General features: G+C 36.1%; 1 protein-coding gene across 1 annotated transcript; it reads right to left on the bottom strand.

Annotated features, from left to right (window-relative positions):
* Positions 1-66,693: 66,693 nt before the first annotated feature.
* Positions 66,694-139,291, bottom strand: NECTIN3 (nectin cell adhesion molecule 3). The gene is made up of 6 exons (XM_022597899.3): positions 138,907-139,291; positions 96,931-97,272; positions 87,666-87,962; positions 84,431-84,548; positions 80,231-80,382; positions 66,694-73,144 (listed from the first exon to the last, which is right to left on the bottom strand). The coding sequence occupies exons 1-6, from the start codon at positions 139,064-139,066 to the stop codon at positions 72,564-72,566; spliced, it is 1,650 nt and encodes a 549-aa protein (XP_022453607.1). The 5' UTR covers positions 139,067-139,291; the 3' UTR covers positions 66,694-72,563.
* Between the last annotated feature and the right edge of the window lie 4,888 nt (positions 139,292-144,179).

The following is a 144,179-nucleotide window of genomic DNA, read 5'->3' as shown; positions in this document are numbered from 1 at the left end:
AATGTATCTGTTTACTAATTCTACCCTCTAGGTCAGAGGTTGGCTACCTGTAGGTCAAATCCAGCCTTCAATATGACCCATGAGCTAAGAGTGGCTTCACATTTTTAATGAGTTGTAGAAAACAAACAAACATCATTGGCAGTCAGGGAAATTAAAATAAAAAACACAACGAGATAGCACTTCACACCTACTAGGATAGCTACAATCAAAAAGAACAGACAACAACAAGTGTTGGTGAGGATGTGGAGAAATTGGAACCCTAGAACCCTCATACACTGTTGGTGGGAATGTAAAATGGTGCAGCATCTTTGCCAAATAGTCTGGCAGTTCCTCAAAACGTTAAGCCAGAGTTCCCATATGATTTAGCAATTCCACTCCTAGGTATATATGGAAGAAAAATAAACACATATGTTCACACAAAGACTTGTACATGAATAATTCATAATTATTTCCAAAAAGTGGAAACAACCCAAATGTCCCTCAACTGATGAATGGATAAAATGTGGCATATCTATAAGATAGAATATTATATAGCAATAAAAAGAAATGAATGATAAATGCTACACCATGGTTGAACCTTGAAAACATTATGCTAAGTGAAAGAAGCCTACACATTACAGGATTCCATTTACATATAATGTCCAGAACAGGCAAATTCACAGAGACAGAAAGTAGACTGGTGTTGCCAGGGACTGGCAAGGGGATGGAGGAATGGAGGCAGGAGCAGCTGGGAGTGGGTTTCTTTCTGGGGTGATGAAAATATTCTAAAATTGACCTTGGTGACGATTACATAACTCTCTGAATGACTAAAAAGCACTGAGTTTTACAATTTAAGAGGATGAAAATTATGGTATCTCAATAAAATGTTTGTTTTAAAATGGTTCCTAGATTTTGAGATTTCACAGACCAATAAAGCACCCATCCCTAGAACAAAATACAGGGATCCATCAGAGATGCCAACTCTTTTTTTAAAATAACAACATTTAAAAAGTTACCATCTAGCATCGATATCATTTCATAAAAGAAGGGACATTTTAACACCTAAGGACTAATCAGGAATGACGAACAATTCTTTAAGTGGAATAAATTTAGTTTCGTTAAAAAAGTATTAAGTTTTCCACAAGCAATTACAATAATATGTAACTTGTCACATGTTTTAAAAATATTTCTAATACTGTTTGAAGTATAAAAGTACTATTACTATTTTTAAAATCATTTTTTAAAAGGACTCCAGTATAGAAATCTACTATTTCTATAAAAGATGTTCTTTAAATCTTGAATTTTACAGTCATATAATTAGGCTATTAATTTTTAAATGTATTTTAATATTTGATTTATTGATAATGAAAAAGTTTAGTTGATAAAAGCTTTATTCAAAACATGTCAAGAACCACATAGTTCAAAACTTCAAAAATAAAAGACAATTTCTGGTAACTTAAAAATAAAGAGTACCTAGAAAAACAACCACATTAACATCTACTATTTATAATACAATCTCAAAATCAAAGCTAATCTTAGAATTTCTATTTCTTGCCACATTTGAGCTAGAATCCTCCTCCTTATCCCACTACATTGTTATGAACCCTTTCAGTTTTAACACTTAAAATACAATTTGGGTATTTTCTGTATACTATTGATCTCTTCCCATACGGAAAAATTAAAATAGTTCAAATGATTAGAAACTAATTTTCACTTTAAAAAGAAAAAGAAAGTTTAGTAAAACATTTCTTTTGAAAACAATGGGTGGATTAGTAATCTGAATTGAGTTACACAAGAACACATTTCTACCCAAGGGCTCTCCAGATTATTCACTACGCATTTATATAGTACAGGACATTTGAAAAATACTTTTCATCATTTTTTTTGTCAAGACTCATAACACCCAGGTGCTGTGAAATAGCAGAATTAACCTTAGTTTATACAGGGAGAACCAAGGCACCACGGTGAGATCTTGCCAGTGCCAGAGTGAGACCTCATGTACCTCCTGACTTATGTCCAGAGCCAGATGCCTCTTTCTGGAGGACGTTAATTTATTCAATCATGGAAGTAAGAGCGTGTGGGATTTGTTGTGGGATAACTAGTTGTGGCTCTGTAAGTAAAAAGTTCAGAGGATGGACAAGGTAGAGAGGACAACTTCATTGTGAAAGGGGGTAATGGGAAGAAAGTTAAAACCAGGGTACAGACTCTATTCAGACAGAGATCACTTTTCAGAAATAAAAACAGCAAAACAAGGATAGGCAAAAATAATAGCTATAGAGTTTCTCATTTCTAAGCCAAGGGGCTTTTATAAAATCACTTTAAAAGTAGGAGCTCTCTTGAAGACAACCCTTAAACATCTTATTTTTCCCCCTCCATAAAACCTCTGTGAGGTGGAGAGTACTAACTTACAGGGATGAAACTGAGAAGTAAGGAAGTTAAGAGGTTAAGACCACATGGAAAATGAATAGGCTGGAGCAGATGTTATGTCTTAAGCTTCGGCTTAGAAATAGAAACAGAAGGTAGAGGATAAACAGGAACTTTTCTGGATAGACAAGTGGAATAATCCAGGGATTCAGTAGCAACACCACCTACTTAACATTTTTTTACAAAGGACGTGGAATTTCAAGTACACAGTGAAACCTAAGATGACAAATGCTCTTCTGGGTATTGAAATGCTCAGTTGAAGGGAATACAGCAATAAGTTCTCATGAAACCATGTGAAAAAAAGAGGCATTAATGAGTCACAGTGTGGGTAAGTGCAAACCAATGCATTTAGGACAAAATACTGCTGCCTGTAGTTAAAATATGACGGACATGGAGCCATCAACATGACTTGTGAGAAGAAATTAACTTAGCCTGATCAATGTGTTAGGGTGGATTTAAAAAAAAAAAAAGCTGGTCATTATTGGCAAGAATAATGAAAGCCAAAATAGTGGTGCCCATGCATTTGGGAATCAGTGGAACCCTGGGCTTTATAGACCCATTGTGAGTTATTAAGGCACATTACAAATGTTTGAAGTTCATTCCTAACCTCTGGAGGAGACACATAAAACATTTCTTCATGAGTGTCAGTCATATTTGTCGCAGGATAAGCCACAGTTCTAAGCCAGTGTAGCCAATCTGATGTTCTGGATTCCCAGGGGGGCTTTCCCTCGAGGCCTCCTCTAATCGACTTTACAGTTCAGTCCTGTGTCATGATAATAAATACAACCGGTCTAGGCCATGATACCAAGTGTCCTGCTGGGCTACAGGGAACCTGATCATAAAACCTTTAAATGGTAAGGCTGGGAAAAACCTCAAGAAGGGAACTGTTCAGTCTCCTGTCTCTAGATGGGGTAAAACACTGAAACATCTCAGGAAGCTGTTTTTTGTTTATTGAAGATTGTTTGGGATGGCAGTTGTAATCTAATAATAACTTCAAGTCCATCAGTCTATCTCCTTGGGTCCAAAGGACATGCCATGTCAATCATGTGCAAGTGGCAACTGTAAACAACACAGCTCTAGAATGGGAGCACTTAGAGGACATGGCCCTGCCAACCTTTAATTCACGGAGATGCTGCTTTTTTCCATAAATATTCACAACATCTGTTCCCCTGAAACTCGGGCATTTATCCCTATACCTCACAGCTAGAGGTACCAGATACTGCATATAACTAGAACTTTTTGGTGTAGGGAGGTATGTAGGTATGTAATTTGATATATATCATGGCTTTAGCCCCCAAACACTGACTATTCTGGGGAATGGACAAATGGAAGTGATTTATTCCCAACAAATGGAATGGAGAATCCTTTTATTTGTCAGTGGTGGTTTCCCTTCTCCCTGAGATATAGAAGGAACTTCCAAATCATGTTCTCAATTGATAATGTTTGATAAAAAGATGTTTAGTGTCATCTGAATTTTTGACATTCTCTTTCATTCTAGTCTACTCAGCTCCAAACTTCCACAGTCATACAAACGTGAGTAGAGAATAACTAACCTAATAAGTGGAAATACAGTAGAAATAAACCTAATATTTTATATATTTCCACTGTCAAGGTATATATGGCCTCTGTTCCTACCTCTAACCTTTTTACAGAGATAATGCTAAAGCAAAGGTAATAAAATGGGCCTGAAATAGATGTTTGTAGATGTGAGGGTTCTGTTGTATGTGTGAACTCCAAAATTTTTTTCAACTGTGAATTTTAAGTCAGCTTCTCTCCCCTCTGCCTGTCTCTCTCTCTCTGATGCACACACACACACACACACACACACACACACACACACACACACCTCTAACAAGGTCACTACTAAGGAGAAATGCCAGCAGGCAGCAGGTGGTTGACATTAGAGCAGTGACTATACCTTACCCCAGTGTGAAGGTGTGATAACACAAGGAATCCTTAAGAAATTCTGTTATGTTGAATCTAATTTGAATTATTTTGGCACATGTTAACTGGTCTTAATATACACCCTAGGAGTGTTTAGTTAACATTTAAAGTTTCCTAGTTGGGAATACACCCTCCAAAAGTTATTAGTTAGCACTTGAAAAACTCAAGTCACTTCAGAGGCTACTACCATAAGAACTCAGCGCCAGAGACTTTGTTAGTAAGTGATTTTTTTCAGTGGTCAAGTTAGTGGTGTTAAATGTATGTGGATTGGCCCAAATACCATAGGGCACTCCATCCCTTTCACGAACAGGGCATAAAGTTCTAGCAAGCCCACTAGCCCTAAGATTCCTAGATTACTAACCTGTTCTATGTCTAGAAATTGAACAGAAATCAGGCTGCCTGACACCGAATCTACTGTAATATTATTGGATTCATTTCTAATAACCCTTTTATATAAGATATCGTTGGGTTCTCTAAAAGAATGGAGTGGGGACGTTTTCAAGCTTACATGACAGGTTGACTATTACAGGATGTCTGTTCTGGTGTCTGAGTGTTTATAAAGATGAATGATGCAGACACTGGCTTAAAATCTGATTTCAGTGTAATATACCACCTGGTAAGGTTAGGGGGGAGGAGACATATAGCCCTCACCCAACTCCTACCTACTGAAGGCCACTAAACCACCTAATAATTGCAAGTGACCAAATTGGCAAAGTCCAATTTACAACAATTTTCTTTAATAGAGGGAACACAAGTACCTTTCAGGGGCCATAAGATTCATCCAGGCATAGTCCATAGTTAAGTAGGCTTACAAACAGCAGTTTCTAGTTTAACAGAAGAACCGGAAGTCCCTGGTCCTCCTAGGTAGTCTGTAAATGGCCCAAGGATGAAGGGTGTTGCCAGTTCAGCACAGGAGCAAGAGACGCATAGAGCTGAACCACAGACATTTCTACTTTCACACCCTTCCTCCTATTCTTCTGGCTTTCTACCAGAGCCAACTCTCTTTCCAGATGTCCACTGTAACAGTGCCACCACCCCCTGGGAGATCAATAAAGGTGAAACAAACTCAAAGGGGCAGTAAGTATATCAAATTACTAAGCTGAGGAAGAGATGTTAGAAGTTTGTGCCCTCTAAGACCGAACCAACTGGGATGGAGTGGCTTTAATTATTCGGTTGGTTATGTTTGCAGAGATGGTTAATCTAATGGGTATGAGACTCTTTACGAGCATTTTGAGAAGTTCGAAAAGTAAGTAAAAACGAGCACATGCAATTGCTTTCTTCTCAGTAAACATTTTTTTTATGGTTTTCTTCCATGTACCCTCTTACACCTCTGTTTTCCAAAAAAATCAAGAAAGCCTCTTCCCTAACAGCACTCCCCAAAAGCAGACTTAAAAGAAGTAACAGCTGATTGATGGTTAGTGTGGTCTGTGGGTGTGCAGCGTAGGAGTGGGAGCCTTTCTGTCCCCACAGGGTCTCCTGCAAGGGGACAAGACAGGGGTTTGGTTCTAGTCAGTGAGATGATTCTTGTAAGGTGCTTGCCCTGGAATCCAGTCCATACTACACACTCAATAATGGTAGCTATTATTAGCAGTAATTCGTTAAACAAGAGCAACCACAGGTCAACAGAGCTTAAAAGGCTAAAATCCAGATATCAAGCTTTCCATATGACAAGTGCTTATTATAGAAAAGGGATGTCTTCCACTTGCACTTGGCTGTACTCAAATTAGCTTGAGGTGAAATTTTCATCGGCCACTTGGTTCTCCCTGGGGAGACGCTATGGTACTCAAAATGCTGGCAAGGGTGCTGGGAGTTCAGGTTCAATATGCAACAGTAATAGAGTCATAGGTATTTTCATTTGAAGAGAACTTGCAATTTCCCATCCATTATTATCTTTAACTCTCCCCACATTTCTGAGAGGCTGACAGGGAAAGAATTACAATCTCTTCTTTACAGATAGGGGCAACTGATGTCCTAGACAGATTAAGTGGGAGTAGAACCTATTCTTCTGATTCTTGGTATAATGGTCTATCCTCTATGCCCCAGGGAAAAAGAGGCTTGAAGAAAGGCTCTATTGGATATAAAGAATAGCACTGAGAGACCAGCACACTGCAGGGGAAAATTGCACAATGAAAAATAGTAAATTTTACACTACTGTGAAAGAGGAATTAGGAAATCATTCTCAAAAGATGGAAGAAAAAATATATTATCCCTATGAGTAAACAAGGCCATAAAAAATTAATGAGGGGACCAGTTCATTTAGTTTACAGCACATTTCTTTAGTATCTACTAAGTGCATGTTACAGGGAGGCCTAGCACAGGTAAGAATTTTACATTACATGTCCTAAAGAGCATGGACTTCTTCAATTTTAGAACATATAAGGCGGCCAGGGATAGGGGAGTCCTCATAGAAAATAAATCACTGCCATTTAAGAATTAACCTAAATTCTTATCCCATTATGTCAGAGCAATCCTAACTGGTACAGATGCTTTATTTTAGTGCGGTGTGCAAAGAACCTGGTGATCTGCTACTGCAGCGATGATGCACGCTCCTGGAGCTTGGGCCGCCTACAAAATAGGCATTCAAGGCTGTGTGTTTAAGATGGAGCATGCACACTCCCCCTTGAAACGCAAAACTGCAACCGTAAGTGGAAACACACTCTGGGGATTTATTTCTGTTTCAGTGTGTTTTAATAAACCAGTTATGGGAAGAGTATCTAGTATCAGCTGTGGCTTATATCCTTAAGCCTCACTCACTGACCTTTAGGAGTCTAACTTCCAAATTTAAATGGCCATCGTCAAGTGGTCTAGCCTCCAAATTTAGAGATCAACAGGCTAATTTTGGATGGCATTTTTTCCTTGGGGGGGCTGGCTGATCAAACCCCTTTAAAGCTCCTTTAAAATACTGAGCTCTATTCCATTCAGTATTTAGAGAGAACAGATGGCTGATCAAACCCCTTTAAAGCTCCTTTAAAATACTGAGCTCTATTCCATTCAGTATTTAGAGAGAACAGATGGGAGGCACCAGGATAAGCAATTATATAGCTTCTGTGACCCATGTAAGGGAACAACAGCTATAAAATCTACCAGTCTGTTAAAGAAATATCATAGCTGACAGAGAGGCAAAGAGGATATTGAACTAGCTGGCTATTGAGAGAAGTGTCTACATCCTGAGATTTCTTTTCTATAACTACACTGAGAATGTTAAAAATTGCAATAGTGGCTTCTTGATGGTAGGGAGGGTAGAAGACAGGTCAAAGGGCTCTGAAACTCAGTGCTTCCAACTCTCTTTCCCTAGCGCAAATGAAGACATCTCAACTCCCCTCTAGGTCCAGGGTCTACTTTTGTGACACTAATTCAACAACCTGCTTCCCAGCAGCACCTAGAAACCATCCCCAATGTGTAAGACATTTTTAAAGCTCACTAAAGGAGGCAATGCACCACAGTATCCTCCTCTGTAACATCTAGTATGTGTAAAACACTTCCTTATCAAGGAGAGCTCTGACTAGAGTCATCTTTCTGTTGGAAAACAACTACAAGGATCCCAACACCTTCAGTTACATTAACTCACTGATGGGATTCCAAGTAATAAAGTCAGATATCTTCTCTCTGTGCCAGCTTGCTAGCAAGGGCAGTACACTAACTCTGAGGTAACATAGTGAAACAGCAATGATGGTCCTTGGAATTTACCCTTTGATTCCACATAACCATCATCTTTTACAGAATTGCTGGTCACCCAGGTAATGGAGGGGGGTGGTGTATTACTACTGTAGAACAACCTGGATAATCTGTCTGACAAAGCATGGCAACTGAAGAAAGGAAACAAACACACAAGCAAGAACTACAGCCAGCAAAACGTGAATCATAATGTATCTTTGGTATCCCATTAGAAATCTATGTTAATATTCTCCTATTCCCTTGAAGCTTAGGTTGGAAACGTGTACTATTTTATTTTAGTGTTTATGTCACTCTTTCCTAATACATGACAAGTCTGCAGTGTTTTTTATATCTGTGACAGACCCATAATCTTCCAGAACACATAGTAAAGCAATGCTTTTCTTAAGATATGAGGGCAGATGACTGACACTTGCACATGTACCTGTGTTTCTTCCTCTGCTCACCCCACTATAATTGCTACCTTCAAGCTCATCGAGGAAAAGTTGGCAAAGGGGAGTGAGAAAACTCCAGACTGTTAAGTCAGTCACTGTATTATTTGCATTTTAGTATCTCTTTACTCTTATTATTGACCAGTTAAAGTAGGGGAAGAGGGATCAAGGACCACATGTGGGTTTAGCACATATGCCATATTAAAGGCACTTTTTGTTTTTTTAGGTTTTCAAATTCTCTAGCTGGGTTTTAAGAGTAGGGGTTATTTCATGGTGATTTTCCAGCAGGCTTTTTTCTGAGGTAGATAAAACACAGACAATAAAAAGTCTGAAGAATGCAAAGGGTAGCCAAAGCCTGTGTGGACAGGATTAGCTTGAAAGAAATTTCAGTAGTGAAAGCTGAGTCTGTCATATACAATACCACAGAAAAGAGGGCTCAAGGCTCAAGGTTGTCCACCATTTAGACAGGGCTTCTAGAATTTAATAGGTGGGAAATAGGCTAATCTGGACTATAAAGAACAGAACTGTGGGAACAATGACCGAGTAAGAGAAGAACCCTGGTTAGCACACAGCTCATCAAGATTAGGCCGATAATAGCAAGAAATACGCATCCCTCAGGACCTTGGTGATCAGGAAGGAATGCATATTACAATATCACAAGAGTCTAAACGAAACCAACAGACTTGAAGGTCCGAACTGCCTTTTGTTATTGTTTCTGGGATAAACAACAAATTTTGCCTCTTTTCTCAGGCCTCCTGTTTGTAAGGAGGTATTGTAATTGTATTAAGCATGTCAGGAAAAGCCAAATCCCAACTAAATAATTAGTGAGATGGATTTTGAGCTACTTTTCCTGCCCATTTGAGTTACAGATGAACAGGCTGGTCTGCCTGAGACCCAGTGAGGTTAATACTCCCAGCTGGGGCCTTTCGTTCTGGAGAATCACTGCTGTCATCCCAGGCAGATGCTCTACTTTTAAATGAACATGCCGTTGCAGGCCAAATGTTAGTAGTTAAACACCATCATCACAGAAACACATAACGCTAGAGCCAAGTTCAAAAACACAGCTGGTGATTAAGAAACTCTTAATGAAAGGAAGAAATGTGCTATTGGCTCCAAGTCATTCATCACTACTTCTGATATACTTAGACTGGGATTGTTTTATACGAGACAGAATAAAAGCATACCTATTGGCCTCAGTTTCTCTCCCTCAATCTAAGAATAAACATTTGTTAGAACACCATTGGAGAAAGAGGACAATCACACGTAATGCTCCCGTGGGTTGATGTAGACTCTCTCCAGGTCACGGCTTGGATGACATTTGCCAGGACTCCCGTCTTGGTAGCACATCTGATTGTAGAGGGGGTACATCTGCTGAATCCCATCTTCCCCCACTGGATTCTCACCTTCGTAGTCAAATCTTCTGCTATTCAGTCCATTCTAAAAATTCAAACATTGCTTACATTATCAGAGCAGCTGTTTGTATTTTTTCTAGCTCTTGGGTAAAAACAGGCAAGAACAGAATTCATTACACACAAGCTATTGAATGGCAAGGTAAAGTTCAACAACTTATCATTTTCCAGTCACTTGTTGCTTACAATACCTGTACAAGAGTGGTGGCATCTCCTAAATAGAAAATTGTGACTAATGAGGACTGTGGTCAGTTTCAAAATTTGGAACTGGTATCAATTAAGGTAAACTGGAGAAAAACAAGGTTGTGAACTGCAGGAGTCTCTCAGCAAGGCTCAAGCTTGGAATCCATGCATGAGATAATAAAGAGAATTAAAACAACCAAAACAAAACCAAAAGAAGCTTCAGGATTCAGCACTGGGGAATTAGGGAAGAGACACAGTGAAATGAACTGGTATTTGACTGTATGCCCAACGTGGCTGAGGATTAAGAAATGCTGTCAAAAGCTAGCCTCTTGTCTTGACCTTTCTTCCTTGCTTAACTCTGGGTCACAGCTGACACCATAAAATGAACCTCCCTGATGCTCTATGGTGTGTCTGGTACTGAGCCTCTGTCAGGTTACTGGTTTCGTAAAACTTGATTACTTCTAAGAGGAATAAGCAAGCTCAAGGACTTTACAGAATCACACCACAAATGGTCAGATAGCAGAGGTGAATAAAATGAAATTTCATGGAAATAAAACAGTATTTTAATAAACATGGTGGTCCCTGGCTCCGCCTGGGCTGACCCTACTAGAGGACCATGTTACTTACAGAGCGCTGGAGACTGCCAACCTCTCTTCCTTTGAACTGAGTCTGCAGAGGCAAGTGTTCAGTCTGGAGGGAGAAGACAGAAAAAGACATGCACTTTAAAGCACCAAGCACGATAAGACATATCAACCAAGACCGCTAAGACTCCTGTTTTTAAAAGAGCCAATCATGTCTTGTTAAATGTCTGCCAACTAAGCAAAATGTTCCACATGAGGATGGGAAAAGCAACTACATTTCCTGAGAGTTGTCTCTCTCTCCTGGCTCCAAACTTCTTGTAGAAGGAAGAAAATACACAGAACATCTGCTACAGAAGCTCTCATGCAAACTTGTTTACATCTTACTTGAGGTAACATTCAGCACAGGTCTCTTGCCTTTTCTCAGTGGAAGAGTCTGATATTTTGAATTGACTAAAAAGGGTTTGGAGTGGCAATGAAAGATTTTATAGACGTATACATGGTCTGCTTTTGTTTCCTGTTGCTACTCCCTGTCTTCCAACCCCACACAGATCATAAAGGGGCTTATCGTTTTCAAACCTCAGCCTAAGAGAATCTTTCTCAGCTTCCCTTTCGCTTATAAACACATACTTACCCTTCAGCCCCAAGTTCAAATATCATCCCTTTTTAGGAAGTGAGGCACAAAACTCTCAGACAGAGAGCGCCACTCTCCTTTCTGTGCTTTCACAGCATGTGTTATCACAATTATTTATTTGCTTTCTCCTTCACTGGATTGAGGGTGCTGGTTGGAGTATTTATAGACATTATCTCATTTAACTTTTATATTAATTCTGTAAAACCAATGTCTTTATTTTACAGATGACTAAAACTGGGGCTCAGAGTGGTTAAGTAATGTGTCTCCAGTCACACAGCTGGTAAGTGGTAGATGCTTTGTCTGATTCCTAAACCTATACTTTTATACCCATGCTTCTGGCTCAGTGCCTGGAAAACAGATGTTCAATAAATATAACAAAAGAATGCCTGAAAGTCCCAGCATGTAGGCATATCTATCAACACGCTCTTCATTTCACTGTCTTTGCTCATGCTGTCCTTTTTGTCTGGAAGGTCTGCCACTTTAACCTCTGGCACTTGAAATACTACCCATCTTGGTCTGACTAAAGTCATTTTCTTTTTTCCTAAAAGGCTTTTCCACACTACCCACCAAAGTTTATTTACTCCTACTTTTCCTATTGTTCTTGTTTATACCTCCATTATAGGTATAAACAAGCAGACATCATGCTCTGTCAGTTTTATGGTTCCTAATGTCTGTATCTTTCAACCTAGTAAACAGTGAACCTCTTTTGGTCATCCTCCTCCATCCCCACACCCTAGCCTGTGGTTCTGCAACAGTAAGAATTCAACATTTAACCAATAACTTCACTGAAATATGAACTATCAACTCTTGATATTCTGTATCATATGCCATGTTATCCAAGTTGTAAGTTATCTGTGACAAATTCATTCCCCCTGTCACATTCTGCATGATTCTAGGGTGCTTCCCACATGACTATTGATACTGACAGTACACACTGGTAAAAGTCCAAGGCAGGGCCTGCTTCATGGACCTTGTATCGCCATCTTGACATGCTTAAGTTTTAAACAAGGGGCCCTGCATTTTTGCTTTGCACTGAGCCTCACAAATTACATACATGGTGCTGGTCCAAGGAAAACAGACTCAGAAAAAAAATAACCTAAAATTAAAATAAGCATTTTCTTTTGTTGCTTGGCTATTTTAGATGAGCCATGGCTTTATGAGCAATAACAGCATTGCTAACCTTTTCTCATGGCCTGAGATATAAAATCAGCCCGAAGTGGTACACTTGAAAATACTAGACAAGAAAAGAGAATTCCTAGGACTGAGCAGAAAGAAATGGTGTCTGGACACCATGAACAGTCTTCACTCGCACTGAATGGACAATTAGCAAATGTTAAGTTCTTCTTCTCTACCCAATATTGTAACCCTTCATCAGTAATCATTATACTTCACATGAGCCCATGAATTTTGTAGTACAATAGTTAATCAAATTCTTTATACAGACAGAAGCCCCACACATCCTAGGGATGGCCCTGCATTAGGGACCAGGGCTATGCAACAGCATGCTGTGCTTGACTCTGCATTACGTGGCCATTTAGCTTCTGAGAAGATACCTAAGGAACTAAATTCAATCTAAATTCTGGGTACCTGTGCTCTCTTTCCGCTAGTCCATAAACTACCCTAAACGTTGCATATTCTGACTTTTTAATAAAGTTAATCACCACAGTATACAGAAAAGGGTCTTGCCTTTCATATGGTTGGTGCTTTCATATGGTTGGTGCTTTCATATGGTTGGTGCTTGGTATATATAAGCTGAATTACCTATAATACTTTAACTGATGGATACATGATATATATTATTCTATTATTCTTGTGGTTTTTTCTCAGAAAGCCTTGGGATACTCTGAATCTCTAATACGTATTTTGATTTCCCTACTTACATGTACTGTAACAATTTCTATTGAGCTACAAACCCATATTCACTTTCCTGATTTACTAAAGTCATGTAGACTTTCATTCCTGTCTTCCAAGGTGCTAACAACACTAGTTTTTCAAGTTTTATTATATATTATCTTAATAAATATTTTTACTTTCTCTGACTCAACAAATAAACCAAAACCTCTACATTTTACTAGGTGTTATATTTTAATCTGTTTCCATGTAGATAATATTTTAAAACCCCATAAACAGAGCTTTTAGAGTTACTAAGGTTTATTTTCGGGGATGACAGAACCAAGATTTCAAGTTGCTTTTGTCAACAAGTCTACAATCACCCTGGATACTCTGCTTGCTCTGGCAGTAGAAGAACTTCAAACTAGAGTTCCATTTGGAACCATTATCCCCACTACCAAGTTGGAGTCCTTTTGGTCTTCTCTCTTGTTTCATAATTTCACCCTCAAAATGCTCTGTACTTCCTTCCATGTCTCCCTTTTGCTCAGACTCTTTCACTGTGATCTGTAAACCGTAAACATTGTTCTTGTTAAACACATTCTCCTACCTTCCCAAACTTTTCTCTAAAATGTTCCCTCCAATTCCTAGCTCCAACTGACATCTGTCTCTTCAAGAATTTTCTTAAGCCTGGAGGAAACAGGATTTCTTCTAACTAGTGCAAATCACTCCCACATCTACAAGAATTTCCATATCATTCTCTTATTTTTCAACTTTTTTTTTTTTTTTTGCCATGGATTCCTACCTCCTGGCATGCAAACATATTCAAGAATCTGCCGTCTTAAGAGATAAATGAAAATATCTATTAAAACTTTGTCTTAAATTCTAAAAGGTCATTATTAACTTACCTCTTAAAACCTCCACTTAATAAGATACCTAAAACTCATAACCTGCTGAAGGACCATCCATCTTCCCTCAGTTCCTAAGGTTGTAATAAGGGAAGGTAAACTAAGCACCCCACAACCTCATACCTAGTTTGTAATTGGTCTCTCCTCCATTGCTACCTTCCCAATTCAAGCAGCCGCATCACATCCTTGGGTAACTTTACACTGCCACTTACAGCACACCAGACATAGCCAAATATTTTAATGTTCATTATTTTTATAAAACCAGAGAATCTCAGAGTAGAGATTATATGAAGAATGTATGAATAATGAATTTATTAGTAAACTACTATGATTCTACCTGTAATGTCTTGAAAGACACAAAGTTCTTTCTACAGGGAAACTCCAGGCCCTGATGGAATCACTAGTAAATTCTACCAAACATTTAAAGGATTACTACTACTCTTAAATTCTTTCTGAAAATGGGAGAAAAGAGAACACTTTGTAACTACTTTTATGAGATTAGCATCACCCTGATACCAAAACCAGACAAAGATATTACAAAAAAAGAAAACTAAAGTTTTTATTCCTTGTATCCCAAAACCTTAAGCCAAAACAGCCCTCAACAGTTGAATGTCTAAACAAATTATGGTGTATTCATAAAATGGAATACTACTCAGCAATGAAAGGAAATTAATTCAAGCAACAACATGGATCTCAAAAATATAATGCTAAAGAAATTGGACACAAAAAAGCATGCTGTGATTCCCTCTATGTGAAATTCTTTTTAAAAAGCATAACTAGTATGTTGTGATAGAAGTCACATTAGTGGTTGCCTGAGGTGTCAAGGAGGGGTGGTCGTGGTAGAGGGTGTGTATGAGAAGTTTTCCAGGTAATAGAAATGTCCTTGATTGAGGTAGTGGTTGCATGAATGTATACAACTGGCAAAGCTTATCAAACTGTACACTTAAAATGGGTCATAGTGTTATGTCAATTATATCTCAATAAAGTTGAGTTTTTTTTTAAAAAAAATATATACCCTTCCATTTTATCACAGTCATTCCGTTTTGGAGGAGCATGCACGTGGAGGTGAATTTAAATGGGAATTCACCAACATAGTCTGGAATCTGGCGTGATGCAAGGACACAGTAAATTCTCAATAAATACTTTATAACAGATTGTCCTTGATGCAGGAGTTTCTCGACTCCAATATTCAATTGCTTACTTGTGTTCTAATGACTGAGATCCTAATCCATAGATATATGATTTCACCACACTAAAGGAATTAACACATGAATAAATGGTTATCATACATCATTCACTAAGTATGGATTCCTCAAGGCATAAAGGATATTACATTTCTATCCATTAAGTACCTCTCTAAGCCATGACTAAAACTGTGAACCAAAAGTCAATTTTCCCTTTCACTCTTATTAATAGTTGTGAGGGCAGCCAGCCATGTTGTATGAGCAACAACTATAGAGACTGTGTTCTAATCAAGCAAAATTTACAACAACATTAATTAGGCACTTGTTTAATGAGATATATAATTGTTACTGTTCTCCACGATAATTACTGAAGCTACTCGCATGAATGTCTCTTATTATTACAGTAGACCCTTGGCATTCACAGATTTAACATTGCTGGTTTTAACCATTCATGAGTGAATTTTACAAGGTTATGACAGGTTGTAATTTGTAACTTTGTTGAGACACAAATTTGAATGAAGACTGAGGAGATTTCTGACATGGAATAGTCATTTAGCTCGTTAATGAGCATAGCGACTGTTAAGCTGTGTCTCTGTTATTCTCAACTCACATATGAATTCTATAAAAGATAGGGGTATTTAAGAATGTAGGGTTTCTCAAAAGCCTGTGAAGTCTCCTCTGTGAATGTCAAAGGGGTGCTGTTATTAATCAACCTTTTCCTTTCAAATTGAGAATTTTTTTTTTTTACTGATTTTTAGTCAATTCTTAGGTTTCTAATATCTAGAATCAATCATGATCAATGCAGATTGCCACTACACATTATACAGATTCGATGTATAAAGTGTACCTGGATGTTATTCCCCAAGACTTGAGATTTTATTTGCTTATAACTCCTCTTTCCCAAGTTCTGAGAGAGTAAGGTTCATTTCTGTGTTCCATCCATGCACTCCATCCTATAAATCCTTTCCTGTCAACACTCTAAGAAGGAGACTGGGAGGTTTCCCCCAAACCTCACATGGTGCTATCACAGAGTAGATGTTCAGTGACTCCCACTCTCAGTCAGCGGTCACCACAAAAGTCTTGGTGCTAGAGTACGTTGTGAAAGCTGTGTCAGTTGGACTAGAAACGCTGGGGTCTAAATTCCTAACTGCAAAGAATAGGGCAGAGTTAGGTCTGAACATGTTCAAGAGAAGGGTGTGAACACCACGAAAATAGGTTCTAGATCCTCAGTATTCAGAAATCTTATAAAGACTGGAGGAGAGGATCTAAGGTTAAAGGAAGAGAAAAGGGGAACAAAGAAATTGGCTCAATAATGTCAACATGGTTAAAATAGACATCATTAGGCTCTGCGTAGACAAAAGAACAACTGTAACTTGTAAGGACTGACAAAAGATTCTTCCCGTACTCCTTGCCCCTTAAGGTAGGTGCTGTACAATATGCTTTAAATGTCCTCATATTCTTATATCATGTCCTAAAGGTAATTTTATTATTGTTCCTATAATAAAGATGAGGAAGCTGAGGCTCAAGAGAGTTGAAGCAATGTTCCCAGTTCGTAGAGCTGAGATTCACATTTGTATTTATGTAATTCCAAAGTCTGTGTCTTAAACCATCACACAAAGCTACCTATCTTCCTACCTTGAGTATATCCACTATCTTCCTAATTTGACTGCAGAAGGGGACTCAAAAGCAAGAACACAATGGGCACTCGAAGGGGAGAGGGCATAAAACTGAGGGGAGAGACTGAGATGCTCAGTACTTGACAATTTTGCAAGCTGCTCCGAGTTTTCTTCATCTGAACTGGTCAAACAGAAGCTATGGCCTAAGTTACTTCCCCTCTTGCTTGGGCTCCAGCCTCAATTAAAAAAAACAAAGGCAGGGCTTTTCCTGAGCAGTTTAGGACTCTCAGAGTTTTACCTCTGCCTCAGCCCAGGGCTGAACACATAATGGTCATTTGCTGTAGGATAATACTTTATAAAATTAATTTAGAGGGCATTTCCTCTCCTGTTTTATTGTTTGTTTTTACCTTTCAGTGATATATTGATAGTTGGTACCTTGAGAGCAATGTCCAGTCCCCTAATTTATAATGTTAAAGATTGCAATGACGCAATTACAAGCAGAAATGACTACAGAATGTCCTCATGGCAAACTTTTCAAATGTATGCTTAATCATGAGGCTTATTATAAGACAGAAGAATATTAGATATCTTATCCTACAAGGCAGCATTGGGTTTGTCTTAAGTCACCACAGAATTATAACTGCCTAGTTGTTGTTGAAACTGTTTTCTTATCCAAAAGGAAGACAGTGTTCCTTCTTATCACTGGTAAATAAATTTCATTACTTCTACTGAGTATACATTCTAGATTTTAATTTTTCAATGTAAAATTTGGTATGACACATTTTAATGAAATTTCTTATCTTGGCTATGGTCTCACTAATGCTTACCTTAAAATACACAAGAAAATGATACTTCACCTAAATTGTAATATGTATGCAAAGCAAAGTACCTAATTAAGGCAGACAGATGATAAAGATGATGGAAAATTATCTGCAGGCGAATGAGACACCCACATACAATACTAAGATGTCCCCCCAATCATAAATCATACCCATTTAAAGGACACAAATCAAATGATTATGCATTCATATGTGCTATTTTCCACAACTAATAAATACCTGCACATGTTAACATCAGAATGCTGTGCTGTCCTTGTCACAATGGGCATCTTTGCTCTTCAACCCCTTGCCTTAACACTGCACCAAATTACCCACGCATATCACTTTATCTCCAAATTTGCCCACAAGGTAAACCTTCAATCCAGAGCCGTTAATGTATTTTCATCCATGCACACAGATGCCCTCAAAGAAGGTGTTAATTACCTCTTCTATATCAGGCACAGTACTGTACTCCAAGCCACTATGTGCAGAAATACTATCTTCATAAACCAAATTCTAATTCCTCTCTAGAAACTATCAATATGAGCCTTCCCAAATCTCATATTTGATCCAACGTTCCTGAACTCATGGCACTGGGAAAAGATACTCTCATAAGAACTTCTTTGTGCTTAATAAGTTACGCTATTCTTAGCAAAAAGATAAAAAAGTAAAAAGAGCCTCCTAAAATCTTTAACACTCAACATATTTTAGATTGTGAAACAAAATGCAGTATACTAAATGTAGAGCACCACTACTCTTATATTCCTTCCTACTGAAAGGTGAGATAATACAGGAATCATTTCCCTTACCAATAATCTACTGCTTCTATTGAGGGTGTAATTAAAAGGTAGAAAATAAAACATGAATAGGTCTTTATCTGTTTGCTTAATGATTACTAACCCATGAACAATCTAAAGGATCCTTGAATATACTTAGTTAATAATTACATGTATTTTTTCCCTTGGGGTCTTACATTTAATTGAAAAGCATTTTTCATCATTTTCCTGAAAAGAAAAAAGAAAATCTAGGTAACAAACACTATTTCTTCTTCTAAAGGAAGATAACCTAGTAACAGTAAAGAAGGCGAGACAGAAGAGAAATCATCTGCTATGGAAAGCTAGTATTAACCTTCAGGGACGCAATTTTGTAAATATAAAGCCCAAAGTAGGCAGTTCTGTTTGAAATAGAGAAGTAGCTGTAAGCCCAGTTTGGCATTTCCCTGCCCACAGGCACTAACGTCTTGAGCAACCTGCACAAAGGTACCTTGGGCTGGAATCCAGCTCCTGGGTTAAGCATGACCAGAACATGTCAGTGACTGGAACACAGTTCACAGCACCAGTGGTTTAAGGAGGAGGGTGAAGTCGATGACACAAAAGGAGGGGAATCCTTCCAGTGGAGATAAGAAAATGAGTCAAGGATCTTTTGTTTGCCTTCAGTTTACTCAACAGAGTCAGAACTGAGTGTTCAATATATGCTCTTATTAGATGCCACTGCTCCATCAGGCAAGAAACACTGCTTACTAAAGTAAATGACAGTTAACATAGCATTTCGTCTTCATGCCCACATAGTTTAAATGGCCAAACAAAGCCTGAGTATTTTCTATTAGCCCCTAGAACAGGCTAACAACTACAAATAACAGGTCATCCGCCAAGTCTCGGATCTGTAAATACCACTTCAACTGACATTCCTTCACTGGATACTGAAAGGAGTCGGTCTGTTAGGACATGATCATTTCCATTATTTAAAACAAAGAACTAAATATGAACTTCTGGGGGAAAAAGCAGAAGGAGTAAATCATATTTTTAAAATATCAACTTAAAAGATATTTAAATTAATTCCATATTAATGGCATTTAAGGTGACATAGTTACCTAGTCCCTGCCCAAGCTGGAATAGCCCTAGGCTGTGGGTGAGCCTGGCTGGAATGGATCTTACCTAGAGGGGCCTCCTTGGGGGCCACCAGCAGGTGCCACTGAAGCAGCAGCAGCTCCTTCCTTAGTCCTGTGTAGTTAGTTCAGACACAGTGTTCGTGAGAGGTGCCATCCTGTTTGGGATACCTGGTCTGAGAGTTGATGGGAATTTTGGTGCTGCTGTTTATGAGAACTGAGCTCCACAGAGGTGAACTTCAGTCTTCTCTAAATGGGCTGGAAATCAATAGTCTGTCCTCTGAAATAACCTCATCATTAGTAATACTCTACCAATAGGAATGCCAAAGAACTTACCTGTTCCCCTGCCCTCCAGGAATTTACAACCTTATTTCAGGTGTCTTGTCTTCCAAACAGTTAAACAACAAAGCAACACAGTTTGAATGCAAACCACTCAAAAGCGGGAAACCTGTCTTACGCTTCTACTTTTTCTCTTCTACCACAGTACCTACCATGCCGTAGGTATATAAACACCTACTGATCTAATCTGATTATAACCTCAAAGTGCTACAGATCCACAGTTTCTTATCTGAAAGTTTTAGGAACAGACGTACTTTGGAATTCAGAAATTTTTCAGATTTTTAGAAAGGTGATATGCACTTATTCCATATATTTATAAAACATCTCCAGACCCTTCTGGAGAAGGATCTGGAGATGTTTTATAAATATAAACCCCATACAGAACCCCATAATCAAGCATATAAATATTTCTGCAATGGAAATATGAGCATTCACATTAAGTAAAGAAAGTAATGACTCTGTATAGCTTCATGAGAGTCAACAGTTCAGGTCAGATTTTGGCACAAAATGAGTTTAAAAAAAAAACTTCAGGGGCTTCCCTGGTGGCACAGTGGTTAAGAATCTGCCTGCCAATGCAGGCAACACCGGTTAGATCCCTGGTCCAGGAAGATCCCACATGCCGCAGAGCAACTAAGCCCGTGCACCACAACTACTGAGCCTCCCGCTCTAGAGCCCGCAAGCCACAACTACTGAGCCCAAGCATCGCAACTACTGGAGCCTGCACGCCTAGAGCCCATGCTCCGCAACAAGAGAAGCCACTGCAATGAGAAGCCTGCGCACTGCAATGAAGAGTAGGCCCCGCTTGCCGCAACTAGAGAAAGCCTGTGCCCAGCAATAAAGACCCAACGCCACCAAAATAAATAAATAACTTAAAAAAAAAAACCTTCAGATACCTAGAGATTTTTATAAATGTAGATAACAGATTGTGGACCTATAACACACATCATGAGAATGACGGCAATTCAGAGGCTAGAGCAATCAAGATAAGCTGTGGAGAGGTGAAGGTGAAACAGTATTAGTGAGAACCCAGACTATTGGTGGGGTGGGAGGACTCATCTGACCACACTGAGGGTATGGGGGGGGGTATGACCACAGAGCACCAGGCTGAGAGTCCCAAGCCTCCAGAGCCACCCAGATTCTAGGCTATGCGAGCAACACAGTGAAGGCAGGGTCTGAGAAATATCAATCTAACCAGTGGTGATGATCACGATGATGGTGAGTGTGGCTTTTTAGAGAACAGGAAAATCCAGGATTTGACCACGAATAGCAGGGAGCAGAGAAGGGGAAGTGAGAGAAGGCAGAAAATACCAACAGACCTACAGCTATACACCAAGTCTGCAGATGCTATAAGCATGTACAAAAAAGAGAAAGTAAGAGGGAAGAAGAATAAACGTAGGCCATGTGCTTCATTAAAGGTTTATGGGACAGAAGGTATATTTGTCCATGAAAAGAGAAACAGTGCAGATAATAGCAGACATTATCACTACAGATTGAGTCGAATCATGAGAAAAATCACATTCTATCCAGGAAAACAGATCACAGATTTAAGAACGATAGTTCTTAAAGAGAGCACAAAGGCTGTAAAATCCCTGGGTGGGGAGTGAGCTGCTCATGTCACAAACATTGAAGCAGTTGTGAGGTTGGGGAGGAGGAGTAGAAGGAAAAGGGCTGCTGTGCCCCCAGAAGATGGGTAACACTTTATGGGCCCCCATGAAAGATTAAGGCAAATCAGAGTTGAATCAAAGGATTCTGACCGAAAGCATCGTGTGTGATTACAGGTGAAAGATCCAGAAGAGGTGAAAGCCGCTGGCCTGACAATGACAAGATGCAACAAAATGGGAGGGGTTAAACGTTATCACATGGAGGAAAACACTGCTGCTCATGTGAAGATGAGCAGCAGCTGCAGGTTCAGAAATAGACCTCCCATGCTCACAGAGATGAAGCATGTTGTATTAAAGAAGAGTGGCATGCACTTGGAAGAGGAGTCATGTTTTCCTAACAGACTCAGAATGGGTAACAGATCAAACAGAGTAAGCACCATCTGTGTATTCAAGGAAAGGGCATAATGTTTGCTTTTGATTGTAGCCTGTTGTTGTTGTGTTTTTTTTAATGTTGCATTTCTATGTAAGTTGGTTGGAAGAGAGAAGGAAAAGAATATACTCAATATAACTAGACTCAAAAGCTCCAAAAATCTTCTATCACTTTTCCCCCAAAGAAGCTCAGAGTGCTTTGCTAGATCTCATTTTTACTTCCAAAAGGATTTGGGGAAACTCAGCAGTACGGGTTAGAACAGACAAAGGTTCTCAGAGAGACTTATGCAGGATTTCACAGTAAGTCTAGGTGCTTTACTGTGTTCATAGAACAAATGAGGCCTCCAACCAATATGCATGGTACCTGGCAGATCAAAGGAAAAGGCCAACAGGAAAAATGTCCTCCTGATAACAATTTGTGGGTGGAGAATTTTCTAACAGATACCATGGCACCATTAAGGGTGAAAGTTTTACTTCTTATGAACCTGAAGACCCACTTTAATTTTCTCCTTCTAAAATCAATTTTGAATACCATATCATCTTACTTTTAGTATGGTTTGGAGAAATATAAATTTTTTAAAAATAAATAAATAAAGAAGCTAGGTAATCCAAATTTCTTTTCTGAGAAATAAAATCCAGGCTAACTTTAGACCCTTTAAATGTGCAGAAGTAGATGAAAAGGATCTAGTTTTTATATTCATCCTTCCTCATCTAGATTTTGGCAAGTATCCAAAAGTAAAAGGAGATGTAACAGTACAAAGTCCTCAAATTATTTATTTTAAAATATCAGTTTAGTTGAATCTGCATTCAGTTCAAAACAAGAAGAGATCGCTCAGAATATTTAGATGATTAATGCCAGCAAATGCGTGAATGTTTCCCTATTTTGTGAAATGTTGAAAAAAAAATCTACCTCAAGAACTTGGCTACTTGGTGCGAATGTAAATTGATACAGCCACTATGGAGAACAGTATGGAGGTTCCTTGAAAAACTAAAAATAGAATTACCATATGATCCAGCAATCCCACTACTGGGCATATACCCAGAGAAAACCATAATTCAAAAAGACACATGCACCCCAATGTTAATTGCAGCACTATTTACAATAGCCAGGACATGGAAGCAACCTAAATGCCCATCGACAGACGACTGGATAAAGAAGATGTGGTACATATATACAATGGAATATTACTCCGCCATAAAAAAGGAATGAAATTGGGTCATTTGTAGAGATGTGGATGGACCTAGAGACTGTCATACAGAGTGAAGTAAGTCAGAAAGAGAAAAACAAATATCGTATATTAACGCAGGTATGTGGAACCTAGAAAAATGGTACAGATGAACCGGTTTGCAGGGCAGAAATTGAGACACAGATGTAGAGAACAAACGTATGGACACCAAGCGGGGGAAAGCGGTGTGTGTGTGTGTGTGTGTGTGTGTGTGTGTGTGTGATGAATTGGGCGATTGGGATTGACATATATACACTAATATGTATAAAATGGATAACTAATAAGAACCTGCTGTATAAAAAAATAAATAAAATTCAAAAATTCAAAAAAAAGAATTTAAGATTGAAAAAAAAAGAACTTGGCTACAAATCTGTGCAACAGATCTTTAACAGGGCAAGCTGGATGACGAAGTGAGTTGTTCTGAGAAAATACATGCACTTCACATTATAGCTAAACTTTTTTCCTTAACTTAGCAGGAGATGAAATATATATATTGCAACTGTTTTTAATTTAAGAATTTTTCTCCTTATGAGGTTCCACCCATATGTACAGTGGGGTAGTGTGACACCTCCTTATAAATAGCTTTCAAATGGCAATATGCACTGGAGTACGGAGCTCTGTTCTGTACAGATGCAAAGGCACCTGATGTACTAGGAAAGGACCATGTATTAAATTGCAGCAGCTGAGCATCTTCTAGGTACAGTCTCAGAGGCTGTGGGATAACATAGCTGCTAAAGTCTAAGATTGTCCTTAATAACTGATGAATCAGAAGCAGCAGACTGGCTTAGTCCCTTTTATCTGAGGAATTCTAAAATGTTAGTGCAAGAAGGGCCTCAGGAATTATCCAGGAACAAATGCCCTCCTTTCACATATGAGGAAACAGGGTTCCAGAGACGAAAAGGGATTTCCCCCCAGGTTCACTTATGACACAACTGGGACACAAATCCAGATCCATATTTCTTGACTCCCATGCCAGTGATTTTTCCAGTATTTGTGTGAACTCTCGAGCTAGACTGCCTGGGTTCTAATCTCGGCTCTCATAGCTGGGGACACTGTCAAAGTTATTTAACGCTCTGAGCTTCAGTTTGCTTACATGAAAGATGAGGATCACACTAGCATGTGCCTCACAAGGTTGTTATTATAAGGGGTACATAAATTCATACATATAAAGCAGTTCGGACAATGCCTTGCATTTAACAAGTGCTAACTAAATGTGAGCTCTAATTAGTTAGTGTTAACAGGTGTAATCTCAGTTGGTAGGCAGCAAGGAACAAAAGAGCCCAAACCTACAAGCCCTTCACTAGAAATTACCTCGGGGAAATTAACCCCTCAAAGCCTTAGTTTCCTCATTTATAGAACGGGGAAAATAGTAATTCCTACCTGAGAAGGTGACTATAAGGATTAAATGAGGCAGTTCATGTGAAATATTTACAACAGTGCCTGGCACATGAGTAGCACTCAACAAATAATAGATATTATTCACAAACAATAATTCAATGAAAACTTATAACTCTCTATCACCAACCTACTTCCTCCCTACTTAATACTGTCTCCTTCTACCTTTCAACTTTCTCCATCCCTATGCCCAACATAGAAGAAAAGAGTAGGGGATTTATTTTTCAACATTAAATAAGGGAAAGAAGGGGAAAAAAAAGTTTAAAAGGATGATTCATTTTATTGGGTTGGTCAAAAGTTCGGGTTTTGAAAAACCCGAATGAACTTTTTGGCTAGCCCAATATAGAAACAGCCAAATTTTCCAATATATCAGTGCATGAGAGCTGACACTTTGGAGAAAGGAAAAGCTGTATGCATGAGAACATTTTCAACTCACCAGCATACCATTTAGGGCCTTAACGAAGTACAGCAGTAATTTTGTTAAATACAGAACAAGCTAATAAATGAACTAAAAGACGTGTTTTCCTCTCATATACTATTGGTGGTAGTGTACCTTGGTATAAAGTATAAATCTGTGGCAATAACCATCAAAATAAAAATCCATATACCCATTAATTTCCATTTCTTAGGGATTCATCTAATAGATATGTTCTACACGTATAAAAAATATATTTACAAGTTAATCACTGCAGCTGAATGTGAAACTATTTCCCTAATTCTTAGTTCAAGGTTCTAGGTATCTCTCCAGTACCTAGTCATATGTACCTATACATTGAGGGTTTTAATGGAAAAGTAATACCTTCACATTAGACCCTATAAGTTAAGTAAATGGAATAATCACAAACAACTTTAAAATATGCTCTGGTAACCATGCTTATAATCTATTAATTTTCTATGATAGTGTATTTTACTTACCCTTCAGCACAGTTTGCTAGGGGGGAAAATGCTCATTGATAATATCACAGTATCATGCTGTACTTGCCAAATATTGATTTTAAAACATCAAACATTTTGGGGAGTGATATCACCAAGATGCTGGAGTAGGAGAACCCAGCCTCCAGCCCCCTACAAAAATCAACAATCAGACAGATGATCACAAACAAAAACAGTTCTGAGAGAGCTCAGGAGTCCACTTAAGAAGCTTTAGCAACATAGTGGAACAAAGAAACCTAAAAATAACTACAGGAAAAGGAAGGAAGAATAATGTCATTTTGCCTGCATCATACCATCCCCCAGGCTGGCACTGCTCAGGGCCAAGAGCGCACTTCCAGCTAGGAAGAGTTCCAGTGACTGGGAAAAACAGGGTGGGGTGAACAACCCGTCTTCTGGGGCACCACGTGAAGGATCCACCTCGGTTTCACCCCATCCAGAGACCAGCACAGCTGAGATGTATGGAGATGTCTAGGAACAAGGAAAAATAGCAGAGGCTGCCAAAAAGAGCCACACAGTGGGAGTAACCACGATTCCCTGTAAACAACTCTGCAGAGGAATCCAGCATCTTTTGTCACTGATGAAACCAACTGTCAACATAGCTGCCAAGAAATCCCTGCAGATTTTACCTTTTTTCACCTCAAGGTGTTTGCATTTGCAGACCACCAACTACCTGAGTTCTGCCCTATTCCCTCCCCTCCCTGCCCCCTCTGTAGCCCAGGATCCTCACTAGCAGCCAGCCCAGGCCTCTGTGGCTGCTTGGGTGGAAGACATCAGGCTAGATTCCCTTGGCTGATTCCCACCACATGCATATGCTTGGGGCCAGCTGTTCTGGCTGTGCACTTGCATGCTGCTAGTCTATGCCCATCACTCACCTCCACTGCCCTGGATGCACCTGTAGCAAGATCCTGCAGTCATAGAAGCCAAGGGCCCCACAGCTATTTGGGGGACCAGATTCAGTCTTCTCTAGTCACTGGCCTATACCACTGGGCTCACTTGCAGCTAGCCCTCTAGTTGTGTACCTGCACACCTCCAGTACCTGCCTCCACTCACATGTGCCCATGGCAAGACCCAGTGGCCACAGTAGCACATGCTGACAGCCAAGGTATCCACAGCTGCCAGTGTGCCCACAGCTGGCCCCAATCCTTGCTGGCTGCCTTGGCCCCTGTCACTATGTACGTGTCTGCAACCAGTGTCTGCTACACAGGTACCTGCAGCTGGCCCCCTGCAGCCTAGTGTATGCACACTACTTTCTCTGGCCACCACTTCTGCCTGCCCTGGTCCCTAGCTGCTGGACCTAGACGTGCTGCTGAAGACCTCAACACTGCAGATCCCCCCACAGGGCTTGCCAAGGACCACACCGTTGTTGATGCTGTGACCCAAGCAATCTGAGCCAAAGAGACATCATGCCTGGCTGGTATCAGGGCCACAATATGCCCCCACACACCCTGAAATCAGTGAAATTGAAGGCAGAAATTATTCACTCAGAGGAGCTAAAAATAACGAACAGGAATTGAGAAAGCCTACTGGACTTGTGGAACACCATTAAGGGAAACAATCTGTGCACTACTGGAGTCCCAGAAGAAAAAGAGAAGGAAAAAGAGGCAGAAAACTTATTTAAAGAAATAACGGCTGAGAACTTCCCAAACCTGGGGAGAAATCTGGACATCCAGGTTCATGAAGATAATAGTTCACCCCATAATTTCAATCTAAAACAACTTTCCCTGAGTCACATTATAGTAAAACTACCTAAAATTGAAAAGAGAATTTTTTAAAAGCAGCAAGAGAAACAAATTTCTCTCATACAAGGGAACCCCTATAATGCTACAAGTGGATTTCTCAGAAGAAACTCTACAGGCCAGGAAAGAGTGGGATGATATATTCAAAGTGCTCACAGAAAAAACAAAACAAAACAAAAAAGCCTTACCAACCATGAATACTTTACCCAGCAAAGCTGTCCACCAGAAATGAAGGCAAGATACATGAATATATACATGTAACAGTAAGTATAAAGTCAGATTCAGAATACTGTACTACCGTAATGTGGTGTGTTAACACTTAACTCTAGTATAAAGCATAAGGACAAAAGTATTAAAAATAGTTACAATAATTTCTTAATGGATTCACAACAAAAAAGAAGTATATTTCAATTAAAATCACAAGATTTGGAACAAGACAAGGGTGCCCACTCTCACCACTCCTATATAACAGTGTACTGGAAGTCCTAGCCAGAGCAATACAAGGAAAAAAAGAAAGGCATCCAAATTGGAAAGGAGAAGTAAAATTATCTCTGTTTGCTGATGACATGATCTTTTATATAGAAAATGCTAAAGATTCCACCAAAAATCTGTTATAACGAATTCAATCAAGTTTCAGGATACAAACCCAACATACAAAAATCAGTTGCATTTCTATACAATAACAAGAAACTATCTGAAAAAAGAAATATAGGAAATTCCATTTACAACAGCATCAAAAGAAAAAGAAAATATTGATACTTAGGAATAAACTTACCCAAGAAAATAAAAGATCTATACACTGAAAACTACAAGACACCGATGAAAGAAATTGAGGATGACTCATAAATGGAAAGTTATCCTATGTTCATGAGTCAGAATTAATATTAAAACATTCAAACTACCCAAAGTAACCTACAGAGTCAATGCAATCCCTGTCAAAATTCCAATGGCATTTTTCACAAAAATTTTTAAAAATTCTAAAATTTGTATGAAACTACAAAAGACCATGAATAACCAAAGAACAATAAAGCAAGAAGCATCACACTTTCTGATTTCAAACTATATTACAAAGGTATAGTAATCAAAACAGTATGGTAGGGCTTCCCTGGTGGCGCAGTGGTTGAGAGTCTACCTGCCGAGGCAGGGGACATGGGTTTGTGCCCTGGTCCGGGAAGATCCCATATGCTGCGAAGCGGCTAGGCCGGTGAGCCATGGCTGCTGAGCCTGCGTGTCCAGAGCCTGTGCTCCGCAACGTGAGAAGCCACAACAGTGAGAGGCCCGTGGACCATAAAAAAACAAAACAAACAAACAAAAAACAGTATGGTACTGATATAAAAATAGACACATAGATCAATGGAATAGACTCGAAGTCCCAGAAATAAATTCATGAATGTATGGTAAATTAATTTTGACAGAGAAGCCAAAAATATACAATAGGGAAAGAATGGTGTTAGGAAAACTGGGCAGTCATGTGCAAAAGAATGAAACTGGACCACTATTTTACACCATACACAAAACTCAACTCAAAATGAATTAAGGACTTGAATAAAACTCCTAGAAGAAATCATTAGTCTTAACAATGATTTTTTAGATTTGACACCAAAAGCAAAGGACACAAAAACAAATAAGTAGGACTACATCAAACTAAAAAGCTTCTGGACAGCAAAGAAAACCATCAACAAAATGAAAACGCAACCTATGGAATGAAAGAAAATATTGACAAACCCATATCCAGTAAGGGGTTAACATCTAAAATAGAAGAGGTTCTCATATAACTCAACAGCAAAAAACAAATATCACCTGTTAGGATGGCTATTATAAAAAAGACAAGAGATAACAAATACTGGCGAGGATGTAGAGAAAAGGGGACTCTTGTACACTGCTGATGGGAATGTAAACTGGTAGAGGTACTATGGAAAACAGTATGGAAGTTCCTCAAAAAATTAAAAATAGAATTACCATACATATGATCCAGCAATCCCATTTCTGGGTATATTTTCAAAGAAATTGAAATCTGAATCTCAGAGATATCTCCCTCATTCCAATGTTCACTGTAGCATTATTCACAATAGCCAAGATATGGAAATAATCTAAATGTCCACTGATGGATATATAAAGAAAATACAATGGAATATTACTCAGCCTTTAAAAAGAAGGCAATCCTGACATTTGTGACAGTATGACTGGACCTGGAAGACATTATGCTAAGTGAAATAAATCAGACACAGAAAGACAAATACTGCATTATCTCACTTATATGTTGAATCTAAAATAGTCAAATTCATAGAAGCAGAGAAAAGAATGATGGTGGTTGCCAGAGGCTGGGGAAAACAGTGAGTGGTTGGTAAAAGAGTACAAACTTTCACTTCACGTCTCAGGATCTTATGTATAATATGGTGACTATAGTTGATAATACTGTTTGCACAACTGAAATTTGCTAAGAGAATAGAACTTATGTGTTCACACCAAGAAAAATAAAAAAGATAAAACGTGAGGTGATGAATGCATTAATTAACTCGATGGTGGAAATCCTTTTACAATTTATACGTATATCAAATTGTCTTGCTGTTTACTCTAAGTATTGGGTTGGCCGAAAAGTTCCTTCGGGTTTTTCCATAAGATGTTATGGAAAAACCAAAACGAACTTTTTGGCCAACCCAATATATTACAATTTTATTTGTCATCTATACCTCAATAAAGCTGAAAAAAATAAAGCTATGAAATTGGAAAAAAAAAAAAAAAAAGACCACCCTAAAAAATCCTACCTGAAGATAAAAACAAATATACATTTTTATTGTATATTTATATATGATATGTATACTTACATATGTAGATATAGATGTAATTTAAGTATCAGAAGAGCTTTTAAAATTATTTTATTCAACACCTTTGTCTATAACTCAGACCAGGCAATTTCCTAAATATTGTTCTTGAAATACAGAGTATATTAACCATTACAAATTCATTATTCCATAACTGTAATCTTCCATTGTACAGCTAACAAGCTTATGAGGTAGTGATGTCTATTCAAAGTAGCCAAGTTAATTATTTGTTTATGTTATTTTTCATTTTACAAGCATGTGTGAAGCATCCAAATCAGCCTCTGGGAAAACCAGAATTTCAAAGGCTTCCTCTGCTTTGCCAATGGCTAGTCTGTCAATTCTACCTAACAAACAGGCAATATGGGTCAGGTTCAAACATTTTTTCCATTGTATGTTATTCTGGTTCTCCTAGGAATACCATTTTGAAGAAATCCCTCTCATTCTCTAAGTAGTAAAGATCTAACCAGGAACTTCCCTGGTGGCGCAGTGGTTAAGACTCCGCACTCCCAGTGCAGGGGGCCCGGGTTCAATCCCTGGTCAGGGAACTAGATCCTGCATGCACGCCACAACTAAGAGTTCACATGCCACAACTAAGGAGCCAGCAAAGTGCAACAAAGGAGCCCGTGAGCTGCAACTAAGGAGCACACCTGCTGCAACTAAGACCCGGCACAACCAAATAAAAAAAAAAGAAAGATCTAACGAATTATGTGAACAACTATTTTGCTTGAAAAACTTCATTGGCAAAGATACCAGGATATCCATACTCTGGTATCTTTGCCAATGAATAATTCTTTAAAAGAATTACCTGCTTCCTGATTAAAGTTAAACTAAGCTGTTTTAATAGTAAAAATTTTGATAATGAAAGATGAAACAAGTATGAAATGTCTTGTCATTTAAATATTCCTTTGTGTAAGTCCAGTGCTTGAGTACATGGTGTTGTGGGTTGAACTGTCCCCCCAAAAGATACGGTCAAGTCCTAATCCCAGTACCTCTGAATGCGACCATATTTAGAAATAGGGTCTTTGCTGATGTCATCAACTTAGAATGAGGTCATATGGGATTGTGGTGGGCCCTAATCCAATGACTGGTGTCCTTATAAGAGGGGAATCTGGACACAGAGAGGGAGAACGTCATGTGAAGAAAACTACAAGACAAGGAATGTCAAGAATTGCTGATAACCACAGAAGCTAGGAGTGAGTTGTGGAAAGAGGTGCTCCTTTATAGCCTTCAGGCACTTTGCACATACCTTGATTTGGGACTTGTGTGTCCAGAACTGTGAGAGAATAAATTTCCGTTGCTTAAAGACACTCAGTTTATGGTAATTTGTTAAGGCAGCCCTATGAAACTAATATACATGGACACATACTTCAGTCATAGCTTTTGTTAGTGGTGGGAATATGGGGTAAGAAACCCCCTTTGGAGGCTAACTGCAAAACTCAGGGCAGTACCTGACAGTCTACAGCTCAGAGAAACAAAGCCAAAGGACTCCATATGGGAGACAGGTTTAAGACATAGCATTTAAATGTTTAGTTAATATAATTTTATTTCATAAAATTAAATATTTAAACTTTTTTTTTTCTTTTTTGGCCACGCCATGTAGCTTGCAGTATCTTAGTTCCCTCACCAGGGATCTAACCCCGGCCCTCAGCAGTGAAAGTGCGGAGTCCTAACAACTGGACTGCCAGGGAATTCCCTTAACTATTTAGTTTTATATAAATAAAATGTCATGGTAACCAGATGTTTAAAAATGACCAAAAAATGGATACAAGTTTAAGATTAAAAAAATAATAATAAATACAAGGAAAACTAGATTTCAGATCTCTTTCTGGAAACTATGGTATTTTGCTAATTGTCTAATATTCATTCTAGTTTTATTAATGTTTTGATGTCAAGCACAGTCACTTCTGAAATACAATTCCTTTCCCATTTTGTACTTTTGTACTTAAGTTTCTTTTCTGTTTCACAGATAGTAATTCTGTATTCTTATTGGACTTTTTCTCTTTAAAAAAAGATTTACTTCGATAGTATTCCTAGCTTTTATTCCTTCCATTGGGCAATCTTTTCCTGATTTTGAGCTATCCCACTTATTTTACCCATATATGAAAAATAGGAAATACTCTTTCTCAAAATATTATTTATACAAGTAACTACAATCATGATATTGCAAAGGGAAGAAAAAGTCATTGTGACATGGAAATATGAGTTAATGAATTCCCACTCAAATATCTTTTCCTACTTAATTTCTTCTCATTAGCATTAAAATCTTTGCCTTCAGTCTCTCATTGGTCACGAAATGGTGTGACCTTCCAACAATGTATGGCAACTACAATGCAAATATAAGGTAAATAGATTGTAAAGTGACATTACAAGTCTTGCAAAGACTTACATTCCTATATTGCTATCTAACATTTAGTTTTATATTTACACCCTTCAACAGGCTCTGGATACAAGAGAACACAAAGAAGCAGCAAACTGTATTTTCCAAAAATTGCTGCAACGTTTATTTTGAGTCACACATGGTCTTACAGAATATAGTCCCCCAACAAGAAGTAGAGTCTGCATCACCACCTTGCCTTGTATCCTTGAATCTTGAGCTGCCATGTAGTAAGTCTCAGTGCCCAGAAGCTGCCAAGCTAGAGAGCATGCAGAGAGAATACAGAGGAAGAGAGACAGAGACAGACAGAGAACTTCGGCGGGTGTGGGTGGCGGCAGGAGTATACATTGCTCGGGACCCTGGCTGTTTGAGCCTTCCCAGAGCAGGAACCGGAGCCTTCAGATGTCTCCATCTAAAATCAATGAGGCTTCAGGTGTCTATAGCCAGCCACCATATGCCCGAAACTTTGTGAGAAACCCTGAGCAATAACCACCTAGTGGCACCTAGTCAATCCCAGTAATTAAATGACTATTGTTTATATAAGCCATTAAATTTGGGTGGTTGGTTATGCAGCAACAGAAAATCAACAGACTTTGGTCCTTGAAAGTGGGGTGCTACTGTAACAAAATCTTCAACATGTGGCAGTGCCTTTGGGACAAAGCTACAGGAAACAGAAGGATACTGAAGAGAGAGCTAACGAAGCTTGATGGCTTTCAAGGATGCGTTTGCTGTGCACTAAAAGGAAGGTTAGGCAAATGCTATTGAAGCTGAAGGAAAGGGAACCCTACTATACAGTGGGATAAAGTTTAGAAGCACTGCTGCCTGTGATGATGTGGAGAAAAATTATATAATGAAACGGTAGATTTACTTTAGGAGATTTCTAGGCAATATGATGTAAGTGCCAACTATTTTCTTTTAGTTGTTTATAGTGTTTTTTTTTTAAGGAATTGCTTAATTTTCTACATCAATATACCCTAGGGTAAACTACTAAGTGTGCCCCCGCACCCTGCAATTGCAAGATTTTGCCAGTTTATGGAGATAGAAACCTTTAGAACCTAGGTGGAAACAGATACTAAGGGTTTTGGATCAGCTAGAAGGAATGTAATGTTGAATCAAACAAAACATGTTTATAAAGATGTACTAAATCAAGATTCTTGATTCAATATATTGAGTAGCTAGTAGTAGCTCTAATAGTCAGGTTAGATGACTGAAATCCAGGTCCAAACATGGACTACCCTAAATGAAGGTGAAATTCTAGCATTTCCTTGATATATTATAGTGGAAAGTATCCAAAGACTTAAGGAAACCAAATGTTAAGGGTGGGTTTATCATGTAAGACCTGTTTAGCCATCCCTTAACTGTGCACCTCCAGTAGAGTCCTGAGAACATTCTCTTGATCAATTCTGTATGAAATGCATTCAATAGGTAAGCTCTGGCACTACTGAAGAGCTCTGGGGTAGCGATTCTCTGTAAGCCAAGAATGAATGGGTAGTGCTGCCAACGAACTGGCTCTCTGCACTAAATGGAGAAAATGGCATCCTGGGATGGCAGAAGCCAAGTGGCAGCATTTAACCACCAGAAAAAGGTGGGTGTAGTCCCAGACTAACAACCCTTGGGCACCAATTTTTGTTTGAAACTCTAATTACCTCATAGGTATAACACATCTTATGCCACCATATTGTATCTGGAAAGCTTTATAATCCATACATATTTTATTTTTTCCCCACTCCACTTTTACTCTACAACATCACAGTTTTTCTTACTTTCAAGATTACCAGAGATGCAAGTTCATTCTTTCTCTACTTCTGTTCTCAACATTGCTTCCTGCTATACCCAATTCTAATTTTTTTCTCCTAATAGTTCTAATTTCTTAATCAGAAAGTTTTTAAAATTAGAATATGTGCCCATCGTTTGAAAAATCTACACAGTGTAAAGCATATAAAGTAAAAACAAATGTGACACAAAAAGGCGTTGATGCGGAGCATGGGGAAAATAAGCAGGAGATTGTCTTCAAGTAAGGAGGCATGAATGTTACAATAATTGATTTTGATAATCCAACTAGGTCTTGACATCTCATTCACTCATTCTGAGTCATATCACTATGGCTACCTATTTTTTCTCACACCAGCTCAGGGCATTAAAAAAATAAAAATTTCTTAATTTTTATTGTATTAGTTAAAACATTTGCAATAGGTTGGAATTTTATCTAAAATAAAGGTTAAATGTAATGGAGAAAAACACAATTAGGTTAGAAAATCAATATAACTGAAAGGAAGATATTTGGATTGACAGGACTGGCTGTCAAACACACACACACACACACACACACACACACACACACACACACATATACACACGAAAGCAGACCATTTTAATAAAAGTACAGATGTTAGAAAAGAGGAGGTTCAAGTTCATTTGGCACTTACCAATTCTGGACTATTGCAATTTGTTCCAGAAAACATATTTCATGAGAAATATTAAACTAGAATTTTCATAGAGGAGAGGGACCAGAGAGGGAAGATAAACTGTATCATATAAGGAATGGTTAAAAACACTGTAAACGCTCAAGTTGGTTTTTAAAAACAGTGAGAGCAAGTCAGAGAACTTTAAATATTGGAAAAAGCTATCAAACAATTCCTGAAGGGTTGTTGTAAGCATTTGAGGTATGCATGAAAGGTATCTGGGGTAAAAGAAATCTGTTCTTAATAGCTGCAGCTTAAAATGCTTAAAAGAATTTTGAGAATTACAGAAGTCAGAATCGGGACTAATTAGGTTGAAAGGTGGCTAGAGATTTCTAATTTTCTAGCAAGGCTGGCCATCAAAAATAAAATACAATGCCTTGGGAGTTAGTAAAATTATTAATGCAAGTGTGGCAAGTTAGATAACCCATAATATCACATTCCTCATTTTTAAAAACGAGGATCAGAGGCAATTAGTTCATTATGGGAACAAACTACCATCAAAAACAGGATTACTCAGTTGTAGAGAACTTCAAAATAAAAATATAAACTCGAGTCACTTCTTGCAGAACCACCTTACCTATTCATTATAAATCCTTGTACATAAGAATCGTAATGAGGGTGAGGGAATACGCTCTGAAACAAGTTTGGTATTTGGACTTTTAATTACATACAGTACTTTGAGATATAAGGACAGAAAATAATAATGAAAATTAACCTAGTAGAGCAAAAATGGAAAATAAATTTAAGTATAAGCTGCTTTTACATAAACTAAACAAATACAAAAGTAGAATTATAAAATTTAAAGTTCCAATTGGCCATTAGCATATCTTCTTTGATGAAAAGTCTATACAGTCAGCCCTTCATAACTGTGGGCTCCCCACATGAGGATTCAACCAACCAGAAATTGAAAAACAATTTGAAAACATTTTCCAGAAAGTTCCAAAATGAAAAATTTGAATTTCCCCACACAATGGTAACTATTTACATAGCATTACATTGTATTTACAAACATTTACAAAGCATTAACAGGTACTAGGTACAATGTAATTATAAGTAATTGAGATATGATTTAAAGTATATGAAAGAATGTGGATAGGTTATATACAAATGCTGTCATCTTTTTTTTCCCCAAGATAAACTTGTATTACTTTAATGAATTAATTTTTTAAATTGAAGTATAATTGATATATAACATTATATTAGTTTCAGGTTTACAACATAATTCAATATTTGTATGTATTTTAACTTTTTTTTCTAATTTTTTTTTTGTGGCATGGACATATATACACTACCAAACGTAAAATAGATAGCTAGTGGGAAGCAGCCACATAGCACAGGGAGATCAGCTCGCTGCTTTGTGACCACCTAGAGGGGTGGGGTTGGGAGGGTAGGAGGGAGGGAGATGCAAGAGGGAAGAGATATGGGGACAAATGTATATGTATAACTGATTCACTTTGTTATAAAGAAGAAACTAACACACCATTGTAAAGCAAATATACTCCAATAAAGTTGTTAAAAAAAAACAAAAACAACTACCATATGATTCAGCTATGCAATATTATATAAATGACTTGAGCATGTGCAGATTTTCGTGTTTGCAGGGTGTCCTCAAACCAATCCCCTCCACCCACAACCCATAATGAGGGATGACTGCACACATCTTCTGTCCACTTTTTTAAAAATTGGGTTGTTCGTTGTTCTCCTGTTACTGAGTTGCAAGACTTCTTTATGTATTTTGGATATAATTCCTTTGTCTGATATATATGTTGCAAATATTTTCTTCCAATCTATGGTTTGCCTTTGTTTTCTTACTGGTGTCTTTCGAAGATCAAACATTTTTAACTTTAACAAAGTCAAACTTACCGCTTTTTTCATTTTCTATTCTGTATTTTTGTGTTCTAGTACAATTAATTTGTTTTGAAAATTGCACGTACACACACGTATGGTTTTACAGTTTTACATGCAGTTCATATCTCAGCAAGAAGTAACCACAGCAAAATTTTTCAACTTTACAGCTATCTTTTCTTGAATATAGCCTGCAATTTCTCAGGTTCTAGTTAAGTAAAGCTACTCTTTTACATCATATTTCTAAAGGGATATTTGTGGTTTCCATGGGAACACATACATTAGTATTAAGGCATATAAAATGTTTCAAACAAATACATTTACATGGCATTTCTTTTAATAAACAGGGTTGATGGCCTAAATAATTAATGCCCACCAAACATTTGAAATTGAGATTACCTTTGTAAAGTGCCAATGAATTTAAAATAGGAATTATTATAAAGCTAAGTATTTCCTTTCAAAGACCTTCAATTCTCTTTCTTCCAAAGTTACTTATGTACATGAAATATTCTGCAGTTGGCAAGTTCTATATTTCATCTACTATTCATTGTAGTAAAACTACTGTAAAGATTTCATTCAAAGTGTATTTTAAGCTTTAGTATCTATGTGGGCAGTCAAACAGTCATAATTGTAAACCAACCATAAAACAAGGTATAATTTGCATTTTAAGAAGAAAATCTTTTTCTTCCTTAAAAAAAAGGTGAAAAAAATGTTAAGTAAGTTTTGCATATGTCAAATTGCTTTTTATGAAGACTCAATAATACTACATGGAAATAGGTCTTGAAATTACACTCAATGAAAACATGGATAGAATAGAGTCAGTTACCTCTAATGTGACTGCTTTTAGTAACTCATTAACTAACTAATCAATTATATAGTTAAATATTACGCTCAGAATCACACTGAAATATTTATGCAGAACACTGGTCCCAAGTAACACCAATGTTATTTTTCAATCTACCACCAATATTATTTACTCAGGGAAAAAAAGAAAAAAAAAGAATCAAGAGATAGTGTTAGGGGAAACACTGACTGAAACCGCCGGCCCTGGCCAGGCAGAGACAGCAACAATCTGCATGAGTTATTTTATGACAGGAGATGCTTGTAAGGAACATGGAACTAACAAGCCACCACCAACAAGAAGAATATTTGAAAGGTCAAAAGGAGAGAGAGGAGATGCCAGTCCACGTCCTACCAATCTCCCAGAATCCTCCTTGCTGGAATCTAACTTGGCTGAGCAGTTGTGCGCACCACCAGAAAGGACCCTGAGTCAGAATGATTGGCCAGAGACAACCCAGAAACTAATCTCATCACAGTAAAAACCGAGACTGCAAGCCACATGGCAGAGCAGTCCTCCTGGGTTCCCTTACCCTCCTACACTCCACCCAGGTGCCCCTTCCCAATAAAGTCTCTTGCTTTGTCAGCACGGGTGTCTCCTCCGACAATTCATTTCAGAGTGTTAGACAAGAGCCCACTCTTGGGCCCTGGAAGGGGTATCCCTTCCTGCAACAACAGGACTAGAATGGGCCTTGAAATTCAATTTTACTTCCAATTCATTAATGCCTCCTATCACATACAACAAAAGACATCAGCTAAGTCCTTTAAACAAGGCAAGTTGGGAAATATGAACTATTAGTTCTTATATCACCCCATTATCAGACAGACCTAACTAATGGAAAGGTCTTCTTTACACTGAGTATTCAAATCTATGTTTCTATGTCCTTCACCTTCTGGTCCTAGCTCTGTTTTCTAAAGCTACAAAGAAAAATTATACTCCCCAAATTAAAAGAACAATAGGAAATCATCAAGTTGTTCAGCTCTGTGGAAAAGAACAGATAAGCAACTATGTAATCATAGAAATGCTAAATGAACTAAAGCTGGGTCTCCTGAAAAACAAGAAATAGACAGAGTCCCTCCCATCAAGCCTCTTAGATAGCCTCATCCACCAGTGGGCAGAGAGCAGAAGCAAGAAGAACTATAATCCTACAGCCTGTGGAACAAAAACCACATTCACAGAAAGACAGACAACATGAAAAGGAAGAGGGCTATGTACCAGATGAAGGAACAAGATAAAACCCCAGAAAAACAACTAAATGAAGTGGAGATAGGCAACCTTCCAGAAAAAGAATTCAGAATAACGAAGATGATCCAGGACCTTGGAAAAACAATGGAGGCAAACATCGAGAAGGTACAAGAAATGTTTAACAAAGACCTAAAAGAATTAAAGAACAAACAGAGATGAACAATACAATAACTGAAATGAAAACTACACTAGAAGAAATCAATAGCAGAATACCTGAGGCAGAAGAATGACAAGTGATCTGGAAGACAGAATGGAACTGCTACGGAACAGAATAAAGAAAAAAGAATGAAAAGAAATGAAGGCAGCCTAAGAGACTTCTGGGACAACATTAAATGCAACAACATTCATATTATAGGGGTCCCAGAAGGAGAAGAGAGAGAGAAAGGACCAGAGAAAATATTTGAAGAGATTATAGTCGAAAACTTCCCTAACATGGGAAAGGAAATAGCCACCCAAGTCCAGGAAGGGCAGAGAGTCCCATACAGGATAAACACAAGGAGAAACATGCCAAGACACATAGTAATCAAACTGGCAAAAAATAAAGACAAAGAAAAATTATTGAAAGCAGCAAGGGAAAAACGACAAATAACATACAACGGAACTCCCATAAGGCTAACAGCTGATTTCTCAGCAGAAACTCTACAAGCCAGAAGGGAGTGGCATGATATACTTAAAGTGATGAAAGGGAAGAACCTAAAACCAAGATTACTCTACCCGGCAAGGATCTCATTCAGATTCAATGCAGAAATCAAAAGCTTTACAGACAAGCAAAAGCTAAGAGAATTCAGCACCACCAAACCAGCTCTACAACAAATGCTAAAGGAACTTCTCTAAGTAGGAAACACAAGAGAAGAAAAGGACCTACAAAAACAAACCCAAAACAATTAAGAAAATGGTAATAGGAACATGCATATTGATAATTACCTTAAACGTGAATGGATTAAATGCTCCAACCAAAAGACATAGGCTTGCTGAATGGATACAAAAACAAGACCCATATATATGCTGTCTACAAGAGACCCACTTCAGACCTAGGGACACATACAGACTGAAAGTGAGGGGATGGAAAAAGATATTCCATGCAAATGGAAATCAAAAGAAAGCTGGAGTAGCAATAATCATATCAGATAAAATAGACTTTAAAATAAAGAATGTTACAAGAGACAAGGAAGGACACTACGTAATGATCAAGGGATCAATCCAAGAAGAAGATATAACAATTATAAACATATATGCACCCAACATAGGAGCACCTCAATACATAAGGCAACTGCTAATAGCTATAAAAGAGGAAATTGACAATAACACAATAATAGTGGGAGACTTCAACACCTCACTTACATCAATGGACAGATCATCCAAAATGAAAATAAATAAAGAAACAGAAGCTTTAAATGACACAATAGACCAGATAGATTTAATTGATATTTATAGGACATTCCATCCAAAAACAGCAGATTACACTTTCTTCTCAAGTGCGCACGGAACATTCTCCAAGATAGATCACATCTTGGGCCACAAATCAAGCCTCAGTAAATTTATGAAAATTGAAATCATATCAACCATCTTTTCTAACCAACGCTATGAGATTAGAAATGAATTACAGGGGAAAAAAACGTAAAAAACACAAACACATGGAGGCTAAACAATACGTTACTAAATAACCAAGAGATCACTAAAGAAATCAAAGAGGAAATCAAAAAATACCTAGAGACAAAATGACAATGAAAACACAATGATCCAAAACCTATGAGATGCAGCAAAAGCAGTTCTAAGAGAGAAGTTTATAGCTATACAAGCCTACCTCAAGAAACAAGAAAAATCTCAAGTAAACAATCTAACCTTACACCTAAAGGAACTAGAGAAAGAAGAACAAACAAAACCCAAAGTTAGCAGAAGGAAAGAAATCATAAAGACCAGAGCAGAAATAAATGAAATAGAAACAAAGAAAACAATAGCAAAGATCATGCCAATAAAATGGATAACCTGGAAGAAATGGACAAATTCTTACAAAGGTATAACCCTCCAAGACTGAACCAGGAAGAAACAGAAAATATGAACAGACCAGTCACAAGTAATGCAACTGAAACTGTGATTAAAAATCTTCCAACAAACAAGAGTACAGGACCAGATGGCTTCACAGGTGAACTCTATCAAACATTTACAAAGGAGCTAACACCCAACCTTCTCAAACTCTTCCAAAAAATTGCAGAGGAACGAACACTCCCAAACTCATTCTATGAGGTCACCATCACCCTGATACCAAAACCAGACAAAGATACTACAAAAAAAGAAAATTACAGACCAATATCACTGATGAATATAGATGCAAAAATCCTCAACAAAATACTAGCAAACAGAATCCAACAACAATATGGGGAGGGGGAAGGGTAAGCTGTGACAAAGCGAGAGAGTGGCATGGACATATATACACTACCAAACGTAAAATAGATAGCTAGTGGGAAGCAGCCGCATAGCACAGGGAGATCACCTCGCTGCTTTGTGACCACCTAGAGTCGTGGGATAGGGAGGGTTGGAGGGAGGGAGATGCAAGAGGGAAGAGATATGCGAACATATGTATATGTATAGCTGATTCACTTTGTTATAAAGCAGAAACTAACACACCATTGTAAAGCAATTATACTCCAATAAAGATGTAAAAAAAAAAAAGAATCCAACAACACATTAAAATGATCATACACCATGATCAAGTGGAATTTATCCCAGGGATGCAAGGATTCTTCAATATATGCAAATCAATTAGTGTGATACACCATATTAACAAATTGAAGAATAAAAACCATATGATCACCTCAATAGATGCAGAAAAAGCTTTTGACAAAATTCAACAACGATTTATGATAAAAACTCTGCAGCAAGTGGGCATAGAGGGAACCTACCTCCACATAATAAAGGCCATATACGACAAAGCCACAGCAAACATTATTCCCAATGGTGAAAAACTGAAAGCATTTCCTCTAAGATCAGGAACGAGATAAGCATGTCCACTCTCACCACTATTATTCAACATAGTTTTGGAAGTCCTAGCCACGGCAATCAGAGAAGGAAAAGAAATAAAGGGAATACAAATTGGAAAAGAAGAAGTAAAACTGTCACTGCAGATGACATGACACTATACATAGAGAATCCTAAAAATGCCACCAGAAAACTACTAATCAATGAATTTGGTAAAGTTGCAGGATACAAAATTAATGCACAGAAATCTCTTGCATCCCTATACACTAATGATGAAAAATCTGTAAGAGAAATTATGGAAACACTCCCATTTACCACTGCAACAAAAAGAATAAAATACCTAGGAATAAACCTACCTAGGGAGACAAAAGACCTCTATGCAGAAAACTATAAGACACTGATGAAAGAAATTAAAGATGACACCAACAGATGGAGAGATATACCATGTTCTTGGATTGGAAGAATCAATATTGTGAAAATGACTATATTACCCAAAGCAATCTACGGATTCAATGCAATCCCTGCAGTATAAAAAAGCAAACAAACAAACAAAAAAATCAACTAATACTTAACTTTCTTTGGGTTATTTGTATGGAAATATGTTAATATAAATGTTTCAGACATTACATGAAATTTCTAAAAATGTTATATGTTCTGGTATAATGTTATAAGTCATAATTCTAGTTATTACTATAAAATGTATATCTCAGAACTAACTAAATTTCCTTGTCAATTGCATTACTATGAACTTTCATCAAATCTTTAACCGTGGTCATTTTTACGTCTTTTGTCATTTACAGACAGTTCTGGGTGGACTCTGATGCTTTTGCAAAAATGTTCCTATAAAAGGGTTTCATCTTCAAAGAATTCATGGAAAAGGCTCTGACAAGTACAGGTTTCTGGTAACTGACTATACTGCTGAACTGAATGAATAAGCATTTTCAGAACTCTAATGGAAAACTGATGAATTCATAAAAGTGCTAACAAAAGATCAAGATGAAAAAGAAATTAATTACATGGGACTGAGTGAACTGATGAGGATGATTATAATTTTTGTGACTTTCTGTTTGAATTAAAAAAAAAAGTATCATACACCATGATCAAATGGGATTTATCCCAGGGATGCAAGGATTCTTCAATATATGCAAATCAATCAATGTGATACACCATATTAACAAATTGAAGAATAAAAAAAAAATAGACATACAGGAGGTCATCATAAGAGGTGATCCTGAATATATTACATACATATTTGCTAGTAATCAGCACACAAAGGTAAAGAAAGTGAGTTGTGCATTTTTATAAATATGGGAATGATAACAAGCCTAATGATTTTTGAAAAATATTTGTTAAGGCAGCACCAATGATTCAAACCAAAGTACCACAGAGTGGATAAGTCTTTTCCCCCAACAAGTCTTACTAATTCCTCAGTAATAAAATACTGTTTAGTCTGAATTATAAGATTAACTTCTTAATTTATACGCCCAAGGAAACACGTATATCACTTTGGGGCTTATATCTTTTCAGAGTCAGATTCCCAAATAGCAAGCAATACATTAAAAAACAATGAGTCAACAATAGGCTAATTGCTTGCCCTGCACATATTCCTAATTAAGCAAACATCAGTAAAGCAAACAGAGTACATAAAATTGAGGGGACAAACATCTTGGTTTGACAACATGTGCCAAAGAATCAACAAAATAAATCTGGAATCATGCCACAACTAAACTTAACCAGTGGCGACAGCATGTCTCTGGGGAAAGAGAGTGCTAACTATGTCTACTATCATGTCCAGGAACAGGAAATTTGTACTATAGTAGGTTGGTAACTATGGAAATTCATCTGACAAATTGCAAAGGCAGACTGGGTGACAGAGTCCCATACTCATAAAAAAATGGAATAACTTAGTGGCTCTAGGTCAAATGACTAAGGTTAATTCACCCAAGGATAAACTGGGATCTTGACTACTTTATCCAAAACAAAGCCTTTTGAATGTTTTTCCATCTATTAGATTTTTTAAATTTTTCTTAATTTTTGACATTGTAAAGCTTTCTAAACCAAAAAGCATCTTGAATTTAATTTCCAAGTGTTAGACAAGTGTAATACACGAAGTGTAACACAATTTTATTTAGTATTTCTGATTTCTAACTTGTAGCATTAAAAAAATATATATGGCCTATGCTTTATCGTTGAGGTTTTTTTTTAAAAGAAAAAGCCAACGGACTATTTAGAAATGTTTAAATTGGTTCATTCAAACATGCTTTCTTCAAATTTAAGAGGTTTCAAACTTAAAATTTTACTTTAATGAAAATCTTGACTCTAATGCCATTTTATTTAAGAAATCTGAATCAACTAAATGAAAGGGTCAATTACCCCATTTTCTGGCTCTTCCTAAATGTATCTTATGTGTTTTCTAGTTACTCTATCATTTTATGAAATAGGGAATAAAAATGAAATATTAAATAAATGATATAATACATAGCAGATCAGAAAATTAGAACCCAGGTTGCTCTCTACTTCTTGAAGTTCTGTAAGTAAGATTAATGTCTCCTATTACTTTTGAAAGTGAATATCACTGTGGCAAGTTCTTTTCCTATAGTTCACATTGCACATTTTATTCTAAATTAGATATTCTTCTAATTATCTTAGGAATATTTTTCAGATGTTAAGATATAGGAGCCATTTTAAACATAGGAAGAAAGTACTTTGAATTAGAATCATCAGAAATGGAGAAAGAAGCTATTAAGAAATTGGAGAAAAGGCTTGGGAAAGTGCAAGAAGTCTCAAAATTGGGATAGGTGCACTTAAATACATACTGACACTAAAGCACGAATATGTGAAATTAGGACAATCCTGGAAATTCTAGGATACAAGGTTGCTGTCCCAATATGTTAGGAATGTTTTGATAATAGTCAATGCTTTGATAATAGTCAATAGCACGAATATGTGAAATTAGGACAATCCTTGAAATTCTAGGATACAAGATTGCTGTCCCAATATGTTAGGAATGTTTTGATAATAGTCAATGTTTTGATAATAGTCAATAGTCAATAGTTAGTCTTCCCATAGTGATTTCATGTTAACAGGTAGTAACATATATCACTAAATTAATCTCTACTAATCTCTCTTATTAATCTGTTTATCTCTATTATTATTCTCTGATGGTAAGTCAGGCATTGTGGCAGGCATGGAGGCCGCACTAGCACTGCACACATCACAATATGACAGCTGCTGCCTGAAGGAACACTCCATTTAGGTCAGCTTAATTTAACCAAGGACTCCATAACTGAATCTGCTTAGGAAGAGTCTAAAAAAAAAAAAAAAAAAAAATCACTCAGCATAGTTTACTGTAATTCACTGAATGAATGTATGAACATTATAAGTTTAGCCATATGGGTAACAATTATCTAAAATAATATATTATTTACATTATTCTCTCAAAAGTTCATGTGTGGCCTTTACTAATTTTTTATATTTAACACGTCAAAATAACTTCAAAACAACAATTTGCCAAGACGAAAATTACGACTAAGCAGCCAAATTCAAAGTAAAGTTTGCTTGATAATGTCTATGTAAAATTTAATTCACATATAAGAAGTCTATTCTCTGAAAAAAATTTAGTTGCTCTGAACATTTAAAGTAACTCAGCTCTCTGTCTCTGTACTTAAAAAGGAATCTCTCCCAATAAAGGAAATCATGAGCACTTTTAAATAAAGAATGCTATTAGGTCCCCTAAAATTTGGGAGGAAAGTTCACTGTACTTAGCTTACTGTACTTAACTTCAATAATTCTTTTACTTCTCATTACTCATGAGTCAATCAAAAGTCACCTCTAATTAAGAATTATAGTTCCCTGGTGGCAGTGTGAATTTAACACAGATCTCAAACCACTCGAAATTGAATATTCTGATTGCATCTCAGGTATGAATAGCCTAAATTTAATTCTTCAAAAACCAAGGCAAAAAACACAAGTTAAGTAAATTAATGGTTAGGATAATACTTTTTTGCAGGAGTTCCCAAGTAGCATTGAGCCATTAAAACAGTTTTATTCCCTAAAGTTTAGTATTAAATCTGAGTTAATATTTCAGACTTTAACATGGTTTATGAGGTGCTCTAAAAGTATTCTGGTGGTAATGTCAAAAAGTTGAGGTTCATTTCCAGTTATTAGGAGTGTATGGTGATTAAATCTTTGGAAATGATAAGCTATTATAGATTGGCACCTTGTTACAACATCTTACTCAAAATTAATGATGGACTGGCTATAAAATTTCCAAGTTGTTTAAAATAAACTTTCTAGGTATTAACACAGGCAGAAGGATGAGGTGACACTATTATAGATTCTGCTGTCTTCTTTGTTCCTCCAAACTCATGGAATAACCCTCAGCTAGCTCGGGAAACTGACTTTGCAAACAATTTCACTATCACAGCAACTCAACAACAATTCCTGAGTAGCCTTTGTACAGAGCAGTTTATTAGACACCAAGAAAGGTTACAAAGGCAGTAGTAAGTCATGGTTTCTATTTATAGAAATTTATAATTTATAATTAAGAAAACAGAAAAACAGGAAACTCAGAAATACACATCTATTAAGAACAAATAGTGAGTATATAATTTTTATAATGAATCAGTTCTTATAACTCGTTTACGGATTTAAAAGGAAGAAAAATGATGAGATGTTTATAACATAGATAGGATTTAAAAGGAAGAAAGAAGGTGAGATGTTTATAACATAGACAGAACCAAGTGGAATTTTACTATAAAAAGTCTTACAAAAAGGTGTGAATTAAATATTCTCTCTGGATTGCTCAGAACATCTTAAAAGGCCAACATGTAGGTCTTTTACTTTAATCAACTACTGCTTTTTTTTTGGTAATGAGTATTGGTGACTAGGATGAAGCCAGCTCTTTTCTATCATTTAATCTACATAAAATAATTCAATCTGTATTAGAAATAGTTCTGAGGGAAATACTGCATTACTTAATTTTTTTTTCTTTCTTAAGATAGACCTAACTTTCCCACTTAGTTCAGCTACAAATCAGAAACAATCAGAATCTGGGTCAGAGGATTTCAACTCCTTTCTGAAAAATCACATAACAAATGCACTGATGCTGGCAAAACCATTTAAAAATACTAAAATGCAATTAAACTCAGAATCTTTATTGCCTAGAAATCAACTCTCCAGGTTCCCCAGATCTGTGCTGGTTTACATGTATACAGTAAATCTGAAATAAAGCTTCTTAGAGTACTTCTATAACTTACAGCAAGTCAAAATAAGTGAATCTGAATCTTCTTAATGATTATAACAAAACTGTTAGGTCCCATTTGATTCTACTGAAAACGAGTTATTCTCTGTGCTAACTACTGTTTTTGATATAGAGATGAACAGAACATATAAAGACATAATGGCTGCTTCAGTACCATGGGCCACAAAATACTATATACAGAGGCCAAATCTTCCTAATTTCTATATTTCTCAGGTGAGATTAGAATTACTTACACTATTTATGTCTCCTGAGGATACTAGATACTGAAGGAACACTAGTGACAAAGAAAATCTACTGTCTTTGAAATAATTCATTAAATTTCCTAATTGATGATGCTTATACAGGAAAAATAAAAATGATATATCATAGAAACATATTAACCAAATTAATAGAAACTAATAAAAATCAGTATTACCACAACACACCCACATTCCAGAAAGAAAGCATGGCATTACATTGCCATCATATAAATCAGACTTCCTCAGAATTAAGAACTGCTCTTCAAAAATCAGTTTAGAGAATGACGACCAAGAGAATGGGAGAAAATGTTTCCAAATCATATTATCTAACAAAGGACTTGTATCAAAATGTCTTATTCTGCTCAGGTTGCTATAACAAATTAACATGGATTAGGTGAAGCCATTCTTTTTTTTCATTTTTTGTGTTTTGTTTTTTTTAATCTGTCTTAATTTCTTTTTTAAATTGGAGTATAATTGCTTTACAGTGTTGTGTTAGTTTCTGCTGTACAATGAAATGAATCAGCTATATGTATACCTATGCCCTCCCTCTTGGGCCTCCCTCCCAACCATTCTAGGTCGTCACAGAGCACGGAGCTGAGCTTCCAACGCTTTATAGCATGTTCCCACTAGCTATCTATTTTATGCATGGTAGAATCTATTATACAGAGTGAAGTAAGCCAGAAGGAGAAAAACAAATATTGTATATTAACACATATAGATGAAGCCATTCTTTAAGCAAAGAATAAACACTTATTTCTCACAGTCCTATGGAAGTCCAAACCTCCTATGTGTCTAAGATTTCGGTTCTTGGTGAGGGCCCTCTTCCTAGCTTGCAGTCAGCTATCTTCTTGTTGTAATCTCACAGGGTAGAGAAAAGAAAGAGAAATAAGCTCTCCCCTGTCTCTTTTTACTGAGGGCACTAATCCCATTATAAGAGCTCCACCTTGGTGACCTAATCACTCCCAAAGGTCCCATTGTCAAATACCATCACATTGGTGATGAGGGTTTCAATGTATGAATGAGGGGGAGGGGCACAAACATGCATTCCATAACACAAAACATAAAAAGAACTCTCAAAATCCAATATTTAAAAAAATCCAATAAAAATGAGCAAATGTTTGAACAGAGACTTCATTAAAGAAGACAAATCAGCAAATGAAAAAAGTTACATGTATTAGTAATTAGGGAAAAAACTAAAATAATAATGAACTAACCACACACCTATTAGTACCTAAAATTTTGAAAGTCTGATAATAATAAATGGTAGCAAGGGTATGGAGCAACTCATACATTGCTGGTGGGAACATAAATGGTAAAACCACTTAGGAGGACAGTTTGGCATTTTCTTAAAAAGTTACACTTTTTAAGTTACATTTACCATATGACCCAGTCATTCCACATGTACAGGTTTACCCAAGACAAATGAAAGCATATGTTCACACAAAGACATACATAAATGTTCATAGCAGCATTGCTTATAATAGCCCAAAACTGGAAATAATGCAAATATCCATCAATAGGTGAATGTATAAACAAAATGTAGTATCTCTACAAGGTACACCTATCTAAAAGGAATAAAGGAGAGACCAAAACAACATGAAGAAATCTCAAAATCATTATGTGGAGTGAAAGAAGCAAGACCAGAAAAGAGAATCTACTGTATGATTGTTACATAAAATTCAAGAACATTTAAACTAATGTATATAGATAGAAAGCAGATTAGTAGCTGGTTCCCTGGGATGTAGAAAGGGATCAGGGAAATGACAAGAGAGGAAGATTACAAAGGGGTACCAGGAAACTTTTGAAAATGATGAATATATACATTATCTTGATTGTGGTGGTGTTTCTAGGGTATCTATGTATGTACGTGTTTGTGTATCTGCTGTATGCCAATTATACTTCAATAAAATTCTTTCCAAAAAAAGGGGTAAAAACATCATAGGCATTTATCTATTTGTCACTAAAATGTAACCTCCATAAAGAATTTTTTTTTAAATCTTTATTGGAATATAATTGGTTTACAATGGTGTGTAAGTTTCTGCTTTATAATAAAGTGAATCAGTTATACATATACATATGTTCCCATATCTCTTCCCTCTTGCGTCTCCCTCCCTCCCACCCTCCATATCCCACCCCTCCAGGCGGTCACAAAACACGGAGCTGATCTCCCTGTACTATGCGGCTGCTTCCCACTAGCTATTTTACGTTTGGTAGTCTATATATGTCCACGCCACTCTCTCACTTTGTCACAGCTTACCCTTCCCCCTCCCCATATCCTCAAGTCCATTGTCTTGTAGGTCTGTGTCTTTATTCCTGTCTTACCCCTAGGTTCTTCATGACATTTATTTTTCTTAAATTCCATATATATATGTGTTAGCATACGGTATTTGTCTTTCTCTTTCTGACTTACTTCACTCTGTATGACAGACTCTAGGTCCATCCACCTCATTACAAATAGCTCAATTTCGTTTCTTTTCATGGCTGAGTAATATTCCATTGTATATATGTGCCACATCTTCTTTATCCATTCATCCGATGATGGACACTTAGGTTGCTTCCATCTCTGGGCTATTGTAAATAGAGCTGCAATGAACATTTTGGTACATGACTCTTTTTGAATTATGGTTTTCTCAGGGTATATGCCCAGTAGTGGGATTGCTGGGTCATATGGTAGTTCTATTTGTAGTTTTTTAAGGAACCTCCATACTGTTCTCCATAGTGGCTGTACCAATTCACACTCCCACCAGCAGTGCAAGAGTGTTCCCTTGTCTCAACACCCTCTCCAGCATTTATTGTTTCTAGATCTTTTGATGGTGGCCATTCTGACTGGTGTGAGGTGATATCTCATTGTAGTTTTGATTTGCATTTCTCTAATGATTAATGATGTTGAGCATTCTTTCATGTGTTTGTTGGCAGTCTGTATATCTTCTTTGGAGAAATGTCTATTTAGGTCTTCTGCCCATTTTTGGATTGGGTTTGTTTTTGTGTTATTGAGCTACATGAGCTGCTTATAAATTTTGGAGATTAATCCTTTGTCAGTTGCTTCATTTGCAAATATTTTCTCCCATTCTGAGGGTTGTCTTTTGATCTTGTTTACAGTTTCCTTTGCTGTGGAAAAGCTTTGAAGTTTCATTAGGTCCCATTTGTTTATTTTTGTTTTTATTTCCATTTCTCTAGGAGGTGAGTCAAAAAGGATCTTGTTGTGATTTATGGCATAGAGTGTTCTGCCTACGTTTTCCTCTAAGAGTTTGATAGTTTCTGGCCTTACATTTAGCTCTTTAATCCATTTTGAGCTTATTTTTGTGTATGGTGTTAGGGAGTGATCTCATACTTTTACATGTACCTGTCCAGGTTTCTCAGGACCACTTATTGAAGAGGCTGTCCTTTCTCCACTGTACATTCCTGCCTCCTTTATCAAAGATAAGGTGACCATATGTGTGTGGGTTTATCTCTGGGCTTTCTATCCTGGTCCATTGATCTTTCTGTTTTCGTGCCAGTACCATACTGTCTTGATTATTGTAGCTTTGTAGTATAGTCTGAAGTCAGGGAGCCTGATTCCTCCAGCTCCGTTTTTCGTTCTCAAGATTGCTTTGGCTATTCGGGGTCTTTTGTGTTTCCATACAAATTGTGAAATTTTTTGTTCTAGTTCTGTGAAAAATGCCAGTGGTAGTTTGATAGGGATTGCATTGAATCTGTAGATTGCTTTGGGTAGTAGAGTCATTTTCACAATGTTGATTCTTCCAATTCAAGAACATGGTATATCTCTCCATCTATTTGTATCATCTTTAATTGCTTTCATCAGTGTCTCATAATTTTCTGCATACATGTCTTTTGTCTCCTTAGGTAGGTTTATTCCTAGATATTTTATTCTTTTTGTTGCAATGGTAAATGGGAGTGTTTTCTTGATTTCACTTTCAGATTTTTCATCATTAGTGTATAGGAATGCTAGAGATTTCTGTGCGTTAATTTTGTATCCTGCTACTTTACCAAATTCATTGATTAGCTCTAGTAGTTTTCTGGTAGCATCTTTAGGATTCTCTATGTATAGTATCATGTCATCTGCAAACAGTGACAGCTTTACTTCTTCTTTTCCGATTTGGATTCCTTTTATTTCCTTTTCTTCTCTGATTGCTGTGGCTAAAACTTCCAAAACTATGTTGAATAAGAGTGGTGAGAGTGGGCAACCTTGTCTGTTCCTGACCTTAGTGGAAATGCTTTCAGTTTTTCACCGTTGAGGACGATGTTGGCTGTGGGTTTGTCATATATGGCCTTTATCATGTTGAGGAAAGTTCCCTCTATGCCTACCTTCTGCAGGGTTTTTATCATAAATGGGTGCTGAATTTTGTCGAAAGCTTTCTCTGCATCTATTGAGATAATCATGTGGTTTTTCTCCTTCAATTTGTTAATATGGTGTATCACATTGATTGTTTTGCATATATTGAAGAATCCTTGCATTCCTGGAATACACCCCACTTGATCATGGTGTAAGATCTTTTTAATGTGCTGTTGGATTCTGTTTGCTAGTATTTTGTTGAGGATTTTTGCATCTATGTTCATCAGTGATATTGGCCTGTAGTTTTCTTTCTTTGTGACATCCTTGTCTTGTTTTGGTATCAAGGTGATAGTGGCCTCATAGAATGCGTTTGGGAGTGTTCCTCCCCCTGCTATATTTTGGAAGAGTTTGAGAAGGATAGGTCTTAGCTCTTCTCTAAAAGTTTGATAGAATTCGCCTGTGAAGCCATCTGGTCCTGGGCTTTTGTTTGTTGGAAGATTTTTAATCACAGTTTCAATTTCAGTGCTTGTGATTGGTCTGTTTATGTTTTCTATTTCTTCCTGATTCAGTCTTGGCAGGTTATGCATTTCTAAGAATTTGTCCATTTCTTCCAGGTTGTCCATTTTATTGGCATAGAGTAAGACAAGAATTTTTAACTCTGTTTTATTGACTATGTATTCCCAATATTGACATATTAGTACCTAAGAAATATGTTTGATAAATGGATGACAGAGAAAAAAAACAAAACGGAACTATGAATGAAAAGATGCAAACTCCATTTTAATTTCATTTCAAGCACTACTAAGCTTATAATAAAAGTATCAATAATTTCAAAAAGCAACATATGCCAAGTTTACATGAGCCAAAGTAGTAACAGTTTTATCCTGCTATTGAAATAATTTCACTGCTTGGTCTCTTTAGTAACTTTCTAAGAATTACATAGCTTCTTTTTAACTAACAATAATGATAATAACAGCAAACACATAGTATTCACTATGTGCCAGGCACTGTTCTAAGGATGTAGCATATGGTAATTTATTAATCTTTATGAAACCATATCAAGTAGGTTTATCTTTTCTCATTTATAAGATTGATTAGTAGAGCTCTGACTTAGTAAAAATACCAATCCTTTATACTTCAGAGGTTGCACTGATATTTTATTTGAATATATTATTTAGATATTATTCGTTTATAAATCAGTATTTCATCCAAGCTTTGTTGTTCACAAAACTTTTTCCCTCCTCAGACCAGAACAAGGCCTTACAATTCTTTTACTACTTTTATCAATAATTACCACTACCTATTAACTGGAGGCAATAGGCAGATGAAAACTTTTTGCTACTCTAGGGCAAAACCATCCTAGAAATAAATACTCAGGACTCATTTACTTAAATATTACACTCAGTCATTAGTTTCCTTGAATTTGGAAGAAAAATGTTAATTCTTTTATCATGTTCCTCTCTCCCTTCTCCCTGACCCCAAAGACCATAACTACTGATATCTGGAAACACGTTAAAATATTCAGATCCAGGGAGAAAACCAGACCATTAATAATGAGCATAAACAGCTTATCTAAAAATACTATCGGAAACTGGCAGTGATATGTTGGAAAGATGAGTTTTGAGGAGAAATAATGAGAATCTATAAAACTATAAAGAGTAGTAGGGTGAACAGGTTCAAGAAAGCCATAAATGAAATATGGTATGATTAGTAACTGAAATTAAGATACCTGGAGGACATATCTCTAACTCCAGAACTTGATAACAAGTAGGACCATCATGTTTCTAAAGCCACACAATTTGATAACATTAGGGCTCTAGTCATAACATAGTTTCTTAATTTTTCAATCTTCTTATTTTATCACATAAATCTGTGGGAATATGAGTCATCTTACTTAACACTGTATACCACAAATTTAGATACCAATGAACAATGTACATATTATTCATGCTGGAATCAAAACAAAAAATTTTCATATCTATTTATAAAATTTTTAAATAGCACACAAAAGAATGGCAGCTTGCAGGAAAAAAAAATGATCGTTTAAAACTTGAAAAGATGCTGAAACTTGCTAATAATGAGATTGCAGAATTGCAATTATATATTTACTATTTTCCACCTATCAGATTACCAATAATCAAGTGGAATACATATACTGTTGGTGAGAATGTGGAGAAACAGGCACTTTCATACATTACTCACACGAGTAAAAAACAGTACAATATTTATAGAGGATAATTTGAAAGTACTTATAAAAAATATAAACACATTTACTACTTAACGTAGCAAGATCAAGTCTAAAAATGTAGCCTGCAGATTATACTTGCATAGATACAAAATAGCATATATACAAAGCTATTCACTGCAGCATTATTGGTTTATTAAAATATTTTGACATTACAAACTATGTAATATGCACACATTAGAATCTTAGTAGACATAAGAAAGAATGAGAATGATTTTTACCCCAAAAACAAAGAGCTCCAGTATATCTTAAGAGGAAATGGCAAGATATGTAACAGTGTGTATATGTTACCTTTTATCTGAGAAAAGATAAAATGTGTGTGTGTTTCCTTGTCTATGTTTTACATAACCATATGAAGACAAACAAGAAATTGATAAAAATGGTTTTCTGTAGGAGGTGGTGGGGGTAGGGTAAGTAGGAATGGAAAATGGTACTAAGACTTTAGAAAATACCCTTTTATACTGTTTTGCATGTATCAGCCACTCAAAAAAAAATGTAGAAACACTCTTCCTCCACAAGACTGCGATGAACATTTACAAAAATTTACTAAAGACTATGATATATGATAGTGAATTACTGGGGAAAAAGGTCAAAATTTTTTCAGATAGTAAATTCTGCTGAAATACTAGTGGATGCAAACTATTATATACAGAATAGATAAACAACAAAGTCCTACTGTATAGCGCAGGGAACTGTATTCAATATCCTGTAATAAACCATAATGGAAAAGGATATGAAAAAGTATTATATAGATACACACACATATGTATGTGTACGTACGTATGTGTGTATATATATATACACACACGTACGTATAACTGAGTCACTCTGCTGTACACCAGAAACTAACACAACACTGGGAATCAACTATACTTCAATAAAAAGTAAATTTAAAAAAAAACAGTGTTGTCTTGCTTTAAGAAGAGAAACACAGAACAACATAACAGAACTAAGAGTTCAGAAATATACCTAATATATATGGGAACTTATTTTAGGATAAAAGTGTCCTCAAACCATAGAAAAGGACAGCCAATTCAATACTTTTTGGACAATTGGTTATACCATTGGGGAAAAAACGTAGGTCACTACCTTATATAATAAGCAAACATAAGTTTTAAATTATTTAAAATAAAATAAAACATCCCATAAAACTGTGAAGAGTTTTGTATGATTTTTTAACATTTCAGATCAGGGAGAGAGGGGGAAATGGTCTTTTTAGATAATATATAACTTCCAGAAACTATGAGGAAAAAGATAAAGAGATTTTAACTACATAAAAACTTAAACGTTCTGTATAAGACACTATAAAGTTAAAAAATAAGAGACGAATATAAGACAAAAGATTACTGTCCATATCAAAGAGCTGCTAAAAAATTAACAAGGAAAGTTCAAAAAGTAACTGAAAATTAGAAAAAAGATGCAAATAGTTGGTTTACAGAACTACAAATAGGCAATCAATTATGAAACTTCTTCCAGAAATCTATGAAGCTTTTAAATGAACTATTTTTCCAGTTTTATCAAACTGGCAACAACAACAACAAAAGTTCTACTAAACAGTATTAGAGAGGGAAATGGGTTTTAATATACTGTTTATGGGAATATAAATTAATACAGCTAGGCTGGCCAGCAATGTGACACCTATTTAAATGTAAAAAATATTCACAGTAATTCTATTTCTTTGCATATATTTTATAAATATATGTGTACAATAAAGTATATAAAAGTACACTCAATGCAGCAATTACTGTAATAGAAAAAAAAAGGAAAAAACCTAGGAATATCATTAGGTAATTTGTGGTATATCAACACAATGGAATACTATTACAGCCATTAAGAATGAGACAGAGAAATAGCAATAGTTCTCAAACCTGAATGTGCATTAAAATTCACCTGGTGAGCTAGGTAAAATGCCCATTGTCTCCAACCCCTGGGATACTGATTCAGTGAAACTGAATGTGTGTTCAAGAATCTTCATTTTTAATAACCCAGAGGATTTTGATAAAGGTGGCAACATTAATCACTCTGAAAAATATTGGTAATAGAGTGGAAAAAGCAATTTCTATGACCACATTTATGTTTATAAAGAAACTACTTGTAGATGTAAATATGGATGATGTATACTTCAAAGTAAACTTGTGGAAAAAGTCTGGGAGGATATTTAAATTCCTAACAATGGTGACCTCTAGGGAAAGAAATAATATATTAGGGGATAGGGGGATGAAACAGAACTTTAACCGTTAACTCTAAATTTCTGTAGTATTTGGATTTTTTTGTACCAAAAATATACCTACTTATTACCTATAATGTTAAGAAAAAATGTCCTGAGTTAGTATTTGTTTCCTAAATGAAGGCTCACTTTTCTAGGATTATCAACTAATAACATGACAAGCTGGTGGTATTAATTATTCTTTGCCTTCAGGCAAGACATTCTTCTTTTTATTTCCCTCATACTTATGTGTGCCTCCCTGCATCTTCTCTGCAGTATGGTAATAGTTCCATTCCCACTCAAGGAAATCACCCCCTCACAATACCAGGCCTCATCCTCCTAACTTATATTTAGAGGGAAAATTCTCAGGTATGAGTTTTGGCACTATTATCACAAAAGTAATGGTTAAGCAGGGGAAACAAAAGTTAAGTAGTAAGGAACTCTTTCTTTCTGTGGTTTCCCGAGGGTAGAACACTGATGAGTAGAACAAGTGGGACTCTCTTCCTTAAAGCCATGGTAATATTTGGGAGCATCGCCTGGCTGTGAGGGCTAGGGACTAATGACTTCAATTAGGAATTACCTCATGAGTTTAAAGTTGACAAGTTATCTACTGAAGCGGAACATTATGAAGGCATTTACTATTACAGCAGGCTATCATTGCATGAAACTAATTAGATAGTAATTACACACTTACAGATTTCTTGGTAACCAGGAAACAGTTCTATGTATTTTGCATTTTGATATCACAACATTAATTAAAACGCAGACAGCCACATAATTAACATACGACATTATAACACATGAATCATAACAAATTATCTTACTGATGGATAATGATTTTAACCTAAATTATTCTCAAAATCTTTATAGAATTAAGAATTATTTCATCTCCAACTCAAGTTTTGACTCTCCTAAGCAAAATGACAGCAACCAGCTGACCCTTAGCAATATTTTATAGACTCAGTTTTATAGCTAGAAGAGGGAAACAATCATGTTTTTCACCTGCTGAATTTAACAGATGAGGAAAAAGTCACAATAGTACTAAATGTAAATGGTCTCTGACTCCCAAAGTCCAATGTTTGTTATCCACTGCAGATGCTGTCCCACCAATTTCCTTTCTAAAATTTCCATTACTCTTTCACATAACTGTTCATTTCCACCTAGATTTATGCTTGTGATTATGCAATTTACTCTAATCAATAACTGAGTAATTTTATCACATGTATCAAAATCCTACTTCCAAAATTGATCCATCCAGGAAGACTTCTCTGACTCCAAGGATAAAAATTGCAGTTTGTACCACTGTCAAGTCATCCAAGAAAAATCTTCCTTTTGTGTTTATTTAGCAGCACTTACATATATAGAAATTATATTTTCTTAACTAAAACCCAGGACACATGATCTGAGCCAAATAATTTTTTTTCAATTCATAAGCTTTTATAAATATTTAATTTGAAAATATTAAATAAGTAAATAAACTGATTTTAAGGACAAGAATAAAATTGTATGCAATTAGGGTTGTACTAAAAAATTACTAACAACATTCTTAAAAAATTCCCACACCTGAATCTAGAAATCCTCCAGTTAGTGACTAGCTTTGTGGAGGGAGAAAAACAGCTATCCATCTGCAGCAGTTAACACCTTTAACTAAATATTTTGTTGACATTTCACACTACTTGTCAAGTTAATTTATTTGCCAAAAAAGATGTGAGGCTATATTCTTTATGTAAAAACAAGAGTTCTGTAAAGATGACGCATCTTCATCCCTAAGACACCACACTTGTGCAAGATGACAAAGGTGGTGCCTATTGTCAATGAGTGCACATGCCACGGAATGCTCCTCCCTGCCCCATGCTCAGGCAGGAGACTGATTATATGGTCAACCTAGGAACAGAAGCTGAGAACATCTTAACAGAAATATTCCTTTGCCTTACTCAAGCTGAAGATACAGGACATAATTTAGGAGAAAAATATTATAGTGTCACAGGTAATAAAACCCCAATACAGGGTTAGAGCCCCAGGAGGCTGCATGGGTGATAGAGGAAAAAAGCAAAAACAAAACAATTAAAGTTAAGAATAAAAGCATTATGGCTTAAACCTTCCCAAGTAGAGCATATTAATCTAGATATAGAATCTAAGACAGAAGCACTGAATCAATACTTTCACACGAATTACTGTAAACTGATTCGAAAAGAAATTTTCAATTATCCTAAGTGTAAAATGGGGCCCAATATTCATGCCCAGAATTTTAAATTGGAATATAAACCTTTTGTTGCTAAATAAAGGAATGCTAAAACTTAGATGCATATACTGAAAATTTTGCATATACTGAAAAATAAACAAAAATAAAATACATATGCCAAGGAGAAAAACCTCTCCATCATAAATCAGACCCTACCATTCAATTTTTCTACCTTTTATGTTATATAAAAATGCATATTTTACAATGGATCATTACGTCAATAAAACTCTATTAACAGTAAGTCTTCAGCCATAAGCTTTTGTAAAAATTTGTACCCCTAATACAGTGTTGATTTGTCTTACCTATACTGGCCATAACTTCTTTTCTTACCAATCTGTAGACTAAATTTGATCCCTTGAATGTTTCAGAGAAATGATTATATATTATTATGTAATATTTAATGTATAATGAGTAGATAATATTTTGAAACAAATAATATACATTGCTTAATATTTTTTATTTCATTTTATTTTACGTGTACTCGGGAACACTTACCTGATATAGAAGGTCTTTCTGAGGCAAAGGGGGGGACTGTCCTTCATACATAGGAGGTGGTTTATGTGTGGGTGGAAGGTCGATCCTGCATTAAAAAGTTTAAAAAATGTGATTGCCACTTTTAGCAAAAAAACAAAAAAAAAGGGTGGGTGGGGGAAACATTCAAGATTCGCTTAAGTTTTAAGAATATTTTCCTCATACTAATATTTGTATTAGCATACATGTTTAATTCAGTTCTTACATTTCCATTAATCAATCATAATTGGAACAAAAAAGTGAACTGGTTTTAAAGGTTCTGTTTAGGACTAATCTGAAATAAACAATTCTTTGAAAAATCTAAAAAAGAAGCAAATAGAAGTATTTTTTGAACATTATTATTAGGCAAGTAATCTAGTATATGACTAATTAAGTACTGCACATTTTTACATATGACTATGCCTACCAACATTTTAAATATAGTCAAACATGTGTAATGGAAAACACTTTCCTCCAAAGTGTCATAAAAGTCATTTAAAAGACTGTATCTTAAAATGATAATGAAAAAATATGCTTATACTATATTTTGGAAATACTTCCATAATTAGTTTTCAAAAGCCATGGTCATTCTTAGAATATTCATCATGTAAATTAAGATTTTCAATCTACAAACCATTATAAATCTTGGCACCTGAAATAAATGAAGAGACCATTACATCCTTGGGGAATGCATTTATCTTTGCAAAAATGACCTAATCTACTAAAAAAAAGTATTTTCATATATTTTTAAATTGTTGCATTACAACAAAAATAGAATTAAATATATTGTGTAGCTCTCTGCATTTTAGAAAATAATTTTTCATATATTCTCCTACTTTTGAAGATCACAGATAACTAATTTTCAGTAATTGAGATTAGTAAATCAAATAAAAATTTTACCTATATTAAAAGATAAAGAGGATGAAAGCTATAGAGGCCAAAGAAATTACAAATTCTCACTTCTCCATGTGGGCATGAAATAATATTTTAAATGAACAGAATTCAAATAATAAATAAAATGATTACATGGATGTAATTACTAGTCTACTAGTAAATTATCTTTTGGAAATTATAGAAAAGTTTGAGATAATCTGGCAACTAAGATGAAGTTAACCACAAGCTAGATACTCTTGAAATATTAGAGGAATCGGTCTTACAGGTATTAGACTGACAGGGTATTTTATAGTCCTTTTATTTAAAGTAATTATTTCCTTTAATGTAACAAAAATCACAGCAAATGTATAGCTCCAAGATGCCGTAAGTTATTTAGGTGAGAAAACCAAGGTTCATGGATGTGACTCGTTCATGATCATACCACTAATTTGATCGTAATAGAGCTAACACCCAGGTGTCCTTAATCCAAAAAGATCAGTGCTCTAACTGTGCCAGATTAGAGAGGCAGAGACATACACAAAGCATTTATGAAGAGAGAAGAAATACATTCCTTCAGAGCCAGCCTCATGTCCTCATATAAAATCATTAATAACCACACAAGAAATAATGTCATTTGTATAGAACTTCACAGTTCATAAACATCATCTTATTCTACTCTTATCACAGCCATGTGAGGTAAGCAGGAAAAGTATTATTCACATTTCACAGATGAAGCAACAAAAGCTGCTGATGGAATTAAGGGAACTGGGACTTCGGTCTTTTGATTATACAACAGAGTGCAATTTCTGTTTTGTAATTCTATCTCATGATTAGGTCCAAAACATTGCTTTCTCTTTAAATAAAAGCACATTTTGTAATTCACCAAAACCAAATTTCTTTAAGATAAAAGCTTTAAAACTCAATGTATTTAATAACTTTTGGCAGTTTAGAGTTAGTTATATCTATACATAAGACAGGCATAAACAATTTAAAGAAGTAATTTAAACTTCTAAGATTTTTTATATCTGTCTTTCAACTACTTCATGGAAGACCTGCATTTTTATTCAGAAGGCAGGACAACGTAGAGTCATTATGTTACTATTTGGAAAGATATGTAATATACTGTAGGTTAAAAAGGTGTCTAATATATTTGCCTCTAGAAGCCCCTTACAACTGTTTATTTACCAAAATGTAGTCAGACTTCCTGACAAAACCAGTCATCTTACAAAGACCTAACAGTATCTTTACTTCCATCCCTCAGACAGTTTTCATATGAGTAGCTGTAAAGATAAAGACTGCCACATACTGAATATTCATAGTTGAACACAAGCAAAAAATTTACCTACACTTTGTCAAGGTAGGATGGTCTCTTTTTTCGAGGAGTCAACAGCACAGTCACAAAGATGGCAATGATGAAAAGGGCAAGGACAGCTCCAATTACAGCTCCAGCTACAGCTATAGAAGAGGTCTGCTTAAGTGGAACATCTGTAAAGTAACAAAAATTAGGTTTTTAAAACAATTTTAAGAGTTCTTCAGTTTGTGTCCTCTGATTTCTACAATGTGCAAGGACTGATTAAGTATGTTATCCAACCACAAGTTTAGAAGACCCCAAATTTGATTCATTACTTTTTGTAGCATTATGCTAACACATTTATTCCTTGCAAGATGTCACCTTAGTACTCCAACTTTACTTTTTTAAAGTGATGAAACGAATAGCCCCAGTCAGGTATCAATGAGTGAATCTACTGTCAACGGGCAAAGAATGTCTGAACGAGAAAAGAAGATAGAGAAAAGGATGAAAACTAAGTTCTTACTCTAAAAGGTGATAAAAAAAAAAAATTCAGTATTCTTTAATGGAGTTAGCCAACAATGTATTGAATAGATTTTTACCTTTCATTCCATTAAAAGAAATTCTAAGAAACCAAAAACCTTCAAGAAAGGGAAAACAACACTAAAAAACAGAAAATATCCCAGACGTAATAGTCAAAAAGTGACATTGTAAAATCTAAGTTTTTAAAATAGAAGTAATATTAAAACAGTACTTGCTGCAGATAACTTCCTTTAGTTCACACACAGTTAATACAAATTACACTTTAAGATAGTGTCTATACTACAAAATTATGTAAATTCTTCCCTGTCTCCTGGCTATAGACACACTCTATCATTTCTGAATACCAATTTCTCTTTTCCAGCCTGCACCACAAAATTTTATAAGAAAGGATGTTAAAAACATACTTAGTAGTTAGCATTTCACACAATTCTAAAAAAAATGTCACCCTACTTTATGAACTCCCAATTAAAGGAATTTACTAAAGTTATTTTCAAATATAAGTATTATGGATATGACAAAACCATCAATCCTTATGTGTAGGTATTATTTTGACAATTACAGCCATATTAAACCCAATAACTGAATTTTGTGAAGCAACCCATCAGTTACAAAGAACCTTCAATATACATGATTTTATCTTTCTAACCAGTAAGAAAGATATTTAAGGTAACATTCTATAAATGAAGATACTGCTATTCTAAAGTTAAATATTCTGCCCAAGGTCATTCAGTCAATGAATAGGAGAGAACACAGGGTGAAATAAAGCTAGGTTAGGGCAGGATAGAAACCTCCACCCATAAGCCCTTTTTGGGAAATGGATTTTCGCAACATCTAACGTAGTCTCTCCTTTTGGGTCCCCTATTTGGAAACGCTGAGCTCTTAGTCTTCAATTAAACTGACGTTCATATACACCCTTAAATAATTACAATTACTGTTGGAATCCAGACATGGCAAATTTAAATAGAATTAAGCACTATCAGTTTTGAAATATGTTTTACCTACTTACCATCACGGTATTTCCAAATACATACATAGTGTATTTAGAAGCATTTCCCAACTGTTCATATTAAAATGTGATTCATGTGGTGTTTTAGATTGCTAAAAACAACATTTTAGGGCTTCCCTGGTTGAGAGTCCGCCTGCCGATGCAGGGGATACGGGTTCGTGCCCCGGTCCGGGAAGATCCCACATGCCACGGAACGGCTGGGCCCGTGAGCCATGGCCGCTGAGCCTGCGCGTCCGGAGCCTGTGCTCCGCAACGGGAGAGGCCACAACAGTGAGAGGCCTGCGTAACGCAAAAAAAAAACAAAAAAACAAAACAAAAAAACCCACAACGTTTTACTTTCTTGCCAATTATAAAAATCTCTTCAGCAAACTAATGATCTTGTGTTTATTAATGGTTCATTAGCCTCATTCTAGACTAAAAATCTTATACCAATGAGCGCCAAGGAACCCAATCTGATCATCTTTCAAATACTGAATAGAATCTAAAAATATACAATTATTTTAAACAATATAACCAGCTTCATTGTTCAGGATGTTACCCTCATCTGCTAATACATACCTGGTTTATCTTCCTGTTGTTGCTCATTTCTCTAATCACTACTAACTCCATTTGAATATGTGCTACATGAGAAAAAGATTTGAAAACCAAGCCAGTCAAGTATTACTCTGCTCTTATAAATGTAGAAAAAAGACTTGGGATGATTTAGGGCTAGTCTTATCTTCTACACTATCACTCTTCCCACCATGTAAGTTATAGTTTTGTATTTGGTTTTTAACAATAGGCCAATTGAAACCTATTAAGATTACATGACCAAGGTTATTTGACCAAGGTCATACACCTTGTCAGTGGCAAAAATAAAATATCCCAATGTGTCAAGTATGCTACCTATTCTACACTAGTTAGTCTAAAGATTTCCTTTTAATGGAATTTTTTCTTTTGCTAAGGAATAAAGTGGCCCTATCACTTTTGCCCAAGTGTGGAGAATTTAAATTTGGGTGTTCTTATTTTGATGATAATGACAAAGTTGATACCATATTTATGTAATACTTCTGAAATTATTTTTCAAAAACTCAGGTTACTCTTTGAATATAATTAGCCCAAATTAAGATTAACAATCTTAACACATCATATATATATATATATATATATATATCACTCAATCCCAACGTATCATTATAAATTCTTCATCAAACCTCACACCTCCTACAAGAAAGCCTTTCATTTAATCTTAGCAATAATATTTAATTTGGTAGTGGTTTGTGAGTAATAAATCAAAATCAGACTTTTAATATCCTAATGTAATTCCCAACTCTGAATATATACTATTTTTAATATCCTGAAGTAATTCTCAAGTCTATATAGATACTATTCTTTAAACATTTAAATTATGGTCTACTTATCCAATTCTGTCCCATTAGTCTTCTAATTTCTAGCTCTAGAATTCCATAACTGAGAGGTGACTGTATGTATACTGTAACTCTTCCTTCTATTTTAATTTGAGCATATTTATTTCACTTGGTTCCATTCATTCTTTATTCATCTCTAACATTTTTTGCACACCTCTTCTTAGTATTGGAACAGGCTAGTAAGTGCTGAAATGAGGAAGTGGAAGAAAAGTTAGGTAGAGTCCATTTACCAATTGGATATCCTACTCTACATAGGTAAACTGATTAAGTACATATATGACATATATATATTTCCTTTTCTGATTCTTCAACTTACTAAGAAAAGGAGAAATAATATATTTAAGAGTATTAAGATTTTAAAAGTATTAATGGGTGATGAACACTAGTATGAAATGCAAAGGAAGAGCTCAAGTTTCTTGCATTCAAGTCAAAGAATTTTGACGAAAATTGAGAATTTAGCCCCAACACTGCCTCCCCACATCCCTGTCCTCATAATCTACATAGACTCTATATTCCAACAAAACCACTACAAGGAGAAAAAAAATTTAACTAAGTAAATGTATAAAAATTTGGCATTTTTCAACATTAAGCTAGTTTACTGAGTGACTGACATGAAGCAATATTACCTTACCATCACCTAAGGAGATGTTCTACTGAATCTAATTGTATGCTTACAAGCAGCAGAAAACAAAAAGACAAAAGCATTAAAATATTTAGTATTAAAGGATTGGTGCATGTCTCCCAGAAGAACATCTTTCTGTTATCACAGCTGCTTATTAATCCATATACATTGGAAACTCACCTCCAAAAACAGAAAAATAGCATTCCTCAATACAACCAAAGTACACTATCCATAATTAAAGACACCATGCATATATCTTATGGAGAAAGCTATTAAAAATCAGTTACAAATCATATAAAAAATTACAGATAGGAGAAATAACTTTCATTACTTTTTGAAAAAATATACATAAATATTATAGATATTAAACTGAATTAAAGTTTGTCTTTGTTTTCACTTTGTTACAAGTGAATAAAGCCTACGTAAAGGCTATTCAAACATGTGCTCACCTGATTCACACCTGAAACTGAGGCATCATAAAGTTTTTAAAAGTTAAATACTATTCTATACACTAAAATGCGTGTTTCTGGCAATTTCCTAAAACCATTTAAAATGGGTGAGTACAGAAATCCATAGTCCCTTTTTACACTTACATTAAAACACCAAATCCCAACAATTGAGATGTTAAGTTTCATCCCTCTTTATCTTCATTTCCTCCACCCAAACTTCTGTGATGCCATGGATTGATTCACAGCTTAATGTAATACCCTACAAACTTATCTTCCCAACTTTCATTTGGGATTAAATTCATATATCTCCATAATACATGTTACTGTATTACCAAATTTTCCCCATATGCCCCACTGTTTTATTTTTCAATAGCCGTTTTAATGCTTATCTTTTCAATACAACATCTAAGCCTTTATATCCATCCAAATATTTATCTCACTATTTTTTAATAAAAGTCCTCTATTTGGGTCAGGACAGTCTCCTCAGCTTCTCATCCAACAAATTACCAATAGTAACCGAACATGTGCCAGGCCTTGTGCTAGGAATGCCAAGGATAAATTTTACACAGTTTCTGTCCTCACAATAGAGCAAAAGCCTCAAGGTAGGGTCAGAGAATCCATAAAAATATTTATTTTCCAATGAAGTATAGGAATAAATCATCACTTTTCTAAAAAAAGAGAGGGAGAGGGCATTTAATAAAAATTACTATTGTACTAGTATGGATTGGCACTTGTAGCCCTAGTTGGTCCATGTGTCAGATGGCACCCTGCCACACAGGGCACCCAAAATTTCCTATAGGAAGTGTGGAGTGGGACAGTTCCAGAATGAAAGTAAGTAAACAGTTACATCTTTACTTCGTTGTCCCTCTCAACATAGCATCCTGTGACAGACATTATTGTGATGTATGGGAGCTCAGCTGAATGAACTAAAAACTTATCTAGATTTAACTAAAAGTCAAAAATGTAAAGGAGGCATGACATGCGTGCTCTGACAGGTGAACATCTGACTCATAAACCAAGTGAGGGTATCAGTGTTAATCCGTGTTATATACTAGTAGGCATTTAATCCAAGTAAATGCCATTCCTGCAAAGAACTGACAGAATGTAAGATAACACCAATAATGTACGCACAAATAACAACAAAACCCCACAAAAATGGCAATGCAAATAATTTCTTCCTAATACATAAACTTTACCAGTTACATTATGAAATAAAACCATGGCAATCTAATCAGATGTGACAAATGAACCCCCCCCAATCAAATACATTTAGAAACCAAATAAAACAAATTTATATTCACTCTTATTAACAACAAACCTCACACTAAACCCATACTGTGCTGAAATAGCTAATGTGAGTGGTGATTAGCATGATACTGAAAAATCAAACACCTTGAACATGAAGACTAGCTCTAAAAACAGTAGCTGGGATGAAAACTGTTAAGGTTCCCAACAATGAACTTCTTTCATTTGAATCTACTTGTTTTTGAGAGGTGGCTTAGCTTTCATACCTAAAAACAAGTTAAAATATACTCAACATGGACTTAAAACTTTGAAACACTGAATCAAAAAGTATAAAACCAAGATTAAAAAAAAATGAAGCACAATTATATGGTTTTCTCAAAAATGTTTTAGCAAGAAAAAAAGTTAACTTTTAAAATGAAGCACAATTATATTGTTTACCCAAATATTACTGTTTTAGTGAAAATAGTATTTTAAAATGTTATTTCAGCAGATTAAAAATTTGTTTTTTGTGAATATTTTAAAATGCATATAGCAAAATTCTATGGTAGCACATATATAATTTATAAACATACGTATTAGGAGTACGAGTACATACTAATTTTTAATTGATAGGCACAGTCAAGAGTATTGAAGAGCACTGATCTAAAGAAGACAGATAATAACTAGAATAAAATGTGAGGTTACAATAGAGGAGATACAAGTTGATAAAAAAGAATTATGAACAGCAAGTATTAATTCTAAAGGGAAAAGTTTCATAAAACTATAATTTGAGCTGGACCTTGAATATGGACTGGTTTCCCAATATGGCAAAGGGAGGAAAGGGTATTTCAGGTAAAGGGAGCAGCATGAACATAATTATTAAGACATTAAAGCACATGGTACGGTAAAAAAAAGAGTTAATAGATCTAGAAATTATGTAGGTTCCCTGTTAGTAGATCTAGGCTTTGAGCATCAAATGGCTACTAATATTGAAAGAAAACGAGGTAAAGACTATGCGCCTTCTGATAGAGGAACATACCACCACTGAAGTAACCTTGCCCCCCAAATTAAACCTTAATCTTATCAAGGCTCTAGATCTGTCAACTTACAGAAAATACAGAGGTGCAACTGGCACAATCCAAACTGGAAAACTGCAGGACAGATGAAGCTGTTTCTTCACCAAAAAAACTGCATGGGAAAAGTGTGGGAGTGGGGAACAGCACACAGAGAACACACAGATTAAAAGACATCTCAACCAACCAATGTATGGATCACATTTGGTTACTAGCTAAAACTGCAAAAATATATGATTAGAAATTTGAACACTCACTGGATACTTGATATTAAGGAACTATTCATTTCTGATGTAGTAATGAATCTGTGGTTACTTTCTCTAAATGTTCCTTAACTTTTAGAGCTACATACTGATATATTTACAGATGAACTAATGGCAGGAGGGATTATATAGACAGAAATTTAAATAAAACAAGACTGACCATGAACTGACAATAACTGAAGCAGGTACATGAACATTCATTTCATTATTCTGTCTTACTATTGCATATTTTTTAATAATAAACTTTTTTTTAAACAGGAAGGTCAAAGCCTCTAGGTCTTGTTTCCTCTAGCTTTTAAATCAAACTGTCCCTTCAAGACTTGGTTTTCCCTGAGATATTTCTCATAACTGAGACTATGAAATCAGGTATCACATCTATGTAGAAGTATTATGCATGAAAGGAAATAAGGCCTTGAATTATTCTCAAGTTTTGAGATTTATACTTTAAAGTTATTCTGCTAAACTCACTTTCACTAGGCTTCATCCATAGTGCTCAGCCAGAACAAACAGCAGCTATTAACTAAAAGGCAAGTGAAATAAAACGTCACAAAATTGAATCATATTTTACCCTTCAAAATTGAAATGAACATGATAAAATAACTATTATCAAGGTTCGAGAAAAGAAATGACCCCTAAGGGTAGGTATATATAGCAAAAGCTTTTGTAAGCAATGTTTGGTTTCAAGCTCTTGATGGAAACCTATCATTACTCATCTCAAAGTAGACATGTACTTTAAAAAAAAAGTGTAGCTTACTGGAATAGAAAAAAACAGAAATGCATAAACAGAAACAATTTTTAAAAAAAACACCGAAAAGTTGGTATACTCTGTACACTATTCCAAAGATTCTTTCATGCATGAATTTTTATTGGTATAACAAGAATGAAACCAAACTTAATCCAGTCAAATTGTACGTTATTTGAAAAAAACTGCTGCTTTCTCTAAAATAGTTTAAAGTTTAGGGGGGAAAAATGTATCAAATTTTAATTTATTTTATCTTAAAATATTTTAGGTTTTATAATACTGTTTATTTTATTTTTATTTTATTTTTTTGGCCGAGCCGCGCAGCGTGTGGGATCTTAGTTCCCCGATCAGGGGTGGAACCTGCACCCCCTGCAGTGGAAGCATGGAGTCTTAACCAACAGACCACCAGGGAAGTCCCTGTATCATAATTTCAAATGTCAGAAATGAGGAACAGGGAGAAGGTAACTACAAACAATAAGAAACAATGTCATTCCTACTCAAAGCAGCTCACAAGCAAAAAGTTAAAAACACTAAATGCCAACTTAAAAAATATTTTATGAAATGTGTTAATTCCAAACTGAAAGCTAATATATAAAAATTTGACTTACGTCAAAGTCACAGCAAACATTTAAAATTTATTTTAACTGCTAGGACTAGAGCGAGAAGATAATTCATGACTGTGGAGAATGTTACTGATGATATGTATATATGAGATAGGAATTATATGATTAATTAAAAGTAAATTTTATAATGGTTAACATGCCAACTTAGATGCTTCCTCAAACTTTACTTAACTGTATCCTTAACCTGATATAGTCTTGTTTGGAAAGAGAAATAAAACAGGTTTCTAATTCCACAAAACATCATTAATTAAAGGAAACTAGGTTACACACACACACTCTCTCTCTCTCTCCAGCAAAAATCAAAATGCGGACAAAGAAGGTAATCCAGAGCCATAGGCTTGTTACAGAAATATGCCTCTTAAGAATTTTTTAAAAAAACTTTTATTTAAAGATTTATTGAACGGCTATTGGGGCTACCACCTGATAAGTAACTTGGTTAAAAAAAAAAATCCCTGGTACAAATTAAAACTAAATATATCCCAATATAACAAAAATTTGAGAAAAGAGCTTTTTATGGATGATACATTAACAAGTAAATAGGAAAAACAATCCAATCTGTAAATCATTCCCCTGTTAGAATTAAAAAATCAATATGGGTACCATTTCTTCCTTTCTTACACTTTACATTGATTACTTCCACACATTAACAACTTCTTGTTCATACTTTGTTTCAGCAGTATTTACCAAAAGCAAAATCAAACTAAAATCAGATGGTTTTGCATCTAATATTGCTACATTTCTCTCAATTTTTGCACTTATACATTGTACTTCCTATAGCCCCTTATGCGAACATTCAGCCAGGCTTACCATTATAACTTCCCTATATATGGCTATCAGAAGCAATACCTACTACTGAAAAACCTTAATGGTTTCTTTAATGTTAGACTTATCAAACAGAAACCTTTCAGGCACATGGTAAAATACTATATCTTTCAACTATAAAATACTTCTCAGATACCACTTTTAAAGTCAACCCCTAGCCTATTAAAGTTTCAACATATTTTAATAAAAATGCAAAAAAGGGAAAAACAAAGAGTTGAATTCATCTCCACTGTATCACTGAAGTACTTTAACTACTGTGAAAGAAAACTCTAAAGTGAACACAAAAATGAAAAACCAGTTCAAATATAAAGGCAATAAACACGGCCAAAATAAAGTAAAACTATTCTTCCACCTTTTCCAAAAGAGTAGGGGTTCAATACATCAATTAGCTGTGCACATTACTGATACTCAAAAAGTAATTTAAAAAACAGTTTATTAATATGACTATGTTTACAAACAAGTCTCTATGTACAGTAAACATACATAAAGCTCTAATAAACAATAGTGCAATGCTTCAGAAAGTCTTAAGCACTAGTATCATATCATATTCTTAAAATTCTGAAGTCTTTTAGTAGCTTGCCAAATGATTTAGAAAGGATGCAGAATATATCAAATACTCACTTGCAGTGTTCCATGTCACTCCCTACTGCCAAAAAAAACCCCCCAAAAAAACAAACCAACAAAAACTAAACAAAAAACCCTAACCACACAATGGCCACTATTTAAAAGAAAGTTCATGATCACTAAGTAGATATTTATATTTTAAAATACAGTTCTTGGAATACATTGCTAATTTCCTTCGGATTAGAGTCAAGTTGTGATTTGTACAATATTCTAAATGGGATTACTCTTCTCAGATTCATATGACACTTCAAACCACTAAAGAGGATGTTTTGCTCAAAAAAGCCACAAATTTACATCTTCCATGGAAAGAAGTTTTAGACTCATCTATCTTATGGCCATATCATTGCTAACATTTAAATAAAAAAATAAAGTCACTTTGATCATAAGGTATTATCAAGAAAGTTTTTCTTCCAATGATTGGGACCAAAGAGTCTTAATATTGGTCAGTGGTTAGCCATATTTAAACCAAATATTTTTAACAAGACATCAATGAACTTAACTGTATCCTTAACCAACACTTTATTGTTATACTAAGTGTTTGAGGGAGAGAAATAAAATAGATTTCAAACTTCCACAAAATACTGCTATGTTAAAATAAAGGAAAATAGGTTATAATCACTGAGAATAAAGCCTTCACTACTTGCAAAATTCTATGAACATGTTAGAACTTTGCCTTATAAAAACATTTTTCTAGATTTGATGAGGATTGGGAAGGGAGCAGTTGGGAAGGTGAAAAAAAAGTACCTACTTTGCCATTTTATTAACAAAATAAGTTATTTAATTTATGATTCTCCTGCTAACTAATTTCAACTCCCTGGAAAAACTCCTAAGGCAATTCTACACAGTCCTTTTTTCAAATGAATCATCAACAGATAAAACATATTCTTTGGTCTTCAAAATACTTGTCATCATTATAATTGTATAGGACTCCACTGTAGAAGCAATTTAATTACCTAACAAAGAAGATCCACATTTGAAGATTTAGGTAAGATTTCTTTTTCAAAAGATACATGATTTTTGGAAAGGATATACTTAATTATGTAAAAACCAAAAAAAAAAACAAAAAGACCTCATGATGTTTCCAGTTTTAATTGGAAAAACAAAAATCTTGAAACACATACATACATTTAGGAGGAAAAGGGGGATGGTTTGTCAATATCCATCAGCAAGTGCTAGTGATTGGTTCTATAATTCAGATTTTTTCTTGTTAAATCTCAAATTTCCAAGTTTATTCTATTTTTTTCCTATATATTTATCCATTTGAACAACATCAATATTAAATGACTAAAACAAGATGGTCTACAAAATTCTCTGCACAGATTCTTGGCTGAAATGTTTGTCTCATTTCTAAAAATGGTACTCCAATGCTTGTTTTACCCATGGTTTTCCATATACTGAAATGCTCTCTCTGCACTCTATTAAACTATGTACCATCTTTTCATTATTATTCTTATATTTAGGACATAAATCATTAAAACAAAACTACCACTTCATGTACCAAAACCTATGTTCACATGACAATATAAGCACTGCCCTCCAGAGATGAAGAGATTGTAGTAATTATCATGTTTAAAAGGCATGTTTTTATTACTCTTGTATGTATTCTGGACAAAAATATTGATCAGCTAATTATGCTCTTCCACACATCATGTTCACTGAGTGTACTACCACAGTTTTTAGTGCAACAAAATACCTTTCAAAAGCCACTCTACAGTAATTATGGCAAGGCTCATTAAAATGCAGAGGTAAAGATTCCATTTGTATAGAAACATAGAAAATAATGTCTGAAAAGAAAAGGTGTTTCATCAGGCTGAATTTTTTTGTATACTAAAAATATATATAAACATTTCTTGAATTAGTTTTATAGTCAATTTTGATGTAGTATCATTTAGTGGTGATAAATTTTGAGAGGTATATGTTTAACAAACATTTTACTTGAGATAATAGTCTTAGGTAAACATTTAATACGCAATGCCAAGGTAGTTTCCTTTTTTTTTTTTTTAACTTTTGTACCAAAAAAGTCATTCATTTAATGTTGACATTTCTTCTTACCTGTGTGCCTCAGACCAATAAAGTACTCTGCATTAAAATTTAAATCTTGAGACAGTAGTACAGCATTGAAAAAAAAAACTGTAAAGCAGCTCAGATACACTGAACCCAGATTTTACATTTCTGTTTGTCAAATTAGAATATAAAAAGCTTGAAAATCAAGTTGAAAAGCTTATTATTCCTCGAGAAAAAGTATGAACAATCTGAAAATGATCAACTAGTATGAATGAAACATTGTACATAGTTAAGTCACATTTAGTGGCTGCTAAACATACCACTCCCTCCTGGAAATTACGGAACCATCTACATGTGAAACTAAGTCATCTTCATTTTCATCATACTGTTCATCACTGACGAACTTCATTCCCATTTTTAGATCTTCATAATAATCCATTGGTCTTTCAAACCTACTGAGATTTTCTACATTGTTCCACTGCGTTTTTTCATGCTCTTCTAAATAGTCTTTCCGTATTAGATTGTTCACTGGATTTTTGTTTTCTTTTTTTACACTGTCTGGGTAAGAATCAAGCTCATCTTGTTGAAGAACATCTATCTGTGATTCTTTTTGCATATCTGATGGTGGAATGTAGTTCTTGGCAAAGTAGTCTCCACGAAACGTCCGTCTTCTCCTATAGCAGAATATTCCAGCCAAAATACTTACAAGTACTACGAAGAGAGCCCCACCCACTACACTAGCAATGATTGTGCCAATTGTGTCATCCTTAATTGTTGCCAAAGTTGACAATGGGAAGGGCAATTTTTTTGGTTCTGTTGCTAGATCCTCGAAGTCAGCAGTTGAGGGATGCCACTGAATTGTAGGCTGAAGGGTGGTAGTAGTAGGAGGATCTAATGAAAACGGTAAAGATAGACAAGACACAGAAAGGCAAAGAATGTCAATGCAGGCTGATTCAGCAGCAAGTTGAAAAGACAGCACAGTTAATGAAAATATATTCATAGTAACAATAGTTTTTCATTCTTAATTTAAGATTAGAAAGTAGTGATACTTCTACATGTAAAAAAAAAATAAATCTGACACTTAGTCAGTTACCAATTATGTAAAGGGAATGAAAAATTATGTATGGCGTAAATCCTAAATTATTCTATTCCAAGTTTAAGTGTGACACTGTATTCTAAGAAATACTTTTTCTTTTAAATTAAGACTATTATTTAAGTGTCCTATATACAGCTGGCTTAAGAATTATCATTACTAAAAAATTAAATCGAATCATTCAAATGTACATTTTCTTAGCCAGTAGCACAAGGAAATAACAGAATAATAAAAGAATGAAAAAATTAAAATATGTTTTCTTGAAATCCATCTTTACCTAATATAGTTTATTTTTGTAAGAGCTGAACTTATCTTTAAAAGAATGAAAAACTATAGATTCTTGTTAAGTGGCCATAGTATAAGCTGTTGACTTAATAATTCTCTCAAAAATATTTTCCTTAAATAAAGAAAACTCTTTAATTTTTAGAAAGGACGTATGTAGTATATACCATTATTTAGTGATTTAAAAAATAAAAAGCACATATTTATGTTAGCCAGATGGGCTATTATCAAATGAGACCAATAGACAAAGTAAAAACATGTTATAAACTATATAGTGTTATAAAAATGTCATCATCATGTCTATACTCCATGGGTAAGATATCTGAACATTTAGGAAATTGAGAAATTTCAACCATGTCTGCAAAATTCAATGTCACATTGCTTTAGGATGGAGTCTCAGAAAGAGCAGCTAATATTTTAGAGAGAACATTCTAAGGATACTTAAATATTAGATGCAAATGATCCTGTGTATTGCCATTAGATTACAGAGTAAATAGCCATTAATATTAAAAAGCAGCTAAACATAAATAGTAAAAATTAAAGATTGGTTAATTATCAATTAAGTGGTATTTGTAGGTCATGTTACACAAAATTCTAGAGTTTGAAGAAAGGATGACTTCAAAAATCTTGAATTTCTTCATTGATAAAAAATAAATGACCCAAATGGTAATCTCTTATAATTAATTTTTAAATGAGTGGTACTGACAGAGCTTTTAAAAAGTGATTGTTAGAAAAATACTAAATCTACATGGGGTAAGTTATTCTAAAATTACAAGCTAAAGAAAAATACTTACTGAAACAGGTTTCATCACGGAATGCCATATGTATAGAATGTAGTAAAACTTTAGCAAGTACAGTGTAAAATGTAACAAGTACATTATAAGTAATTTCCTATGAGTTTAAACCAATATAACAGGCAATCCAGTCAAGTACCTTGAAGTGAATTAGTTATCATATTATATGTAAGTAAATGAATCAAAGAAGAGTTTTAATTTGTGAGAACAAATTCACTAGTTGTACAAATTCAATCTTAAAAAAAAAATTGTGAAATTGCAGGATCATTTCTATTATAAAAGTAGTAAAGCCTCATATAATCCAACCTCACAGAACCAGGATATTAAAGAAACAGACTAAAAATTAATCATTTATAAGACAACTCATGTATTTTCTGAGGAGGAGGACTAATGGAAGTTTTACATATTAAATGTCATCTTTACAATGATTCCCAAAGGAAAAAGTATTATAATAAATGGGCATCAGCATGTTTAAACAAAAGCACAAATCACCTAATTAATGATTTAAAATTCACACATTTTTGTGCACATAAAATTTTTAAAGTTTTTGATAGCTCTTGATGAAATGGTATTTTTCTCAGAATAGTACATGTACATCAGCTCTCACCAAATATGATACATAACTGTACATTTTAATGAAGTATTCTTAAAAAGAAAAAATCACTGACATTTATTTCTACTTGTAATGTTCTTTATGTGAACACAAATGGACATCTACTGTGTATTTAACTGAGATTTAACAAAATACAACTTTCAGAAAATCTAACAACAAAAAAAGAGTAACCAAAAAAAATCTATTTAAAAATCTTATTTTGTCAGCAGTTCTAGAAATTTTCAAACCTACCAGCCCCTCCTCAACTAGTGTAAAAAAAACAGCATAGGGCTTCCCTGGTGGCGCAGTGGTTAAGAATCCGCCTGCCAATGCAGGGGACACGGGTTTAAGCCCTGGTCCGGGAAGACCCCACATGCCAGGGAGCAACTAAGCCCGCGCGCCACAACTACGGAGCCTGCGCTTTAGAGCCCGCGAGCCACCACTACTGAGCCTGCATGCTGCAACTACTGAAGCCCATGCGCCTAGAGCCCGTGCTCCGCAACAGGAGATGCCACTGCAGTGAGAATCCCGCGCACCGCAATGAAGAGTAGCCCCGACTCGCCACAACTAGAGAAAGCCTGAGCACAGCAATGAAGGCCCAATGCAGCCAAAAATAAAATAAATAAATTTTTTAAAAAATAGCATAGCCTCACTATTAATAAGAGGGACTATTGCTAAACGTTATATTTTGTATCTTAAGCAATGGATATATCATGATTCACATGAGATATTTATTCATGCTTTCCAATTCTTGCTCTACTCCAAGATAATTACAGTGAGAGTCATTCTTTGTGTAAGGAGGCAGGAGGACAATTTTGTAATCACTAATAGCTACTTATTTATCATGATTTACAAATTGTTCCCATAAATAAATAAGCATTCCTTATTTATTCAGTTGTTATTTTTTATATTCTTTGCTAAATGTGATAAATAAATATATAACAAATGTAATAAACTAGTAGATTCTGAGTTCTCCACACACAACTTAAGTTTCTTTTTCAAATTAACGAGTTCTGCCAAATAGGAAAACGAACAGTCCAGTAAAAACTCTGTAGCTATGAAGTATATTTTAGCCTAATAATTACTGTGTTAAAAAAACTGAATGAATTGGTTCCCTTTTCTTTTAGACTATATAAATTGTTTAAATAAACAAAATCTATAAATGTTAAAGTTTTTTTGTTTTGTTTTGTTTTGTTTTTTTTGTGGTACACGGGCCTCTCACTGTTGTGGCCTCTCCCATTGCGGAGCACAGGCTCCGGACGCACAGGCTCTGCGGCCATGGCTCACGGGCCCAGCTGCTCTGCGGCATGTGGGATCCTCCCCGACCAGGGCACAAACCCATATCCCCTGCATCGGCAGGTGGACTCTCAACCACTGCCCCACCAGGGAAGCCCTATAAATGTTAAAGTTGAAGGATTGCTAAATTAAGTGCGTCTCATTATGTCTGGATTGAAGTTCATTCAAATTATATGATTTGAAATTCAAGATTTGCATAGGAATATACTTTGATTTTTAGGCATGAGGAACTTAAGTGATATATGAAAATTTGCTTCTCTAGTCTCAGAGATGTAAGAGGTATCAGGGAAAAAACACACACACCGAAAGCAACTAGAAAAACACAATTTCAAGCAGTCGGTTAGTCCTGGACAAAGAGCCACTGTACCACCATGAGTAATAACTGAAGTTGAATATTGCAATCTTGAATATTGTACCTCTTGCACAATAACTTATGCCAATGTGGGAAAATGTATAACAAAATTTCAAATAACTCAGAGTTGCTAATTCTATTCTGTTGTGGGTAGAACTTTTTAGCCTCCAGTCATAGCATACCTTCCTTTTACAAATATTTTAAAATATCATTTATGAAATTTTAAAATATAAATTTTATTATTGAGATTAAAATGTTTTCCTAGAGGAAAATGGGTACATATAACTCACAATGAAAAAGATTAACTTTCTGATCATTTACTGTATAAGTTATGGCCTTTTATTGTAATAAAAGCCTACTAGTAGGCTTTAATAGTCTGTTGGGGAAAGCAATTTATATCTAGGATACATGATATACACTAAGAAGCTCGTAGAGGACCTAACTAAACTCAGTACAGTATACTGTATTAAAGACTGGACAGAAAATTAAGTCTAATTCTTGATGATTACTTAAAGAAAACCATCTCATATAATGCTTTTTCTGAAGTACTCAGTGGTAATTAACTGTGATTTTTCATATTTACTCAAAGTTTTGTTTCGACTCTTATAAGACTTAGTAGAGGTTGATTTTAAAATGTGTAAAGTTTATCATCAGTGGTATATTAGTACTTCTGTCAAAAATAAATAAATTCACATAAATGCAGACTGAATTTTTTATTCTTTCCTGATTATTTTCTTCTCAAATGTATTCATGCATGCGACAAAAGTTTACTGAACACTTACTATGTGCTAAAGATTGCTGCAGAGGGTGAGAATACAGTATTGATTAAAGCACACAAAACTCCTGCCCTCTTAGGACATATGTTCTAGTGGGGGTAAAAACAGGCAAGCATATAAATAAAATATGTAGTATGTCACATGGTAATATGTACTGCAGAGAAAAAATAAGGCAGAGAAGAATGACAGACAGTAGTAAAGGGGTGAGAAGAGAGAGGTTTCAATTTTTTTTTTTTTGCGGTATGTGGGCCTCTCACTGTTGTGGCCTCTCCCATTGCGGAGCACAGGCTCCGGACACGCAGGCTCAGCGGCCATGGCTCACGGGCCCAGCCACTCCGCGGCATGTGGGATCTTCCCGGACCAGGGCATGAACCCGTGTCCCTTGCATCGGCAGGCGGACTCTCAACCACTGCGCCACCAGGGAAGCCTGAGGTTTCAATTTTAAATATGGCTGTGAAGGTGATATTTGAACAAATACCTCTTTCCCTGAAGGGAAAGAGGTATGAGGATATCTGAAGAACATTCTAGGCAGTGGAAACAGAATGTGCAATGACTCTGAGGTAGGAATGTGCCTGTTCTGTTCAGAGAACAGCAAAGTGGCCAGGGTGGCTGAAGCCAGGTGTACAAGGGATATAATAAGAGGTGAGCTCAGGGAGATAATCTAGGGCCATAACGTGTACAGAGCTTATAAATCACTGTAGAGATTTGGTTTTCATTGTGGGCAAAATGGGAAGTCCATGGAAGGTTTGGAGGAGAGGACTGACATGATCCAACATGCCCTTTAAAAGGATTATTCTGCCTGCTCATTTGATGACAGATTGAAAAGTAGGAAAATTAAATGGCTGTTCTATAGTGAAGTAAGGGTTGCCTGATGGTTTGTGCCAGAATACTGGCAACAAAAGTGGAGAATTGGTAAGGTTCTGTATATAACATAATGAGAGAGCTCACATCAATTTGTTGATGGATGGGGTGGGGTATGAGGGGAAAATTAAAATCAGGAGTAAGTATCAAGGGTTTCATGCCCTGAGCAAATGTAAGGATGGAGCTACCAATAACAGAAAAGGCAAACAAAGACTGCTGGAGAAAGAGATTCGGTAGCAAGAGGCAGAAGAAAGATGAGGAACTCAGTTCTGAATGCATATTATACTTCTACATAGGAGGTTAATGATCACTAAGAGGCAGTGGGACACACAAGTCATGAGTACTGGGAAATGGACCCAGAATACCAAAGATATAAATTTAACGTATCACCAATAGATAAGACGGCAAAATTGAGGCTTGATATTTAAATGATTACATAATTAAAACACATTGAGCCTAGGATTTACAAGTAATATCCCCACACCAAATTTTGTACAACAGAAATAAAAAGTAATCGGTCCTTAGGTAACCACATTTTAAATATGGATTTCCTGTGGCTTTAAGATTCCTTTTTTTTTTTTTTAAATAAAAAAAACCTCTAAGGGAAGAAAGAGAGACTAATATACTAATAGATTTACACCAAAGCACTGCTGTTGGCAGAAAGGACTAGCTAGAGATGTACAAAGCTCTAATCTTCTTGTGAGATACATGCAAAAAAAAATTGTGTATCATGTGCCAGGCACTAAGTGCTGAGTATACAGTAATAAAAAAAACCCCACACAAATTGTTTAAATATGAGGATAGATAATAGGTAAATAAATAATCATACAACTACAAACTGTGGTAAATACCATGAGAAAATAATATGGGAAACTGTTCTTAGATTAAGTGATCACAGAAGGACTAAGAATGTAACATTAATGCAAGCTTAAAATTTCTCTAAAATCATGGAAAAGAATCTGAAAAAGAATATATATCTATACATATATAAAACTGAATCACTTTGCTGTACACATGAAACATTATAAATCAACTACACTTCGATTTAAGAAGATTTAGTTTTAGACTGAACAGAGAAAAAAATCTTAACTACCTATTATCTAATTACCATACAAACCTCCATTTCTCAAGATTCTCTTCCTTTTTTCCTCTTTCCATTTGTTAGACACAAAGATTGCTACATTCTTATAGTCAGGAGGGAGACGTTTAAAATATTTATATAATTTTTATAAATAAGCATTCCATTGATAATTTATTATTTATAGCTACACCCAGGAAAAATATATTTTTGGCTCCAACTATGTTTTGTAAATACCCAAATATATACTCAGTCAAACTGATAAAAACATTCACAGTGAAACAAATGGAATGCATAAATTCTAAGTTCTTAGTGGCTTATGGACTGACCATAAAGCACATCTTAAATTTTATTTCATTGGAACATTTTCAGTAGCGTTCCTACTTCACCTCTCAGTAACTCTATATGGTATAGCCTCATATTGAGTGACAATGATATTTAACAAGAGGTTCATCAAAATTGATATCCCATTTTATTTATTAGATACGTGCAGAGTAGCTTACCAAAAACAAACAAAAAAATCCAACATTTATTCTTGGTGTAAATACGAAAGAACCTAGAAGGGTACACACTACCAATAAAAAGAATATCTAATACTATTTAACTGAAAAATTAGCTATATGCATAAGGTCTTAAAATGTATATGAACTTACTGCAGAGACGTTTTGACATTTTTTAAGTAATGGAATGCCACTTTACCTATGTATTTCAGGTAGATTATTTGGAAAACCTCACACTGAGGAATATGTATCTTCACAAGTATAAATTACTGCCTAGATCACAGTGTTATTGTTATGATTGTTGTTACAGAAATAATTTAAGTAACTCATTTTGTGAGTAAACAGTAACTTACCTGAAATATAGATGACCTTTTGATCACTTCTTTGACCAAGGGAATTGGTCACTTTACAGACATAAACACCAGAATAATTGAAAGTCAGTGGATGGACAAAATGAAGAGTATTGTCTGAAGCCAATAAACCATCAGGCCACTGTCCATCCAACCTATATTTTAAAAGGCATAAAATTACTTTAAATATCTTCAGATTCTATTTATTGACAGCTATTTAAATAAGATATTATACTTCCTAGTTGTCAGTGAAAGAATCAGTATCCTTTAGGTAAAAGTCACTATGAAATAAAAGCATATGTTATGAATTTTCATTTTAATAGAGATGAATTAATTGATAAAGTCCATTAAGAATACCCATTCTTTCAAAATATCAATGCATATCAATTAATATAAGTGAAGCTAGGCTAACATATTAGAGGGAATAGGAGGGAAGGAGAGAAAAAAATATGTGATTTTTAAAGAATTACATTTGGAAAACTGGAAAATTAGAAATATACATTATTTGAAGACATACCCATAGTATCCAAAGAATTAAAATAATTCTCAGTGAATTATGAATCTATACATGATACATCTACAACTTTCTTAACGAAAAGTCATCATTTTAGTACATGATAATGTTTTAGCACCTTCTGTAACATATTTAAAGAGCAACATTTAATACGGAACAAATAAATCTATACTGTGCCCTATCCAAAGATGGTTAATTTCTAAAGCACCAACAAGGGTCTTCTTATACAATAATTTCACTCATAAGGTAGGCATCTGTGACAACAAAAACCAATGCACCTTTGGTATCAATAATAACTCTTTTTAAATGGTTTCTCAACTAATTGGGTTAAAAGTCCTATCTGGTGTACACATTATTATAAACCATAATAGGAATAAAATCCCACTACAAGAACTCTAAAACCATTCATTGCAATGGAACTAAGTATACTGCTATACCTCATTTTTCCAACCTTAGGGTATACCCCATGGGGGGAAGAAAACCAATAGGTCTTTATTTTGAAAGTGTTTTTACAGCCCATAAATTATTTTTTAAGATAAGAGGATAAAAAGTGAAGTAAACCCAGGCACTCAACTACTACTATAGTTTGAGCTAAGCAGATTTTCAGAAAGTGCATTCACTCGTTCACTCAGCCATCCATTATTTAATTACTAAGAACTTACTATTTACCATACTCTGCTCTGCTGGTATTGCTGAAATGCACAGGTAAATAAGATTAGGTCCTTGCTTTCAATGATCTAAGCACATTAGTAGGAGACCAACAACTAATTACAAAGGTAATAAGAACACAGAACAATGAAAAGGTAGAAAGAAGCAAATCAACACTGGAGAACAGATGGAAGGATTTTGGTCTGTGATCTCAAGTGCATAAAAGAACAATCAGTAAAATCTTTTACAGTTGCTATGACTTTAATTTGCATTGAAGGATAAAGGTAATATTCTTACATGGTTTAAAGAACAAAAACAAAAACCCCATATCTTCTTCTTAAGAGGACTTTGGAAAGAACATTTTTACAAGCATCAGCTTTCAAAAGGTAAACCCTTTTTCTAGGAGTATAAGAATGAATATGAAGTCTATGTATCTTATCAGTTAGCTCTGTACTTTGGGCCCAAAATTCTAACCCCTTTAATTCTGAGAAATATAAAAATGGCTTATAATCCTTTAAAGTTGTTTATTCAAATAAGCTAGAAAAATCTAAATATCATATTAAACTCACAACAAATGACATGCTAAGCACCTTCCATGCTCCTGTACCTATGTTACATGATTTATATTCACTGTCTCTACCCTCACAAAAACTCTATGGGGTACCATTATCAATGAGGAAACAAAGGATTAGAAAGGTTAAATAACTTATTTAAAGAAGACATCTCCGGGCTTCCCTGATGGCGCAGTGGTTGAGAGTCCGCCTGCTGATGCAGGGGATACGGGTTCGTGCCCCGGTCCGGGAAGATCCCACATGCCGCGGAGCGGCTGGGCCCGTGAGCCATGGCCGCTGAGCCTGCGCGTCCGGAGCCTGTGCTCCGCAATGGGAGAGGCCACAACAGTGAGAGGCCCGCGTACCGCAAAAAAAAAAAAAAAAGACATCTCCCAGTACAAACACCAGGATAAGAACTCAGAATTGTATGAATTTTAGAAATACCCTATCACACATCTTAACCAATGCCTTCTTCCCACATTGAAGAAAATGGAAGGCCTTCTCTACTTTTAAAACTTTATCTTTGCTTAAAGACAATAGATTGACCAAATATACTCTTTCCTTGCACCCACAAAATACCACCTAAAGTAAGATTAAAGGAATGAAAAAACTATTAAAAACCAACGCGGAGAAAGAAAACAGGAAGTAGAATTCATCAGATGTTTCAATAAACTTTTAGAAGACAGAAAACAGATGGGGAAAACAATATATACTTTAGGACAATGTTTCCCAATCAGGAGTAATTCTGTCTCCAGGGGACATACCTGGTATGTCTTGAGACAGTTTTGGTTGTCACAACTTGGGGTGGGGGGAGCATGTGCTGCTGGCTGTAGAGAATAGCAGCCAGGGATGCCACTAAACATCCCACAATTCACAAGACTGCCTCCAACAACAAAGATTTATCCAGCCCAAAATGTCAACAGTGCCAAGCCTGAAAAGCTCTGCTTTTGGCTGAAGAAGTGCTTGCAGGAGGCATGTGAATGAGGAAGCAGCTAGTGTGGTCCACTGAACCCAAGATCTGGAGTTTGACTCACTGTACTGCAGAAGGCCAGAGTGAGGCAGAGGGCTAAAAATAAGATCAGCTGAAAGTTGAAAAAACAAAAAAACAGACTCCTCTCAACTCTGTACAGATACCAGGCATTTATGTTTTAGGCAAAATAATGAAGGTTAATTCAATAAATAAACTCAATGGCCATGAAAAAAAGAATTCTACTCTTCAGTAACTGATATCTGAAGCTCCCCCAGTGAAATAAACTCCTCTCTAGTTGATCACTCGAAGTGGAATCTACCCAGTAGGTACTCCCTATTTAAAATAAAATGCTGAAGAGTTTCCACTCAGCATTTTATTTTAATGCATCACTGTGAAATGACTGGACAACTGAGAAAATTAAGAAATATCTACAAAATGAAAGACCAAACAAACAAAAAAAAGAACCTGGAGGAAAAAAGAGACAATATGTAAGAAGCAGAAAAAACTCTGCAGAGGAAATAATTCTAGTATCCCTAGGAAGAAACCAGAAGATACTACATCCATAAAATACGAAAAGGATACTATGAAAATGAACAGAGAATAAGAAAACACTCTTAGAAACTGAAAATATGTCAAAAGAAAATTTTCAATCAGTGGAGCAGAGGGATCGAGGAAATCTTGGGAGAATAACAAAAACTGAAAACTAATAAAGAACGTTTAGTATACAATAAATAGGAATTCCAGTACAAGCAAACAAAAAAAAAGCAGGGTTAATGACCAAGGGAAAAAAAAGAAGAAAAGAAAAAGAAAGAAGAGAAGAGAAGAGAATCCACAGTTGACAGATACAATTCTCTAGACTGAGAAGGTGTGGGGCATGGGGGAGGGGTGCAAACACTGAGAAATACGAAAGCAAACCTCAATATAGCAGTTTGAAATTCCACAGATAAAGAGAATTAAGGATATTCAGATAGTAAACTACACAAGTAAAAGGAAGCAATTATTAGCCTCAGGAAAAACAAACAGCTTTAGAAACAAAACAAAACAAAATTCCAGTATACTACTTAACTCTCAGTAAATAATATTTACCTGTCATAGGAAGGCAACCATTACACAGTTTATTTCAAAGTAGCTTAATTTCATTGGGACGATGAAGGTCAGGAATATGTATATGAGTATGTTTATGTGTGAAGGGGTAGATATAAAATTAAATTTTCATTTTCATAATAAGAAGTCAATAGACAGTGTTAAAGATTAGTAAATTAAGAAGCAGCAGTTTAAGACCGATGATGATAAACACCAGAAGGAATTGCTAACATCGCCAAAGTAGCCTCCGAGGAACAGAATCGCGGGGGCTGGAAGGTGGGGAGAGGTGGGGCAGAAAAACACTTAGAAACCCTTAATTTAATTTCCAGCTCTTAGTGTAATCATATATTACACTGATAAAAACAACTTCCAATATGCATTTAAGAATACTTTTGACTTTTAAATAATTTCTCTTTAGAAGTATCTAACATTATTACCTGCTCCACACAGATTTGAAGGGTGGTGGATTTGCATCAGCATTACACTTGAGATTAACACCTTTTCTTCCTACAAACCAGTTTCCATCATAGCCTGTTACTGAAACCTCAGGAGCGTCTATAAAATAAATGCATTATACAACAGATTATCTTTTGTGAATGATAGATGCAATACACAACGATAAAGCATTAACATAGTACACAACTTTAGAAGTGGTGTATTTTCCTTCTCTCATATACATAAGAAATAAGGAATACAGTACTCAGTAAATACTGGTTGACTAAAAGAATGATTGAATGAATGGACAATGAGCACCAAACACTAGGCAGCTATAAGCATGTACAATTCTAGTTATTATGGACACAGTGTAAGAATATTCACAAACCTATAATCACCAAAAGCAAAATGTAAGAGTCCTGTTATGAAATACGCAGAGGTATATGAACAAAGAAAATATAGGTGGTAATTTGATGAGACATGGCATTTAAGTACCAAGTCACTACATAAAACTGTCTTTAAAGAAATGTTTAATTCAAAAGGAAATATCCCCTAAGAGATACCAATTACAAAAAATAAAATAAAATAAGATTCCTTATATTACAATTAATTAATACCCTCTGGGCATGTAAAGATGTGACAAACTTTCTAAGACTATAATCACAACTAAAGTAAATTATCTGAGGCCTCAATTGTTCTAAAACATTAAATTTTTATTCATGGCCTAAAAGTACACAAAGGTCTTTTAGCATATGTGCAATATAATTAGCTAAATGAGCAATTATCCACATCTAGCATCAATATAAATTTATACCTTCAAACTGTAAAATCCAATACTAATCATTCATTCAACCACCATTGTTTAGCTCCTATTAAGTGACAGGCACTGTTTTAGAGGTTTAGTATACATGTAGACTCTGTATTCACAAAACTTACATTCTAATGGTAACAGGAAAGATGACATTTTAAAAACTTTAACTAAAATCCGTTATGAGGGCCAAGAAGGAAAAGAATATGATACTAAGAGAAAAGATAAAGAAATGCTATTTATGTATGGTACAGGGACGTTCCACCCTTCTGTGAGCTATACAAGTAAACTAGATAAAGGGTACGTGGCCAGATGGGAAGTTAGAGAGAGACCAGGTCAGTCTTTAACTCTGCAGGGAAGCCTGAAGTCAATCAAGTAAGGTTTACAAAAAAAAGTAGTAAAAAAATTAAACTTTTTATACTAAGGTACAATTACCTTAATAATTAAAAAAAAGTCTGCCTCTTATAAATACAAAGAATTAACAAACATTTTTTCTAACTTAAAATTGGTAATAAAAAATGTTACTGAAAGAACAGTACAGATGTATGTGAGTTTAAGTTATTTTTAAAGGAGGAGAAAATAGGTAGTAAAGTATCCCCAAAGAATACCTCCAAATTTTGAGATATGAATTCTGGATATAAGATTTTATCTCCTTAAGATTTGTTTACATGTTTCAGACGGCCCAATTAACAGGAGAAAAGAATACTCTGAGAACATTTTAGGAGTAGGCCACTAAATCTAAACCATAATTATAAAGTTTTACATCAGGAGAAATATTTTTACACATTTAGAATTTCATTCAGGCAAACAATAATAGTATAAATACTGAAGAAAATTTCAGTCATTATTAGACACAGGGAAGAAAAAACATATATGAGAAAAATATTAATGGTACTTACAACCTGGATATAAATTTTAAAAGAAAAAGTTAAAAGTATGTAAAAGCAAGAAAGAAAAAAAAAAATTTTATTTGGATTCTCCAAATAAGTGAGGAGAAAAGAAGGTACAGTCAGCCCTCTGTATCCATGAATTCAGCATCTGTGGATTCAACCAACTGTGGTTGAAAAATATTCAGGAAAAAAAAAATTCTACAAAGTTCAAAAAAGCAAAACTTGAATTTGCTGCATACCAGCAAATACTTCCATAGTATTTACATTGAATTTATAGCTATTTACATAACATTTACATTGTATTAGGTATTAAAAGTAATCTAGAGATTATTTAAAGTACATGGGAGGATTGTGTAGATTACATACAAATATTGATACTATGCCATTTTATATAAAGGATTTGAGCATCCTCAGATTTTGGTAACTGAAGGAGTCCTGGAACCAATCCCTCATGGATACCGAGGGACTACTACTAGGACTGTATTTGCACTCAAGAATACAATGGTAATAACATCCATGTAAGACAACTTCTCAAGTTTAACCCTGTAAATGTTTAAAAAGATCCTTAGAATTAGTTTTAAAAACCATTAATTATACCAAGTGTAATGAATATGTGTAAAATTCCATGAATGTCATATCAAAAAAACAAAACAATAACAACAAAAAACAGAACACTTCCTTCAAAAACCTACCTAGATTTATGATCTGTGCATGAATGGAAATGACACCAGAACCTAAACACTTCTCCTAATTTTATCTTTAACCTACTTAATTTTCATTATCTTTGCTATATGCTACCTACACCATCACTTTTTCTCTTGCTCAAAATTTTAAAATGCTACACAAAGAATGTATCAAAAATGAGAAACTTTATAGAAGAGGGGAAAGTATATACACACATGCACATATCCACACAAACATACACACAAGAGAGTATCCCTTAACCAAAAAATAAAAGCACAAGATGGGCCAGGTTTGAACTTTATCTAAGATTATTATTATCCCAACGATGACTCTGTTTTACCTTTATGAGGATCTTACAACATGATCAATAAAATCAGACTAGAAATAATACTGAAAAAACACAAATTTTCAAACTAATTAAAGTGCATCTAGGAAGTAAAAGATCCTTGCTGAAAACATCATGGGTAGAATCAATAAAAATGAATAACAGCTAAATTAATTGGATTGGAGAAGGAGCTGTTTTTCGCCAAGTATTGCACATTCTGAGGTATAAATTTCCACAATTCACCTAATCTAGCTTATTTTTAAGGTCTAAAAAGGACAAGGTTAAATAATTTTAAGTTGGACAGCAACTTTAAAATCATTGTCTGTCTTTACAAACATAAATATGTTCTGGTTAAATGGAATTTCCATGAAAATATTCTTTTTTAATTAAGAAAAAATGTCAACAAGGAAAATCTATAACAATATCTGAATATTAAATATTCAAACTAAAGACAGCTTGATACAGAATTATGTTAAAGGGAGAAAATAAAATGCATGATGTTTAAAAGGTAAATGTTATTCTTTACTTACACTGTATGTCTAATATGAAAGAATATCGGATGTCCTTTTCCAAGGCTGGATGTTTTACAACACAAGTAATCCGCCTTCCTCTAGCAAATCTGGTAGGAAAAAGCTTGTATTGGCTGACAATTGTTGCTGTTTCATTTGGAAAAGAAGTCGTAGTGGATTCCATTTCGCCAAGATCACCTTCCCAATCAATATGTGCAACTGGTTTTCCAGTGGCTGCGATACAAATGGCTGCTACTGTTTCATTTCCTCCATCAATTAAAGAATCTGGCCCTTTTATCAGGCTCACAGTGGGTTCAACTGTTTAAATTTAAAAAAATTAGTTACATTTCAATCAAAAGCGTATTCACTCCTTCCAAGCCACAACTAGCCATATTTCATAAACTTAGAGACAACTGCATATAAAATACACACACGTTTAATGCCAACACCAGTTGGATTCTTGAAACGAGAAGATCATGAACCAGGCCAAACAAAAAGCAAGACTTTACATAACCATCACAAAGATGGCTCTCCCTGGTAAAGATATACTTTTCTTTACAGGGACAAGTTTTTGAGTTTTCCCCAAAATTAGTATATAAAAAAAATTCCTGCAAATTTGATCATAATTTCCATTAGGAGATTAAAGGTACTACTACTCTGAAAGGAGATTAAAGGTACTATTACTATTACACTACTAAGCCTATGGCACATGGGCTTAGATGCTCTGTGGCACATGGTATCTTCCTGGACCAGGGCTCGAACCCGTGTCCCCTGAATTGGCAGGTGTATTCTTAACCACTACGCTACCAGGGAAAAGAAAAAGTGGTTTTAATATATAATGCTTCAATTTGCAGCAAAAATGTTTACAACACATTTAATATAGGTACTGTTAAAATGTAATGTCACTAACAGTTTATTGAAGTGTACATGCTACCTACCTTTATCTGGTATAAGAAAGCTCCTCAGCAGGGGAAGTAACCTTAATGTTAGACCCCTTTAATCTACCCTCCATATATATGCTAGCTACCTCTTCACATTTTCCAGCAAATTTTATATGCTCCTTTCTGTGTAAATTCCTGAGTACTCACCATCATGAATTCTTTGGCTCAAGCCTATAGGTTACTGTGTGCATTAAATTTTTAATCTAAAAGACTTTTTTTCATTTCCAAAATTTCTAATTGGTTCATTTTTTTAATATTTTTTGTCTCAACTTTCTGCTCCTGAGATTTATTTATGTGGGATCATTTCGCCTTAGATTATTTTGCAATTCTTCTTTTTTCTACTTTTTACTTTTAGATCATTTAGATTTGCATGCAATTGTATAAATTATTAGTTTTAACTACTGTATGGTTCATTTACTGTTGGACATTGGTGCTATTTCCTGCTTGGTACAAACAATTTTATAAGAAACATTTTCATTCGTGTATCTTGGTATATTTGTATAAAAGTTCCTGTAGTTTATCCCTTGGTACTATGTTTATTTCCATTATTTACCAGATAATGCCAAAAAGCTTTCCAAAGTACAAATTTACTCCCAATCTTAGTACTCTGGTTGGTCCAACATACCCACTACAGTTGACAGCCAGACTTCTCAAAGTTTGCCAACCTCGTAAGTAGGTAACAGCATATCATTGAAACTTTGTTTCTAATTTCTCAGATTATGAATGATGTTAAGGATCTCTTCTTGTTGATGAGCCATTTGGAATTTCTTCTTCTGCAAAATACCTATTAAAGCCAATTGTTTTTTTCTTACTGATTTGGGAGAGTCCTTTTCTGATTATATGTGAAAATATCTTCCACCAGTTTAGGGCTTGTCTCTTTACCCTATGGTGTGTTTTGATGAGCAGAAGTTTTTAATTCAAACGCATAAAATTTATCAGTTAACTACTTTTATATACAGGCACACCTCATTTGATTGCACTTTGCTGTATTGTGCTTCATAAATATTGCATTGTTCACAAATAGAAAGTTTGGGGCAACCCTGCACTGACCAAGTTTATCAGCACCATTTTTCCAACAGCATTTGCTCACTTCCTGTCTCTGTCACATTTTGGTAATTCTCACAATATTTCAACCTTTTTCTTTATTATTATATGTGTTATGATGATCTGTGATCTTCGATGTTACTACTGTAAAAAGATTACAACTGGATGAAGACTCAGATGATGGTTAGCATTTTTTAGCAACAAAATGTTTTTTAAATTAAGGTATGTACATTGCTTTTTAAGACATAATACTATTGTATCAAAACTACAATAAGGTATCACCTCACACCAGTCAGAATAGCCATCATTAAAATATCTACAAACAATAAATGCTGGAGAGGGTGTGGAGAAAAGGGAACCCTCTTGCACTGTTGGTGGGAATATAAATTGATACAGCCACTACGGAGAACAGTAAGAGGTTCCTCAAAGAACTAAAAATAGAACTACCATACGACCCAGCAATCCCACTACTGACGTATATCCTGAGAAAACCATAATTCAAAAAGAGTCTGTACCAGAATGTTCACTGCAGCACCATTTACAATAGCAAGGACATGGAAGCAACCTAAGTGTCCAGCGACAGATGAATGGATAAAGATGTGGCACATATATACAATGGAATATTACTCAGCCATAAAAAGAAACAAAATTGAGCTCTTTGTAGTGAGGTGAATGGACCTAGAGTCTGTCATACAGAGTGAAGTAACAGAAAGAGAAAAACAAATACCGTATGCTAACACATATATATGGAATCTAAAAAAAAAGTGGTTCTGAAGAACCTAGGGGCAGGACAGGAATAAAGATGCAGACGTAGAGAATGGACCTGAGGACATGGAGAGGGGGGAGGGTAAGCTGGGACGAAGTGAGAGAGTGGCATGGACATACACTACCAAATGTCAAATAGATAGCTAGTGGGAAGCAGCCGCAGAGCACAGGGAAATCAGCTCTGTGCTTTGTGACCACCTAGAGAGGTGGGATAGGGAGGGTGGGAGGGAGACACAAGAGGGAGGGAATATGGGAATGTGTGTATACACATAGCTGATTCACTTTGTTATACAGCAGAAACACATCATTGTAAAGCAATTATACTCCAATAAAGATGTAAAAAAAAAAGAAGACATAATACTACTGCACACTTAACAGACTATAGTATAGTATAAACATAATTTTTTTTTTTTTTTTTTTTTTGCAGTACGCGGGCCTCTCACTGCTGCAGCCTCTCCCGTTGCGGAGCACAGGCTCCGGACGCGCAGGCTCAGCGGCCATGGCTCACGGGCCCAGCTGCTCCGCGGCACATGGGATCCTCCCGGACCGGGGCACGAACCCACGCCCTCTGCATCAGCAGGCGGACTCTCAACCACTGAGCCACCAGGGAAGCCCTAAACATAATTTTTATAACACTGGGAAACCAAAATATTCATGTGACTGTTTTACTGTGATATTCACTTTATTGCAATACTAGCTTTATTACAGTGGTCTAGAACTGAACCCACAATATCTCCAAGGTATGTTTGTACTAAGAGTTACCTGTCTACTTCGAGGCCAAATTACTATATATATCACATAGTAATTTGGCCTTGAAGTAGACCAAATTTCTTGTTCTCTACAGAAATTTAAGAGATTGACTTATCCCTTCAAATGGTAAGCACTGTTGTTTAACAGTCTGTGTCTGATAATTCCAACATCTCATGCAGGTCTGTTTCTGTTGTCTTGTTTGCACTGGCTGCTGCTTGTGAAGTCTTCTTTACTTGTATGCCTGGTTATTCAAGCAGATGAATCCTTGAGTTTGAATAATGAAGGTAGAAATAATTTGAGGCTTAGAATGCAGTACCTTTCTGTGTTTTCTTCTGCTAAGCTAGCTCCTGAGAACACTATCCAGTCCAGGATCTCCTTAATTTCAGACTACTCAAGTGATATAAACCAGGCCTAGAAGTCTATAAGAAGACTGGTTTCCTACATGTGTACTATTATTCTGAAAACTGTTAAGCCTTTGGGTACCAGGAGAATATAAGAAAGGTTATTAGACATCCCATCTTGAGCAGACTTGCATTCAGCTATTTGTCTCTCTCACTTCTCAAGGTTCTTGAAAGCTTAGTTCATCATCTTAAGTGTCTCTTCTAAATTGTCTAATGTCCCCAAGGTTGAATACAGATTTCAGCTTTCGGTACTAGGTTTATTTCTATGTTTCCACCTTCTCTTAGATTTGGTCTAGTTATATTCCGCACTATGTTGTTATTTCTTTGAAGTTTTCAATGGTTTTTAACATTTCACTTGCCCATCCCCCACCATGGGAGAGTTAATGTGAATAACCTGTGCCATCAATAGAGGCTTTTATCTTCGAGGAACTTAAAAAATTACCTTAAAGTCAATTTTAAATTGTTATTTCTATTTCTTCTGAAGGGAATCAATCTCCTGGTTGTACACTTCAGTTGCTTTCTAAAGTTACTTTTCTCATATTCCCCAACATTTAAGTTAACTTCTCTGCACCCTTCCCTGTCTAGTGGTTTTGTTGTTGCTTCCTCTTAAGATGCTACCCAATGCCCTATATACTCTGATTTGGGGGAACATGAAGTTTTCCTGGCCCTGCATTAATGTCAGGATTGTTAAGCCTACTTCTTTCTGTTGGTTCTTTCATCCACCTCAAAAGTTTCCTCTCACATGCACATAGATCAGTACTAAGCCAAAGAATTCAGAGGGCCATTCTGTAGGTCTCTAAAGCATACACATTCTCTCTTTCTCTCTCATGTTCCCTTCTTTCCAGTATTCTGTTCCACAAATTCTAATCACCTGTCCAATCTGTCTCTTAAACTCAGTAAGACTAGCATTCTCTACCTGAATTCCTTGTCACTGAGCTGTCACTGGAAACTGCCTAAGGAGGAGGCTGGAGCAATTGTAGAACTCATCTTGTTTATTTTCCTTCTTTCAGGGATCATAATCCTACCATGCCTATTAAGTTGCCTAGTTTTTTTGTTGCTAGAGAGAGAAAGGGTAAATCCAGTCCCTGTTACTCCATCATGTGCAGCAGTGGAAATCTTTTTTTTTTTTAATTACAAAAGTAATATTACTAAAAATTGGAAAAACAAAGAAAACTTATCCACAACTGTAATATCTTAATACAGTCATTATCATATTCTTCCATTTCCTTCTCTTATTTGTTTCTAGTTTCTATATAGATGTAATCATGGCATACCTACAGTTTTGTGGCTCATTTTATTTTCAAGCAGCAATACTTCTCTTAACTACAATTTTAACAACTATATAATATCCCATATATCAAAAGGAAGTAACCAATTGTACAACTCTTCTGCTATGGGGCATCTGTTGTTTAGTGTTCCCAAAGCTTTTTGCTATATTACATTCCCTTAATTCACTTTCTATTACTACTACTCCTTTGAAGCTCTAATGTCACTGCCTAATCTATACACTCAATACTTTTCTTTGCCTGTTCTCTTTGACTGATTTGGTTAAAATTTGATACTTAGTGCAGTTCTTCCCAATCAGTTCCAAAAGAATTAAGTTCTAATGCCTTCAGGTATCTGCTGTAAGTAATGAATTAACTTCTGGGCTATGCATTTAGAATGATAGTAGCTATGTGCCAGCCTTCGAAGAACTGAAAAAATGGTCACTGAAATCACTTTCTGTATGGCTTGATTCTCACTGTGGGAAAAAGCTGCTAGAGTAATCTTAAAAACTTTTTTCTTCTCTTGATATGAATAATATTACTTTGACAGTTTTTCTCAAAGCTATCTATTTGAACTCCTCATCTCTATTTCTTCCAATCTCTGCCCTAATAAATACTGAGTCTTAGGCCTTCAGTTACTTTTTATAAGTTTCTTAAAAACTTTTATCTGATAAACACTACTACCTGGATGATCCCTGATTTTATTTGCTTTTGATACAAAGCTTGACTCTATAGTTTCTAACCACCTACCTGGAATTGTTTGCCTATGTATCCTCCAACTCAATAAGCCAAATGTTGAGTTCATCGTCTCATCCTCCCAATCCCCAACATGTTTTTCATTCAGATATGCCCATTTAAATTAACGGTAACATAATTTACTCAATCACTAAGGTTCAAAACCTGTTACTGTTCAAACCTCCCTAGTTTATTATATACAGTCAGTTACAACGTTCTGCTAATTTTTCCTTTGTAGTAGTTCCCTTCCTCACTCAAGTGGCAGAAATTAGAAAATTAAGTTCAAGCTTTCATGGCCTCATGGCTGAGGCATTATGATTTCAGGACTCTTCATTTCAATCCATCAAAAACACCAGACTCATCATCTTAAATCACAACTTTCATCACATTACTTCTAAATCAGGTCTACGAGTTAGGTATCCCTCTAAGCAAGGTGAGAAGATGGTCAAAGCAGTGTTTCTCAAACTCTACTGTGCATAAAAAGTACTTGGGGATCTTGCTAAAATGTAGATTTATCATTCAACAAGTCTGGGAGGGGTCTGTAATTCTGTATGTCTAACATGCTCCCAAGTGATGCCACTGCTGCTGGTTCATGAACCATGCTTTAAACAGCGAGAATCTGGGACTTCCCTGGTTGTCCAGTGGTTAGGGCTACATGCTTCCACTGCAGGGGGCACAGGTTTGATCCTTGCTCAGGAAACTAAAATCCTGTATGCCGTGCAGCGTGGCCAAAAATAAATAAATAAATAAATAATAAACAGTAAGAATCTGAGAATAAAAGAAGAGAGGTGAGAAGAAGTACAATGCTGTACACTAAGTTTGCATTTCCAGCAATATAAAGCTCAAATTCCCCATCTTAATATTTAGATTACTTTAAAGTGGTCCTGCTCTACCTTTCTAGCCTTTAATTCTTGTATTTTATATAAATCCTTTGAACAATCAACAAATTACTCAGTGGTCCTGCAGAGGACACCTGGTAATGTTGAGAGACATTCTAACTTGTTGAAACTTAAGGAACTGCTACTAGCATCTAGTGGGTAGAGGTCATGGATACTGCTGAACAGTCTACAATGCACAGGACAGCTCATCACAAGAATTCCAGCCCAAAAGTTCAACAATGCCAATTCTGAAGAAACTCTGCCCTAATATATGCTGTTTTCTGCCTCCCTGCGTTGGCTCATTCTCCTCCCTATACTTCTTTCCTGTTTGCCTACCTAAAACCTATCCACCATTCAAGGACTGGCTCAACTACTTTTCTACAAAACATTTCTAAACTACAGAGTTTATTTATCCATTCCTATGCCCTACTTAAATAACATTTAGTGTATTACTGCTACATACCAGAAACTCTTACAGGCTTTAGGGATATAAAGTTAAATTTTAAAGTGCACAGTTGCAGTCCACCATAAGTTTATAGTGAAGAAGACATACAATAAGCATTATGTTAATTGCTACAACAAAGATAAGCTCAAGATACAAAGGCAAAAGAGCAAAAAAACCCCATCAAATTGCAGAGGGGTAGATATTTCAAGAATGGCTTCCAAAAGGATGTGGTTTGGGGCTTCGCTGGTGGCACAGTGGTTAAGAATCCACCTGCCAATGCAGGGGACATGGGTTCAAGCTCTGGCCCAGGAAGATCCCATATGCCGCTAAGCAACTAGGCCCGTGCGCCACAACTACTGAGCCTCCACTCTAGAGCCCGTGTGCCACAACTACTGAGCCTGCATGCCTAGAGCCCATGCTCCACAACAAGAGAAGCCCGCATACCACAACAAAGAGTAGCCCCCGCTCGCCACAACTAGAGAAAGCCCGGGTGCAGCAACAAAGACCCAAGGCAGCCAAAAATAAATAAAATAAATTAAAAAAAAAAAAAAGATGTGGTTTGATGAGTAGCAGTTAAATAGAAGAATCTAGAAGAAAGAGACAGGAGGAAAAAGGTGGCAATCCAGGCATAAGAAAACTACACATGTAAAAAAATAGGTGTTAATGAAGTATAAATAATTATGATTATAAAATTTGGGTTACTGGGAGAAGTAGAGCAAGGAGTGGAATAGATGAAGTTAGAGAAGAAGACCCAGCTAAAAGCATGACTAGTCTTATACTACCAACAGTCGAGTTTTAAACCACTGAGTATTGTGTTAATTTAAGGGGAATTACTAAAATTTAAAGCAAAAAGTCTTATTCACGAGTTCTCTCTTCTACATGCGAACTATTTATCTATTTTTTCTTGACACTGAATTTTTCTGTGACTTTTTTTATCCCAATGGCTTGCACTTGATTTTTCAGATATTTATGCCCTGCCTTCCAATCAAAACAGGTCTCAAAAGTATCAATTTTGTAAACATAAGTTATATTTTTCCCACAGCTCTTAGGGCAGGCTCTTAAACATTAAAGTCTTCAAATATTTAATTATTTCTATTTTTAAATAGTATTTCTCAATATGAAAAAATATATAACATATTTGGACAAAATTTCTTTCCTGCACATCAGTGACCCTGAAATCATGCCATTAAATATTAGAGGCTGTGTAGTTATTTGGTTCTCTGGAAGCAGACACTGAGATCAAATGAGGAGTACAAAAGGCTTATTAGGGAACAACATCTGGGAGAAAAGTGAAGAAGGATTGAGTAGGGAAAGCTATCAGCAGACCTTACAAAGTCCCTGACAGGCAAACAGGCAGATTCATAGCAAAGACCACCCATTAAAGGAGTTCCACTCTGGGTGGAAATGGCTACAGTTGCTTTTACTCCTTAATCCTCCTTCTAGTATTATAAAAGTACTCACCAGCTATTCCAAATTGGTTTACCTTTCACTGCAGGTGACTATTTTAATGCTAATAAGCTCTTCCTAAATTCTGCTATAAACTTTAATAGTTTTCAGATAGGAAAAGGCAGAAGATCTTTCAATGCAAGCAATAGACCAAGATTCAAATAGCTATGCAAATCCACAACAGCAGAAATAAAAGCTGATTTGAAAAACAAACATGAGATGTCAATGGCTCTAAGACCACAGTCACTTAAAAAATGGAAAAGCTTATTTAAAGATGGTAATTTAAAGGCTGAAAATTTGAGAGGAAATAATGAAAATAAATGTCAAAGAATCTCAGCACTTAGTATTATAAATAAAAAACAATCTTTCATGAAGAAAGTAAAATAGCTATAAATTACACAGCTTTATATAGATACACAGGTAGATAGGGACAAGATTTAGTTTAAACTGAGAGTCTAGAATCATAGAATTTTATGACAGAACTTGAAAAAACATATCTGAATTATTTTATTTTAAACCTACATTTATATATAATTTCAATTATTTTAAGTTCTTGAAAATACTTTTACAATAATCCTCACCACACCACCAAAATATACAATTTAAGTACACCTACCTAATACAGTTACAGTTGTAGAGGACTGAGCATTTCCAAGTGGGAATGTAACAGCTTTGCATATATATTGTCCAGAATCAGAGAATCCTATGTTATGTAGAGTAATTGTTGCATCATTAAGTGAATAGTTTTTAAACAAGACTCTTCCCTGATATTCTCCTTGAACAGAGAATCCATATTGAGGATGATGAACTGCAACAGTCTGTGCACTTTTGCCATGTATCTTCTCCCATAAAATTTGTGTTATAGTTTCATTTCCTTCAATTAAACACTTCAGTGAAACATTCTTTCCCCATACTGCTGTGACATGTGGCTCCACAATAACTGGTCCAGCTAAGGCACCTAAGGAAAAACAAAAAAGTGTAGTTCTTAAAAATGAAAAAAAGTTACATTAACATATTATCAAATTCCCTCCCTTCCTGTTTTCCTCTTCCTTCTTCTCCTTGTGTAAGTACACACACACACACACACACACACACACACACACACACGCAGAGGCACAGACACTAATGACCGAGTAACAGGAAGGACTGAAAAGAGCTAGATGTTCCCAGGGCTGGATTTAAGACCCAAAGAATGATTCTTAAGTGAATCAAATAATCACCAATATGTGTTGCAGTGGAAAAGCACTAGATTGGGCCAAGAGTAAGCTTAAGAGCAGGTCCTTCCCCATTCAAGGCACCAGGTAAGGTCCCAGCCCTAGCTGACACCCTGACTGCAGCCTTGTGAGAGACTCTGAAACAAAGGACCCAGCTGATCTATGCCTAGATTCCTGACCCAAAGAAACTGAGAGGTGATAAATATATGCTGTTTTAATACTATTAAATTTTAGGGTATTTTGTTACTCAGCAACAGATAATTAACACATTTAGGATCTGTCAAACCAAATATAATACCAAAGTTTCTTCCTTTGGAGAGTTCCTCTACCAAAAATCTGTATAAAACACTTCATTAAAGATAGACCAATTGCCAGAAAACATGAATTCAAAAAACACATATAAATGTGAAATTAAGTTTTTCTATCTCACAGATGAAGAAAAACTATTCTACAAGCAAAAGTTAAAATAAAATGATACCAAACTTCACTTTTATAATAATGATTTCCTTCCTAAAAGCAATGGATGAAATATAAATCATTTTTAGGAACATAGGACTAATACTCATGAATACTAAACTCAAGCAAGATGATCTTCACTGACAGGTATATTAGAACATATATAACAAATCCTTGGAGAGTTTACAACTCACATACATGTCCTGGCAAAATAAATGCTCAAACTAAGAAGTAAACCAATATAAGCACTTGAATATAGAAACTGTATAAATACCTTTAAAATTTAGAGTTATGTCTAGTTAATATTTTTAAATAAATACAAAAATGCAGAAAGGTATCACTTAAAAAGATAACCAAGAAAAATGTGTTTAAACATATTCAACAGTTCTAAACAACAACAAAACCTTTACACAATATTATTTCCATGAATAATATTTTTTCCTTCTTGGCAGGAAAAAAAAACCATAAATGAATATATTAGATAGATACATACATGGATACATACATAGCTAGATAGCTAGATAAGAGGGCAAACTTTACCACCCAAGAGATGATTGAGGATATTACAAAAAAGGACTGACAATTCACACTGACCATACTTAACAGCTATGGCAGAAAAAGGCTTTCTTTTAGCCACTCCACCAAAAAAGTATCAAGTCCAAAAAATGTACCATCATTGCTCTTATGCTTTCAAGCATAATTACAAAGCTTTTAAAATTTAACCTAAAACATATAAAATATGAAAGTATTCTAATGCATTTTAACAAGCTATCATAAGCCTAGTACTATACCCAAAACTATGCAAATGAAAGGGCAATTTACAAATATTGAAAATTTCATATAATATTATGAAAGAACACACAGCTCTTTATTTAAAGAAAAAGACACAATGACCAAGTAGGATATTCAAGAAAGTAAGGATATTTTTAGACTATTCATCACATGTGAAAGGTCACATAACTTTCTCATCTGATGCCAAAAAGACATTTAATAGAATTCAATATTCATTATCTGATTTTTTTAAATTAATTAATTTAATTTTTGGCTGCGTTGGATCTTTGTTGCTGCACGCAGGCTTTCTCTAGTTGCGGCAAGCAGGGGCTACGCTTTGTTGTGCTGCACAGGCTTCTCATTGTGGTGGCTTCTCTTGTTGTGGAGCATGGGCTCTAGGCACACAGGCTTCAGTAGTTGTGGCACACAGACTCAGTAGTTGTGGCTCACGGGCTCTAGAGTGCAGGCTCAGTAGTTGTGGCGCATGGGCTTAGTTGCTCCACAGCATGTGGGATCTTCCCAGACCAGGACTCGAACTTGTGTCCCCTGCATTGGCAGGTGGATTTTTAACCACTGTGCCACCAGGGAAGCCCTCATTATCTGATTTTTAAAAAATAACTAACAACTGAGAAAAGGACTCTTAATAATAAAGTAGATTTTTCTCAAATCTATGGCCATCACAATGCTAAAATTTAAAAGGGGGCATGGTTATTAATGAAAGACCAAGGCAAGATGGTGCACTGTCATTATCATCATTCAACTTAGACTAGAAATTCCCGTTCAATGAGACAAGAAAAGGAAAGAAGGAAGAATAAGAATAAGAAAGGAAAAGACAAAATTATTATTTGAAAAACCTATTACTAGAAAAACCTAAGAAGGCCAAGTAAAGTGCTATTAGGACAAATAATGTGGTTGCTTGCAAACCATGCAAACTGTATACAAAATGTATATTCATCAGGCCATAACAAGTGATAACCTTTACAAACTTACTGTAGAAAAAGTCAATATTCGCAAAGTATTAACATTTAAAACACCCATGAATAATGTTGTAAAGAATCTAGAAACCTGAGAAATTAACTTGAGTAAACGGAAGATATGTTCCTGAGAAGAAAGACGTAATACCTACTACTTAGACAGCAAATCTCTCCATGTTAGCACACAAATTCAATGCAACTTCAGTAAAAACCATGACAAAACTTCTTGAAACTAGAATAGGGACACTATGTTTAAAAAAAAACCCCACGATAGCACAGTAAAGGGGAGAAAGAATACTAAAGTAAAAATAATAAAAACCTTAATGTCTTAAAACAATTGAAAGTACACAAACAGATCAACATATAGAATGGCATACAATATGTAATATGTTGTACAAGTGGCGAAATAATGAATTAGTCAAGACATGATGAAAGGACAAGAGCTAATATTTGGAAATAGATCTACCCCTGCTTTACTAAACACACACACACACACACACACACACACACACAAATCCAGATGAAGATATAAATGTAAAAAAATGAGCCACATATTCCATATATACTGACAATAATTTTTTATATACTCTGGAAGATAAACATTAGTTACTCTAAGGAGGGACACTACTAAGGATTAAAGAAAGAACTTTTAGTTTTTACTTTGTATTCTTCTTTGATGTCAGAATCACAGTAAATAATGTTCAAAATAAAAGCAAATAAAAAATACAGAATCATCTTCCTCAGGTGGAAGCAGAAAAGAGATAAAAGAAGTATTATGGACTGAATGTTTGTGTTCCTCCAAAATGTATATATTGAATACCTAACTGGTGGTGGGGTCTTTTCGTGGTAATTAGGTTATATGAGGGCAGGGCCCACAGGCTGGCATTAGTGTCCTCATAAGAAAAGGAAGAGAGAGTAAAGCTCTCTCTCCCTCTCTGTGAGGACAAAGCAAGAAGGTGGCTGTCTACAAGTCAGGAAAGGGTCCTCAACAGGAACTGAATCTGCTTGCACCTTGATCTGGGATTTCTCAAACTCACAGAACTATAAGAAATAAATGCCAGATGTTTAAGCCAACCAGTCTATAGTGTTTTGTTATAGCAATCCCACCTTACTAAGACATTAAGTGTCAGAATTAACTTGAAGGGACAGTGCTAATGATATCTCCTTACAACCTTAAGAATAACAGCTTATGGGGTAGCAATACTTTTATCAGGCAGAACAGACTTTAAAACAAAATCCAGAGCAAAAGACAAAGAAGGACATCATATAATGATAAAGGGATCAATCCAAGAAGCAGATGTAACATTTGTAAACATATATGCACCTAATATAGGAGCACCTAAATATATAAAGCAAATAATAATAGACACAAAGGAAAAAATTGACAAAATATGGTAACAGTATGGGATTATAATACCCTACTTATATCAGTGAATAGATCATCCAGACAGAAAACCAATAAGGAAACAGTGGTCTTAAATGACATATTAGACCAGATGGACTTAATAGATATCTACAGAATACATATCTCACCCCAATACAGAATACACATTCTTTTCAAGTGCACATGGAACTTTCTCCAGGAAAGATCACATGCTAGGCCACAAAAAGGTCTCAGTAAATTTAACAGATTGAAATTATATCAAGCATCCTTTCTGACCACAATGGTATGAAACTAGAAATTAACTACAGAAAGAAAAATGGAAAAAATACAAACATGTGGAGACTGAACATGCTACTAAAAACAAATCACAAAAAAGAACACCACAATGCGTCCATGAACAAATCAAAGAGGAAATCAAAAAATACCTTGAGACAAGTGAAAACAGAAACAAAACTTTCCAAAATCTATGGGACACAGTAAAAGCAGTTCCAAGAGAGAAGATACAAGCCAACCTCAAGAAACAAGAAAAAATCTCAAACAACCTAACTTTCCATCTAACAGAATTAAAAAAGAAGACAAAGGCCAAAGGTAGCTAGTAGAAGGAGGAAAATAATAAAGATCAGAGCAGAAATAAATAAAATAGAGACCAAAAAAAACAAACAAACAAAAAAAACCCACCAACAGAAAAGACCAATGAAACCAAGAGCTGGGTTTTTGAACAGAGAAACAAAACTTATAAACCTTTAGTCACAATCTTCCAGAAAAAGAGAGCCCAAATAAAATTAGAAACAAAAGTTACAGCCAACATCACAGAAGTAAAACAAACAATCATAATACCACAGTTATATATCAACAAATTGAACAACCCCCCAAAAATGGATAAATTCCTAGGCATTGCAATCTTCTAAGACTGAATCAGGAACAAATAAATAGAAAATCTGGACAAACCAATTACGAGTAATGAAATTGAATCAGTAATCAAAAAACTCCAAAAAAACTAAAGCCCAGGACCAGACAGCTTCACAGGGCAATTCTACCAAACATTTAAAGAGTCAGTACCTATCCTTCTCAAACTATTCCAAAAAGCTAAAGAGCAGAGAACACTCTGAAACTCATTCTGCAAGGCCAGCTTTACCCTCATACCAAAATCACAAAAAGACACGACAAAAAAAGAAAATGCAGACCAGTATCTCTGATGAACACAGATGCAAAACTCAACAAAATATTAGCAAACAGAATTCAACAACACATAAAAAGGACCATACATCATGATCAAGCAGTATTTTAGGATGCAAGGATGGTCCAATATCTGCAAATCAATCAATGTGATACACATTAACAAAGTGAAGGGTAAAAAAAGCACACGATCATCTCAACAGATGCAAAAAAAAAAAAGCATTTAACATCTATTTACGATAAACTCTCAACAAATTTGGTAAAGAAGGAACATACCTAAACATAATAAAGGACATTTACGACAAACCCACAGCTAATATCATACTCAATGGTAAAAAGCTAAAAGCTTTTCCTTTAAGATCAGGGACAAAACAAGCATGCACACTCTTGCCACTTCTACTTAACATAATATTGAAAGTCCTAGCCACAGCAATCACACAAGAAAAAGAAATAAAGGCATTCCATTTGGAAAGGGATAAGAAAACTGTCATTGCAGATGACATGCTACTATATATAGAAAACACTAAAGTCTCCACCAAAAACAATTAGAAATAATAGATTCAGTGAAGTTGCACATTACATAATCAATATACAAAAACTGGAGGATTTCTATACACAATGACAAACTATCAGAAATAGAAATTAAGAAAACAATTCCATTTACAATTGTACCAAAAAGAATAAACACCAGCAGTGCAAGAGTGTTCCCTTTTCTCCACACCCTCTCCAGCATTTATTGTTTCTAGATTTTTTGATGATGGCCATTCTGACTGGTGTGATAATTGATACAGCCACTATGGAGAACAGTATGGAGGTTCCTTAAAAAACTACAAATAGAACTACCATACGACCCAGCAATCCCACTACTGGGCATATACCCTGAGAAAACCATAATTCAAAAAGAGTCATGTACCAAAATGTTCATTGCAGCTCTATTTACAATAGCCAGGAGATGGAAGCAACCTAAGTGTCCATCATCGGATGAATGGATAAAGAAGATGTGGCACATATATACAATGGAATATTACTCAGCCATAAAAAGAAACGAAATTGAGTTATGTGTAGTGAGGTGGATGGACCTAGAGTCTGTCATACAGAGTGAAGTAAATCAGAAAGAGAAAAATAAATACCATATGCTAACACATATATATGGAATCTAAGGGAAAAAAAAGGTCATGAAGAATCTAGGGGTAAGACTGGAATGGAGACGCAGACCCACTAGAGAATAGATTTGAGGATGTCTATATAGACTTGAGGGGGAAGGGTAGGCTGTGACAAAGTGAGAGAGTGTCATGGACATATATACACTACCAAACGTAGAATAGATAGCTAGTGGGAAGCAGCTGCATAGCACAGGGAGATCACCTCGGTGCTTTGTGACCACCTAGAGCGGTGGGATAGGGAGGGTGGGAGGGAGGGAGATGCAAGAGGGAAGAGATATGGGAACATGTGTATATGTATAACTGATTCACTTTGTTATAAAGCAGAAACTAACACACCATTGTAAAGCAATTATACTCCAATAAAGATGTTAAAAAAAAGAATATTTTATAGGCAGTTTTATATCTTGATCCAATAAAATGATTCAGAATTTTCAAAAACAAAAAAAAAAGAATAAAACACCTAGGAATAAATTTAACCAAGGACAGGAATTCCCTGGCAGTCCAGTGGTTAGAGCTACCAAGGGCCTGGATTCGATCCCTGGTCAGGGAACTAAGATCCCACAAGCTGCATGGTGTGGCCATAAAATTAAAAAATTAATTTAACCAAGAAGGTGAAGACCTGTACGTTGAAAGCTATAAGACACTGATAAAAGAAAATTTAAAAGATGCAAATAAATGGAAAGATATCCCATGTTCATGGATTGTTAAAATACCCATACTACCAAAAGCAATCTATAGGCTCAATACAATTTCTATCAAAATTCCAGTGGCATATTTCACAGAACTAGAACAAATAATCTTAAAATTCGTATGGAACCACAAAAGAACCCTAACAGCCTAAGCAATTAAAAAAAAAAAGCTGGAGGTATCACACGCCTTGACTTCCGACTATACTACAAAGCAACAATAATCAGAACACTATGGTACTGGTATAAAAACAGACACATGACCAATGGAACAGAATAGAGAGCCCAGAAACAAACCCACACACAAAAACTCAAAATGGATTAAAGACCCAAATGCAAGACCTGAAAACATAAAACTCCTATAGGAGAGCATAGGCAATACATTCTTTGGATCTGTCTCCTCAGGCAAGGGAAACAAAAGCAAAAATAAACAAATGGGACCAAATCAAACGTAAACACTTTTTCACAGGGAAAGAAACCAACAAAACGAAAAGACAACCTACTGAATGGGGAAAGATATTTGAAAATGGTATGTCCAATAAGGGATTACTATCCAAACTAAACAAAGAACTCATACAACTCAATATCAAAACACTAAACAACCCAATTAAAACATGGGCAGAGGACCTGGACAGGCATTTTTCCAAAGAAGAAACAGATGGCCAACAAGTACAAGAAAAGATGGTTAATATCACTATCATCAAATACAAATGCAAATCAAAACCACAATGAGATATTACCTCACAACTGAGAATGGCTATCATCCAAAAAAACAAAAAATAACAAGTATTGATGAGGATGTGAAGAAAAAGGAACCCTCATGCACAGCTGGTGGAAATGTAAATTGGTACCGCCACTATGAAAAGCAATATGAAGGTTCCTCAAAATATTAAAAATAGAACTACCATATGATCTAGCAATTCCACTCCTGGGTATTTACCTGAAAAAACAAGAGCACTAATTTGAAAAGATATATGCACGCCAATGTTCAAGCAGTATTATTTACAATAGCCAAAACACAGAAACGACTTAAATATCCATGAAGAAGATGTAATACACACACACACACACACACACACACACACAAAATGGACTATTAGTTATAAAAAAGAATAAAACTTTGTCATTTGCGACAAAATAGATAGACCTGGAGGATATTTTGCTTAGTGAAATAAGACAGAGAGACAAATATTATACTATATGTTTTCTCTTATATACAGAATCTCTTTATTTGTATCATCATATACAAATGCAAATCAGAACCACAATGAGATATCACCTCACAGATAGAATAAACTAGTGGGAGAGAGGGGAGGGGGGAGAAGGGGAGAGAGTTATGAAGGGGGGAGAGAAGGGAAGAGAGTTGTGAAGAGGGGCACAACAGGTGAAGGGGTTCAAGAGGTACAAACTACTAGGTACAAAATAAAAAGTTACAAGGATACAATGTGCATCACAGGGAATAAAATCAATATTGCATAATAACTTTGTGGCATATTCTATATCAAATTACTATGTTGTACACCTGAAACTAATATAATATTGTAAGTCAACTATACTTTAATTAAAGAAAAATTTTTGAAAAAAAAGAAAGAAGAACCATGGTTAATGGCCACCATTATTAAAGAGAATATTTGGAGATAGGAAAAAGAAAAAATGGATCCACTGAATCAAAAATGTATTTAAAATATTTTACAATACGTAAACGGGGAAAACCACTCTCGGCATAACAACAAAGACAGAAAAACCACCAAGGAAAAAGCTGATAGATTTGACCAAAAAAACTAACCCTCTAATAATTGAAGAGCCTGAGCAGATATTTACCAAAAAACTATAAATGGCTTTTTTTAATGTGTTCAATTTTACTCATAAACAAATATTAATGTAACTATCAGGTTTTTCTTTTCGGTTTTTTTTGTTTTAATTTCTAGGAGATTATGAGAGGTCTTTTACTTTCTAATTTTTCTACAGAAACACTGAGTAGTTTTTGCTTGTTGCAAAAGTCAATTCTGGTGTAAAACTTTTTTGTTTCAACCCTTAAACCTTTACTCAAGGCTTTATACTACCCTTTAAGTACTGATAATTTGGCTCTCCCTTAGATTCCATGAGCTTCTAATGACCTATCTCCTCGTTTTTCAGTTAGCCACAGTTAGTTTCTGTTGCTTGCAAACAAAAGTGTCTATTACATTTCCAATCCTAGACTAAACCCCAAAATTAAAAGCCACTTCTGAATAAGATTTTCCCCCATGGAATCTTAAAACTGTGGAGAGGGCTTCCCTGGTGGCGCAGTGGCTGGGAGTCCGCCTGCCAATGCAGGGGACACGGGTTTGTGCCCCGGTCCAGGATGATCCCGCATGCCGTGGAGCAGCTGGGCCCATGGGCCATTGCCGCTGGGCCTGCGCGTCCGGAGCCTGTGCTCCGCAGGGGGAGAGGCCACAACAGTGAGAGGCCCACATACCGAAAAAAAAAAAAAAAAAAAGTGGAGAAACAGATTTTCCTTTGTGGTTCTTAGACCAAGGTCAATATTAGAAAGCCTCACTACTCAAGATCTCCCAAACATTGAGCCTCTTCTTCCCCCCACTTTCTCATCTGAAGCTTCACTGGAGCATTTGACTGGAGAGCAAAAGTGTACTGGAGAAACAACTGTTTATTACTAAAGATCTAAGTTATTTGAAATATGTTCTTCATTAATGGTGATGTAAAGCCTACAACATAAAGAGGCTAAGAACAGCAAAGAATTGAACCTATCATGTCTGGCAAGACTTTAACTTTGTAATATCCTGGCTACTGCACACTCTAGAAGCCAACGAAAAACATGATAAGATACGATGTCCTGTCTCTGCTCTGTGTGTCTATTTGATATAAATCAAATAAAAAGTTTTGTAGTTAATCAACTGAACTTATTATCCTTTCAAAGAGAAAGAGAGAAAGGATTGCTTTTCCCCTACCTGTGGCTCCCATGAAAACACAAGAACCAAGAATAAACAACTATTCAGAATTTTCATGTGTATTTGTAAAGTCATTCAGTGAGTATTTAGAGTACCCAGAGGATTCAAGTCATCAGGAAATATATATATATTGATCAAGAAGCTTCTAACAGAAAAAATATATATATAGGACTGATGTAACTTCTATGGATTTTTTCAAAACAAAAACAAACAGAAAGACTTGAGACTCATATTAGAGATCACATTAAAGAAAACTGATTGAAACGGAAGTATGAGTAAAGTGGCAATTGTCCAAGAAATGAGCCAAGAACTAAAAGAAGTCATCACTATCTCTAATACTATCCTTTTTGATATTTTAATATTATCATTTACTACATTTTACTTTTCAACCTACAAGAAATGACAGGCATCTTGGACATTTTAGGTCCCAGGATCTTCCAAATGTTAGGATCTACAGAATAAGTATATGCAAATAGTATACAAATGAAACATTTATTGATTGTGCTGTGTCCAACTACAAACAACACTTCCAAACATCTCTAAAGTAGGGATCCTTTCAGACTCCTCAAAATTTAGAATAATTTTTTAAAGCAACGACTGAAATACGTATACATTTTCAAGAGACTAGTAAAATCAGAGAATCTAGGTATCCTCAACAATTTCAGCACACTTAAAAACATTTTAGAGGAATTAAATATAACACCAGTAGATTCAGTAATTAGTCTGAATTGTTTTAAACTGATAAATGTTTGCCATGTCAACTTCAAATATGTAACAAAAGTCTTTTCAACAATATCCCCAAACAACACTTAAAACAGAGATAAGTGCAGACAGAGTAGAGCCAAGTGACTAATAAAATGTGAAAACTATAAGCTGAAAACTCAAATACTATTAGAGTATGAAAGAATCTCTAACTCTGGGATCATAGGAGATCCTATACTCTAAGGAAAAGCTTGGATCACATATCAAAAATGGCTGAGAGAATCCAGGGCATTAATCTATCAGTATGTATTAAGTATGTACTTTGTTTCCAGACACTGTTCTAGGTGCTGGGAATAGTACTGAACAGAGAGATGTCCCTGTCCTTACAGGGTTTACATTCTAATTGGAAAGACAGAATTAACAAGAAAATAAAAAGATACCAGACAGTAAGAACTATGGAGGAAAATAAAGGAAGGTAAAAGGGACAGTTATTACTTTACGATAGAACCGTAACTTTTTGATCAAAGAGTGATAAAAGAAGGCCTTTTTAAAATAACACTGGAGCAGAGATTTGAAAAAAGTGAAAAAGTGAGAAAAAAGAACCTTTCAGTGTCCCTATAGTGAAGTGAGAGGACGAATGGCAGGAAATGAGGCCACAGTGGCAGCAGGGGACCAGACTATACATTTGTAGGACTTGGCTTTTATTAATCCTGATAAAATGAAAAACAAGACAGTTTTTAGCAGAAACATGACATATTCTAATTCACCTTTTTTAAAAGGACTAAACCAAGGATTCCAGTTAAGAATGTATTTTGTTAAAGGAGGAGAGAGAAGATGGGGTCTGGACCATACTAATCAAAGTGGCAGTGTTAAGTAGTGGTCAGATTCTGGATATACTGTATTTTGAAAGCACACCAAATAGGATTTTTGGTGATGGAACCAAATATTGGGTCAAAGATAAACAGAGAAGCCAAAATTACTCCCAAGTTATGGCCTGAATAAGCGGGATGGTGGAGTTGCCATTTACCAAAATGAGAATTAGCAAGTGGAGCATTTTTAAGGGGTAGAGTTCAGAAGTGCAGTTTTCAACTTGTTAAGTTTGTGATACCTATTTCACAACCAAATGGATATATTTATAAGCAGCTGAATACATAAAAGTATGCTGTTCTGGAGAGAGTGATGGACTGAGAATGTAAATTTAGAATAATCAACCTATAAAAAGGTATATAAAGTAATTAGGCTGAATGAAACCACTAAAGAGTATTAACAACACAAAGACTAAGAACCCATGGAGCATTCAAACATTTAAAGGTTTGGAAGTTAAACAGAGGCAAAGGGTGGCCAGGGAAGAAAGAAGAGGACCAAGAAGTATCCTGCACAATAAGTTAGCAAGTACCTAGAAAGAGAGTGATCAATTACTCCAAATGCTGTATAGGCCAAAAAAGAGGACTGATAAGTAACTAATGAATTTGGCAACTGTCTTTAGTGAGTGGTGAGGATAAAAACTTGATTGGACTAGATTTGTGATAGTATGGACACTCTGATTCTAGCCAAGGAAGAGTAATAGGATATACCCACCTGCTTGAAACAACCATATCAAGACAATAAGCAGCAGGCAACAAAAGAGAATGATCCCTGAGAGACAGCAAACACACAGATGAGCCAGATGACTGGACTCAGCTTACCGCCCATAGTGAATTCCAGAGCCACAACTAGGGAGAGAGAACGTAAAGAACCAGGCAGTCTCCCTGAGTCCTATGCAACCTCATATTGAAGATTCTACCCAGTACAATCAGCCAAGAAAGCAAAATAAAAGGCATCCAGATTAGGAAAGAATAAAACTGTCTTTACTTGCAGAAAATACAATCATCTGTGTAGACTATCAGATGGAATCTACAAAAAAGCTACTATGTCAAGGGTGATTAGCAAGGATGGTAGTAGTCTTATGTAGGACCTAAGATCAATATACAAATATCAATTATATTTCTATGAATTAGCAACGAAAAATTGGGAAGAAATTTTCAACACCGTTGTTTAGCATTAAAAAAAAGATAGGCTAAGGAGAGATCTGACAAAAGCTATGAAAAACTAGTATAGTTAAAAGCTGCAAAATTGGCTGAGAGAAGTTAAAGACCTAAATAAAATAAATGGAAATGCATGCTTGTTCATAGATTAGAAGATTCAATATTTTTTTAATTTATTTTTTTATACAACAGGCTCTTATTAGTCATCCATTTCAAACATATTAGTGTATACAGGTCAATCCCAATCTTCCAATTCACCCCACCCCTCAATTTCCCCCCTTGGTGTCCATACATTTGTTCTCTACATCTGTTTCTCTATTTATGCCCTGCAAACTGGTTCATCTGTACCATTTTTCCAGATTCCACATGTATGCGTTAATATATGATATTTGTTTTTCTCTTTCGGACTTACTTTACTCTGTATGACAGTCTCTAGGTCCATCCACGTCTCTACAAATGACCCAATTTTGTTCCTTTTTATGGCTGAGTAATATTCCATTGTGTATGTACCACATCTTCTTTATCCATTCATCTGTCGACGGGCATTTAGGTTGCTTCCACCTGGCTATTGTAAATAGTGCTGCAATGAACACTGGGGTGCATGTCTTTTTGAATTATGGTTTTCTCTGGGTATATGCCCAGTAGTGGGATTGCTGGATCATATGGTAATTCTATTTTTAGTTTTCTAAGGAACCTCCATACTGTTCTCCATAGTGGCTGTATCAATTTACATTCCCAACAACAGTGCAAGAGGGTTCCCTTTTCTCCACACCCTCTACAGCATTTGTTGTTTGTAGATTTTCTGATGATGCCCATTTTAACTGGTGTGGGGTGATACCTCATTGTAGTTTTGATTTCCATTTCTCTAATAATTAGTGATGTTGAGCAGCTTTTCATGTGCCTCTTGGCCATCTGTATGCCTTCTTTGGAGAGAGGTCTATTTTGGTCTTCTGCCCATTTCTTGACTGGGTTGTTTCCTTTAATATTGAGCTGCATGAGCTGTTTATATATTTTGGAGATTAATCCTTTGTCCGTTGATTCATTTGCAAATATTTTCTCCCATTCTGAGGGTTCGCTTTTCATTTTGTTTATAGTTTCCTTTGCTATGCAAAAGCTTTGAAGTTTCATTAGGTCCCATTTGTTTATTTTTGTTATTTCCATTACTCTAGGAGGTGGATCAAAAAAGATCTTGCTGTGATTTATGTCAAAGAGTGTTCTTCCTATGTTTTCCACTAAGAGCTCTATATTATCTGGCCTTACATTAAGGTTTTAATCCATTTTGAGTTTATTTTTGTGTATGGTGTTAGGGAGTGTTCTAATTTCATTCTTTTACATGTAGCTGTCCAGTTTTCCCAGCACCACTTACCGAAGAGGCTGTCTTTTCTCCATTGTATATCCTTGCCTCCTTTGTCATAGATTAGTTGACCACAGGTGTGCGGGTTTATCTGTGGGCTTTCAATTTTGTTCCATTGATCTATATTTCAGTTTCTGTGCCAGTACCATATTGTCTTGATTACTGTAGCTTAGTAGTATAGTCTGAAGTCAGAGAGTCTGATTCCTCCAGCTCCATTTTTTTCCCCACAAGATTGCTTTGGCTATTCGGGGTCTTCTGTGTCTCCATACAAATTTTAAGATTTTTTGTTCTAGTTCTGTAAAAAAATGTCACTGATAATTTCATAGGGATTGCATTGAATCTGTAGATTGCTTTGGGTAGTATAGTCATTTTCACAATTTTAATTCTTCCAAGAACATGGTATATCTCTCCATCTGTTTGTGTCATCTTTGATTTCTTTCATCAGTGTCATAGTTTTCTGAGTACAGGTCTTTTACCTCCATTGGTAGGTTTATTCCTAGGTATTTTATTCTTTTAGTTGCAATGGTGAATGGGATTATTTCCTTAATTTCTCTTTCTGATCATTCATTGTTAGTGTTTAGGAATGCAAGAGATTTCTGTGCGTTAATTTTGTATCCTGCAACTTCATTCCAAATTCACTAATTAGCTCTAGTTGTTTTCTGGTGGCATCTTTAGGATTCTCTATGTATAGTGTCATGTCATGTGCAAACAGTTGACAGTTTTACTTCTTTTCCTCTTTGTATTCCTTTTATTTCTTTTTCTTCTCTGATTGCTGTGGCTAGGACTTCCAAAACTATGTTGAATAATAGTGGCGAGAGTGGATATCCTTGTCTTGTTACTGATCTTAGAGGAAATGCTTTCAGTTTTTCACCATTGAGAATGATGTTTGCTGTGGGTATGTCACACGTCCTTTATTATCTTGACATAGGTTCCCTCTATGCCCAGTTTCTGGAGACTTTTTATCATAAATGGGTGTTGAATTTTGTCAAAAGCTTTTCCAGCAACTATTGAAATGATCATATGGTTTTTACTCTTCAATTTGTTATGTTAATATGGTGTATCACATTGATTGATTTGTGTATATTGAAGAATCCTTGCATCTCTGGGATAAATCCCACGTAATGATAGTGTATGATACTTTTAATGTGTTGTTGGATTCTGTTTGCTAGTATTTTGTTGAGGATTTTTGCATCTATAGTCATCAGTGATACTGATATGTAATTTTCTTAATTGTAGTATCTTTGTCTGGTTTTGGTATCAGGGTGATGGTGGCCTCGTAGAATGAGTATGGGAGTGTTCCTTCCTGTGCAATATTTTGGAAGAGTTTGAGAAGGATGGGTTTTAGCTCTTCTCAAATGTTTGATAGAATACACCTGTGAAGCCACCTGGTCCTGGACTTTTGTTGTTGGAAGATTTTTAATCACAGTTTCAATTTCATTACTTGTGATTGGTCTGTTCATACTTTCTGTTTCTTCCTGGTTCAGTCTTGGAAGGTTATACCTTTCTAAGAATTTGTCCACTTCTTCCAGGTTGTCCATTTTATTGGCATAGAGTTGCTTGTAGTAGTCTCTTAGGATGCTTTGTATTTCTGCGGTGTCTATGGTAACTTCTGCTTTTTCATTTCTAATTTTATTGATTTGAGTCCTCTCCCTCTTTTTCTTGATGAGTCTGGCTAATGGTTTATCAATTTTGTTCATCATCTCGAAGAACCAGCTTTTAGTTTTATTATCTTTGCTATTGTTTTCTTTGTTTCTATTTCATTTATTTCTGCTCTGATCGTTATGATTTCTTTCCTTCTGCCAACCTTGGGGTTTTTTCTTCTTTCTCTAGTTCCTTTAGGTGTAAGGTTAGATTGTTTATTTGAGATTTTTCTTAGTTTCTTGAGGTAGGCTTGTATAGCTATAAGCCTCCCTCTGCTTCTGCTGCATCCCATAGGTCTTGGATCGTTGTGTTTTCATTGTAATTTGTTTCTAGGTATTTTTTGATTTCCTCTTTGATTTCTTCAGTGATCTCTTGGTTATTTAGTAACGTATTGTTTAGCATCCATGTGTTTGTGTTTATTCCCTGTAATACATTTCTTTCTTTTTTTTTTGCACCTCTTTTTTTTTTTACATCTTTATTGGAGTATAATTGCTTTACAATGGTGTGTTAGTTTCTGCTTTATAACAAAGTGAATCAGTTATACATATACATATGTTCCCATATCTCTTCCCTCTTGCGTCTCCCTCCCACCCACCCTCCCTATCCCACCCTTCCAGGCGGTCACAAAGCACATTTCTCATCTCATAGCACTGTGGTTAGAAAAGATGGTTGATATGATTTCAATTTTCTTAAATTTACTGAGGCTTGATTTGTGATCCAAGATGTGATCTATCCTGGAGAATGTTCCGTGCGCACTTGAGAAGCACGTGTAATATGCTGTTTTTGGATGGAACGTCCTATAAATATCAATTAAATCTATCTGGCCTATTGTGTCATTTAAAGCTTCTGTTTATTTTAATTTTGGATGATCTGTCTGTTGGTGTAAGTGAAGTGTTAAAGTCCCCCACTATTATTGTGTTACTGTCGATCTCCTCTTTTATAGCTGCTAGCAGTTGCCTTATGTATTGAGGTGCGCCTATGTTGGGTGCATATATATTTATAATTGTTACATCTTCTTCTTGGATTGATCCCTTGATCATTATGTAGTGTCCTTCCTTGTCTCTTGTAACATTAAAGTCTATTTTATCTGATATGAGTATAGCTACTCCAGCTTTCATTTGATTTCCATTTGCATGGAATATCTTTTTCCATCTCCTCACTTTCAGTCTGTATGTGTCCCTAGGTCTGAAGTGGGTCTCTTGTAGACAGCATATATATGGGTCTTGTTACTGTATCCATTCAGCGAGCCTGTGTCTTTTGGTTGGAGCACTTAATCCATTCATGTTTAAGGTAATTATTGATATGTATGTTCCTATGACCATTTTCTTAATTGTTTTTAGTTTGTTTTTGTAGGTCCTTTTCTTCTCTTGTGCTTCCCAGTTACAGAAGTTCCTTTAGCATTTGTTGTAGAGCTGGTTTGGTGGTGCTGAATTCTCTTAGCTTTTGCTTGTCTGTAAAGCTTTTGATTTCTCCATCAAATCTGAATGAGATCCTTTCCGGGTAGAGTAATCTTGGTTGTACGTTCTTCCCTTTCATCACTGTAAGTATATCATGCCACTCCCTTCTGGCTTGTAGAGATTCTGCTGAGAAATCAGCTGTTAACCTTATGGGAGTTACCCTGTATGATATTTGTCATTTTTCCCTTGTTGCTTTCAATAATTTTTCGTCTTTAATTTTTGTCAATTTGATTACTATGTGTCTCAGCATGTTTCTCCTTGAGTTTATCCTGCCTGTGACTCTCTGTGCTTCCTGGACCTGGGTGGCTATTTCCTTTCCCATGTTAGGGAAGCTTTCCACTATAATCTATTCAAATATTTTCTCAGGTCCTTTCTCTCTCTTCTCCTTCTGGGAACCGTACATAATGTGAATGTTGGTGCAATTTATTTTGTCCCAGAGGTCTCTCAGGCTGTCTTCATTTCTCTTCATTCTTTTTTTCTTTATTCTGTTCCATGGCAGTGAATTTCACCATTCTGTCTTCTAAGTCACTTATCCGTTCTTCTGCCTCAGTTATTCTGCTACTGATTCCTTCTAGTGTAGTTTTCATTTCAGTTATTTTTCTGTTCACCTGTTTGTTTGTTCTTTAATTTTTGTAGGTGTTTGTTTTTTAATTCTTCTAGGTCTTTGTTAAACATTTCTTGCATCTTCTCCATCTTTTCCTCCATTCTTTTCACTATCATTATCTTCATTATCATCTTATCTTCTCTATCATTATCTTCACTATCATTATTCTGAATTCTTTTTCTGGAAGGTTACCTACCTCCACTTTGTTTAGTTGTTTCTCTCAGGTTTTATCTTGTTCTTTCATCTGGTACATAGTCCTCCGCCTTTTCATTTTGTCTATCTTTCTATGAATGTGCTTTTCGTTCCACAGGCTGCAGGACTGTAGTTCTTCCTGCTTCTGCTTTCTGCGCTCTGGTGGATGAGGGTATCTAAGAGGCCTGTGCAAGCTTCTTGATGGGAGGGACTTGTGGTGGGTAGAGTTGGGTGTTGCTCTGGTGGGCAGAGCTCAGTAAAACTTTAATCCACTTGTCTGCTGATGGGTGGGGCTGGGTTCCCTCCTTGTTGGTTGTTTGGCCTGAGGCGCCCCAGCGCTAGAGCCTATCTGGGCTCTTTGGTGGGGCTAATGGTGGACTCTGGGACGGCTCACGCCAAGGAGTACTCCCTGAAGTAGGCACTCCAGTGCTGGGGTGCCTAACGAAGGCACCCCAGCACTGGAGCCTACCCAGCTCTTTGGTTAATGGTGGACTCTGGAAGGGTTCACACCAAGGAGTACTTTCCAGAACTTCTGCTGCCAGTGTCCGTGACCCCGCGGTGAGCCACGGCCACCCCCTGCCTCTGCAAGAGACCCTCCAACAGTAGCATGTTCAGTCTTCCAAGGGGTGAGTGCTCCTTCCCCTGGGTCCTGATGCGCCCACTACTTTGTGTGTGCCCTCCAAGAGTGGAGTCTCTGTTTCCCCCACTCCTGTTGAAGTTGTGCATTCAAATCACGCTAGCCTTCAAAATTTGATTCTCTAGGAATTCCTCCTCCCGTTGCCAGACCACTAGTTGGGAAGCCTGACATGGGGCTCAGAACCTTCACTCCAGTGGTTGGATATCTGTGGTATAAGTGTTCTCCAGTTTGTAAGTCATCCACCCAGCAGTTGGGATTTGATTTTATTGTGATTGCACCCTTCCTACCATCTCATTGCAGCTTCTCCTTTGTCTCTGGATGTGGGGTATATTTTTTGGTGAGTTCCAGTGTTTTCCTGTTGATGACTATTCAGCAGTTAGTGGTGATTCCGTTGCTCTTGCAAGAGGGAGTGCTCAGTATTTTTAAAACATTAATTCTCTGTAAATTGATCTATAGATTCAACACAATCCCAATCAAAATCCAATCAACGTTTTTATAAAAACTGACAAGCTACTGCTAAAATTAATATGGAAGTACAAATGTAAATTTTTGTGACCTTAGCTTGGCAAATATTTTCTTAGATATGTTATCAAAAGTGCAATCAGTGGATTTCATAAAATTTACAATTTTCTGTTCTTCAAAAGACACTTCTTAAGACAAGCCACTTACTGCGAAAATGTCTTTTGCAAATGAAATCTGATAAAGGATTTATAGGTGATAAAGCACTTGAATTCAAAATACATAAAGAATTATCAAAACTCCATAAATACAAAGCAGGTCAATAAAAATGCGCAAAAGATTGTAACAGACACATCACTGAATAGCACGTGAAAAGATGTTCAACATCATCTGGGAAATGCAAATTAAGGCCACAATAAGACACCACTACATATCTATTAGAGTAGCTAAAATTTAAAAAGATTGACAACACCAAGTGTTGGAGAAAATGTGGAAAAATGAACTCTCCTACATTGCTGGTTGAACTGTAAAACGGTACCTCCTCACTGGAAGATAATTTGGTAGTTTCTTTAACATACAAGCACCATATCATCCACCAACTTCACTCCTTTATCTTTACTCAGTAGGGGGAAAAGAAGCATGTGCCTATACAAAGACTTGTACACAAATGTTCATAGCAGCTTCATTCTTAACAGCCAGAAACTGGAACCAACCCAAATGTCCATCTACAGGTGAATGAATAAACAAATTGTGGTATACCTGTACAATGAAATACTACTCAGCAATAAAAAGGAATACTCAAGTAGGAAGGAATCTTCTTCAACTTGATAAAGAACATTTATTTAAAAAACCTACAGCTAACACCATACTTAATGGTGAGAAACTAGAAGCTTTCACCATAAGATCAGGAACAAGTCAAGGATGTTCCCACTGTTGTACCTTTTCAACATCATACTGGTGCAATAAGTATAGGAAATAAATAATATACTGATTAGAAAAGAAGAAATAAAACATTGTTCACAAATCACATGATCGTCTATGTAGAAAATCAGAAAGAATCAACAAAATAACTCCTCAAACTAATAAGCAATTATAGCAAGCTTGTAGGATACAACTGCTTTCCTATAATATTAATGATAAACAAATAGAATTTGAAATTAAAAACACAATATCATTTACATTAGCACCCAAAAAATAAAATATTTTGGTATAAATCTAACAAAATATGTACCAGATCTATATAAGGAAAACTAAAGAACTAAATAAATGTGGAATATTCCATATAATATTCCATAGAATACTGAATCAATTTTGTCAAGATGTCAGTTCTTCCCATCTTGATCTATAGATTCAACATGATCCTTGCTCCCAACAAATTGCTTTGTGGATATTGACAAACTGATTCTAAACGTATACGGAAAAACAGAAGATACAGAATAGCCAACACAATACTGACAGAAAAGAGCAAGGTCAGAACACATGCCATATGACTTCAAGACTGACTATAAAGATATAGTAATCAAGACAGTGACATATGACTTCAAGACTGACTATAAAGATATAGTAATCAAGACAGTGACACTGGTGAAAGAACAGATTGATAGAACAGAGACTCCAGAAATAGATTAATTTTACTATAGTCAATTGATCTCTAAAAGAAACAAAGGCAATGTAATGGAGCAAAGAGAGTCTTTTCAACAAGTAGTGCTGGAACAACTGGACATCCACATGCAAAAATATAAATGAAGACACAGAATTTACATCCTTCATAAAAATTAACTAAAAATGGATTGCAGACCTCAATGTAAAACACAAAACAGAAAACCCCTAGCCGATAACACAGGAAAAAATCTAGATGACCTTGGGTATGGTGATGACATTTTAGATACAACATCAAAGACATGTTCCATAAAAGAAATAACGATAAGCTGGCCATCATCAACATTGAAAACTTCTGCTCTGCAAAAGACATAATCAAGAAAATGAGAAGACAAGCCACAGACTAGGAGAAAATGTTTGCAAAATACATATGTAATAAAGGACTATTAACCAAAATACACAAAGAACTTTTAAAACTCAGCAAGAAAACAAACAACTCAATTCAAAAATGACCAAAGACCTTAACAAACACCTTACCAAGGAAGATATACAGATAGCAAATAAGTATATGAAAAGATGCTTAACATCGTATCATTAAGGAATTGCAAATTACGATAATCAGATATCATTACACACCTATGAGAATGGCCAAAATCCAAACACTGACAACAACAAATGCTAACAAAGTTGTGGAGCAACAGGAACTCCCATTCATTGCTGGTTGGAATGAAAAATGGTACAGCCACTTTGGAAGACAGTTTGGTGGTTTCTTACAAAATGAAATATACTCTTACCATGTAATCCAGAAACTGTGCTCCCTGGTATTTACCCAAATGAGTAGAAAACTTATGCTCACACAGAAACTTGCACATGGGTGTTTACAGAGCTTTATTCATAATTGCCAAAACACACAAGCAACCAAGTTGTCCTTTAGTAGGAGAATGGATAACTAAATTGTGGTACATCCAGACAATGAAGTATTATTCAGTGCTAAAATGAAATGAGCTACCAAGCCACAAAAAGACATGGAGACACCTTAAATGCATATTGTTAAACTTAAAAAGCCAATCTGCAAAGGATACATATTAAATGATTCCAACTGTATGATATTCTGGAAAAGGTAAAACTATGAAGACACTAAAAAGATCAGTGGTTGCCAGGGGTTAGAGGGGATAGAGAAATGAACAGGTGAAACAGAATTATTAGGGCAGTGAAACTATCCTGGCATACTATCATGGTAGATACATGTCATTATACACTTACCAAAACCCACAGAATGTACACTACTAAGCGTGAACCCTAATATAAACTACAGCCTTTGGGTTATGTCAGTGCAGGTTCACTGACTGGAACAAGTACACCACTCTGGTACGGGATGTTGCAGGGAGGAAGGGGAGACACACATGGACCAGGGGGAATACAGAAACTGTACATCCTATTCAATTTTGCTATTAAAAAATAAAGTCTTTTAAAAAATTTTAAAAGGAATACTCATACAACCAAATACTACTCAGCAATAAAAGGAAATAAACTGATATATGCAACAATCTGGATGAATTTCAAAATAATTATGTTGGAAGAAGACAGAAAAAGACATACATAGAGTATGTTTCAATTTATATAAAACTGTAGAAATTGCCAACTACTTTATAGTGACAGAAAGCAGATCCATGCTTACTTGGGGGAAGAGGGTTAGGAAGGGATGAAATGGATGGTTTATAGGGGACACAAAGAAACTTTTGGGAGGGATGGATAACATTCACTATCTTCATTGCAATGATGACTCAACAGTGTATATACCTTTGTTAAAACTTAACAAACCGTACACCTTAAATATGTGAAGCTTATTATATGCCACTTATGCCCAGTAAGGCTGTTTTTATAAAAAAGTGAGAATAGGAGAGGGACTGGAAAACATTTATTATACATGTAACTTTTGTGAGAATTTTTACCATAAGGGCAGAGAAAGAGATCAGACAGCAGCTCAAGAAAGATGATGGGTCAGGGAGAGTACTTTTTTAATGGGAGATGTTACAGCATATTTTTAAGCTGACTGAAATGACTGAAAAAAATTTAAGAGACAAGAGAAGGGACAATTCTTGAGAAGAGGCAGTATGGGACAGGACTAGAAGAGGTACTGCTGGCCCTTCATTGTGCAACAGCTATAGCAGGCAGAGACTACCAGTACAGACAGATAGGTTGGTAGATAATGGTGGTGAAAGTTCTTTTCTGACTATTTCTCTTTTCTCTTTAAAACAGAAAGGATTTCATATGAGAATAAGAGGAGGTCCTAGAAGCGTAAAAAGAAATAAGGTGTGAAACAATTGTGGGGAAAGAGTAGATAGACTGAAGTAACAGTACCCAAAGTGAGACCCTTTAGATTACCTAAGACCTCTTCTGGTTGTTCATGACATAGTCAAAACTATTTTCACAGTCATACTAAGATCTTATTTGTCTTTTTCATTCTCATTCTGTCATGAGTATATGGTAGATTTTCCAGAGGCTATAAAACATGATACTCAGCAGGCTGAATGCAGAAGCAGGTATGAAAATCCAGTTGTTGTCAATTAAGATAGACATTAAAGACATTCACAAAATAAGACACAATGCTACTCTTACCACTAAATTTTTTTAGGAAATACCTATTTTTCATAAAAATATGTAATGGGTTTATTATTTTTGAAGAAATTAAAGCATTTTTAAATTTCTCAGTTTTAATTTTGAACCAAATAAATATTGACAGATAAAACCCACATTAAGAAAAAGCTCACTGTAGTCCTCAATAATTAAAAAACAATCTTTTTTAATATTGATTTAATTTTTGGCTGCATCGGGTCTTAGCTGAGGCACGTGGGATTTTTCGTTGCAGCGCATGGGCTCTTCATTGCGGCACGTGGGCTTCTCTCTAGTAGCGGCACACGGGCTCCAGACAGCGTGGGCTCTGTAGTTTCAGCGCGTGGGCTTAGTTGCCCCTGGCATGTGGGATCTTAGTTCCCCGACCAGGGATCGAACCAGCATCCCCTGCATTGCAAGATGGATTCTTAACCACTGGACCACCAGGGAAGTCCCCTCAATAATTTTTAAGGGCACAAAAACGTTCCAAGACCAAACAGTTTGAGAACCACTAACTAGGAAAATGTATGATTTCAGAGTAGTACCAAGAGCCACTTGTACTTACTAATCTTGAATTACAGTGACATCAATCAGCATTCAGCTGCCTGACTGGAGAAACTGACAAGGCAGAGAGTAAAGATTTCAGCTACGTTGAGAGTTTCACCAGGCTAGCACAATTAGAAGTGAGATGAGCAAGCAGTTGATGTGCAGGCAAAGAAATGATTTCAGTGGTAGACTACAGACTTGAAACTAGTCAAGAAGGAAATTACGATTAGAGGATTACAAAAACCAATGTAGCTAAATAATTACTGGGATTTAAGTATTAAGTAAAGTGAGGCAGAAAATGGGAGAAGGTGGGAAAGTCAATCTTTCTGAGACTCAGTTTTCACACCACATCATCAGCTTACAGTTGTGTATTCTTGAAAATTATCAAAGAGCTTTTACATACACCATTTCATCTGACCCCCACACCTCATCACCCCTCCCACACACAAAAAACCCACACTGTGAGGTACATAGGTACCTCATATGACAGATTAAGAATCAAAAGGGTTAAAAGAGTTACCACAGATCATGTAAATAATAAGAGTGCCTTTGCTATAGTCCAGAGGATCAGGAAAAGCTTTGCAGGAGGTGGCATTTAAGCTGTGCCTTCGAGGCTAAGATTTTCATTGTCTAGGAAGACCATTCCAGGCTACAAAGATCCAGTATGAGGCCAAAATATAAATAAAATAAGACTGAAGGGAAGGCTAAGTCCAAAGTGGGTAAAGGGCAGTAATCAGAAATGACACAGTAGAGAACTAGAACTGAAGTCTTCTAATTATGCTATGGCACAGTGCTTCGCATTTCATAGAACAACTCTGTCCCAGCAGCTAGCCACATGTGGCTATTTAAATTTAAATTAATTAAAATTAAATAAAATTTAAAATTCATGTTTTCGGTTACACTAGCCATATTTCAAGTGCTCAGCTGCCTCATGTGGCTAGTGACTGTAATACTGAAGACTACAGCTATACAACATTTGCTTCATTGCAGAAAGTTCTAGATGGCACAGTTTTAGAGTGGAATTCAATAAAGGTTAACTTCTAACTACAGGTCTGAGTTTTCTACAAAGCTAAAAAAAATCAGCCTCAAAGAGTTAATTTTTTTAAGGTTTAGATTTCTATAAAAATGATTTATATGTAACCAACACAGGAAGTAACAGGTTCAAGAAACAGCAAACTTCTACTACAGTATTTCCTATACATTAACACTAAAGATAAATTTCATGCCACTGTACAACATCTTTACCAATCTTTAAGTAGCAATTTCAACCTTTACAAAATGCTCTTTCTAAAATGCTGTTTCCATCATCTATTCTCAGTCACTACCTTTTAATTTCAAATAAGGAAAATACCTTGATTTAATCGACCCACATAAAGGTTCCCTTTAGTTGAATTCACCTTATGCTTTTAAGTACAGTTCCTTTATATTTTCAGAACAGAAGCACAAAATCTTAGATCAGGAAGAGAATTTACAGGACATCTGATCTAATCTCATTTTACAGAGACTGTGAAGTGATTTGCCCTTATCATATGGCTAGTGGCAAAACACAGACAAGAAGCCTCTTGGCTTTGAAAAGTAATCTTTCCAACTCCATCATGCTGAGCACATTATGAATAAATCCTAAACATTTCACAGAAAGAAAACCTAGAATGGCTATTAACGGAGACAATCAAAAGCTCAGTGACTTTCAAAATAAAAAGTAGAGGGGGGCTGTAGTTCTTAAGTAAGCACTACTTCCACTAGAAGTAAAATGCATGCGAGATGGGTTTTCATAACAATTACTAAGAATCTGCTCTTGCAATTCCCATTTCAAACTGAAATTTTAGCAATTTTTAAACACTAATGAAATTATGAGTTTCAATCACCATTATAAAATGTATTCCCCAAAACACTATAATAATTATATTATCTTAGGCCTTACTGTTATTACAGCAGTAAAAATTTATAATCAACAGTAAACAATTTTCAACCAAGGGAACTGTTTTTTAACCATACTGATGAATTTACTTCTGATCCTTAAATTTACTTTAACCTAATTATAAATGATACATAAAAAACAGAAGGCCTGTGAACATGTAAATATTCTCAGATAAATCAGACATTGTAAAGAACTAGTGCTTTAAAGACACTGATGTATTATCAATCCTCATAAATGACAGCCTTCAACAATGATACACCTAAAAATTTATACACACATTTACACAACATAATCAAAAAATCTCAAACTTACCATTTTAAAAGAGGTACCTCTAAACAAGTACATGGAGCTTATGGCTAAGTAGTGTAATACTTTTCAGACCTAAGAATAAGAATTAAAATTGTGAATGGTGGAACAGGATGGAATAAAAAAGCAAGAACTTTGGAGCCAGACTAACATAGATTTAAGAACACACAGACCTCTAAATTATTACCAGTGTGACCCTGGGTACTTGAGAGCCTGTTTTATCACCTATAAAATGGGACTATTATCACCTAATTAACAAGGTTTCAGTAAAATTTAAAAGAAAAAATTCAAACATGGGAGCATGCACTGACTAAACCAAAAAGAGGATTGCTAGAAAAACTGTTTGAGGTCCAGTTGAAGCTAAAGCCTGATTCTATACGGGCACCAATCTGCATTGTTATATGATTTTTTTTTTCTCCCCAAGTCCCACTAGTAGCTGAGAAGTAAGCATAAGAATTTGTACAGCTGAACTGATTCAGAGTGAAGATTCTGCAAGATGTTTCCCTTTAAGTGAAAAACACTGGGGCAAGGAATTAGATATTACAAGCCTAGGTTGAAAAAATAAGTGAGCTAATACGGAAAAAATACAAGTATGTATGAAACACAGTAAGAGCTCAAATATTTACTGCATTTCATTCACTGAATATTAAGTACTACGTATTATAAGGTAGAAAACAGTATAGCCTGAGACTTCCAAGATGTGAGAATCTAGAAGAGAAAATAAGACATGCAAGGCAATGGATGTATGGTAGAGCGATCATATAATTTGTCATCTAAGCCAAAACATTTTTTAGAGTGAAAGGAAGTAGAGGAGTATTATTGATAATTATGCCAGAAAAACAGTTGTAAGCCTAGACTTTCCAAGGCAAACTGGGTTATATCACCTTTATGAAAGTCACCATAGTTAAGGGTGAAAACAGAAAATTGGGAGAAGGAATGAGAGAAGCGTGTAGGGTGAGAAAAGTTGCATCTAGAAAGTGAAATTTTCCTTCAGCTAAGCCCAAACTAGTGATTCCTAATTTTGTTTGGTAATCTGTGGAAAAATAGTGGAATTTAAGCCGGATCTTAGGCAAGGTGAGTTTTTCCAAGCAGAGAATGGGCACTATGGGAAGAAGTACAAAAGTAAACAGATTCACAGAAACAGAAAATGCAAGGGAAGTTTGGAGAAGAAAAATCTAAGTATTGGTAACAAATAACAGAGATGAAGTCAGAAAGGCAAATTCTTTTTTTTTTTTTTTTTTTTTTGCAGTACACGGGCCTCTCACCACCGTGGCCTCTCCCGTTGCGCAGCACAGGCTCTGGATGCACAGGCCCAGCGGCCATGGCTCACGGGCCCAGCCGCTCCGCAGCATGTGGGATCCTTGCAGACCGGGGCACAAACCCGTGTCCCCTGCATCGGCCGGCGGACTCTCAACAACTGCGCCACCAGGGAAGCCCGGCAAATTCTTAATTCAGCTTGTTTGCACATCTGTATTTCTCGCTAACACTTATTTAACACTTACCTGTGTTGACCAGGCTTTATGCTGAGAAAGGACGAAGAGGAGGCACATTCCTTGCCCTCCAGGAGCTTAAAGTCAAGTCAGGGAAAGTGTAAATAAGCAAGAGGGAAAAAATAGGTAATACTGAAGAGTGAAAATACAGGAAGCCAAAAACATTATCTAGAAAAATTAATGTAGCAGAAGTTCACATATTACAGTGGAAAAAATAAAGATGCAGAAAGAGCAATTAGGAGGTGTTAACCTGTGAATATGACCTTAGTTGGAAAACTTATAGGCTCAAATGCATATATAAGAAAAAGAGAAATGCTAAAAATCAATAATCTAACCATTCATTTCAAGAAATAGAAGAATAGGAAATAAACCCTCCAAAAATAGAAAATGTAGAACAGATAATAATGAAACAGAAAACAAACGTAAAGAGCATCAAGAACGAGTCATAGATAGGTTCTTTGAAAAGTCTAATAAAATTGATAAACACCTGGCAAGACTGATCCAGAAAACAAAAAAACAAAATACGAACATGAGGAATGAGAAAGGGGGGCATTACTACAGATCCTCCAGGCACTAAAAAGGTAGTAAGAAAACATTATGAACAACTTCATGTCAAAAGATTTGAAACCATGAAATTGACAAATTCCTACAAAAACTCAATGTGCCAGAACTGACACAAGAAGAATGAAAATCTAGACAGTACCATGATTATTTAATGAACTGTAACTAAAAATCCTTCCCATAAAAAAATTATTTCAGGCTAGGATGGCTTTACCAACTAATTCTACCAAAGAAAAGAAAAAAAAAAGAGTACCAATCTTAAACTCTTACACAGGATAGAAAACGATGCAGCAATTCTCATATTTTTTAATGAGTCTAGCATGACTTTGATACAAAAACTTGGCAAAAGCATTATAAGGAAAAAAAATTACAGGCCAATTTAATTGATAAACATAGATGGTGAAGAAAAAATTTTTTAAAAAGTCAGTTGAATCCTATAATAAAGGATACATTCATCAAAACCAAACTGGTATTATTCCAGAAACACAAAGATGGCTTAACATTTTTTTAATGTAATTCACATTATTTTAAAAAGTATATGATCATCTCAAAATTAAGATAAAGCACTTGATAAAATTAAACTCCATGATAAAAATTCTTAAGCAAACTAGGAATAGAAATTTTCCTAATCTGATCAAAAAAAGTTTTATTAAAAAAAAAAACTACAGCAAACATCATACTTAATTTTGAAATGTTGAACACTTTTTTACCTCTGAGATAAGGAATGAGACAACGATGCCTGCGGTCACCACTTTAATTCAACATCAATAGTGGAGGTCCTAGCCAGTGCAATAAGCAACAGAAAAGGAAAAAAAAGTATAAGGATTGGAGAGAAATAAGGCTTTAATTATGCATAGATTGCACGACTGTATAGATGGAAAATCCAAAAGACTCAACAAAGTATATATACATACACACACAAACAGAAAAGTATAAGTGGTAAGTATGTAGTTGTAAGAACTATTACAAAGTAAGCATATCCACAAAACCATCATCCTGGTCAAGAAATAAATCTTTACCAGCACTCCAGAAGCCCCTTTCCCATTACTTTCTAATCACAAATCCTTCTCTCTTCCCTAGTAATAACAATTGACTTCTAACTTCATTTTATTCATTCTTAATTGATGACTTATTCCATTTCTGCCCACAGGTTCTACTACTAAGTCCCAACATCACCCTTCACTCTAAAAGTTTATCACGTAAATCAATAAAGATGAAATCCTCTCCAGAACTTCCCTCTTATACCTGGAAACCTCTCTGTATTTTCACCTATCATTTTTTTTCTCTGCCTAGTAGAAAGAAGAGCCCCTCACCATTTCTAAGATTAGCCTCTCCCATCTGTGTTTTTAATGTTTCCACTTACTTTCTGTTCCTGGACCTTGCCATATCAATGTTCTTTTCCCATCCCCCTCCCAAAGACAGAGAAGTCTCATCATAAAAATTAAAAAGTTTTTCTTCAACTTTCTGTAGTGGACAGCCATGGAAAATATATACTCTTGGGCTATGGCAATAACCGTATCTAGTTTCTAAGAGCAGCAATGTCAGTATAATAGGCAAAGCTACAATGTCCAGTGTTTCAAGGGGCAGAAAGCAATGACCTTGACAGACTGCCCCTAGACATTATCTTGGCTATGGTTCTGGATATGTTTCTAGATGCCTAGCCTCCTTTGGTTCTTCATTTCCATACGTGAACCACTCAATATCCTTCAATAAATTTTATTTTAATCAAAGTTAAGTTTTAAGTGTTCGTAATTAAGAACCTTCACTGATGTCTTAGCTCAGGCTGCTATAACAAAATACCACAGACTGGGTGGTTTAAACAAACATTTATTTCTCACAATTCTGGAGGATAGGAAGTCCGAGATCAGGGTGTTAGCATGGTTTGGGTTCTGGTGAGAACTCTCTTCCTGGCTTGCAGATGGCTACCTTCTTGCTGTATCCTCAAAATGGTGGAAGAAGGAAGCTCTGGTGTCTTTCTCTTCTTATAAGGGCACCAATCCCATCATGGGGGCTCTAACCTCATGACCTCATCTAAACCTAATCCCCTGCCAAAGAACCCTTTCTAACACCACCAGATTGGGAGTTAGGGCTCTAACATAGGAATATTGGGACAACACATTCAGCCCACAATAACTGATACATTATTCTTTCCCCTCAAATTATTTGCTCATGTTCCTCTTTCCCAAGAGCAGGCCCTACCCTACTACTTCTTCACTATCCCTTCATTAGTTAATTTTTTGGAATTTGACCCTTTTCCTAACCACTTGTACTAAATTACTAAGTCATCAATGCACTCTCTTAACTACTAAATGTGTTGGTCTATTTATCAAGTAAGAATTTGTTCCCAGATTATTTCTCCCCTCCCTCCCTCCCTCTTATCTAATCAAAGTACCTCAACCTTTTTTTTGTTTGGCTGCGCCAGGTCTTAGCTGCAGCATGCGGGATCTTTTTTAGTTGCGGCACGAGGGCTCTTAGTTGTGGCATGTGGGATCTAGTTCCCTGACCAGGGATTGAACCCGGGCCCCCTGCATTGGGAGCACAGAGTCTCAACCACTGGGTCACCAGGGAAATCCCCAAAGTACCTCAACATTTAAAATTTTTTCCAGTCCCCTCCCTACTTCCCCTTCCTTCCTTTCTCTCTTCTCTTCTCCCCCTCTGCCTCCTCTCTCCTTTAAACAGCTTATCTAATCCAAATACCTCGATCCTGATAATTCCCAATTCCACATCCTCCCCCACTACCCTCTCAGAACAAATTTCCAACTACAGCTCTAAAATATGCCCCAGAGGCACAATTAAAATGCCTCCAAAAAGTTACCAAATTGATTCATCAATCCTTCTACTATACTTTTCTAGTCATTCAAGAGAGAAACATAAGTTCATATCCAACTCTTCTCTCCTCACCTATGATATCCAAACACCATGTTTGGATGGACAACACTATGGACACTATGGACAACAGCAATGGTTTTCCCCTTCACTTGTCTCTCATATCTCCCATATATCTTTTACCTTGCTATCAGAGCTATAAAATATTCTCAAATCACTGACAGACAATAGTTACCTGCCTTCAAAAGCTCCTCACTGCCTCCCACACGAAGTCTAATCTCCTCAGCATCAGCAAAGTATTTAAAATCTATGACTTCCCTCCATAAAGCTCATACTTGAACCACATGGAAACATTAACTCCTTCCGCAGAGTCCTCAGTCCAGTGATCTTTTCAGCCTGGAATGCTCTCTTTTCCACTGACTTCCCTCAGAAATGGAAAACTCTTCCTTCAAGGTTCAGCTAGAAAATTAGGTCTTCTATTAAGTCTTCCTCCATTCCCAGTTAAACTGCTCCTTCTTCTGCAATCTCACAACACTTTATATTTCTAACATGAGACAATTCATTTTCCCTTGCGTTATGGATAGCTGTATTTGTAAAGCACTTTACTGCAGTTTAATAAGGATTTCATTTAATTTTCACAGCAACTCGATAAAGGAGCTATTATTTAGCTAAGTGTATAAGGACTGAAACAGGCAGAAAGCTTAAGTAACTGGGTATAAAACAGACACACACACACCATTTTCTAATTCCAAATCTGCTAACAATTAAATGTTACATTTCTTAAGGGCAAAGACCCCAAGGGTCCTAGCATAGCCCTTTCTGTGTAACAGGTGCTTTATGTTTTAATAAATATTCTCTCCCCTGTTTGAAATAACCCTGTTTTACCTGTCCGAATTCGAATCATTCTTTGAAGATATAGCTCAAAAGTTTCAATTCCTCTAATTAGCATTCCTGACTCTTCCAAGCCTTACTGATCTTCTTAGGCTGTATCATACTACTTGGTATGTTATTACAGATATTTAACCCACAGTTAGTCATACAAATGGATTTATAAGCTTGGGAGCAGCCATCACATCTTATTCCACGGTGATATCCTCTACACTACCTATCACTTGGTTGGTGCTCTATCATCTGTTCCCTGATTGATGTGCAATAGTCCCCAATCCATCCCCTGCTTCAATCTGTAAACCTTTTATTTTTTGCATTACAGGTATAGATCAACTGTTGTGACTAATTAAAACGTTGTCATATTTTGACAGTAAATATTATTCAACGCACTCTTGAAATTTAAAGGACACAAGTCAAGGAAGTATTTTAATCATTTCATGGGAGAAAAGTCAAGAGTGACTATTTTAGATGACTGTAGAGGGCAGCAAAGCAACAGTAGTATCCTCAAAGAAAAATAATGTATTTTTCTTAGAGAACTTCAGATTTGTTTTTATATTTTAACAGATGCTGTTAGTGTTAAAGCTTTTACAAGAGACTTTTTAACATGTTGTATAAAAGTTTCACCAGCTACTTACATATTTAAACATTTTCACTATCAGTTATAAACATAACAAAAATATATGAAAGCCCAGATCCTTTTATACACATATGGAAAATAAGTTTGATAAACAATGCATGGTTTCAAAATAGCCACCATAATTGCTAACTCTTTTAAAAATCTTTAAATAAAAGTCGACAATGTTTTTCACTGAAAAATGTAAAAATCTATCTTAAATACAGAAAAGAGTGTCAACAGTCTAAACAGTCTTATTTCTTGCTAGGAAAGATGTTTTCATTAGTATTACGAATTCTAGCCCTGATATACCTTCTTTTTGTCATTCAACTGAAAAGGCTATACCAGTTTTAAAAGAAAAATAACGAATCTTTGACACTGTACTAGTGTACAACAAACAGAAGGTAACAATTTAAGAAGAGTTTCTTACTGTTATTTCGAAGTTAAAATTCACTCTGGTTTTAATGTGGACTAGGCAAATGAAACTATGTCATCAAAATAATCATATATTTATAACCTCAGAATTGCTTATAGGAATAGGGAAGCTACTATAAAAGTTGATGTTCAATACATTTGCACTATTTGCATATGTTCCTCAAAGTTTTTGTTGGTGGTAATGTTTTACCTCCTTTAAGTTTAACAAGCAGAAATCAGAGATTTGGATTTACAGTAGCTGCTACAGCAATTAATATATGCAGACTCATGGTTTAGTGAAAAATGCTATAACGTTTTAGCCCTGCCCTCAATGAGGATAGAACTGTTAGCTATGTACCTTCTCCCATCTGAATCTCTTCAGTAAAAAATAAATAGAGAGCCTTTTTAAAAATTGTGCATTTAAAATAAAGGAACCAGGGTATCACTAAGCAGATTTAAATAAAAGATAGACTATTGTCTGACTTAGTTAACATTAAATTGAACTTATAACCATGAATGATTATCTCTAATCTAAATCAAATTAGAAGGGAGTTTGGAGTTCATAATGACAAGGACACTTGTGAAATGAAATCTTAATCTACCCCACAGTAGCTATGACTAAATTAGATATCATATTAATAAGTTTTGAAACCCATGGCCTCAGATACTTTAGTAATAACAATCATGTCTATCATGGATAACTCATAGAAAGAGTCACTATATGAAATTCATCTTACCACAGTTTCCCAGTACTAACATTTATTTCATTAATACTTTTGTATTTCCTCTGAAATGAAGCAATTAGAAGAGTTCAGCACGCTCTTGATTATATATAATGTTCTCAAACGCTAAGTTGGAGTCCTAGCTGTGTACACCTATTTTTATATCTGCCTCTTGATTTTTTCATGTCCTTCCCAATAACAGCACTGGTACACTTCAATTACAAAAGAGAATAGCTATCTTAAATAAACCCACTCTATTCCTAAAACTCAGACCCAGAGTGTGATGTGTTATACATAAAGTGAGGTCTAGCCCACAGAAGCTGCTTAAACTACATATATCCTGGGGTAAATAATACACTGCTAATTTTGCCATACCAAAGAGGAAGAATTGTATTCCTCCTAGGTCAATTTTGCAAATACCTCAGATTCAAAATGGGTAACACAACGGGGAATAAAGAGACAGAGATAAAGAAAGCAAAAAGAATTTCTGGAAAAAAGAAAAGCCAACAAAGAATTTTCTCACCAAGTAATGTCTTTAAAGCCTATCAACCTTTTCTAGTTTATTAAATAAATGAATTATATGTATATTTTATATATATATATATATATATATATATATATATTCATTCCTCCCCTATCTTGGAAGGTACAGATAGAAACAACATCAACATAATATCAAATATACAAAGCTCTCTAAAGATGTATTTCCTATAGCGTGTCCTGTACAACAAAGTTTCTGCAGCATAACAGGTTGTTTAATTACACTGCAAAAAAGAATATTTTACTAAAGAATTTCTTAAACCATTAATAAACTAATGCACACAGTGACTTTCCATGATGGTTAGTTTTTCCCATTCCCAAGTGTATTCAACCACAGTTCTTTCTTCCAAAAACATATCTTCTGAGACTAGTGTTCTATTAAACACTTCGGCAAACATTGCTCTAAACTTAAAAGCATGAAAAAATGAACAGAATTTGCTTGAGGGACTAAGGATTTGAAAGATAGCTACCATCAGATAGGAAATGAAGTCAAATCCAGAAAAGTTTTTGTAGTTACTTATTACAGCTATTATTCTGCATTATTATTTTATTTCAACATGGAAGATGAAATCATAAACCGAGTATTCTCTTGATACCATTTTGTTGTATAGCAAATTTGGTCAATTCCTTAAAGTTATTAACAGGGAAAAAAAAGCAAATGTTTGGGAGCAAAACTTACCACCCCACAACGTCTCTTTGGCACACGATTATTTTGAGCTGAAAACAATCAAGGCCCAAAAGACTCAGGAAGAAACTTTGACCTTCCCCCTAACTGCTTAAAAAAATTTAGATAGTGGGCCTATTCCTGGAATTGAGCTATCACCAGAGATATCTGCAAAAAGTACAGGCTAAGTGTGGTGGGAAAACTCAGCAGGGCCTAGAGATCAGAGTCCACTCTGTGTCCCACAGTCTCTGCAAGGCCCAGCAAAAATTTGTTTACCAAACATTTGCTTTTCCATCTTCATGTGAATTGCCTTTCTCCCCTTTGAAGTCCCAAATCGCCACCCCCAGTACCCTCTTTTGTCTTCAGCAGAAGTTGGTATTTAAGGTGAGGGTTTCTGGCAGTTTTCCTGGGTCTCTTCCATGTATACATGCCCTTAAACTTTTGTTTGATTTTCTCCTGTTAATCTGTCTCATGTCAATGTAACTCTTAGACCAGCCAGAAGAACCTAGAAGGGTAGAGAAAAATTTCTTCCTCCCTGACATGTTAAAACCTATATAGTTTACAAAAAAACTTGTGTTTATTCTGTGATGCATGCTGATGACATACAGTGAAGCCTGAGGCAAGGTTTTCACTGCAAAGAGCACACACCACAAAACAACTTACAATTAAATTACTAGATAATGAATAAAAAGAGTAACTACTTTATAAAGAAGAAAAGCTCACTGTATGAAAGAAGTGGTAAGGCAAGGCTTTACAGAGAAAATTAATTTTAAACTGGGCGCTTCAGAATTTGAGTAGGTAGGAAGAGTAATAACATTTTAGGCCTTATGAGTAAGAGCTAGAGAAGGGCATAACCTACTTTGGAGACCACAAATAGTTTAGACCTGCACTGTCCAATATGGTAGCCACCAGCCATACCTGACTACTGAGCACATGAAATATAGCTTATCCAAACAACAATCTGTAAGTGTAAAACACATCAGATTTCAAAGACTTCCTACAAAAATAAAAAAGGTAAAATACCTCAATTCTTTAATATCAACTGCATGCTAAAATGATAACATTTTGGTTATATTGTGTTAAATAAAGTATATTAAGATTAATTTCACCTGTTTCTTTTATTACTTTTTTAATGTGGCACCATAACTTAAAATTATGTATATAGTTCACATTACTTCTATTGGACAGTGCTGGTTTAGACTAAATTTTATTTTTCTATTAAGCACTTGAAATAAAGAAATCTGAGTGCCCACTACATGCCTAGCACATGAGGGTACAACAGTGAACAAAATAATGACCATATGTGGTCAAATCATATATAAAAATGCTGTAAAAATAGCACCCATCCAGGGAAGAAACAATCATCTGAAGATGTCACTCAAAATACAAATGCCCCAATCATCAGGCTCCACTCCCCAAACCTCTTGCAAAAAATGTTGATCCAATAAGTCCATAGCGGGACCTGGAATGTTCTTTTGAAAAAGATTTCCTAGAAACTAGGATCTGAACCTATCCACGTACCCTACATTTGCTGACCTTGGCTAGCTGAGAATAGTGATTTATAGACAACCCTCTTTTAAAAATTTTACTTCTTCTGAAGAAATCTGAGAGCTTAAAGTAAAGAGCCTCTACTGGTACAATAGCCAACCTATCTAAAAGAGCAAGTTTGATTTTTTTTTTACTTTTTTTGGCAGCACCCTGTGGCACGCAGGACCTTAGCTCCCCCACCAGGGATTGCAACTATGACCCCGGCACTGGGAGCTCAGAGTCTTAACCACCAGGGGACAGCCAGGGAAGTCCCTTTCTTTTTTTTTTAACTATTAAAGTTAAAAGAAAACAAGTAAAGTTAAAAAAAAAAGAAAAAACTATTACAACCTCTCCTATCTATAGAGTCACATGTATAATTTACTATCTTACACCTACAAAATAATCGTCAGAAACGCTGAAAAGCATACTATCAACTCTTAGTCATTTAAACCAGATATGAGCTGGTATGTTTTTACACATGCCTCAAATTCCAGTTTATGAATATCTACTTATAACGCTACAAGGTACTTCCTTCCTACTGATATTAATTAGCAGAATGAATGTTGGGCAATTAATAGGGTTACAAGAAAAATAACCTCCTTGGATGTTATATTAAAGAGAACATGTAAAAGTCATAATATAAGTATGCAATACAATATCCTTTCCAAAACAACTATAGTACCTGCAATATGGCTGTATCTAGACTTATAGGGGGCAGCCCTCACTAAAATTTTAAATACACAACTTTATTTATGTAAATAATTAAACTATGTCAGAGCCTTACAGAAAAATCATAAGTTTAGGAAAGCATATGGGTGCAAGACAATTTTAGATAAAAATATAAAAGGTAATCAAAAGTATGACATTAATGGTGCTTAGATTTTTAGATCTGAGTTCCTGGTACACAAAATAATTCCATTACTTACTTAAAGGTTATTTGATTTTATCCGACATTTACACATTAATAGCCATTATTAATCAAATGCCACATCTTTCACAAACCATACAGCCAGTACTGTCAATTTTATGAGGACTTTAATAGATTACAGAATATGCTATAGTAATATATTATTAACTCACTAATTTTTTAAGGGGTAAATTACAGAATGCCAAAATACTATTTTTTAACAAGGGTATCACAGCCAGCTTCTCTTCAACAATTTTCAAATAATAGGCAAGAAGCCGTAAGTTCTATTCCTTAACTATACAGATGCAAAATGTGCATCAGTTGCTGAAATCACTAAATATATCTATATATAAGCGTAAGTGACTAAACAAGGTAAAACGGTAAATACACACACACCCACAAATATATAATTGCCCAGCTTTTTCCAATTCCTATTTCTGATTCTGTAGCTAAATGCAAAAAGGAAAATTTGATCTTTTTTGCGTCCTTTTAAATTTGGTTCACTTTCCAATTATATCTGTTTTGGATGCAGAAAGATTCATATGGGCAATATGTATTACAGGCTCCAACCTGAAACTACCAGTAACTTCATAGGGTAGAAGTGAAATCATGACTCCCTCTTCAACTCCACATTTTTCAATATAACCACTAACATTCTGGGTGATCTTATAGAACTGCCCAGTCCTAAAATGCATTCTACATCATTAAGGGACGATTCAACTAGGTTCCATACAACTACACCATTGAGTTAATTTCACTATATCCTAACATTCTGAAAGTTGGTCATCTGATTATTTACCCGAGGTAAATTTAACAAATATTTAAAGAGCACTGACTAGGCTATACACTGAAAGACATAAAGTACAAATACGGCAAGTCAATCAACTTGAAAACTCAATTATTCAAGTCATCAGCGTAGAATTTAAGAATTACAAATATTAGGTTGGTTGGTTTACAATGTGCAATAAAATAAATGCTAAAATTTGAATGTACATTCCATGCATTCTAAGCGTTTTATTTTATTCTTTCATTTAATCCTCTACAGGCAAGAGGACAAGAACCCTATAGGCAAACTGATATTAACCTTTTTTTGAGAAGACGAGAAACCTTAAGTTTACTGAGGTTAAATAACTTGCCAACAATTCACACAGCTAGTAAGTGGCAGTCATTTTTCAGAATAAAACTGTTTATTTAGCATCTAAATCATAAACTGCAGAGAGAGAGCAAACTTATTCCACCTACCACAATGTCTAATCTCAATAAGAAAATCTAACTCAACTGAATTTTTTTAAGTAATTTTTTTTCTCAGTTTACACTAATATCTCTACCTAATGGGTTAGGTATCCTTCTTCTGGGTAACCCACAGTACACCTCATGCAGATCTCTATCATAAATACTGAGCTGTCCTATCCATCTGTTTACGTTATGTCTATCATACTGCTGTAAGCTCCCTGAAGCCAGGACTCTGCCTTATTCATGTTTTATGTCCTCAAGTTCCTATCAAGCGCCATGAACACAGGGAGTTCTGAAAGTGCTGTTCAATGTTCAATCATCATATTAGATCTTTTTTCCATCACCTTCTAAATATCCATTTAAGATATAACCCTGTTGAAAATGGAAAAAGTTGGAACTTAAGTCAAATAGTCTACCTTCTCTTTCATCAATACCGTATCCTAATATTATCTACTCCTCAAGAAAAAATGTTGGAAGGGAAAGTAAGATAAATCTGATCACCTATGAACTGATTATTGCCATTATAAAGAAATATGGACTTCCATAATTAAATAAATGAGGTTTATATCAAGTCAGATAGTGTTGAAAAATCTAGTTCTCTTGACCTTTACACCTAGGACTTTCTTAGGCTTTAAAAAAAAACACAAAAAAAACCAAAAAACCAACCAACCCTGACAGTTGGTTAACCTGTAAAATTCTCATTTTAAAATTTCAGTTCTTCAAATAAGACAGATAATGTACACCCTCAAAACAGCAAATCTGATTAATTTTTTATAGCTTACAGAATATCATGTCTACCAGTTTGACTGCGAGGGTTTTTACAGCAGTAAAATTAACATGACATAAAAATTATCTTGTGCTAATAGATGATATTGCAGAAGTGTAGCATAGTTAAGGCCATGCTAAATGTAAGCATAATATCAAAAATATCAGCAGCAAAAAAAATAATAATAATAAATCTGTATGTGGTTAAAAAAAAAAAGTAAAGCATTCTGATTAACAAATCATATAGTCATCTCTTTAAAGCCTAAAAATCTTCTCAACTCTAAGACTAACAACTCCCACAACATTGTAAATCAACCATACCTCAATAAAATTTTAATAAATAAATAAATAAACAACTCAAACATCAGTATGTGCCAAACCTTGTTAAGTAGTACTATGAATATCAGACCAACGAACAGGTTACAAGAAAATTCCGTTTCCATACTTACTAAGTATCCATAAATCAGGACAACTGTGCCATATTCAAAGACTGAATTCTAAAATACAGGTTGATATTAAAAACTTGTCATAAGGGTTCACAAATGAGGGTGTTATAACACTATAAGCCAAAAAAAAGGAAGCTCTTTAAATGAGCAGTGCACAGTGACACAAAACTAGTGTCTGTCTCTACAACTACAAGCTGAGTTGACTCTAAAAACTTTAATTTACACCTCTCTAAATCACAGTCCATTTGCCTATACTACTTGAATTTTTAGGACTCTAAAGTATCAAATCCCTCCAACAGCATATTATTGAAGAGATATTTTTTAAGTTTTTTCTTCTTCCATGTGAAAACCAATGTGTTCCTTGAAAAAGTAATCAACATTTCACTTGCACATTCACTATGAAATTATTACCCAGGTTCAATTTCCTTGTATTAACTGTACATATTACCTTGCTTCAGTCTTCTACGGGGCTTTGCCTAGCTAGATAAAACTTTACTGGAGATACAAATATTCTCTCAGTCCTTAACACAATCTAAGTCAGAACAGTAAACTGTTAACATCCACTCCCACCTTCCTCCCACCTAACTGTAATCCACAACCCTCCTGAATGGAAAAGAACAGTACACAAATTCAATCTAGAATCTCGCATCAATCTAAAGTGGTAACAGCATTAAGACTTGTGTAGTGGAACCAAACATCTGGGGAGTGGGACTACAGAAACAATGCAGATTAGTTAACATGCCATCTATCATGCTATACTCTGTAAATCAGAACGTGTCATTACAGTGCTTGAAACGTGACGGTGATTTGGTAGTGGAAATTCTCAGCCTATAAGAGGCACTCAATCTTTTGAAAATTTTGCCTCCCTCATAACCAGCTAGCCTGACACACCTACACGGTACAGGGGTACAGGATTCTCTTTCTTCTAAATCACACCATCCAATAAATCCGCACACATCTCTCCTTGTAGTAAATACTGATAAAACTCCTGGTTTCATTTAAGATTTCATTAAACACTGATATCCAACGCAGACTTATGTACCAGTAAAAATGTCTCAGGTAAAACACGCTTTGAGCAAGCCTAAGTTTTGTTTCTGCACTTTCCTCACCAAGTAAGAGTCATCGAATGAATAACGTCCTGCAGTGTTCCGGTATTACCAAAAGACAGAGCCAGTCCCCAAAGACCGGTGGCCTTACTTTCCCACATCGCCGCCTTCCATTAAGGATCACTTAAGTCCACCTCTCTTGCATGAAACGGAGATCTTTCTTTTTCTGTTTTTTAAAGCTATTCTTAACAAGTAGGCTTCTAGTCTCTGATACCTAGGAAGTGAACTTACAAAGAGACTACCTCCCAAATATGACAAAACTATAAGACAACGTGGGAAGAATGGGAAGAGGCGTGGGGCTTGTTTTGATCGGAACAGCTGGGGCACGGTCAATGCAATCAGGTATCTTACACATACATCGAAGTCCTGAGGACAAATAGCGTTTGCTAAAATAAACACAGTGAGACAGACGTCCCACAAACTGGAAGGCAGCGACGGGCTCAATGCGATCCAGAGGCTGCCAGGGCAGAAAGTGGCCGGAGGACCGAAGAAAACTGTAGGGGATGCTGCAGGGTGGGCTAACATGGTGCTTCTCCAGGGTGGAAGGCGATGAGGTGTGGGAACCCGAAGGCTTCATTCCGTCGAGCTCTGGTTCCTAAAGGTATCCTGGCTCACAGCTCAAGTTTCACCCGGGAAAAAAGGAGGCGGCAAACGTGCATCCCATCACCTTAGCCCCAGCACATAAGTCCGCGCTCTCGGCTTCCTCCGCGAATAGGCGAGGAAGTAACGGTCCCCGGAGCAAACACGGAGGAGCCAAGCGCACGAAGCACTCGGCGTCCGGGCGGAAAGCGCCGTCGCCGAACCCCAGCCCGCAGCGTGGGGAGCGGCGCGGCCGCGAGCGAGGAGAGCGGGCGGCCGGCGCCGCACTCGCCGGCCCCGGCCCTTCCCCGGCCTCGCCCCAGGCGCGGCGAAAAGTTTCCAGCCAAAGTCCGCGGCACCCGCTCGCGCAGCCAACCGCCGAACACAACCGCTTCCCGCCCGGGAGAGCGGCCCACACCGGCCCGGCCGCGGCCCCGGGACCCTCGGTCGCGCCTCCCTCAGCCCACACCGGCCGCCGAGGTTCACCTACCACAGAGCCGGGAGAAGAGCAGCAGTGGGAAGAGCAGCAGCAGCAGCGGCGGTGGCGTCGGGGGCGGCAGCAGGAGCCCGGCCCCGGGGGGAGAAGCGGAGGAAAGTTGTGCTTTGCCGCCTCCGGGACACAGCGGAGCCGGCCCCAGGGTCCGCGCCATCCCCCACCCTCCCCCCGGCCAGCTCGCTCTCCTGCCCCCCGGCTCCCCGGGCCCCGGCGCCTCAGGCTGTGGGCGGCGGCGGCGGCGGAAGGTCCGGTGCGCGCGTCTCTAACTCCCAGTTCTTGAGCCGTCGCCGCCGGCTGACACTCAGCCGAGCACTCGCGGCTGCTTCAACTCCGCCGTCGCCGACGCCACTGCAGAGGCTGAGGCGGGAGCCGCCCGCCGCCGCCGGCACCACCACCGCCACTCCCCTCCCCCCACCGGCACCCGCCCGCCTCGAACTCCTGGGAACTCGGAACGCACCACCCCGCCCGCACGGGAGGGGGAGAGGAAGCCGACCCTCAGAGCGCAGGGTCTCGCCCGCGCAACTCGCGCTCCCGTCTGATCCGGGAGTGAAAGCCCGACTCCTCCCACCCCGCCCTCCTACACACGCCCCTCCCCTTTCAAAAAAACCCAAAATCTCTTTTCTCCTCTTTGATAACGGGGTTTCTCCGAAAGCAGGGCTTTAAAGAGGACAGGAAAATCTGGAATAGGTTAGTAGGCCCCGCCCCTCGCTTTCCTGCTTCGTCCCCCTTCCCAGCGTTTCCAATGGTCTCGCCCACTCCGCCCCTTGCTGGTCCACCGCGGCCCCTGCTCAGACCGAGGCGGAGGGCGGTGGGACAGTCCAGCTCGCAGCTAGGCTCCCCTGAGCGGCGCTCTCCCTCTGGCGGGGACCGGACGAGAGGCGGGGGAGGGGAAGGCACGATAGGGCTGTCTTTCCGTTGCCCATGCGAAAGATTCCTGTCTGGGAAGCTGGACATAGTGTGCCGGACTAGTCATCTCCCTCCTCGCCGAGGGCTGAAAGGAGAGACTTTCTCCTCCTTCCTGCTTCCCGGGACAGCTGAGCTCTCCGAATCCCTCCTTTCTTCCCAGCCCCACGTCCCCCCACCAGTCTGCCGAGGCACGTTTGCACAGGCGTTTTTCTTGCCCCTTTCTCTGGGTGGGCAGTTTGGTGAAAGGGTCAACGGAGCCGGGAAAGGAGAGGGGCCCCAGAAGGTTTGCTTTTCTCACTCTCGCTTCTTTGACCGCCAGGCTGTCCGCTATCCTCCCCCGGCGACTGGCAACAGGAGGCCTGGATTTCCCCGATCGGAGTGCCTGTAGTGCCGTGGTGGTTTCCTTTGGTTTTGTTTCATTTGCATGTTCGCACGTGTAATTTTATTTTCACTGCCTGTTTTCCTATGAACTGATCGCGGGAAAGCGACCTCGGGAAGTGCTAAACACGTGCCCGTGAGAGGAGCGTCCGTGATCCACCACCACCCTCCTTCACCCCGGCAGCTGCTCGCCTTGACCTCTTTATTTGCCCGCCACGCACAGCCCTGGTGGCTTAACCTTGGAGCCACAGCCATCGGCGGTTCTGCGGGGGTGGTGGACAGTTTCGACTGTCCTGAGGGGGGCTAGAGGCAGAGGACACAGGTTCTCAGTCCTGACACCATTAATTTTATGTTGGTCCTGCCGTCGCCTCCAGAGAGCCACAAATGTGTTCCAATAGGAAGAAAGTCAAACAAGGATTTAGCCGCCTGTCGCAGCTAAACTAATGCTTGTCTGCCGCCAAGATCACGCTGTCCTCCCCCTTCAGTCACTAGGGTCTCCCCGACCTCCATCCACTGACTTACAATGTTTTACTCATCTCCAAGGCTACACACAGTTCTACCCCCTGCCCGCCGCTCTTTTTTCTTTCTTAATTTCCGCCTCCCAACCTCTCTTCCAGCGCTGGGTTAAAATACCTCTTTTCCTCCACCCCTTTTTTTTCTCTCTCGCAGTCTATGCCTGTTGCCTCTGTCGTCCCCTGTAAGCCTGTCTCCTGCAACCACTCCTTTCCATCACCTAGTTTCAGGATGCACTTATGAAGAAACCTTGTCCTGCGTTGCTCCTAGAGATGCCCTGATGACGATCATAATTGACGAAATGTAGCTATTGTGACATTCCTCAGCTGTGCTGACACCACCGTTTCCCTTGAGAAAATTTCTTTTCCTATTTTCGCATTCCCTAAACCTAATTTCACAGTTAAATTTAGACAGAGCCCACTGCACAGCGAGTAGCTAATTATCTGTTTAAATAGCACTTTAACACGTTGTTGATACTCAGTTAAATGTTAAACAACCAAAATTTTAATGTCCCTAGCAAATTTCATTACCGTAGCCTTTCCCTGATGGTTCTAGCCTCCAGGAAAAAAGTAATTTAGCCAACATTTGAAAAGGTGCCAAAGGCTTAATATGGGGGCCATAATGCAATTGCTACAGAGACCATGAGGGATTAGCAGGTTTAGTGCTTCTCAAAAGGATGATATGGAGCTTTAAAGAATATATTTCCTCCATATTTTGAGAATTGGATTAGTGGCATGCTATTCTCCTCTGACCTAAAGTGAAGAGTGCATGGAAGAGCAGTATTTATACATGTTATATGAGCATGAAAAGAACACCACGCTGGTGTTTTACGTGCATGCATACATTATGTTTTAATAATAATTTGTGTTAATATATCATCTTCAGCCAGAGAAGTCAAAGCAGGAAATTACTATTATCCCTACTTGACAGCCAGAGGAACCTAGGTACAGAAGTTAAGTGCAAACACTACAAGCCATGTGTGGTGGTCTCCCCGCCAGAACCAAGTTCTTGCCTTCCAGTAGACACCACTGACCTCTCAAGATTCCTTTTAAAAAGTTAAAAACAAGTTGACTGAGTTAACTCAAACTTCTACTTTCTAAGAGTCCAGTCTCAAATTACATTCTCCTCAAATGAAGACATACCCACCTCAAGCTTTCCTGTAGGAAATTATTACTAGCGACAGAAAAAGATTTTATATTATGTGGTACAACTCACTTTCTTCAAGGGCCAGAATTACTGTTGTTTTTTTAAAAGGCTTTAACATGAGAGTATAACTGGGTTATACCATTTTCAGGCGTCTGACAGATAAGTTCACCTTTATTGTTTGAGTGACAAATTGGTTGAAGGAAACTTAATCATAGCTAACATTAATATTTCTGGCACCATTGAACCCAAAGTATGCACGTATTTTCCAAGAAAAAAATTATCTGAACAAAAAGCAACATAATCCTAATGCCAACAGTGATTTCATTGTTTTGGGTTAAAAGTACTGATGGTGTCCATCCCACTTTATGCCTTAAAGACTGTTGGCCAATTATTGAGTTTCATTAACTCAACTAAAAAATGAAGGTCGACATCTCAAAAAAGACATAATTATGTACAGTTTGGGGCATTTTACATTTACTCAAGTAATCCAAATTAAAGGTTTGAGGCTATAAGAGTTTCATAGCTGACTCTAAAAGAAGTATTTTTTAGTAGAGGTGTACTTCAGCTAGTCCTTTTACCATCAGCAATTTTTTTTATAACCTGCTACGTGAAGAAGTATAGCTTTTCCCTCAGTGGAAGAGATGAGCAATGCTTTGTGGAATGTTTGAATTGGCACTATATTTGACAGTAAGTTGATGTTACCCAGCTAGAATCACAGTCTTTTATAGCAAAACTATGCAAATAGTTAAAAACAAACTGCAAACCCACAAAAAAGTCCACCCACTTTAATCAACTACAGCTATTTCCTACTGAAAAGATCTTCCCCCATATATTCATACTGCTTTCTCCCTCTTATTTCCTTTGGGTCTTTGCTCAAATTGCATTCTATCATTGAGATCATCTATGACTACCCCATATGAAAGAGCTGCCCCCATCTCCAATCCCTATTTCCCCCACACACAACTTGCTTTATTATCTCCATTGCACTCACCATGTGACACATTATATCTTTATATATTGTGTGTTTTCCCTTCACTAGAAGGAAAGTTCCCCAAAGATGGGCAGAGACCTATTTACTTTTTCACTGTTGAAACCCAACCACCTAGAACCGTATCTGCCATATAGCTCCCAGATTGGATGATTAAATGATAACTGTAGTGACATAGCATACTCCAGTGCATATCTAATGGAAGACAGACTCAACAGAATAATATTAATTTTTTAAGGTCTTGAGTATATGATCATGTTGAATTTTTCAAGCTGCAAGATGGTTACTCTAACTGACCATGGCTTACCACTCTTGAATTAATTGCTCTTAGTGCTACTTATTAAGCTATCATCTCTCCACTCCATATTCACTCTTAATACTGGGGCTGGGGCTGTGCAAACATATGTCTTCTTTGCCAGTTATTGATAGGTTCGATCAACAGAAGTCATTAGAGGGAGGGTGGTAGGTAGGAGTTGGGGAGAAGACATTTGTTCCTTTCTGTTTGCTTCCTGCTATCAGCATCACCTCAGCAGCAATAGCCCTTCTTCCTGTCATCAGCAGTTGGCTCCAGCCTCCCGCTTTTACACTGTAAGAACCAGACTCATCACAGCACATCGGAGTTACCAGCACCAGCTAGGCTATGCCTACTTCTCAAAGATCCATGCCCTAGCCAGTGAGATCTGTCCTCTGAGTTTCTTAGTTCTAATAACCCAAAATTTTCCCTTTGTTTCCCTAGCCTTAAGGTGGTAACGGCTTCCTATGTTACATATCTCTGAATCACCTCAGTGTTCCCCTTTTTGGAATGGAGCCTCCCCTTCATGCCCTGTGTAACAATACCCTATTATTAAGTTCCCTAGGTGACATAATATAGTTTCTGTTTTCCTGGTTGAACTTTGATTGATGCTCTATTTTTCGGTGACTATTTCCCAAAACTTTCCCTTATAACAGTTTTTTTTCTGTAAGCCAAACTGTTTAAAATCACAGAGCCCACATCAATCTGTCAATTAATAGAGATAAAAGCAATAAGGCAAATGAGCAAAATTTGTTCTATTTCATTGACCATAATCCAAGTTAAGCAGAGGCAGGTTTGAAAGAAGTAAATTTGGAGGTAATTAGGCTGGTGTGTTAGTCATATATGCATATGATTTGGGTGTTTTTTGGTTGATGTTCCTGATCTAGATCATGGTAAAGACAAATAGAAATTTGAAATATTAGGTTGTTTAGATTTATTTTACAGACCTTGATTGCCCTTGAGAATCATTATGAAACTAAAAGATAAGAGGATTACTTGGGGGCTTCCCTGGTGGCGCAGTGGTTGAGAATCCGCCTGCCGATG

This window comes from Delphinapterus leucas, chromosome 4, assembly GCF_059928025.1.
Source record: "Delphinapterus leucas isolate spDelLeu-1000000601 "Yukka" chromosome 4, BTC_Dleu_Yukka2, whole genome shotgun sequence".
Classification (NCBI taxonomy): Eukaryota; Metazoa; Chordata; class Mammalia; order Artiodactyla; family Monodontidae; genus Delphinapterus; species Delphinapterus leucas.
Note: the sequence above shows the minus strand (reverse complement) of the source record. Positions and strands in the feature narration are given on the sequence as shown.

What these genes read in the sequence shown, in the direction of transcription:
- NECTIN3 (XM_022597899.3), bottom strand. Translation starts at nt 139,066, where the DNA reads ATGGCGCGGACCCTGGGGCCGGCTCCGCTGTGTCCCGGAGGCGGCAAA. An exon ending in GCTCTTCTCCCGGCTCTGTG is followed by an intron (nt 97,273 to 138,906) that starts GTAGGTGAACCT and finishes GTTTTTCCTTAG; the next exon opens with GTGCCTTAGCTGGACCAGTT. An exon ending in AAAGGTCATCTATATTTCAG is followed by an intron (nt 73,145 to 80,230) that starts GTAAGTTACTGT and finishes CGTTTTCATTAG; the next exon opens with ATCCTCCTACTACTACCACC.